Genomic DNA, 144,179 nt, shown 5'->3' with positions numbered 1-144,179 from the left:
GTTAACTTATTTTCAGTTTCTGGAAGGCTGAGTAGAAAGGAGAGTACAGCAACTACCCTCTGGGCTCAGCTTATACCGAGAGTGTGAACAGAAGGAAGGTAAATCCTAAACTTCGCTTTCATTTCTGTTGATGAGAGAGAAAATCCCTAGTGCTGCATTTCAATCTTGGCATGTGACTTGGGAGTCCTATTTTTGTATATATATATTTTTTTTTTTTTACTAACACAAGATACACAGAGCTAGGACTCAATACTGTCTCATCTCTCACCCTGGGCTGCCTAATGTACATCAGGTCACCAAAGATATTGTGGATTTAAACCTGCACTTTAAAACAGAGTTTAACGGCACCCAGTCTCTCTTCATGCATAGAAGTTGTATTGGATCTGAACAGAAGGTGTGTTATTTGCTGGAAATTGGGATCTCAGCTATTCATCTTGCTTGATACTCTTAGACAAAACTAAGCAAGGAGAAACAGCAGCCCACTGTTACTATACCACTCATCCTAGTTCTCTCTGTTCTGTCCTGAAGAGGGATGGAAAGTATTTGATGCAATGCTGCAGAATTACTAGCATCTTTTATGTCTTTGCACTCTTTACATTTCAAGTATTGACAGGCTACTGGACCTTTACATTGTTCAGGCTCAGTCTAGTGAATCAATCTTGAATTATAAGCAGAGTCCTTACATTGATCGATGAGATTTGAAAGAAAAATAAAAACCTTTTAATTGGAAAAGCTTCTCAGCAAGCCTACAGATAAGAAAGTGTTCCGATTCTGTCTACAGGTCCTTGCAAGTCTTGCTCCAGAGCAATTTTCAGTAATGAAAACTGTAGACAAGAGGTGAGGATATCTGGGTGACCAGACTGAACTCCTTATCGTGAGCCTATGTTCGTCAAGAGGCAGGTTGTTAAGACTTAAGAATGGATGACCAAATTAGAAAAGAACCCAACTCTGGCAGTTCCAAATATTTGCAGGTTATATCAGAAAACAAATGGCAGAAACATCCTGAAAATTCTTCCTTTCATGAGTTTTCTCCCCATAAAATTTTCAGTTCATAGCAACATGTAAACCTAAAGCAGGACAGATGGGAGAGAGCACACAACTGTTTGCTAGGTAGGTATATATGCTCAAACATTCATTATCTTCTGTATGAGAATGATGAGTCCAGAATCTTGTCATTGCAAAAATCCATGAAAAGTACTAATGTTTGAGATACAAGTATGGAAGGCTTTGGTTTTGTGTGGAGAATAATATGGCATGCAAAAAAAAAGTCAAATTAGGAACAAGTGAGGACCACTGCCTACTGTAAGTTGTGACGGTAAATACAACCTTTGTTCAGGAACCTCACGGATCCACTGAAGCAGAACAGGACACAGTAACTGCAATATACTTCATGTAAAGGACCTGAAAGTATTTCTCAGGGTATAATTTCCTTTATTCTTGATCATTTCTGCTCACTTGACATTTGGATGACAGAACTGGAGGAAAGTCCCCCTTTAAAGACAACCCTAAAATTAATTTAACACCTTCCTCAGGACAGGATGAATAGTTTAAGGAAAGGAGAACATAAATCCCATGTCTTTGTCTTCTACTGTGTTGTGTTTCCAGAAGACACACTTCTTAGATTCCCCCTCCAGAGAGAGAAGGCTTAAGGACTTTTCCCAGTGTAACGGCTCCAAATTCAGCAAGTCACTAAGCCTTAGACTGGCCACCAAGTGGACCAGAATTGGGTAAGGGCACAGTGTTTTCAGTACTGTCATACCCACTGCCATTAGCTCTCCCCTGAAAACTGATTTCAAAGGAAACCTGAAAGATATTACAAGTCACCCTTTTGTGCCCCAGAAATCTCAGATCAGCCCCTCACTGCAGAAGATTCCAATGGACTAAATCCATACCCACAAGTAGTATAATGCAAGCAATCTCCCCCAATTATTGTCTGAGGCCCAAATTCTCTGTGCTCACCCTGCATTACATACAGAGTGGCAGGAGCACTCAGTTTTCCTTTTCAGGAGAGTGTACAACATAAATCCTTTACTTCTAGAGCTTCTCAACCCATCAGTGTCATGAAACTAGTTAGAGCAGTAAGGCAAATTTCCATTTTAGTGGTGCCAGCTCCAAACGTGCAGAAGAAGATGTGGACAAGAAATGGTAGACTGATGGATTTTAACCACTTGTAGGAGTTTTTTTGAATCCACTTCTCTTCAGAGGTAGCTGTTAGTAGTGAAAGGAGTAAAGAAAATTAGGATCATTTTTTTCTAAAGATGATGACTAATACTTCTTAACTGGGCATGTGCAGTTCAAATTATTTAACGGTGTGGTTAAAACTACAAGATAAATTTGGAATCTTCTAAGTCCTTTATCTTCTTTCACTGGCTTGTTTGTTTTTTTTTCTTCACTTTTTCCCCCTCAGTGGTAACTGAATAATATGTGAAAATTTTCAGCTTTTAGTACCACTTTGACAACTTTCTGTTTATATAGTATACTACATTTCAGTTACACCACCTGTTTGGTGGTGTAGTAGAAGGACAGGCTTGTGTTTACAGCAAAATTCTTGAATTAAGCAAGGGTTCAATTGCTCAGAGAGCAGTTTTATACTTGGAATGTATCCCCATTTTCTTTCGCCCTGTGCCAATTCAGATACCAAGGGCTCAAAGTGTTTTAATTTTGCTTATCTGGGAATTCCTCTGACTTCTCTGAAAAAATATAAAGAAATCACACACACAAACAAACAAACAACAAAAGGGGAAGGGAAAAGGTTTAACCTGAGTGGGTTTTGTACTAGCCAGTTAAGTGCAGGAAATTAGTCTTCGTTACAAAAACATCTATATTAATTGGGAATGGCCATACTGCCGTGGTTACGAAGAAAATACAGTTAAATTCAAGCAAAAAACCTGTCTGAAACCCTGGGGGATTATGAAGGGGAGATAGCTACAAGGATTAGTGTTCTCCACCCATAATGTAGGAACAATGTGAGATAAAAATCTGCAAGGGATTGCACAAAAAGGTTTTATTTGCTGGAAGCTCTTTAATACATACCCTTTTCCATGGATGACTTGTCTGCTAATGCCTTCCAAGCAGACGTGATATGAGGCAGAATATAAAAGAAAATCTGGTTACACTGAGTTCTACTTCAGAAATGTGACAACAAGCCAGCTGAATAAAGAAAATAGAAACCCTCTTGAAACAATCTTGTAGGTAGATTTAAGTGCACTTCCCACCCCCCCCCCCCCTTTTTTTTTTTTTTTTTTTTCCCCCAAAATACAGCATTCACAGTTGTTTTGGTCACTATGAATAAAAGTAGGATTTAAGTTTTATTTTAACCCAGCTTGATAAAGTGTAGTTTAAGGGGTGACAACCAGGCACCCTAATGTAATGGCAGACCTTCTACAATTCACAGACAAGGGCCACCTGTCAGAATTTTGGAGGAACTACTAGCTATAAAGAGGTATACAAAAGGCATGTGAGGCAAAATATGCCACCCCTTTTCTTTGAAAATTTCCTTGCTAGGTCTCTTGTTTCTTTCTGTAATACTAAACATCAAACTGGTCTTATTTAACTTTCTTTTCTTTCTACACTGCTCATCGAGATGGTTTGAAAATAACTCAGCAATAAGATGTTCCTGTTCGGACTGTGTTTGTTTTGTTTCTGCTGCCACAGAGGTTATTCTGTTTTACTTGTTTGATTTGGTTGTGGATGGCATCATTGCTTACTGTAAGATGAGCTTTTTCATGTTTCTGGTACACCACTTTCTGTAATAATCCTCACCATTTTTTTTTTTGGTAAGAAAGTGAGCTGCTGCCCAGAGACTTAATCTTATTGTTAAAACCCCCTAAAGATCTCTATTTTAGGAATCTCTGTTTTAGTTCAGCATATCTTAGGGTTAAGTTCAGTCCTTCTATACAGAGATTATTTTTTATCTCAAAATTTTCTGTATGTATTGAGAAGGTCTGAGAACAGTACCACAGTAAAGAGTTCATGCTGTGGCTGAGACTTGTGGTGTACTTCTTGGTGTAAGCCGGTGTATGTTCACAACTGCACTTTGACAAGAAATAGGCTTGTAGCATCCACAAAGCCAGTTCTAGCAGCACAGTTAGCAGAGGGGTAATGGACAAGGACCCCGAGGCCTGGTCTTCCTTGCTGAGGAAGGGTGGGGCAAAGTCAAGCCAGCAATAGAGAGCTGTGTCTTGTCAGGGAGAGAGAGCAAGCAGGAGTCTGAGGAGGTGGTCAGCTGGAGAGCAGTTGCAGAACAGGAATAAATACATCCCTTGTTTCAAGCTGGTATTTGCAAGGGCAGCCACATCTAAGTAACTGCAAAGGCTTGCGTATTAGGTAGACATCAGCTGAGAGGGATTTGTTTCAAATTAAACTAATGGATTTATTTCATTTGATTAATGAGCTGGAAAAAAATCTTGAGGCTGTTCTTTTGATTCACTTGAGTAAAATGCCACTTTTTTCTTCTTTTAGAAACAGTGAAGGGGACTGATGAAGTTGAGATGTGTAATAAAAGCCACTTAGTTTCTTGTCTTTTGGTACTAAAATACCATTTTTACGGTGGAGCTTGCATACTCTGAGAGTTCTTTGGGATGTTTTATTATTTCAGTAACCCAGCTGAGGGCTGCTTCTCTTGATGTCTTGACCTTAAGGGCACATTTTGTCACAAAGTACGTCTGGCTACAAAAGATACCCTCTCATTACATTTGAAGCCAGGCTTGCATCTTTGCCATCTGTACAGGTGATGAGGCTGGTCTCCCTGTGCTCTTTTGTCAGTGCACGGGTGAGCTTTTATCACGTAACTTAGCAAGTGTGATGGATACAGACATATTAGACTCCTAGGCCTGACTCAGTCCTTATCACTTGTCATAGCAACTCCAGACGGCGGTTTTGCTTCTCACTGTTGGTCTTTCACCTTATTGCTCCCAGGTGGATTCAAGTCAGGTGGATTCATGGTCAGCCTTACTAAAGAGGAAGTCACAGAATTTCAAAGGAGGAGCTGGTGGCCCTGCCACCAACTGCATGATCTTCAGCTGAAACCTGTGATTAACACTGCTAGTAGGAATGTTTCCCTGAAACAAAAGCCTGGTGTTGCAGGCCAGGAGTTGCTGCATAACTCAGAGCCTTAGTACTCCCCTTCATCAGGTAATCCAGCTCATGGGGTGTTTCACAGCTGGGTTCAGGTCAGAAGTCTACTGAAAGCAATTAATTCGTTAAACTTGTTACCAACAAAAAGCAGGTTTTAGCAGCATCAGGGATCATGCTGCTATACACATGCAAAATGCTACTTTTTCTCGTTACATTATAAAAATAAGACACAATTGTTTTCTTCTTTATAGCATAATAAAAATCTTTGGCAGATTCAATACAAGATCTTGAGCACTGACTCTAATTCCAAACCATTCTCTGTAAGAAAAAAACCTGAATGTTCATGCAATCAATAAAGGAGATACATATTTGATAGTAAGGCTGGAGAAGATGGGGCAACTCACATGCGGATGTCTCTGAAATTTTTGTCTCATAAAACTACTGGAGTTTTGCATTTAGTATCATTATTTGGTTTCTGCAGACCTTTGTTCTCTCCCCTTTATTTTCATGTGAACATTGGAAAAGAAAAAAGGCATGAAACATGCAAATTGTTCATGGAGGTTTAGTTAATTAATTGAGCCACTAAGAGTGTTCTTGGTCTGGGCAACAGCCAGTCAGAAGTATCGCTGGCTTACTCTGACATGCTAATTGAGGAGAATGTTGATTCACTGAGAGCATTCTGAAAAAAAAAGTCATTCTACATATTTTTTCCAATTAGGGGACAGCAGTAACAGCATACTGCAACTTCCTTTAATAAATATTTTTATCAAATGCATAGAAATGTATCTGTTCATGTTAATCTTGGTCATAAAAAAAACAAAACAGGTTTTTAAAGGTGCCTTTTTAGGTTTTGTGATGACTTCTTATTGTAATTGTTTAGACTGGTGCACAATGAAGAATAGTGAGAGACTTTTAATTTGTGTACAGACATAATTTTTACCAATTATGTATAGGTTATACTGATATGATTCACACATGCTCCGTATTCTGCCCTGGAGACTGGAAAAAACCCACCCACTGCACCAAAGCCACAACCTACATATTTTTCTATCATTTAAAAAAGGAACATAGGATGCTGGAACTGCCTTTTTGCTTGACAGACAGCAGCATGTCAATTTAGAGCTCACTTAGTAAAATGCAAAACTAAAAGCTGTTGAAGTAGAAAGCAGCATGTATATGTACCTGTCTTTATGTACAAGGTGGGAGATACATCTTTCTAAGAATGCATCTCCAAAATCTCTAACAAATTCAGGGATGCCAGAGGAAAAACACCCAGAGAGGTAACATGTAATTACAGAAGTATATAATGGATATTATAGTGCTCATTTGACTTTTACAGGTGGGTTTTTCCCATCTGTTTTCTTCTGAATGGTATTCCCCTATAGTCACAAGCCGAACTGATCACCCAAAGGTTTCTAATCAGCCCTGAGAACTTTGAAGCAATTTTCAAGTTTTCAAGTTTCAGGTTCACCGTTATTAGTTTAGCAAAGAGGATAACTACTGGCAAGCACCAAGATGCATTAAATAAGGTAAAACCAATTAATTTTCTTTGTGTTTGATGGGTACTTTTTGTATAAAAATCTGAGTTGCTATTGTCCTTTTCCAAAAAGTACCAAGGACAGAAATATTTCAGACCTACAAAATATGATCTCTTGTATTACACTGAATGTTTTTGTTGTGTATTTTCATTAACTTTTTAAAGGATGCCAAAGTTGCTTCAGCTAAAAATGATTTTAAAAAAAATAACCTAAATGAAACTGTATACAGGAAAAACTTACAGTAAAAAGACTGAAAATTCCAAGCAACCCTGAATACTCCTCTTCCTCACAGATAATAATAAAATAGAGCAAAGTCTTTTAGAAGAGAATAATGTGTATGTCAATTGGGAATCACAGTCTGGTTTCCTATAGAAAGCTGTATGCAATGAATGCTGATACACTTTATCGTTCCATCTGCATTTAACTCCTTTGGAGTCTTCCAGGTAAAAATGTTTTCCTCTGCAAAGTTCCTTAACTCTCCTGAGCTGAGGAAGTCAGAATATCAAAATACCATGTGCTGCTGCTCCTGCTGCTTAACTGAGTCCTTTGTAATTCTTTGACAGCCTGAGTCCGAGGAAAACATTATGGAAGAATTATGAGCACTTTGTGCAAAAGTATATTAAGCTGCAATATTTTTTTCAGTTTCGGTATCTACTGATTTTTGTAATCTATTTTGGGATATATGCTCTTATTAGTGATGACAAAGTTGAATAGTTGTGCCCTACACTTAGAAAAGGATCTGGGAGACTTACAGTAACAAGTGAACACTGCTGAACTCATTCCAGGTTGAATCAGCATCTCAGAGACGTGTTCTTGCAAAACTGTGAGTTTCTCTTACACCAAAGCATTCCATTACACTAAAGGCAGTGCTCATTGATCTTCATTCACGTTTACACCATTTTGGGGTTGACCTTGGTACCTTGGGGTGGAGAATTGAAATCTCAATTTTGCTTTCATCTAGGAGGTTGAATCTCACCTCTTCCATAGCTAAAGGACCTATACAGGCTTGCCATTGAAAATTATGGCAACAGAGGAATTAAATTTAAAAGTGAAATAGCCTGAGCTATTAATAGGTCACGTACAGGACAACAGGGATGGCTTTGGCTTTTTAATGTAGACTTTCGCAATGCTAAATGCAGAGGGAAGTTTTAGGTGTTTGGGGAGTAATACAGAGATCTTGAGTTTACATGTCTAAATTCTGCTTAAGCCCTATTCTCCAGGAAAACAACCAAATACCTTAAAGAGTAACATGACTATTTTAATATATTCAACAAAAGTAAACAGATGCTCTGGTTTTTTTTCTGCAGAGATACAGCGATCTTGCTTGATCTTAATATTCATAGACTTCCTTCCAAATGTCAACATTGTTCTTTCAAACTAACTTCAGAAATTCAGTAGCATTCCATAAACACTCTTCTTAGCATCTGTAACTTCAGTATTTTTGTAATTTGTTCACATATATTTATTATTTGCCAATACCAAAAAGCAAGACACTACCTCTGCCCTGAAGACTGCAAAGGGCAACTGTCTTGTGCTGGAAAATAGAGCATTGCCAATGGATATGAGTGATCATGTATAGCTCTAGCACTAAATTAAAGTAATTATGACTACTATGTTACCTGGAAGTAGCTGTGTACAAAAAAAAACCCCAAAAAACAAACACTGCATTGTTGTTTTATCTAATGCACTTAATAGTTTAGGAAAACCTGTTGCTCAGGAATGTTATGTATTTTGAGCAAAGGAGACTAAACTTTAAAATTACACATACCGATTAGAATATGGAACTGAATATACAAATCACAAAGGGCTCTGTTTTTTGTGAGGGATCTGTTTGTTTAACAATGAATCATCTCAGAATAAAACAGTTCATCACTTCCACAGTCTTTGGAAAGCAAACTTCAGGACTTTACGCTCAAGTAATTTTGTCTTTTAAGCTTGGTAATACTCCCAAAATTTTTTTAAAAAGTGTTTTGCTTTGTTTAATCTACAATATTCTCAACATATTCTGTATAAATTCTTACTGCACTTTAATTATACTTGGGTTTTTTTTCCCCTTTATTTAGTGTTGTTACCTGCTTTTTGACAGCTACTGTGTTCAGTCCCTAAGACAGAGATTTTTATTTTTAAGCTGAAACTATTCTTTGAATTTCTGCAACCTGGAAGGTAATGACTAATACATGACTCTTTTGCAACACTGGATCTTGCAAAATGTGTCATGGAACGTTCAGTTCTTTCCAGATATTATATACCAAAACTAAATTAAAAAATACCCTGAACTAAGAAAACAAATTTAACATATGCTTGCAATATATTGTTTTTAAGAGGCAAGGAGAATCCTCATTTTTAGAAGTACTTTACATAAAGACTGAACTGATGAATATTCTGGCATTACCTTTATCAATTCAACAATGGAATGTATCTAATTTGAAGACTCTGAACTTTTTCCAGTTGTTCTTGTGTGAGGAGCTATTGAGTGGAGAGAAACTTTTCTGTTGAATGTATTTATTTAGCCAGTTCTCATTATCCTGTCTGCCCAGTCCGAAACCCAGGTCAGAGTGTGATCAATCAGGATGTTTTATCAAATGGGTCTGTCCCTAAATTGGGACTGGCTGACTTATACCAGGAACTCTAGACCGGAGGCTCTGCGCAGACACAGGCGCACACACACACACAGAGGAATGGTTCTGTGAAATCAACTGAGCCTTTCATTTTTAACAATCTTAAAAGAAAAAGGAATGGAAGACATGGGATGCACCGGGAGTTAAAACAGATGGGCGAGGTGTGTGTTTGTATTGGGGTTTACGTTAGTGTAATATATGAGAATGAATATAGGGGAGGGTGTATGGATGCGTGTTTAGTGTATAGAGATACAAAAGGACAAGAGAAGAGGAAAACTATTAAAGGTAACAGTTTGGGACCAAACACGTGTCCCCTTTTGGGGCAGACAATATGCGTGAGAGTGAGAGGCTGATTACAATAACCCGGGGCTGAGAGAGGCGCTACAGGGGTAGGAGAGTAAGGAGTTTCAAGCAGCCGTAGGATCCCTGAAGCGCAGCAGCAACTACAATCTCAGGAAGGCTGGAGAGGTGAGGAGCCTGACAAGCTGCCTTTCCTCTCTGGACTCGGGTCTGGTGGCAGGGCCACAGCCTGTTGTGGTCTCAGGAAGTACTAATTTCAGCTCAACTCTTTTTATTTGCTCTCCTATTCCTCTTTCTTCTGCCTTCTCTTATTCTCTCCTTTCTTCCAGCAGCAGCAAGCAACAAGCAGCAATGACTGACAGCAACCCCCAACAGTCTTTACAGTGTTCTGCAGCGTGGTCAGCAGCTGTTGATCAGTCTTTCACTCAATTCTTACAGACTTAGTCAATCAGCTCCCAGCGCCCAAGTGCAGCTCCTGATGAAGAGTTCTAACAATGCTGCCATTTTCCCCCCAACGGCTGGGTCCTGGCTGCAAAGACAGCAAGGTGGGCTGGCCCTCTCTGTCCTTAACTGGGTAAGTCCCAACTGCTTCTCTTTTTTTTTTTTTTTTTTTTTTTTTTTTTTAACGTCTCTCAATTGCAATCAATTTGAGTGAGAGAGGTACATTTTGGGGAGGCCGGTTCTCCACACCAATGACACCTGGAATAATTCTTCTTTCCAGGTGAGGTAGACACAAAGTTTTACTGGGAACATCACTACTTTGGGTAGTTAGTTTTGGTCTTTTTGTGATGAAGAGAAAAAAATGTTAGTCATGTGACTGACATAAACCCCACCTGTAAGTAGAAAAACACTAAATGGTAAAGACTGCACCCGTTCTTTCAAGTTCACATAGTGAGCATTACTGTAATGCAGCCTGACATCATCGTAAGGTTTTAAATTACTAACTCCTGAGAAAGGAACATAATTTGCTCTTTAGGAACTTTCTGTTACAAGGCAACAGTTCCAAACAGAAAAGCACAGAATTTAAAAATTTATCTTCATACTCGGGTCCAGTTCACATATTTTTGTCATTTTTGTAATACACAATTTTGCTCATCATAAAGAATTAGGTCTAGGTTACAGCTTCACCTGTGTTACAAAGCTCTGTGGAATTATTCTGTTCTGTAAATTCTCTGAAAGGTTCCAAAATGGTCAGCCAACACATCCCTCAACTGTAGACAAATAAGAAACTAATTAAAAAAAACCCACAAAAACTGAAACTTTAAAAAGCAGGCAACTGTAATGAGTCTTAAATGTTACTGAATCTAAATCTGGGAAACAGTTGGGTATAAATCAAGCAGCTGTTTGAACAGGAGCAATTCTGAAATGGCCAACATGACATAAGAATGTATTTTCAGACAAACCTGCCAGTCAAACAGTTTTTCAAACAAAAAGATTTTTCAAAGGAGATGTCAGTACCAAGAGCACTGCAATGCAGATTTAATCCACAAGAGCAGCAATTTAAAATTGGATGTACTGTTTTTTTCTGCCCCAGACATTTGTGATAATACTTACATTTCAGCAAATATTTGTTTACAAAAACATCCATCAGTTTCATGTGACTTAAAAGTTTCATGATGTTGCAAATTACTTATCATTGTAATGTTAATTTTTTTATGGCTTTTACTACCTGACCTCCACCTTTCAAGTGTTCCCTATACTGTTTTATAATCGACATACGTTGCCTTTTTTTTTTTTTTTAATTGTGTTAATTAAAATTCCTTTAGTCAACACGGTTGCGGTTATTTCCCCCCAGTCTTAGCGTCACTAAGGGAAAGTGTATTTTTATGAAGTAAATTCCAGGAAGAAGACAAACACTTCTCCATTTTCAGGCTAAATTTCAAGGTGAACACCCTCCAAAAGGCTCAGAATTCAGCTGACTTTCTTTTCCACCACCACACTTGCTTTCTTAATCTTTTGCTGTTCTCGGCATTACACTTTTAATAGTATTGGGTATGCTTAGCCCTCGAGCAACGTCTGCTTTTGAAAGGTCTAGCATTTACACAGGTTTCTATCCCGTCGGGGGTTTATAAAAGGTGCGTGGGGCCGCGGTGATGTGCTTTTTGCTCCCAGAGGAGAGGGCGATGCCTGCGCTGCCGCACAGACACACGTCTTCACAGCATTTGGCGTCCTCGTCAGGTCTTACCTTGCCCAGGGAAGCTGCGGATGCCTCCTCCCTGGACGCGTTTGCGGCCAGGCTGGACGGAGCCGTGAGCAACCTGGCTTGGCGGGAGGTGTCCCCGCCCGCGCAGGGGTTGCACAACATCCCGTCCTCCTGTGGCACCGGCGCTGTTTCACCCCTTGCTGCTCTCTAAGGCAAGTCATTGTGGCCTCCGAGCTCGGGGACTTTTCACTACATGAACCTAGTTCGCGTGGATTCAGGTCTCGCTGTGGCACCGGGCGGGAAGCGGGCTGGTTCGCGGAGGCAAACAGAGCCCAACAGGCCGACACAGAACGCCCGCACGCCGCCGCTGCCCGGGCAAGCCTGGGGTTGCGGGGCAGGGGGCCACCCGGCCGGCTCACCTCACCGCAGGCACCCCCTCGCGAAGCCGGAGGGCAGAGAGCCCCCCGCGTCCCGCCCCCGCGTCCCGCCCCCGCGTCCCACCGCCCTCACTGGCCAGATCGTGGCGGCGGCGGGAGAGCAGGAAGCGCGGACACGCACACCCGCCCTTTCCGGCAGCGCCGAGTCCCGCAGCGCCGAGCCCGGCCCCGCCGCCATGAGCGGCCAGCGGCGGGCGGGGAAGACCGCAGCGGGCGGCCCCGGGCAGCCCGCCCCGCAGGGCCCCGGGCAGCCCGCCCCGCACGGCGCCGGGCAGCGCGGGGCGGCCTCCCGCGCTCGGCGGGCCGCGGGCGCTGCTGCTGCTGTGGCGGGCGGCGCCGATGGGTGCGGGGCGGGCGGCGCCGCGGGTCGGAAGGCGCCGGGAAGGTGAGGCCTCGGCTGCCCCGTGCGGGGCGGCGGTGCGGGGAGGGCCGGTGGTCTGCTGCTGAGAGCCGGGGTCGTGCTCCCCTTGGGCAGCGGGGTGGGAGTCATCGGGACAAGCGGTGCTCCCCGGCTGCGTGACAGCTCGGGGCTTGGCGCGGCTGGAGGGCGGGAACGGCGGGGCGGGGAGGCCTTCACCCGCAGGCCGGGCCGTGCGTGTTGCGGGTGCACCGTCAGGTCGGGGTGGTCAGCCTGGGTGGCAGTGGGAAGGACTGGCCTGGGTCTGGAACCCGCAACCACAGCCGGGCGCTTTCTTGGGGAGGGTTCTCTCTCAAGATAAATACCCCGGGAAGTTGGCCCTACGAGCGCGTCCCAAGCTTTTGAAGGGCTTGCTAGAAGGGATTGTATGAAGTCCTTTCTTAATAACTTGGAAATCGTATTGGAAGAAACAAAAATTAGATTTTTTTTTTGCACTCGGCAGTAATCCCGGTGCAATGGGAAGTTTTACAGGGCACCAGGTGAGTTTGTAAAACTCCTCCTCTGCAAGACTGGAGGAGTTTCATTGGGATGTCTGTTAATCTTCACGTTTTTCGTTAATAATAAAGTCCCTTGAGGAGAGCAGATGCTCAGTTCTAGTGCGGGTTGTGTTTGAGGAACTGGTGTAGATTAGCCTCAGTAGGAAGTGAAACCAGCTTGCCAAGGAGGTGAGTTTGAACATGGCTTGGGTGCTGTGTCCTCTTACCAAACTGTTCTGGATTTTGTTACTGCTTTTGAATATTTTAAGTATACGTTGAAACCCTCAGAATGTAATACAGCTATCAAAACAACTAATTTTCTTAAAGCATGTGCTTTTGTTGTTCTGAGAGATACTCTTCACGTCTTTCTCCGTTTTTCAAAGCCAGGATAATCTTCAAGGGTGGATGACAGAACCAACCAGCCTTTCTGCAGGTGCAGAGCAGATAGAGGAAAAAGAGAGCGCTGCAATGCGGTTGATGAAGCATGGAAAGGAAGTTGGGGTTCCTTCTAATGAACTTTCTTCAGCAAATGCAGCCACTGACCAGAAAGGGCGACCTGCATCGGAAATAAGGAGCAGCTACGGGTACCACAGTACTGCGAGACCTGAAAACTCAGATACGATTAAATCACTTGTGACAGATCACGATGCATCTAGAAACTCTGAGCTCTGTCTACCTGTGTATGGTAGTTGTTCAGCAATGGAGCCATCTGAGGACAGGTGAAGACTTGTTGTTTTTTTTCCTTAATATATGAACAGGTTTTTGACAGAAAGGAAGAAGTACTTTCATTTTGTGAAAGTGGATTTCTTGGCAAAATGTAATATGCTAGCATCTTAGTGAAGTAGATCTAAATGTCAGATCTTAAACTTTAAAGGCCACCTTCACCCTTTGAATAAATTGCTTATTTTAGTATTTTTTTAAATGGTCTTCTTTCACCACCTAAGGGAATAACTGATGCGACATTATGCTGGTCTCTTCTCACAGGTAATTAGTGACAGAACAAGAGGGAATGGCTTCAGGCTGCAACAGGGGAGGTTTAGACTGGATATTAGGAAAAAAATTTTCACAGAAAGAGTAGTTAGACACTGGAATAGGCTGCCCAGGGAGGTGGTTGAGGCACCATCCCTGGATGTGTTTAAGGGTCATTTGGATGTGGTGTTGCTGGATATGGTTTAGGGGAGAACTTTGTAGAGTAGGGATGATGGTTGAACTTGGTGATCCCAAGGGTCTTTTCCAGCCTGAATAGTTCAATGATTCTATGATTAAACTCTTAAGGGTAGGCTGCAGAGCATGGGAAACTCCTGTAGCTTGGTTTTAACCTTCAACACTTTGTTAGGTGCTGACAATCATAGGCTTTTTAAAAATCTTAACACTTCATCTTTTTGTATCTTTTTTTGTTTGTAAACTGCCTGCTATAGGCTGAGTTAGAAATTTAGTTGTGTAATCCAGATTTGACAGTAGAAGTCTTTACAAGAATATTTGGTATCTGAAAGAAAAAATAAATACAAAAGTTTTAAGATATTCCAAACATCTGAAAACATAATTGATTCACATTAAGAGTGGCTTTATATCATTGACGAATACTTTAATAAAGAGATGGAAGGGATTTCCAATTAATCCTCTTTCTATAGGTATCTAGTGGAGTATTTTAGACAGCATCCAAAATCTACTATAAATGCTGACTTAGTGAAAAAATCACTAAAAATACTTACATGTTTTCAAGGATGCTTTTAGAATCTTAGTTCATGCTTAAATTACTCTGTAATTTAAGCACAATCTAATATGTCAATGTGATTTTTTTTTTTTTTAATATTAACGCACATTTAACATGAATCACAGATTCAAATAAGTAGTTACTAAGTATGTATTGGCAAAAGTACAATCAGGATCTTTGTCCCAAACTTTTACATTAACTGCTACTTGACATATTAATTCTGTCTGATCTAATATGTCTTTGCCTGGACTAGTAATAACAATTAGTTTAATCTGACACCTAAAAAAATAATTAGTCTCTTCATGACAATAAGCAGAAGACTTTAAGCATTGTTTTTGCTTTCATGTGCTATCTTCAATACCTGCAAATCTGTTAATATAAAACTATTTGTATTTTTGCCCATAGTCCTTTCCTTTCTCTGTAGCTTAGTTTTTCTTGCTGTTGCCTTAACTTGCATGGGTTTACGTGTTTTTCTGGTGGTATGGAGGTTTTGTTGTTGGTTGTTTTTAAAATGCAAAGCCCGGGATACTTGTATCCTGACATCCTGGGTTTTTTTTCTTTCCGTCTTTGGTTCAGCAGAAGCTGATTTACTAGTTCAACAATTTAAATGTTTACACACAACATTATGCACTGTTTTTGTTTTCTTTTGTGTATGCGTGTTTTTATATAATGATTCTTCTCCATCAGTTATTTTATTTTCAGTCTATTGTCAAATACTAATGTGAGGACTAGTGGGGAGAGGCTTTATTTTCCACAGACTTACTTAACATTTGGTATGCTAGAACAATGTTAAGGTGCACTTTCAGCTGTGAAATTGAGAGTGCTTGTGCCAATAGATTGCACCATTTACCTACGCTGATTTCAAAACAACTGGGTTAAATTGCAGTACTTTGTTGACACTGAATGTTAATCTGTCAGGTTCTGAATCCATGCGTTCTGTTTTGTCATCTCCCAGAAAGAAGACGGGGTAATATCTGCAGAAGAAATGATGCTGCTTACTCTACACCAAACTTATTTTTTTGAGTGAACTTACTAGTTTACTCACTTGAGCAGTTTTCCCTCTTTGTGCATTATAACCTAAATGTATTCAAGGATGAATCCCAAAGTAATGCTGCTTCCCCTCCTGCCATCTCTCAGGGGTTCCCTTGTAGGAGCAGGTTTGTTCATCCTCTGAGGGGAAGGTTGTTTCTTTATATTTTAAATACTTACCTGGTGGTTAAGGTAGGCTAGAGATGGCTGCTATCAGATACTGAGTTGAGTTTTTTCAGAATATTTTCAAGGTTATGAAGTATTCTTGAAATTCTTCACAAACAATGAACTTTCATCTCTGCTGAGAAATAAGATAATGCATAGAAATTAGGGTTTGTCCAGCGCCACACTGTAACAAGGATAAGGAACTTGGGATAAGTATGTCTGTGATTTTTCTTCTCAGCAGGTAGTACTCTTTTTATTGAGTACTATTGAGTGTTGTGTTTTAATATCTACTGCATCTGTTGTTTATATTTTAAGTAATAATTACGTCGTATTGTTTCCAATCCGATTTCAAGCAGCTATTTGAGCACCCAGGAAAGCCAGTTTGAAATTAAGGTTTGAAACCTGAGTAAAAACTAAACTGTGGTTTATGTATGATTGCACTGTAGATTACACTTTCTTGGTATTAACCTATATTTGTCTTTATACTTAAAAATTTTTTGTTCTCAAGGGAAATATATGCAAATAGGTTAGAAATGGTACAATTTTTAAGTAGGCTGGTTTGGATATAAAGAAAAAGAAACACAGAGCCATGATTTACCAGTGTATTGCAAGTTTAATGAGAGTAATCTAAACACCAGCTAACTGCATTAAACTCCTGCAGTCTTCCCCACTGATTTTCCTCCTGTAGCAGTGTAAGATGGGGCAGGGTCACTGCCTTATTCTTCTGGTGTTTTGGAAGCATGCTGTGGTTTGGTGTTGGGTTTTTCTGCATAGTAGATTAGAAGTTACTGATAGTACTGGGCAATGAATAATAATATCATCACACTTTTTTTTTCTGCACATGCACTTTCTTCAAAACACAAACTTTCAATGTAACTTTCAGTGGCAAGTCTAAATTATTTACTAATATGTTATAAAATATTTACTAATACTAAACATTAAATATTATATTAATATAATAATTAATATTAAATATAGTGATATTAATATTAAATATTGAAATATTTACTAGTATGTTTGGTGATGTAAGGGTTTTTTTTAAAGTATTGTAGCTGTGAAACTGTGATTTAAAACAATTTTTTTTTAGTTTATTTGATAGATATGATTATATCACAAATGCCACTCAGAATCACATTTAAGGAATGTGCAATTTACAGTTCTGTTTTTTGAACATGGTATGGACCTCCATTCCCAATAATAACGTTTGCATGCTATCTTTGAGATCTCTTCTTCATAATGCTAGGCTATGCAAAGAAATAATATTTCTTTAGGCCATAATTTCCTCCCTCTTGGTCATAACTTGAGTTCAGAATGTCTGTATATAGGCTCAGATGGGCGTTTGACTCTTAAGACATTGTACCTTGACCAAAAAGCCTGTATTAATTGAAGAAGAAATGTCTGTCTAGATGTCAGCCTGTAGGCTGCACTTTAGATCATGTTCCAACTTTTGTTTTCTATGAGGTTGCAACATTCAAACCAACTGCAGACAGCTGGCTGCTTTTCATTCTGGTATTCTGTTGTGTATTCTGCTCATTACTAGGTAGATTGTGAAGTGTGCAGTGTAGGTACAAAGCTCTGGTGGGGAATGCATTCTTAGTTGCCTGCTTAGGTTGCAGTGTTCATATATGCAGCTGTTAAGGCTTTTTGGCTTGTATAATTTTGCCAATTTATCCTGCAAATTTTACAAATTTTACAAATACAAATCTCCATATAATCAGCAGGAGAGAAATTGAGGTAGTGTTTCAGCGTAGATGTCATAAATGAGAGGGGAACAGTTGAAAGATTTTTTTGAGAACTCATACTTGTTTTATGAAAATGTGCAAGATAGAAAGCAAATCAAGTTGAAAAAATACTTCAAGAAAGTGAATACTGAGGTATGTAAAGGTAAATGATTGTAAGATTTGTGCTGCTACATTAAGTGTGTGTTATGTGTTGATTTTTGTTGCAGTGAGGAGGACATGTATCGTGATGCAGAGGAAATAGAGAGAGAGAAAATATTACTTTGTGAGACAAGCTTTTCAGGTACTTTCAAACTTGTTTCAAACACAGTGTTAGAATTCATTGTAGCACTAGTTTGTGATTATTTTACACCCTTGTTTCCAAGGATTTTTGTGCACAGATGCTTCTACGTGCAGTATAACCAGTTTATAGTGACTGAATACATTGTACAATTTAATTTACAAAAAGATCAATTTTATGTAAAACTTCTTGCTCTTAATATATTTTTTCCTTATGTTTCTATAGTTACTTTACAAGAGAGTGTGAATCCTTTGGAAAGCAGTCATAGAGCCTGTGTTACGAGCATTGTGCTTGAAAATTACTGATTCATAGTCCTTTTAACAACATCTCTTGCTGGGATTCCTTGATAATCATAAGTTGTCATATATCCGGTACCGGCTTGTGACACCATATTACTATCTATTTTAGAATGAAGGCTGTTGGGATTCCAAGATGAAATTATATTTCTCCTTTCTACTGCCATTTCTAATGTATTCATAAAGATCAGTTATCTTTTTTCCTCATAGTTTAGCTGCTGAGAGAAGAAGAGAAACTTTAGCTAAACATTTTTCTGATAGCTAAATAACGAAGAGTACTAATTTCTACTCTTTGCCAATTATTATTTTTCAGAAGAGAGGAGCAGAGTGTTCTGTTTTATTGGACTACACCATTATTTTTGCTCATTTGTCATCATGGGTTTTTTTCCCCTCCAATATTAAGTATTACCTAGTAGCTATTGGTTGTGCTGCCAGTCTGCTTTGCCACCAGTGTTAAATTGATAGAGTGTATTTAGAAATTCAGTGGGTTTTTTATGTTGTTCTATTTCACAGTTCTCAATATAATGTTACATATTTTATTTTGACAGAATATAAACTAAGTTTTACACCTGAAATGGACATCATGGAGTATTGCAGAAAAGAATGGAGAGGAGATACACCAGTAGCAAAAAGAATGAGAAAGGTGTCAGTTCCCTTCTTGTTGAATTTTGTTGGGCTTTTTTATTTAATTGTTATGTGTAGGTGATTTCCTATGGGAACAATCTTTAAAACAGAAATAAAATGGCAATGTTTTCCAGTGGCTGGTTGTAGAAGTGGCTGATGACTGGAAGATGTTTTTGTTTTGTTCAGTAGGTGGGTTTTTTTGTAAGGCTACTTGTTGATAGTGTAAGGTTTTGGATAATACTGTTCTTCATTACTGCTTTTAATTGAAGTTTTAAATTTGGCTTATTACCATCAAATGTTAATCTTGTGGGCAGTTGAGCTGGCAGAGAGGATAACCAAACTTTTTGACAAGAAGGTAAGTAACTGAAGTTGGTGAATTGCGTGATTTTTAAGATGGGCAGCTTTAATGAATAGGCTCCGTTTTTCTTAAACTTTTCCAGAATTATTTTTTGCATGTTTTGCACTGGCTTTCTTAGGTTAATCTTGAGATAGAGTTGTAGAAAATAAAGCATAAGGTTGCTTGGGTGGGGTGTTTTTGTTGTTTGGGGTTTTTTAACACAATTTGAAAATTCAGTGCAATGTGTGAGTAAACCTAAAAAATACTTTCCACAAATAAAAAAACTGATGTGCCACCTTCAAGACATCAGTAAGAGAAATACAGATGCAAAGAACATTGGATCTTGCTACGTTAGCTGAAGAGATCTACTGAGCTTCAGAAGTTTTATGTTTCAACATTGCTGCTTCTGCTAAAAGTATGTTTAGGAACAGCAGGGAGGGGACAAATGTGCTGAGGCATGTGTCAAGATATTTCAGTGTAAACACAACTTTTCCCAGAGGCAAAAACAAGCTGCATGTGACACATATTGGGTAAATGGAATAAACTATTGCTGAAACTTCTTGTAAGCAGGATATATTTTTAGATTTACAGTCCTGTGTTTGTATGTCTGTATGTTTGGAATTTTTTTTTAGTGGGTTAGCTACCCACATTTCAGTGATATTTCAGCTCTGTCATCAAATAAATGCCACAAGCAGTTATCTACATAGATGTCTTTAGTTTTTTGTTTGTTATTCAGCAGAACTAGGGAAACTTTTTCAAAGCCTAATTTGTGGCATAAAAGCATTTGAACTTCCCAAATGGGTAATGGATCAAGTATATTTTTTCAATAGCATTACCATTTGGATGCTAATATTCCAATTTAATTTCTGATACCAGTGTATGACCTTAAAATGTTTCATTAATACTTTCGTGTTATTTGGATTTTATGTTTTTCTAGGGATATGAAGCAGTTGCTCAGAAGTTTGCATCTATAAGGAGAGTACGAGGTGATAACTATTGTGCTCTCCGAGCAACTCTGTTCCAGGCACTAAGCCAAGCTACCCAGTTACCAAGCTGGATGGAGAGTGAGGATTTTACTGTGGTATGTGTCAAACTCTGATCTTCTGACAGGGGAGGGATGTTGGTTCTAACCTATTGGATAATTTTATTATCTCATTTCTGTATTATGTTATATGCTTACTTTTAAATATTCCTTGAATTAATCAGTGGTAATACCCAGTTTTCATGTCAGTTCACTGTGATTCTTTCACCTCAGAATTGAGTCCAGGTCCCTTTAGTTCCCAGTTTATAATGTATAAATGTTACTGTAATGTAACTTGCCATTCTCCATCTTGCCTTCTTGGTTTCTTCTTAATGCAGATAATATGTCAGCGAGAGGTTTCCCGTAAGACAGCTGGTAGTAACAAAAAATACTGACAACTTATTTTTAGTGCATTTAAAAACCCTAGCTTTTAAAATAAATTATCATATATGTTCTTGTGTGCCTTATATACTTTCTCTAGAAAGCAGCCTGACAAACTGGGTGCTGCAGGCTTTTCAGAATGTATGTGTAACCTGTGTTTTAAATGTTAGTTAAAGTAAGGGTGGCAGAGCAGCTCCAACCTATTCTGATATGAATAACAGACATTCCTTATGGAGCATTGAGCAATAAGCAAAACAAGGTGTCTTACTAAGAGAAGAAGAAAAATACTTCAGAAAATATCTTAGGCCAACAAAATCTCTTTGGTGATGTAAGTGAATGTGGAAGAAACAAGTAAGAAGCTGCCTATGTAAGTGGCCTACTTCAAGAGAGTAAGCTTCCAGTTGTCCCAGTTATTGCTGGAAATGTAAGTGATGAATGTCTGATGCTAACTCTGTTCTGTAGGCTGGCAGTCCAGGTAGAGTCATTCTGCTCTTACCACCTTCCTGTATAACTTTCATGCCATCTTAAAATTTCTCATTGTGATCACTATTAAGTAGACTTCTGCTGACAAGTTTTTCTAATTACTGATAAAAATATTTCTACGAAGTGTTTCTTACTGCATCAGTACATTCTAAAAAGGTTTCCTTTTTATAAAAAAATCATTCTAGCTGCCACTGTCTCCACATTGTCAGACTATAGAAGATAGTTTCTCACTGGTCCTTTAACAAATGTGCAAACCTTAACAAATGGAATACTTAAGTAAACATAGTTATAAAACTGCTATTTTTTTCCTATTGATTTATAGGGGAAATGTGTTACATGGCAATTAACATTTTGTAAGAAGATGTACAACTTACTTAATAAAACACACTAATTAAAATGAAGAACTGTTAATGTATTGAGGATTAGGACATGTAAGAGAGTGGTAACAGCAAGCCATACAATTTCAAGATAGTTAGAGTATTTTTAATTTGAAGTAAATGAAAACCTATGCTTAGATGCACATCTCTAGTTGCGGGAATTACAACCATATATCTTTTGATTATTTAGTTCTATATGTTAAATTAGCACAGATTGCCAGGCTGGAGTCGGGGAAGTTCTGTATTTATCTGATAAATAAAACACTTGGTTGCCATGAAAGAGAACATATTACTGATTTGCAGTCCTCATAAAATGAAAATTGGCTGGTAATGGCTGATGGGATATTGGCTGATGGGATATGTGCTGCTTTAGCCAAATGTTTAATTCAATGTCAGACACAAGTGACTCTTCCAGTTCTAGTGATAAAATTGATTACTAAATGAGAGTAGAAAGCTGGGCATGGAACTGCTACAGTGTCCTTCAAGAGACATGTCAAAGCTGAGCAGGCGTAGCATGTGAGCAGTAAAAGAGGCAGTTCTGAAGGCTGAAGTATCATCTGATGCATCCACTAACCCTCAGGTTGTGTTCTTCTTTTTCAGAAAACCAGCCCCATAGCATTTTAATTGTTTTCTCTGAGAAGAAAATACAGTTTGTGTGCTCTGAACTAAGTAGTTTGCACTCCACCGAGACTTCTGGTTTATCTGATGGATGCCATCCTATCTTTAACTCCCTCTTCTGTTGTTTCAGGGACACGTTTCAGAGTCTCTGTTATCTGCTGATGGAGGGTTTTTTTTCATTAAAAGAAAAAAAGCCATTATTAGTTTTTTCCATTGTGTATGTATTAGTTAGATCAGGGAACAGAAAACAGATCAGTATTCTGACTGTTATTCAGCAACTGTTATTGAGAGCCAGTTGTTTTCAATTACGGTCGTGTTAGTATGATACCTGTTCAGAAGAACATACGAGGGATTGTTTTAAGGTGCAAAATGTAACAAAACAAAACCCCAACAACAAGAAAATCAATAAAATTATAATGTGCAAGGTAGTGGCTTTTCAAGATTTTCGACTTCAGCTGTCTTCTCTCCACTTCCAGCTTCCTGAAAAATTAATAAGCAAATATAAGTGGATCCAGCAATGGCAGCTCAAACAGAAACTGGGCAGGAAGATGGGAGAAATAAGTGGTGAAATTAAAGAATATTTAATCCTTCTAAGGAAAAAGGTTGGAGAAGTATTTGTTTATTCTTGGTCACTTGCAAATAAGAAAAATGACACATTTTTGAAGGTGGTGAATTTAGCATAAAGATGCTTTCACTAGGGAAGTAATTTTCTTCCCTAGTGAAATCTCGTAAGATTTTTCTGGTCTGGTATTAGGTTTCAATGAAGAAATGAATGGAATAGAATAATATTTTGCTTTTGTTATTTCTTGTATTTATTTGAAGAAATGATGTATACTATGGATAAATGCTGTTGCTACTTTGAACAGGTCATGGAAAGAAAAAAAACAGAATAATGCTGAAATAATTTCAGAGGAGTTGTTTGTTTCATGCTTGTACATTATTCTAGGTTAACAGGAAAGTGGTTATGCTCTTTCAGTGTTGGTAGTATAATTACTTGGCCCCATCTTTCTCCCCCTTGAAACTCTGGAACGTATTTAAAAACTCTTTGGTTATTTCTGTCTTACTGTGTATGTATATTCCTTCTTTTTTGAAGCCTTCTTAAGAATATTTTAAAGGCTGCACTCAAGCAGTTTCTGTGGCTGGTAATGAAATATACATTCTGAATAAATTGAATGTGAGGAATATGAAGGATGTAGGATTTATGATACAGGAAACAAGAGGGTTATTATCTTAACTGCTTTTTGTCTCATGACAGTATTTGTTTTGCTATCTTGCAGCAGTTTCCAACATGCCCTTTTCATTGCTTAAGGACTAATTTAAGCGCCATCAGACTAACTCAGCTTGACTTTGCTAGGACTACAGCTGTGGAAATATTCTCAAGTGTTTTTAAAAAGGCACATAGCTGTCCATAAATTCAAATAATGAGTCCCTATGCTGATAATTCATCTGACAATTCAGAACTGGTTTATTACAGGTCTTGCCTATTGATGACTATTGATACATGATGTGTGTGTTTATTTTTTTGTAGTGGAAGAATATAAGTGAAATCAAGGGTTCCACTGAGAAACAAGCAGCTTGTGAAAAATTGTTTAAAAATGAAGAGGAGGAGTATAGTCTCTATGAAGCACTGAAATTTTTGATGCTTAACACTGCCATTGAATTATACAATGATGATAAAAATGGAAGGAGAGTTCCTGTGTTCTCGTGGTTACTGTTTGCACGGGATACATCTAGCAACCCTTGTCAGTTAATGCATAATCACTTGAATCATATTGGTCACAATGGAGGCCTCGAACAAGTAAGAAGAGATTGCTCTTATAGTTCTATTTTTCTGTTTCAGAGATTTTGTTTTCAAGTGGTTTAAGAAGCCATGCAACTTTGTTTCTCTGTCTAAATGTAATGGTGTAGTGTGTGGTCTTTCATTGGGGAAAAATACTGCAGAACCTCTTGCTTGTAGTAAGAATCTGCAAAGACTTTCCTTTGAAACCGTGATTTATGTCTGGCTGCTGGTGCTTCTATTTGCTTTTTATTTGGTTAGAATGTTCAGAGTACAGGATGGATACCAATACAGGAGGATGTCTTTCCTACCTATTTGTGGCAGTAAGAAAGTAAGATTCTTTGTATAAAGTAGCTTTTCTTTAGGACTGATACCCTACTATGCTGTTGTTGGGTCTAAAGAGCTCCATGTTATAGGCATGGGATCTTAGAGGTATTTGTGCAGCAAGTTAAGAATGGCTTGAATGATTAAGATAGTAAATTGGAGATGCTTGTGTATATGTGTTATCATTTACTTCCAATTTTTTTCTTCAAAAAGTTTAATCTGATAGGTGGTAGTTTATTCTTTTTGTGAGAAATATCTTGCAAAAGATGCGTTTAATTTTACACATAATATTTCTACTTTTTTCCAATGCAGGTGGAAATGTTTCTCCTTGCTTACACTCTGCAGTATACCATCCAGGTGTATCGACTGTATAAATACAGTACTGATGAATTCATCACACTTTATCCCAATGACCCAGAGGAGGACTGGCCTGTGGTGATTCTCATAACTGAAGATGACAGACATTATAATATTCCAGTCAGAATGTACCAAGAGACTAGGCTGTGAACAAGTTATTTTTGGCAGACAAGCCTGTACTGCTTATGGAGACTTCCAGTGCTGTTTAGAAACAGGATGATGATGAAATTCACATGATAAAATCTACAACAACTTCAAATCCATATTTTAAAAGTTTACATCTGAACTAAAATACCAAATAGGTATTAGCTTAAAGACTACAAATTTTGCAAGTATGGCCTGTGTTGGCAAAAAAACAAAACAACAAAAAAAAACTTCTGCAGCCCTTCTGTTGAAGGGCTTACTTGGAATAGGAATGAAAAAACTCTGGATTTATTTCTTTTAAGAAGATAGGTGAGGCTCTGTGGTAAGACATGAGCTAACCTTCTGCTCCCTGAAATAAGGAGATAATGATGAATCAAAACTTCTGGAAAAGTAAGCTGGCATTATCCTCACTGCCTACCAATGCTTATGCTGTAAGAGAGGTGTTATTTCCGGTGCTTTGGGTTTTTTTTCCTGTCATGGATATCTCTTTATTTAGAAGCCAGTTGTCTGTTGCACTGAAAATAAACAGCTTTTTCTTTTTAAGCCTTTTGAAAGGATCATGGCAAAGACACTTGATAACAAAAGGAGTATAAAAGTTATTTGTTAGTAGGTCACAAATTCAAAACCTACAGAGAACTCCCTCTTCAGTTATGACAACTGGTACTGGATGACCACATGCCCTCTGACTTCCGCATCTGTTCTTATGATTGTTCCTGTAAAATAAATCTCGCTGGTAGCTGCTGTGGAGGACATCAGGATTTTCATTTGTCCAGGGAGTGCAGGATATTGAGGTAAACTTCTGGTGCCACTTCTCTACTCTTAGGAGGAGTATCTGGGAGTTTCTGTTTCTGCTTAGAGATTTTCATTATGATTTAAATTGAAGGAATACAGAATATATCAGATGCTGGGAGTGCCGACATACCTAATAAAATAATAAAACCTCTACCTTTAGTTCAAAGTGGACATATGCCCTACAGGTGACTCTCAGAACAAGGGAGTGAAAGTTGGCTTAAATGAACTGTTGGTCATACACAGATCACTTGGTTTCTCTTAGGCCACCTTATAGCAAAGGGGTAAGATTATAAAAACTACTTTTCCTTCAGATATTCTGGAAGAAATGCAAAACTTCAAATTCTCCTGTTTTGTTCTAATTAAAATGAATTTGTTAACTTATTCACTATGTTCTAAAATGTGTCTTGGACACATCTTAATGAGGTCTGTTATGTACTCAGTGTTATATTTATAAAGTTGTCTTTGCCTTTTGAAACAACTAGTTTGATCTGTTACTGAAAATTTCTGGGAGCTACAAGGGAGCAAAAATAAACCAATTCATCTGGCTGTATTTTGTTTCTTGTTTCGTACCCTGTTTCTCTCTAGCTTCCTATTTTGTGAGTTTTCAGTTTGAAATCCTTGTTAATCATTTCTTGAAGGCAGTTAAGTGTTGTAATGTGTAAAAGAAGTGATTACCAGTTTGCTGCTTGTGCATGGACAGCAAAAAAAAACCCCAAACTACCTGTTATCTGAGTAACTCTGAAGGGGAAAGAAAAATAACATTTTTTGCAACTCACTGAACTGGGATAGAAAAATTGTTTCAGTAACTGAAATAATTTAACTCTTGATGCTTTCTACTGGTCATATATTATTGTGATTAAAATGAATTTGCATCTTTGAAAAGGACTTACTTGTCATACATGTAGAGCAGTGACTCTGAGATGCATGTTTACTATGTTCTTAAAAATCATTTTAGCATACTTTTCGGGTATTGTGTATTGAGTGCAGGGCTCGATTCGTGATCTTGGGTCCCTAACATTGAATAGTATCAGTTGTGCAGCCCCTGCCTCTTGCTGTCTTGTGGACTTAACTGCCATTTGCTCCCCCCGCACGCTAGCTGGCAGAATAGGACTGAGAATATTTGCAGATGTCCAAATGTGCTGTATGAGTGCTCCCTTTTTTGGTGAGGGTGCAAGACGACAGGCAGCATGTTCTGGAAGCTTGCTGCTGGATGAATAGTTGTCCTGTGACATTGACTAATGTGCTTCATGCCTAACGGACTCAAATAATATTTCCATTTATATATTTCTTGAGGAAGAGAACCTTGACCTCTGTGAAATTGAAGGGACATGTTATTAGTTCCACACAGTGAAATAGGGAAGGCTTAGCATGGTAAAGGCCTCTTAAGAAAGGTGGCTCTTTAGTCCCTTTTTCCCAAAGCATTAATTTTAAGCATGGATGCTGGTGGGTTGCTCTTATTTTGGTTCATGACATCTATTCAAGTTGATAGGATGCCAAAAAAATACCTTGAGATGTATTGGGCCAGTGAAGAACAAGTCAGTACTGACTACAAATTGTTTTACCAGGGCTGTCAGGTGAGTACTGTGGCACACTGGGGAAGGAGCAGCACAGCAAATGGGATTGCTAGCTGTCTCTCCCAGAGGATTGTGTCCCCAGTTTGTCCTTTTTTTTTTTTTGGGGGGGGGGAGAGATTGCTTTTTTTAAACACTTGACCACCAAGGACTGTAGCAGGTAGCCCCTGCACGTGCCCTTCAGCATCAGGCTCTCAGTCTGACAATCACGACCAGTCAGCCCAATGGTTCTGTTGTGTTTGTTGAAAAGAAAAAAAGATGCCTCGCTTTGTATAGAAGTGTTACTCTGTAAGCTGAACGTAGAAGGTACAAGTACTTTTTTTTTTTTTTCCTCTTGCCTTTCTAGAATCGGGTTATTCTACAAGTGTTGGTGACTTGCTGGGATGTGGGAGAATTCAGGCATTCCCCTTGGGTTGTTGAGCACCCACCCATCTTTGCTGCTACAGTAATCTCGAAACTAGTATCGCCCGTCTCAAACGGTCTTGTGCTTCATAGAACATTCACTGGGAATACTGATTTCTAGTCTCCAGCTGACTCCGGTAGGCACTCGGGGGGGCGGGGTGGCTTTGCCCAGGAGCCCCGAGGCTGCTGCTTGCCCGGCACGGAGCCCCGGCCCGGCCGCAGCGGCGGGTGTTTGCCGGCAGGTGCCACTGCAAGCCCGGGGACCGCCCTTGGAAACCTTCCTTCCCGAGTCCCTGCCACGGGAGCTGCCGGCTTGGCTTGTCGCTGCACCTTAGCACCCCGGCAAGGGGATGCATAAATCCCAGTCCCGCTGAGTAGGTACAGCTTGGCTGCAGGGCTTTTTCCTCTGAGCTGGGGATCTCAGAGACTGTGGTTACCTTCATAGACTGGTGCAAAGGGATGTTAAAAGTATGAGTTAAAAGTAGTAGTGCTGAGGTAGGTGAAAGACGTTTTGAAGTGGTGAGACACTTGAGATCTTTTAAATTATTATTTTTAAAAAATCTTTTGAAAATCAAATAGTTCACTTGTTTATGTCTTGAATCAGAATCTGCTACCAGAGGTTGAAATATGTAGCAAGCCCTCTCTGTTTTTTGAAGTGTCCGGTTTTGTAAATGTATCTATCCAAACCTTCAGCTGATGTATTGATGCATTTAAGTCTCAACGGTCAAAATAATTTCTGTGTGAATGAGAAGCTTAGCTGAGATGTGCTATGTGATTCTGAGCAGTGTTCCTAGGGTAGCACGCTCTCTTTGCGCAGACACAACGCTATGAAGTGTCAAGAACAACGTATGCTGACAAATGATGAGGTTGTATTCCCAAACTGTCCAAGAGCAAATCAAATAACTTTAAAAATGTATAAATGTATTTGGCTCCAACCACATTTGCAGGTGTGCATATTTTATTTTTATTGTCTTTATTATATAGGGAAAAAAAAATGAGTTTTAGCCATAGATGTCTTATAATGATTTAAAGTGCTTTTAGAAATAAAAGAATAAACATGGTAACAATTCTCTGTCACTGCCTATACTGTTGTTCTTGAATTGCTGAAATTACAAAAATAATTTCTGGCTGAGAGGAATGTATTCAGTGTAAAATAATGCATTCATAGGCCTATGTGTGTAACTACTATAGGCTGTATCTTTAGAAGTGGAACATTTGCTGGACTTCTACTCCTTTTGTGTTTTCTTAACCTTTTTAGCATGAAAGGTTAAGAGAAAGAATAAATTATGCTGAGCAGGAAGGATGTACAGTCTGCAAGTTCCTGGGCCATGAGAAAACGGGCTGTTTCACTCAAAGTCTTCCTAGAGCCTCCTTCCTTGAGTGTTTTTTTTATTTTAAGTATTGTGTAATGTTTTGGCCTTTGCTTTATAGCAGAAGATCTGGGGGATTTGCTCAAGGAGTTGTTCCACAGAGCTGAAAATTAAGTGCTTGGGTGACAGCCTTCTTCTTGCCAGCTCTAGGCAGGTTCACCTCTTGCTGCCAGCGTTTGGCAGGGTGTAATGAACTGCATAGAGAGAGTACTTGCATTTTTGGAAGACTATGTTCCTTCCAGCAAGCTGGCAAGGAGGAGTTAACAGCAGTTTCTGCTCCCTCACCTGAGCTTGTGTTTTGAATTTATATTGTTGAGGGGGGCAGAAGAACCAGTAATAAAATTTCTTCTGTGGGATCGTCATTGAGCTGCTTGGCTAATAGGGTTGAAAAGAAAGAGGGAAAAGGATTTTTACAATTAAAACAACAAGAAAAAAAAAACAAACAACAAAATTCAGGGAGTTAACAGTTTATTTCCTTTGCATTAAATAGCCCTTGCACAGTGGCAAGCTGCGCTGTCTCGTGCTGTGTGTCTCAGACACTTGTCTTCCATCCAGCCCTTCTAAGAAAGTCCGCAGAAAATACCCAGCTGGAGCATCACTGGCCTCCTGCAGGTACTACCACAGGGGGCTGGCACACAGTGATTATGTACTAGCTTTTAGTATCTAATATTAATGTTGCTTTTAGACTATCAAGTGGTTCCATGGTGTTCACTGATGAGCCCTCTGTAGCACTCTACTTGCTCAGACGTGCTGGCTTTGGTCTCATCAAACCATTCTTCCAACAAATAATCTATTTTAATTAATCAAAATAACCAAGGGCCTTTTTTAAGGTAGTAGGTGATTGGAAATATAAATTAAAAAATATAAGTTGGAGCAATGCTTGGGACTGTTTAAAGCAAATCTGTGAGGGCTTCCACAGTCACCTCGTTTGTAAGACATCCAGATGGAAGGTCTGGGTGCTGCTACATCCCCCTCATCTCACCCCACCCCATGCATGGTCCATTCTGACAGGTCTGCCCTCACAGGGCGAAGACAGAAAATGGTGGCAGAGGTATATGCTCATGGAAAATTAATAGGAAATAATGGTGTGACATTTCCTTTGCAGAACTAAGGCAATAGGTGTAAGAGCTGCAGTTGTGTAGGTGGTCCTTTTCCACTGTGGGGGCTTCATTGTCACCAGTGGGATTTACCACCAATACACTTGGTTCTTCAAAGCAGTGCTGCAGTGAATGATGTGTGAATTAACTTCTCACTCATGGTAGGTGTGCTTGGCATGGAACAGTCCGTTTTGGCTGTAGGTTGGGAGCACTGGCTACAGCTGCATGGGAAACACTCCTCTGCTCATAGGATAGAGGAAGATGCTACACCTTTTAGGTAACCTAGAGGAAGGAGGCTCACTTTTTCATAGCCACAGAACAGCCTGTATAGAGAGTTGGTTACTGCTTGATGTTTCTTCTGAGTAGTATCTTCCTCAGCATCCACTCCTAGGCTTTGGTTTTCTTCTCTGCAGGTCTCTGCTACGTGGCAGGGACTGGGAGTGCATTTGCCATTGTCATATGGCACCTGACTCAGAAGTGCTGTTTCAGACAAGCCCAGCTGAAAGGTAACAGTGATGCTTTTGCCCTCTGTCCAGTACCTCTGTTAGTTTCAGATTGCTTTTTTTTTTTCACCTGCCTGTGGTAACGAGTCTTTTTCTGTTCCTTGGCACAGAGCAGATCTTCCTCTAGCAGCGCATACACTTTACACCTCCAGCTGTGCTCTTCCACCTCTTCCTCCCCCTTTTATCATTAATTATTAGACAAAAAAGCAAGTGTTGTGTCATACAGCCTGTGAGCGGAAGGGTTTCTGTTTGTGGTTGAGAACTCTCTCATTCAAGGTCTGTGTATGCTCTTTGGCAAAAAAACCTGGATTATATTTCCGTATACCTCATCATGGGAAGAGCTAATTGTCCTTATTACTGATGGAGGAACAGTCAGAGGAGGGTCTGATGATGAGAGAGGAGGAACAAGGAAGACTTTCAAGACTGCAAGCTAGGAAGGTGAATTAGTAATGCTATTTGCCATCATGCTCCATGTCTTACCTTTTACCTGCTTACAATCTGACCCTTTCTTGCTTAGGGCAAGAGAAATAAAGCTTAAGTGGTCCCTGAAAGAGAAAGCTTAGTTTGAGAAAGTCAAACTCACCACATGTGACTGTTTACACTTTTTGGCCTTGCTCAATCTGCTCAAAGTGAAGCAGTGAGGCAGCAATCCTTGTACCTGTTTTCAAACAGGCTCTGCCCTTCCAAGCCGTGGGGATGCTGGCTCACTTGCCACTGCGCTGATGAGTGGGCACAGAGGACTGGCAGGCACAAAGGCAGTATCCTTTTCTGAACCCTGAGCTCTTCATTCTTTTTTAACCGTGGCCTCTTGCCAGGCCGGTGCTCTGGGCAGGGAGAGCTGGACAAGGTCAGGCCACGCTCTTTGCGAGCAGTCATGGGAAAGCAGTGGCAGATGCCAGCAGCTAACAAGTGTGCACCCGTCAGTAGCCAAGGGCGTCACTGTTGGCTGATTCGAGTGCCCTAACTATATTCTTGGCCTCGCCTGGTATTCCTGGTCTCAGGCAGGAACGTGACCCGACATAAGCCAATCCTTTCTCCAGCAATGGGGGGACAGCAGTTGGTGGCTGGAGAGCAGAAAGGGGGAGCTGGACATGGTGAGAGGTCTGGCCGGTTCAGGAGTCTCCAAAAGACCACCTGCGCTGCCCTGCACCCAGGGCCAGGAGAAACTACACTTCAAGTTCTCAGCCCTATCACAGAGAAGATGGCACACTCCATGCAGAGGCTGGAGAACTGCCTACCCCTGCACTGCAGGGGGGTGTGGCTGCAGGTGCCAGGGTGCTGAGGGGGGGCTGGAGAGCCCATTGAAAAGAGATGAGGTGGGCAGGAATTGAAGGGCTGTTGAGGTGTGAGAGACGCTAAGGCAGGCCAGGCTTTAGGGATATGGGATGCTGGAGATCTCTGCCTAAAATGGAAAACAGTATGTGAGGTGGTAATTTTGTGGGCTGGATAAGCTGGACTTGTCTCTGGGAGCATCATCTGAATCTGCTGTTGGCTGGCATGAGGAGAGCTGAGGAAGCAGTCCCAGGGCTTCAGTTGTAGGTATGAGCAAAGTCTTACCATCATACCAAGACCTGTTCAAAAACAGTGGCTGCTCTAGTGTTGCACCAGGAGGGATGTTTAAAGCTGTAGTCCTACAGTCAGTTTTCTTGCTGTCTCTGGGTGGCTCCATTTCAGTCATTTGGAAGTACCCAAGGGATGAGTTGTTCAAAATCAACCACAACATTTCTGGTTAAGGAATATTTTCATAGTTTCGTAAGAACAGCTTTGGTGGCTTTCCAGGTGGATGGGTGAAGGACCTTCTTGTGACATTTGAGTCTGCCCTCACCTGATGAGAATAATGCTGTCCTTTTGAGTACTAGTTAACAGGAATGAGGTAAGTTTTATATTTGGAAGAGAAAAAGTATTCTGACCATGTTATTTCCATATTGACAACACTTGCAAGCTTTGTAGAATTAAAGAGCTTGTCTTGCATTGTTTTATGAATACCCTTGTATTTCATTAACTTCAAGTTAAGACTTTGCAGTTGGCAGCATCATAGCTTATAATTCAAACTGATTGGATTTATTTCTCACCAGGAGGTATATTTTGCTTGTTACAAATGTGAAGAGCACTTAAACCCATGTCAGAGTATTAGAAATAATAACCCAGAAGCAATAAGAATCATGAATCATATGCAAAGTATTAGAACTTTACTTAATTAGAATATGAAAGCTTTTGGACAATGTTGGAGCACAGACTCCCAACCCTCCCCAAGAAAGGATAGATCATTCTTTTTAACAATGCAAAAACATACATCTCTGTTAAATACATAAACAGCACTCAATTTTAATGCAACACATACCTTTATACTTTTGACTTTAGGAGTAATTTAAAAATGTACAAAGTTTTAACCTTTATTGGTTCCTTTAGAGTTTAAAGAAAACACACGTTTAAAGCAAAGCAAAATGGTCATTTAAAAAAAAAACAAAACAGGTAGCTTTAGCATGGGTACAAATTCCAGAAAGCAAGGTTTATTTTGAGAGAAATCAACTGGAATTCTACTAGTATGACAGAAAACAATGCATGAGGTAACATTTCACTGATATCTAGGATCCCTGTACTGTTAGTCCCAAATGGTGCTCTGGCTTGACACCTAGAGTCCTTGCAGAATTGACTTGTTTAAGTAGTTGAGGATGGCTATTAGGCACACTGCTTTGCATAAAGACAGCTTTATCCTGAAAGAAAGCATCTGTATCTGATACTGAAAGATATTCTGAAAGAAATTAAAAATAAGTGATACCTCTCAAGTGAAATATTCATTTGCCTAGTTCTCAGATTTACCTTCAAATTACAGGAATGAAGTGAAAAAAGGGTTTTTTTCTCTACAGACAGGTGTTTAGAGAATTGACCTTAATTCCAATGCAGCTGCAGCATGCCCTGAAGTGTGGCCAGCTACTGCTCTTGCCTCTTTCAGTGTTACAAGTCTGCTGAGAACAGACCAAGACATTGTCCCACAGAATACTCTGTGGTCAGAGTTGTGTGGGGAAAAGAGGGGGACCCCCAAGCATCCTTTCCCCTCTTTCTGAAGCAAGAGTCTTTGAGCTTTGGGCTGCCCTTTTGTAGGATGCTGCTTCCAGATACTACCCCCTTCTCCTCATTTTGAAGTTATTTCCGTGAGACTAAAACCAAGTCAATTTTAGAGAACCTAAAGGCACAATTAGAATATGCAAAAATAAATTCAGTATTTATAGGCATTTCTGTGGCACTGCTCCCTATAGTATCCAAGCATCTTCTATCAGCATTAGAGAGTTTTACCCTCTGAGATTGGAGAACTTGGATTTACCTCTCTGAGACTGGAGAACTTGGAATCCTGGTAGTATTACTCTGACCTCACATCATGTGGTCAAAGCCATCTTGAACCTCCATTCAGAAACTGCATTTGCCTTGAGAGACTTTCTGGGGATTACCTCTACACAGTTTGGTAATCATCCATGATGATTTCCTGCTGTGAAGACAAAACAATCCTTGTCTTCTGCTTTGTCCTTTAGGTTTGTTCGACTTTTGTACATTCTTTCTAGAGTGAACTTGTGGCTGGCCCTGCTGAAGTACACAAAGATGGAGAGAGAAGTGTTGTGAAGCTTGCTTTGTTCTCCATTGCAAAAGGTGTGGCAAGGTTTGCTGTCTACTGTGCTCCTAGCATGACACAGTTCAACTTTATCCAGTAACTATTATCTAGTAATACTGCCCGATAACCTTTAGAGGTTAGTGAACCTTTCACTAAATACGACAAAAGAAGGGGTTACGGCTCACTCTGCCCACCAGTATGGTCCTTGAAGGGTAATGCAATGTGGGATGCTTGCAAGAGATGCTTCAACTCCTTTCTTTATGGCCATTTCTCCTTCTCTCTCCACATACACACACTCAGTCCTCCACACTCACTTTCTCCTATGTGCTCCTCCTTGAGCACTTGCAGAAGCTTTTTGTCTGATATAGATGAAGCAAGGCTTTCTCAAAGCTGGGGAACACTACTAGGCTGTGCTGACCAAGTACTAGTAAACACTTTTCAGCCATTCCACCACACAAAGCCAAGTCCTTGGTCTCCAGTTTGGATTTCTGTGGCCTGTGCTAGTAACATGCTCTGCCAGATTTTGCAGAACAAATAGCACAAGCGGTGCAAGGGGCTCCGACACTGCCTGCAATCCCAACCTCAATTCCCCCAGCAACAGGCAATGTCTATTTCCTCTCCTCCTCGGAACGTCCAGCTCTGAAGAGCATCACTGCTGCTGGCTCACACCCAGTGGTGGAGTGATGAGCCATCAACCTACATCTTTCTAAAGGAGCTCTGAGCTTCCTGCCTCAAGGCATCCTCTTTTTCAGCAGATGAACTCTGGGATCCTGCAGCCTTGCTTGTGTCTCTTAGCGCAAGCCATCCATAGGCTCCTGGCTTCAAGAAAGACAGGTGGACGCAGCAACACTGAAAGCTGATCTAAAGTAATGGAACAGTGAGAGCAGTGTTCTGAAAGGTAAAAACCTGACACGACCTAAGCTAGATTGCTTTTATGATGGTGGGAGAGGTTTCTGCCAAGTTTAAAAACACAGGTTGAATTAGCATCTTGTGCGTTTGCTTTTTAAAAGTATACAAGATACTGCAGGTAGATTTTTATTATACCTAAAGTAAGTGAAGAGCACTTTGAACTAGGTTATTTAAAGAGTGATTAGATTTATTTTTAAAAGCTTGTTGATGATAGCAAATAAGGGTATGTCATCTACAAAAATGCATATGGACCCTCAACTTTTTTGGATGTTTTGCTTTAGCAATTTTGTGGTGCTTGCAAACTCTGTGAGTAAAATCAGTTGATCTGAGTAACCAGCAAACTTACTGTCTGTAGCCTTCCAATTGTTTCTTTATAGCTTAGGAAGGATTTTGTGGGTACCTTAATAGGACACAAAAGCAGGGTTACATTAGCACTGCTTTGGAGCGCAAACTACGAAGTTGAGCAATGTATGTTAGTTCTAAGCTCTGCTGTTTTCTGCATGTGTGCACACACTTTCCACCCAGGCAGTATTCTCATTAAAAGTTAATGCAATTAAAATAATTTCTTTTTCAGTTCTGCAATTTTTTCTTTGCTTTCTCTGTTGTGCTTTGGCAAATTATGGATAAAGCTGTTGTTCCAATTTTAAAACAGATCATTTCCTAACTGGGGAATTATATGCTCTCATTTGTAGTCAGGCCAAGCTGTATTATTAAGTAAGTGTAAGTATTTACTTTCCATTACCTAGATTACAAAGGGGAGTTAGCAGAAAGGACAGCTTTTGGTTTTTAAATGCTGTATGAAGCAGGTAATAGATGCAACTGCTTGCTGGTTTAATGCATTTTTTGGTTTAGAGAGTTAATTGAAAAAGTGCACTACAGTGCTCAAATATTTCATCTGCAGATACAATAGCTTATTTTTGCTTTGCCCTCCTTGTGGGCTCCCAGAGGGTGGGAGGGTAATTTACTGCTGGCTCTGCTCTATGAAAGTTTTGTCATCAGCAAAAGAATCTGCACAACTCAGATTTTTGCTCAAATATCTACCTCGTAGAGCCCTAGTAGGCACTGTCTATAAACCCAGAACTGAAAGCCTAAAAAAGGCAAGCAGTCTCAAGTCCCTTAAGATGAAGTGACCTCTCTAGGTTCCTGGTTGAAGCTGAGAAAAATTTAGGCTAGAAGGGGACTGCAAGCAGTCATCTTATCCAGCCTCCCTTGCTCAAAGCAGGGCCACTTTAGACATTGGATCAGACTCCTCATGACTAGCTGAATTTTAAACTTAATGAACTGTCCGTATCAATCAGGCTCTCCCAACTCATGAAGTGGTACATTTAGCTGTGAAACAGTTGGCAGTCTTGTGTTTTCTAGTGTTTCAAAATATACTGCACTGCTCTGGTGATGCTGTGCTAACATTGCTGGAAAAGTTTGGATGGCAGTCTTAGGGATCATTAGAAAGTCACAAAGTGGTTGGAGTTCAGTAGTTAATTTGAATTTATTATTTTAATTCTTGCTTTTAAATAAAGACATCCCTCAGTTCCTTCTACCTCTTGGCTCTCCTTTTCAGCTTAGCAAATGGAAAGTAAAAACCAGTCTATCAAAGAGGAGTTTTGTTGTAAGCTACTTTTTAATGACGGCATTACTTGACATTGAGTCAGCATGACAATTACATTTTTCTTCTCAAAATGCCAACAGATAAAGTAGACCTAGTAGAGCCTTCAGAATAAAATAAGGAAACGTATGAAGATGCTGAACTAGGCATGACAGAAAATAATTATGAAGTAAAACTAATAATGTATTTGAGCAGTGACAAGCCTTGGTAATACGAAGGAAAACTTTGCCCTCAGGGTAATAAAGACAAAAGGGCACTTAAAATCTTTACAAAATTCTTCTGTTTTACTGAGAAAGAGTGAATATCTTGATTATGAAATCCTGAGACTGAAGCTCAGTCTCTAACCGTACAATTAACTTGCACAAGCTGCAGCCAAAATGCTCTTCAGTGTGAGTACATGCTCCAAGCTGAGCCTGGAGCTACGTCTCTGCCCCCATATTTTGTCTTTGGCCTTTTTGTTCAAAAGGTGCCAATTACTGAGAAGTCTGGCAGTGGTTTTGCTGAGGAGAGCATCTGTGCACTGACAACTGAACTCAGCTCTCCAAAGCAAATCCAGGCAAGTGGTCCAACCCAGAGTGGAAAGGCAGGCTCCCCCTGCACTCTCCCACTGCCCCACACTGCTCTTGCTCCGAGTTTGCTGCTAAGTTGACAATTCTGCCTCATTTCATGATACTGTCAGACTGCAATTGAATACAGTGTGTTGCAAGGTGCAGAATAAATCTGGAGCTCCTTTTCTGATCAGGGCTCTGCCATGAGCTCCCACAGCCGGCTCTGAACTGCACCTGTCTTCTGTGGGAGCTTGCTCCCTGCAAAAAAAAAATGGTATTCTGCACCTGAATTCTAGTAAAAAAGCTAATAGAAACGTTTTACCATTAAGCTGGTATTTGGGAAATGTCAATTTGATATAAAAAATTGTTACAATTTGGTCTTTTAAGTAACACTTATGTGATGTTGCCCCAGTCCCATCCTGCCAGTTACTCAGAAACAGCAAGCTATGTAGTGCCTCCTCTTTGCATATTATAAAGCCTGCATGTTGGTTTATTTAAGCTTGAATAATCTCCTAAGAAGTTTCATACTCCTCTCTGTGATGACTCCTCCACTCAGAAACCAAAATTCTCAGGAGTGGTGTCTTAGAGGCACAATGCTCCTCACCCTTCAGTCCTTCTCCAGAGCAGCTGAAAGGCAAATGACAGCAGCCACAGTGCTGGTGTTTCTGCCCTCTGGGTCACTCATCTCCATGCCATGCTGGTGTCTTTATGATGGATATACAGTACCCATAAGCTTTTCAACATGTCCTCACTCTCTCCCATTCCAGCTTATTAAACCATGATTTAACTTACTGACATAGTGTCTGCTGCAAGTATTTTTTATTTACTCTTTCACGTAGCTTTAAATTGCAATTAAAAAAACCCACAAACTTATTCCCATGTTAAGATCATGTTGAATCCTTGTTTCAATGAACTATATGAAGGCCATTATAAAAATGCCTGTGCGACACTGACACACACACTCATATACATAAGCATGGCTTTCCAATACACCACGGGCTGCTGCAGCTGCCACATTTAAATCCGCGCTGCTCAGGCCACGACCACAGAACCCCAGCGAGACGGAGTCGATAGGGCTGCCTTGCCATCCCCATCCCCTGCACCGTCCTGCATTTCGCCACGGATGCCAGGGATGCCAGCGGCAGGGCTGGGGCGCTGGGGGCACAGGAGGCCCTGTGCCCGCTGCCACCCTGCAGCCCAAGACACAGCCAAGGCCTGAGCCCAGGGCGCCGGGGCCTGAAAGCATCCTTTCTCCCTTCTTTTTAAGCACGAGGCGCCATCCCACAAAAGAAGGCCCTCTCGCCTTCAAAAGGTTTCTGTTCACACGTCGTGGCCTGCCCTGAATCAGCTGCATTCATCGGCTTGCCCTCTGTCTTGGGCTGCTCCCTCTCTGTCTGCAGAGTCCGCAAAACACCAAGCAAGAGCCAGATATCAATCTCTTCCGCTCAAAGGAAACATTTAGCAAGAAAATGGGTTGACAACAAAAGACTTCTCTGTTACTCACCCAGTCCGCTCACTCAGGGCGGCTCTATCTAACAAGCAGGCAACTGAGGGCTCCTGCCTGGAACGGCTGTGCTGGGGGACCGGGCTGCCCCACGCCTGGGAACCCGCTGCTGCACCCAGCACTGGCTGAGAAACGCAGAGCCTTTTCCATCAAGCTGGCTGCTTCGTAAGTGTGAGAGGGCTGCTTAGAGCAGGGGAGGGGAAAAACCCCCAGTGTTTCCCATTAAGCCTGCAAAAGGAAAACTCAGGACAAGTTAACACAATTTTACATACGTATTAAAAGCTGCGGAGCATTAATCCACAGCTTATTTTTGTTCTGTTCTTACTTCCTGCTGTGTGAGCTGTTCTGAAATTTAAGATGTACAAATCAGATCAACATTATTCCTCTTTTTATTGCAACTTCGACTGTATAATTCAGTAATTCTCAAGAAAGTCTGGAAAGGCCAACACTGCACATCAATTCATTGAGATGATGGCGCCTCAGCTCTCCAACACAGCAACTTAGCAGGTTCTATTGTAAAATATTTATCACAGACAGCCATTTCATTTGCAATAACACAAGAGAGACAGCTAGGTCATCTTATGAGAACTCGGAAAAGTCTTTTTGAGAAGGAAGAGGTGCAGGAGAGGGAGTGCACCAGCATCTGCCTGAGAGACACTGGAACCAGCAGTGCTCTGACTGGGGCTACAGCTGACAAGGATGGCTGCCCACTTCCAGCCTGGAACCCGTTGGACAGGCTGCCTCACCAGCCCAGCTGAGTTTGACACTGACTGGGGGTCAGAGCAGTGAGGTTTCGGGTGGTCCTGCCAGACCTCCCCAGCAGCGGAACCAGAGGGGACAGAGCACTCATTCCTTCCCCTTAGCAGTGCAGGCATCCAGGACCCCAGCCAGCACCAGGGACTCAGCGCAGAAACGTCAGCATGTTTTGTAAATCCAGCCAAGAAATGTAAATAAATATGTGACCTGCAGGAAGCAGAAAGAGATGTGCTGCATGAGTCATTATGTCACTGCTTGAATTCTTGCCCAGATTCCACCACTCCTGTGCTCATCTGGTATCTTGCAAAGTAAAGGACTATTAAGTATTACCCACAAAACTGAAAATTTATTTTTTACGGTACCATTACTTAACTCTGTATGACCAGAAATTCAGTTTTTTATGTGTTCATCTTCTATCTAAAGTAAAAGCTTCAGTGTTTCATTTAATTTGTTTTATAAATTTTTACTTATTGGTGAAAATATTACTTTGAATCAGTACTGCTCAAAGTTCTTAAAAAATACTGCCATTTGAATTTTAGTCAATGTACCAAAAGAAACACTACATAAAAATATTTTCTTGCTTCATCTCTGCAGTTCCTGAAAAACTGTTATTGTGGACTTGGATACAAATCTACTGGATGAACCAAAACTACATGAACAGAGAAGACCTCAAATGGCCACTGTGATCTGTAACAGTCTATATACACGTTATATACATGACTGTTGGAGAGCCTGTGTTTATGAATGTGTGCACACTACAGACCGGACAGTTAATCTGTCTGAGGGTTGTTTATTTTTTTAAATCTTTTTTTTTTTTTTTTTGTCAGAAACAAGGAGAACAACCTTGTGGTGGCACAAAAAACGTGGCGACTGGATTTAGTCTTAACCTCCTAGTGCCACTGCTGATGAACCGATTTTACAAATCTGTCATTCAACACAATAATTTCTACACTTTTTTCTTATTGCATATGTGCACATAACAAATTGGTACAAATGTTTTCAATAAAATGTAAAATTCATTGATAAAATGCCATTTATGACAGCCATAACTGGTTACTAGCCAACTCTGTAGTTTTTAGAGACATTATTAGATGAACTTGGAAAAATAGGAAACGTTGCTTAAAATAAATGTACATAATATACAATATATATATTTATATACGTGTATGTCTACATACACATATATTGATACAACAATTAAAGTAATGTTTAGTTCTGATCAGTTCTCTGAGTGCTGGGACTACCTGGCAAATAAATCTAGAAATGGAATTTGTCCACAATTAAATAATCATTTCCACAACTTAGAAAAATATACTTTTACTAAATAACGCTTAAATTAATTGCTTTCTGGATATAGCATGGAGGTTAATGGTTTCCAGACTCTGGCATGATTAAATCTGAAAGGACCCAAGGTACTACAAGCCAGTAACAAACGCTGCCCTGCAGCCGAAGCACAGAAGAGCACAAGAAATAGAAGCAGCTGCTGCTGCTGCAGCCGTCATCAGTGGCACCCAAACCCTCTCTGATCCAGCCACCTCTTACATAGGCTTCATTTCCACCACACACAAATTGCCCACCCGACCTCACACTCTGTTATTTAAGGACCACTTGAACCACAACCACACAGCCCCTGCTGCCTTCTCCAAGCACAGCACTTGCTGACTGAGGTGAGCAGCTCTCTGCTTCCACATGACTCTTGCCTTGGAGAGCTACCATATGATCAAGGTCCCTAATTAATGACTTGGAGGACCATCAGTACTTGAGCTTCACCATACAGATTTTGATCTACTGCATAGGTAAATATAGTATAGGAAAACATACATGTATGTGTGTGTGTGTGTATAAGTATATATACATATACACACGTGTGTGAGTATGTGTACATCTCTATATAAAAAATTTCATGGAGCTATGTGTAGTAATGTGATATACCATGGTATCCTGCATACGTTATCTGATCTTTAAAAAATATATAGGCACGAGAAACAAGAATATAGAGCAAATAAACCTTTAAAAACTAAAGTTAAATCAGTGGACAAGAACTTTGGTAAAGCTTGTCAATATTTATTTTTTTTTAAATTCAAATACAGTCAAAGCCTATCAGTTGCCATCACCCTCTTCACAAGAGGAAAGTGCATGTTTTTTTGTTTTGTTTTGTTTTTTTCTAAATAAAATTACAGTTAAGGTGGGGCTTAATGATTCAAGAAAATTCTGAATTAAATGTTTACATCATTCTGATGGATTTAAAGCTAAATAGAGTTCTTGTCCTGTGTGTATTTCATCATATGCATATATATATAAATACATATATATATATATATATATATGTCTCTGTTTATGTACCTGTGTGTGTACACATCCACACACATGAAATAAGAGAAAGGAACCTGTTTTTCTCCACTTTGTATCTGGAGACTTACACGTTCCTCCCCGTCTTGTACCCCGTGCAGTATAAGCTCTAGTGATGAGGCCAAACAAAAAGATATAGTTCACCATAGTATATTAGTTTATGTAGCAAAGTCATTTTCAAGCAAGTAAAATAAAGCTCTGTATTCCAAACTTCTTTTCCTTTACATTTCTCATAAAGAAAAGGAAGGAAAAGGAAAGAGGGGGGGAGTAGGATTATGGCAGTAGCATTGAGCCAGTGGCACGTGTGTGCGTGTGAGCGTTCAAGCCCACACACACACACATACACGCACGTACAGAGAGCAGGGCTTTGGTTGACAAATGCAGATTGTCCAGAGAAGGTGGATGCATAAGTAAGGAAGACTCTACAGTGATGCAATTGTATCTTTTATGTTTGCATGGAGTGAGAAAACAAATTAAACTGCGGGGGGAAAAAAAAGAAAAAAGCAAGCAAAGACCTCTTTTTAGGTCCCTCATCAGTGAGAGCATACTCAGTATGCTAGAGAATTTATCTGAAACCTTTTAAATCAAGGCCTCTTTATTACAAAAATAAAAACGAACAAACAAAAAAGTATGAGAGACGACAAGATGCTGAAGTGTCACTCCAATCGTCCCTGCAGAGAACAATTGCATCCCATTTATTAGTCATTCTCTTCTCTCATTTCTACGATGTCTGTCATTTCCTCTGTGTGAGGCATGTCGGTCATGGCAGAGTCTTCACCTTCCGTAGCTGTTTCATTCTCATTCCTCTTCTTTTTCTAGATTGAAACAAGCATTCAGAAACCCATCAGGAAGTCGTGCATCAATGCAGTCCTACACACTTTGGGCACTGGGAGAATTGAGGTGAGAACAATGGGGTTTTTTAGAGTATGTAATTAAAAGCTAGGATACTTGTGTCATATTTGTGGCTTGTTGCTAAGAAGTTGGCTTAACTTAGAAGGTTTCCATAACCTTTCTGGGGCTTAGTTTTCTCCTTTCTAACATGAATGCAATAAGAGAGGCATTTCTTATGCTAAGCAACATCCAAAACAGGCTTCAGCATGTCTGGAGGGAAGAGAGCATCTGGAATCTTATACATCACAGAATTTTTATTAAAAAAAATTTAAAAAAGCAAATAATAATAATAATAATAAAAACAACAACAAAGAAAAGCGAACAAAATATAAGAGAAGATAAGCTGCTCTAAGTGGGGAGACAGAGGTTGCAACCTAATTTCTCCAATGTCAAACTTCTGGAATTTTACAAGATGTGAGCATTCTGGCTTTTCTTGGTATTGCTGACCCACTGTGACCCCACCAAGGCCAAGTAATATTAGAGTATTTTCGGATAGCAGGAGCAGGAGGGCATTCAAGAATCCTATGATTCATCCAGGATGTCCTGGATTAGTAAAGTTAAAAAGCATTCAGCTTCACTACAAAACAAGTTGAAGCATCTGTTCCTTATTATCCATTTCTCAGCAGGCTGACTAGTTTTACAGAAAACACTTGTACAGCTAAAAAAAAGTCCCCCACAGGTATTATTGATTCAGCTGTGTTGGGCATATCACAGTTTCAGAATTCAGGGGTGTCCACACAACACTTTACTTGCAGCTCTCAAACGCCACCCACTTATTACCACTGTAGGAGAAAAGAAGTTGGTGCATACAGCTACCAGTTGGCTCTGCCACTGACACACTGGCAATTGAGATGATGCTGTCAGCTGCATGCTAATTCTGGTAAAGGAATAAATTAGGTTGCCATAGTTACTGTTACTACTACCTGCACTCATCACTGCAGAAAGTTAAGCACCATGTCCCTGGCCAGAACCACTCTATGAGCTACTACTATAACAAACAAGTGATGAGGAGGTTGCTTCAAACGGACCTATATTGTGAAACCCCAGGCCAAAACCAGCCAGTTCAGTGTCTACAGGTTTTACCTCAAGAAAAACATGACAGACTAATCATGAAGGAGATCAAGGTCTTCTGTTTTCCTATGAACTTTGTACACTGCCATGGTCTGCACTATTAATATATATAAAAACAGGTTTTAGTTTGTTCCAACATAAGGCATTTAGATATTCCATCTTCTGTATTTGCTTGCTAAAAATAGAAGTGGTGGGCATCTTCACTTGGCCCTTAGCAAGAAGCATAATTAAAAAAAAAAAAAAAAAAAAGTAAATGCACAGATTATATTTTCTGCTCCCATCCAGAGTCCTTCTGCACTATGGAACGATGTACACACCATGCCATTTCTGCCTGCAGTTGTAGCTGGTGCCCTACACAGTGCCTCAAATGCCTAACTGGAATGACACAACATGCAGGTGCTGTGATGTACCCAGTCACCCAGCCAATATTTATCCTGTATTTGACTTCATTTAGTGGAATATTCTTTGAAGTCTGTGTATCATCACTACTCCGTATATGCAGGACTGTAGTGTGTGAAATATGTAAAAGGATGCCTATGACAAGTATTTGTCCCTGCAGGAGTAGATCTTGTTTTAAGCCACTTTTTTAGATGGAAAGACCCCCAAAAAACAAATGTACTTTTTGTCTATTTTCAGCACAGCTGGTTTTATAAAGAAATACAAGTACAAAAATGTATACACATAATAAGTTTCAATGAGTAGCTCCTACACCTACATAAAGAAGCTATGTCTCACCATAGTAGCAGATATCCAGTGTGAAACTGGTGGTAGTAAGGAAACTATATCCATGATGGGGTGCTGGGGAGTTACAGTTCAGAAGTGTACACTTAATATGAACTAAAATCCACTATATTCATCAACTGCTTTCACCAGGTCACACAGATCTTAATTCTTACCTGCTTCCGATAGACGTAACAGGCTGCTATTGCAACCATGGTGGATTCTCCTATAAAACCAGCTAGAAGGGATCCTACTCCAAGAGTGGCTCCATGAACTCTGCAGGCAGCATAAAAAGAAGGAGTCACAGTTGTGTGAGAATGGATGATTCATAATTATATTTTCACTGGCATATAGAACCAATCTGTTGCTAGAATTATTTCCTTCAAAGACATAAAATACTGGAAAAGAGAATAACTGGTATTTTAAAGGACTTTTTTGTTTCTTAATGGCTTCACTATTTAGTAAAAGAGCCACATTCTGAATCAAATTATGGACTAAGAATTTAAAGTCCTGTACAGAGTGCTGCAGAATACATTATTCAACACAAACAAGATATTCTTCCATTAGCTTTCTTAACAGTGCATTTAATAACATGAAAATAAATTCCCCTGAGGACACATTTTTGCCTGTTTGATGTTTGCATATATTTTCAAAAGGGACATCAATATCATGTCTGCCTAGAGCAGTCACATGAGTAAATTTGTAAATGTTTCTTTTCCAGATACTGACACTACTTAGCCTTTATATTATGGTTAGTATTTGAGGAAAATGTTCTGAGATATGCAAATTCAGCTATCAAGTGACAGTGAACAGGAATGAAGAGGAAAACAAAGCTATCAACTCTGTGAAGAATAATGATTTACCCTAAGTAAGGCAGCACAATGAGACTAGTGATGAGGACGATAATCCGCAGCACTGAGCTGGGTGCCAACACAAACGTCTTCTTCAGAGTCATCAGCCAACCAGTCAAGTGTGCTCTGACAGTCACTGTTGATAAACAGGGGAAGGGGATGGGGAGAAAGGGGGGACAAGAGTAATAATAATAAAAAAAGTTACGTCACATGAAGCTTTTTCATTCAGAGAGCACTGTTCAAAGTAAACATGGTGAAACTTGTTTCTGGTAACTTTGCACACTGAGAAACCCTACTAGAAACAAACTAGATCTTGTATCCAAACTGCTTTAATATATTGACTTTTGAAAGCCAGTTATGATCAGCAATCCTTCCTAAGAGCTGCTCTCTGAAAACCAATTTATTAGCTGGTCCATTCTCTTTCCTTCATTAGAAAAAAACTACCCCTTTCCTTAAAGAGAAATCATACCAAGAAAAATTTTACATTTAGCTCCTGTGTGGTATATGGTGTAACAGCTAGGTACAAAAAAAGATATCTGTATGAACATACTATTGTATTTGTAGTATACCTCTAGTACAAAACTATCTTGTCTTAAAAGCAGAAAACATTACATGATGAAGCACTTCATTACAGAAGCTAGAAATCTTTTGAGGGGAAACATTTTGATGATTCCTGCCAAGCTTCTCTCTTGAATAGGAGCATTAACTTTTATTTTATATTGTTTATGCTCTGATGATATCTGAAAGAGCTACAGAGTCTGGCAGCAAAAGGGGAGACTAATGGGGATGACGTCACTGTGGAGGTGGTCCTAGATGCTTTTCAAAATACTTAATTTCAGTCTTGGCACACATGTATCAGTACTGCCATTCATGTATGTATTCTTGGTCAGCTACAATAGACAGAATTCAGGCTTTACTTTTGACAGTCAGAAATCTGCCTAATGACAGACTGCTCTTGCTGCAACATTTGTATCTTGATTACTCATGTAAATAGTCTTGGTTTACACCAGCTTCAATAAAAATGGTGTTACTTATGCTAGGCATGCATTTAGCCACTCTTGTATGTACAGCCAGGCGAGACTCTATGACCACAACTCACGGTTTGTTTTTGACGTTACAGAGTTTTTATTTTTGATTTTTACCTGGAAGTGGAAAGAAGGAGAAGATGCGCAAAGGAACAACACACAGCTCTGCAAAAGCGTAATCTACTCCAATTATGTCAACTAAAATCTTCTCTGACACGTTTGGTGTCCAAAACATCACAAAACAGAGCTAGAAAGAACAAAATAAAGAAATGTTTATATTTCAGAAGGAAAGCACAACAGAAGATAGGCCCTCCTGGTCTAAAATGTATGTTTACTGATGGGTAGATAACTCTGCTGATGACACATGTGCATATAGTATGTTTACACTTAGCTTGCATTCAAATACACAGAGTACACAAGTGTATATAAGAGAGGCAGGTTTACTTCAGAAACAACTCCCACTCTTCATGATAGTCACATCCAAAGACTGATGCATGTAGAAAGAATTTTTATGGTGCCTGCAGATGGTTTTACTTGTCTAAAGGTCTAATTGTGACAAAACCAGTAAGAAACTAGATTTTTACAGCACTTGTTCTAAATAGATTATCAAGTGTTTTAGTAACTAAAGATTTGAAGTACTCCAAGACTCAGAGATCTGACCTAAATCTAAGACTTGGAGTTTAAATGTGCTGTTGATACTAGTACTGTTGGTGGGTAATATGGCTGATAGGAAGACAAAGATGTTCACCGTTGTCCTGCAGACATGGTGCCCTCAGGCCACAAATCCACTAAGTCTTGTTATTTTCAGTAGAGTGTGATGTTTTGTCCATACATGAAAGAAAAACTGCCTTAAAAAGCCCGCAGCAAATGGCACAGCAGTAGTACATGTTGTTTAATTTTTGGTCAATACTGAGGTCAATACTCCAATACGAGCTGAGGGGGCTGCTGGCAGCTGGCAGGTCCAGCTTCAGTTCAAGACACACACTGAGAACAATGCTGACAGCTCTTACAGGACTGTTCCTCTACGAAGGGGCACCTGACATCCTTTCAAGTATTAACTATTTTGTTACTTAACTTCATTCTGTGATTTAAAAAAGTTATTTCTTCCTGTTATTTTCACAGTAAAGCACAATGTTAAGGAAGTGAGCAGACTGAACCAAGGTAAAGTCTGGGATCTTAAATGCTCTGGCACTCCTCTTGTCCTGTTACAAACCAGCGTACCAGGTAAATTACGCATACTGGCCATACAATCTGATGGCTCTGACAGACTCTATAACCACTCTCTTATAATTTAGCCTACAAGCTAGTATCAAAAATATCTAGCTCTTCTCTTTTTATCCAGTTGTCACATCCCTACTTTCATCGCATTCTTTGGTTGTGTGCCTTCCTGTTTAACCTGAGTACCCAGACTGCACAAGCTTCCCAAAGTCTATAACCAAGTGGCCCGTGGGAGGTCTTGTGTTCTGGCCGCCTCTGCAGAGAACAAAACATTCCACCTTCCTGCTAAAAGGTTCATCTTCAGTTTTCTTCTCCACCTCTTAGGGTAGGAACCACTATTTATTTTTCACAATTGAATGTTTTACTTGACTAACTTGATGTTGTCTTGCAGTGTATCTCCGTCACCTATACAAAGAATAGTAAGTGGGAAAAGGTAAGAGCAGAAGAAGAATTCACTGAGCATGGATTTTTTTCTGCTTTAGCCAGCAGTTCTCTCTTCCTGCCAAACTACTTGTACAGGGTACAGTGTACAACTGAAGCAGACGGAACAATCCAGAGCAGAGAAGGGCGTGTGGTTGAGAATCCACTTGTTAAAAAGTAGCTGTACACTGATGGAGCAAATTCTTTCATTGTTGCAGGCAGCATTAGGCAGACTGCAGTGATTTGTACTCTCACTGCAAATGACCTGTAAAGCAACTATACAGGGCATATTTTGTCAAATCTTTCTTCAAAGTCCAGTAAACAAATTGAGATCCAGTCTTCAATTCTAATTTGCTGTTTTCATGAAAGCAAAGGCCTTTATGCTGCTTGTACTGTGCAATGCTATTGGCATCCTACTGTGCAGCATAGTTCCTGCTACTGCAAGATTCCATACATTCATGTTAACAGTAGAGTCTGCCCACTGCTAGCAAAAAGAGCAGTCTTCAACTGCTTCAATTCCAATGAAGAGCATTCTAACATGGTTAGACAGGCAAGCAAATAAGTGACCAAAAGCATCGCTCTCAATCCTGTTCTCTTTGAAGTTAAGAGTTTGCTTCTTAATAAGAACAGAGTCAATCTCCATCCGGCTCCTACAGGAAGAAGGTCAGTTTGCAAACCAGGGGTATAATGACTTATACCCAGGTGGTATGCAGTCCTTCCTCCTCAGCTGTTGCAAACTGTAGTCTTCCACATCCCCCAGTCAGCAGTCAGTGCTGATAAATGGCTTCAAAGAGCACTTCTTACATAGCAGCTGGTGGGTAAAGAGAGCAGTGACCACTAAGTTCAAGAACAAGCAGTTTGAAGAGGTGACGCGTGGCAGCAGAAGGACCTTCTATTTCTGTCTCAGCACATCTCCATCTTTTTAGTTGCAATATTGATAACTAATTTTATTTTGTGAAGAGATTCTTTGTCACCTTATGAGCAGATGATATTCTCATTTCTAGAGAAAAAAGCCCCAGGAAAAGAAATCAATGCTTTGCATAAAGAAAGCCCTCTGCCGTTTAACTTCTAGGGCACTTGCAACTTGGGAAGTTTCCATGTTATTTCAAAGACAAACTCAAAATGTAGTGGGAAGAATACCAGGCTCTACTTCAGCAAAACAGTAACACTAAACATGCAAAGGATGGAAGATATTTTGGCCACTGATTTTATTAGAGATGAGGTACACTGGAAATAGGATGAAGGCTTAGCTTTTTTTGTGGTGCTGAGTGGTCTGTATGATGTTTGTGATTATCCTGGTGAAGGATGAAGGCCAATCAGAAAGGAGAATGGAGAAGATGCTAACATTAAATGATGACAGTAGCCCAGTGATATAGGAAGTGTGGCACACATCATTAGAGATGGGATCTACTGGAGTAAGCGGTGTAGACTTCCTGGGGTTCAGATCAGGAAAGATTTTAGGAAATACATTTACCTATAGCATGTCTCCTATCCCTCTTTTAGTTAAACATTGTTTTGTTCCCCCTTACATCTTTCTGCATGCCTGCAAGGTTAAAAATAGAATAAATAGGCTTGGATAGTGTTACTTTTATGTCTTCCACTTAATCTAATCAAGAGGTGATGATAAAACAGTAAAACTTCTGCACAGGTTACCAACACGCATGCATAATGGCACTGCAGCTTCAGGTTGCATTTGAGCTTGGCTGCAATGGCTTTATACAGTAATGAATATTGTACTTGTCAACTCTGCTGAGGCTGAAGCATTATAATGCTTTCAGAGTAAGGACTTTGCTTGTGGAATTTCAGCAACGGATCTGATTTGATTTTCTGTTATCTTACAGTATGAGTGCAGCATAGTATTAAAGGCTAGTTTTGTTAAAGCCTTTGATCGCTTAACCAGAACTTCAACTGAACAGTGATGACTGCTTTAAAAATACAGGAGTATCTAATGAAGATATAAACAGAAGAGTGGAACATATGCAGAGAACATGCAGGCTTGAGTAAAGATAGCAATATTTATTATGGTGGTGTTATATCTGTATAAACAACAGTAGCCTAAGCATTTCTGGAAGTGTTTTAATAATTTGAGCTATCTGAAGGGTTGTGCTATTGAGTAATGTGCCTTTAACTGATCTACAGGACTGAAATTTGAAAGACTTTGCTAAATAAGTAAATAATTTACAGCACCATAAGCCATTCAGCACAGCTGTACTAGATCAGATCAAAGCCCCAGTTAGACTAGTCCTGTCTCCCTGCTAAAGGTCACTGAGGGTTGCCTAAGGAAGGAGCACAAAGAGCAGGGCAAGTGCAGATTAAGAGATACCCTTCCCCAGCTGCATGGTTTGAGCTGCTGGCAGTTTTGGCTTCAGGAGTTCATAAACTGCACTGCATCTTCATCCCATGCAGCACTATGCTATGCATACAATGTATGTAACATTAGTGATTTTTTTTCCAATCCTGTTGTGAATTTAAAAAAAAGGGCAGCAAAGATGACTGAGGGACTGGAGCACCTCCCCTATGAGGAAAGGCTGAGAGAGCTGGGACTCTTTAGCCTGGAAAAGAGAAGGCTGAGGGGAGACCTTATTAATGCCTGTAAGTATCTAAAGGGTGGGTACAAGAAGGATGGAGCCAGACTCTTTTCAGTAGTTCCTACTGACAGGACAAGGGGCAACAGGCACAAGCTGGAACACAGGAAATTCCATCTAAACATGGTGATCCTACTCTAGCAAGGGAGTCGGACTGGATGATCTCTAGAGGTCCCTTCCAGCTCTGACAATTCTGTGATTACATGAAAAACCCTCTCACTTGTGGCTTTAGACACTCTCCGTAAGTAGGTGCATTTAATTTCATGTGGAACCTTGCTATTCTCAGCTAGCAAATTCAGTGTTTAGGCAAATTAAAAGTTGACACATCAAAAACCTCCGCTGTTGAGAAGCCTGAGAGAATGCACCAAATCTTTGTTGCCGTGGGTAAAGTATCAAGCTTCTAGTGCTCAGTTTAACTTCTCTTTTATCTCTTTACTTAAGTATACACCATGCATTTCACTTTCACAAATAATTGTGAGGAGAGACTGTGAGATTTTGTTTCAGATGTCATATATATGAGTTTGAATACTGGTAGTTCTTGAAAACTAACTACTTCTTTTCACAGGCCCTGAATCTCCTGGAAGCCACTTGCATTTATTCTGGTTGCTGACAGGGATTACTAAACCTCAGAGACCCATTACATAATGTATTATAATACATTGTGCTAACAAAGGCTATTGTCATGTGTATACTAATCTGCAGGGTGCCAGATTGATGTGCTTTTTGGCATTTATCGAAAGCTGCCTGTTTTGTGGGATGTTCATTGATAAATGTAAGGCACAAAAGAGTATTCCTGAGAGCTATGAACAACAGTGCAGCATTTCTAGACTTCCGTGCAGTTTCCAGTTAGAAGAAACACTGTTTGATGACGAAGACGCTACATGTCTCTATGTTCTTCAGAAAGAAGCTATGGGATTCAAAATGGATGTTTTTAAAAATAGGTTAGACATGTACCAGCCTGGAATACAGGATTTTACCATGGGGAAAGTTACCATTAACCTGTTAAAGGTTCATCTGTGATGAAATGCAATTATATTTTCCTCCTGAAAAATAACTCTTATCAGGTGTTTCCTATAATTTGTTGAACTTGCCATATTTGCAGAAGTATGGTTGCCCAAGAAAGGTGTTTTACCCTCAAAATATTGTACTGTATATGTATTGAGGATTGCATATTGAATAATTTAATACATGCTTTGTTCATGATCTCTCAATTCCCATTTATGCTATGTGGGGCCCCGTAAGGGCAGAGCAAATCTATTTTACACCTTATTACACATCTCAGCTTTGAATTGCACCTCACATTTTTGGGATAGTATCAGTTAAGTTGATTAATTCTATTAATATAGAAGAATGTAAGTCATATGGTTTTGCCTTTTGAAGACTGCACTAAACAAATCAAAAAGTAGTCTGAGTCTCATGTGGTCTGATCTCCTGATTTGCCAAACATCGCCACAGCCTCCCTTCTCATGTAGATAGAACTGTGGAAGTTCTGTTTCCTTTTAGAGCTTGCATCACACTTAAAAGGTGAGCCGATCTCGCAGATATGTTTGTAAGTCAAAATAATATCTTGTTCTAACTTGCGTCATCATGAAAAACTGCATTTGACTCCTGTTAGTTAGTGCTATTCCTATGGCTAAGCTAAATCCATACCTTCATTGACCTTGAGTATTTAGTTCTCTACATGACTGTAGGCTTCTCACTCAAAAACTTACTCTAGCATCTTAATGTTAAAGGAAACTGCAGTTCTGTATTTTTATGAAGAAGGAAAGTAACAACTGTTTTGAACTGGTATCTACTAGAACTATAAAATATGTATTATTTGCACCCCTTTACACTCTACAGTTGGAGTGTGTTTCTGTGTTGAACATAACTGTGCAATAGAATACAAATTTGTAATGACTCCTGAAGCACTCATTCCACTATGCAGTCTCTCAAGTAGTTGAACAACATGCTAAATGCTCAACAGTGTTCTTACAAAGGAAGGAGATCCACCTACTTATCAACAAAGGATTTTGTGCGTTATTGTGGACCAAGAAATAAAAAAGTCTAGATTTTATCAAAAAGAAATTACTCCCTGTTGATAGGAAATCCCATTGAGTTTAACAAAAAAAATCAAGTGAAAAACATGTTGCCTGCAAAGGATTTTTTTCCTTGTTTGTTTGGGGTTTTTTAAGCACACTGCTATAAACAATCATAAAGTTCTTTGGAAGCTGTGGAGGAATTTCTGGGTGTGGTATGACACTAGAGGCCAGCATTTCTGGCTTGTTATGGTAGCTTGCTGCATACAACAGCCTGCCAGCATCAGAATGGGCCTACAGAACCTATGCTAGCTCTGCTGTAAATCATGTCAGCAAGTGCTCTTTCAGCCACCCCAGTTGGAGGAGTTTGTGAAATACAGCTTTTAACACACATATACACACACACACATTCACACACAAATGAAAAAATCAATGAGCCTAAACTGAGACAGTGAAAGTTCCTGCAGACTAATGCTCTGTTAGGATATAGCACTATGATGTGCTTACATGCCCTGTAATTCTGAACCAAGAAGAAAGTGGGTCCTTTTCTTGTGTGGGAAATGTAAGGTCATCAAGACCAGACTGGCTAAAGCCCCAGGGAACCTGCCCTGACCTCACAGCTGACCCTGCTCTGAGCCAGAAACTGGACCTGATAAACTCCTGAGGCTCTTTGAACCTGAACAATCCTGTGATACTGAAGCAAAAAGCCCTGGGTCTGTGTGCAGTAAAAATGTTAGTTGTATTTGAAAGTGGTTTATCATAATGCTGATGACTGGAATCACAAGGACATTCTCTTACAGCAATTATCCCTCAGGCGCATGCAAGTCAGTGTAGATTTCTATGAACTTTGTGTAATGCAAAAGGTGGTGTAAAGCTGAAAACAGCAGTCATAAAATTTGTCAAGCAGCAGAGACAGAAAAAGAAAACAGAACCTGCCTGCAGGAAGAGTTCCTAACTTCACATCTTCTCCTGAAATAATTGATTTCTACAGATCTAAGTCTCCCCCCACCCTCCTCAGCTTTTCTTATAGTTCAGAGTGACAGAGCACGACATTCTTCAGAAAGTAAGTTCAACAGCTGCACAATACACAGATTCTGATAGTATTAACATGATGCCACATCTGCTTTGCCCCCAGTTGCTGCTGAAAATACTGAGTTGGCATTTTTCAGGCTGGGTTTGGGTCACTGGATTGTTTAAGACAGAGATTATTTCTCCCTGTTCAATTATATCACTTCATTTTTTCCAGGAAGAAGAATATTTTATTGGTTACAACCTCACTTTAAAAATCTTGAATAAACCAAAGCTGGCAGATTCCTAGGCTCTCTTTGAAAACAGTTTAATTCACTACTTCTGAGTTTTCTGCAACTCTTGCTGCTTCCTATCACGATTTCAGAGTTTGAGCAGAAATATGCTGCAGTGGCAATTTTTATCTCTTCCTTTTCTGTTTGCTCCAGCCACTCTTGCAGAATAGACCCTTTGTGTGAAACCTGAACAATCATGAAGGAGACATCAGTCTCCACCTCACTGGAGCAAACAGAAATCCTTTGTTCTGGGACAACGGCTCAGTGCAGTACCACGGATGGGGCAAGGCGCTCAAAAGGATTCTATAAAGGCAGCTTCTGGTGGTCCAGCATCCTCCTGAGCAGGCAGGAATGCTTCCACTCATGTCTGAAATAATCTTTACTGAAGCGGGAACTAAACCTAACCTTGAAAAGGTTAAAAGCTTCTCAAGTGATTGTCTGCCAATATGTTATTTTCCAATTTTTATTGTTGTGCCAGCAGCCTGAAGACAAAAAAACCCCACATCTGGGAGTTTCGAGATGGGCAAAATCAAAACAGTGAGAACAAGCTCATCCATTGGACAGGTGATATTATTCTAAAAGCTGTCCTTGGCATCCATATAGTGTATGACAGTAAAGTCAAAAGAATGTGGATTTAGTCTTAGAAGTTGATGCTGTTTTTAAAAATGTGAATATCCTAGATAGGCCTTGTGAAATATCCTTAGAACAATGAGGCTGTGATGAAGCCATTGATGAAATAGGATTGGGGAGTGTAGGGGAAATCTGTTCCTCATTTTTTATTTCCTTTCTTTGTATACTCATGAGAGGCAATGAAAATGAACTCAGTCAACCAGGGAATTCCAGATATTGGCACTATGGTCAACTGGGGTCATGTCCTCTGACAGGGACCAGTTTCTTGCCATGACATTTCTTCCTGTGGATTTTACTGTCTCTCAGTCCTATTATCCCATGACTCTAATGAAGCCCAGTTGTAGCCTTTAATAATAAAGCAATGCAGAGATGTAAAATAAAGACAGCGAATAACAGATCAGAAAAAATTAGTGAAACTGCAACACAAACCCAGTGGCTTCTGTAATGTCTTAAACCTTTGGCTGATTTTTGATCTGTGACAATGAGTGTCACAGGTGTATATGGTGGTAGCAAAATATGGTTTCTATGCATGTTTTCCTTGGGAAGAAAACTACACAGAAGGCTAAAGAATGCTCTACAGCACTTCTGTTTGTACTGTTCCTTAAAGCCAATTGCTAGCCATGACTGAGCTCTTTGTTACTAAAAGGTGTTCCTGAAAGCAAGCAACATATACCAGGAGTGGAGGGATACACTGCAGTAGCTGCACTGAGTCTGAATCTTTTCAGCACTACACAGGGGGAATTAATTATTCTCACAATCAGAAAAGAGATATTCAGGGAAAATCTCCTGTTGAGTTGAGGAGAGCTGTAAACATAATCTTGGACAGTGGTGGATGAACTACTGCTTTAATCTGGATGAATTGGACAGTGTACTATAAAGTACAATTGCTTTAAATTTAGTGGAATGGGAATGAGGTTAGACAGCATAAATTCTAGTATTCCTGTATTTTGTTGGCACCTGACAGTCTAATAGCGATTTCACAGTAGTACTGGTAACTGATCTTATTTTTTTTAGGATAGGGGAAAAACTTACTAATTTTTTGTGAAAATATGTTCACATATACCGCTCGTGGCAAGTTCTATTTTGAAATGCTTCTTTGCACTCCCTCTGGCTACAGTGAAGCTGTCTAAGGCATCTAAAAATTAAAGCTAAGGTCCTGTCAAGTCCTGAATCCGATTTACTGTCTCTCAGCCTTGAAATAAGACCTTTCAGGTGTTTGGTCTCCAAAGAAGAAAACAAAGCAAAGCACACCATACTTTTGTAGGTATTGCAACTTGCTAAGTGCATTCACAGTGACTAAATATCAGCCTGTGTGGGACTCCAGAAACTGACCAGCTGACACACAGAAGAGATGCCTACTGCAAGAAACTGCCATGCAATTATATCATACTATGGAAACTCTTCTTCTGCCTTCAAAGGGTTTAATCAATAAAACAGGAACATGTTCCTTTCTGTTTCTGAATATGCAAGCCTAATTTGTACTACCCTGAAGAAAAGCGAAGGATGCCTAGTAGGACAGCAGTCAGATGTGCTGCAAAGAGTTATTTCACTTCTGACCTTTACCAACAGTTACTTTATGTCTCATTGTTTTGCAGAACAATTTAGCTGAAAACAGCAAACACATCCATGTCTTATGTATGTAAGAGCTTTACTCACAATAGTTTTTCATGTGGAAAATGAACTTAGAGGTAAATGAAGAAAGTGGTATGGCTCATTTATTAAAATAGAGATTGGAAATTTTAGATCAATGAAAAGAGATGAAAACTGGATAGTCTTTGGTGACTCTCATGGGAAAAATTAGCTGCAGGACTGACAGCTGAGAAATAACAAGATATGTCAAGTTCAACTGGAAGTAAAACAAAGATTGAGTAAAAAATGTGTGGTAGATGCACAGCAGCAGAGTGGGAATATGTCAATAAACCAATGCTATTTCAATTATATACTGAGTTGGCACGACTATTCTGTCTTCACTTATGTGGGCTCCAATTTTTATCTGCCGGTGCCTACATTTCACTGGCAGGTGAAGCCCTGCTGATTAATAGGACAAGAGAGTCAGCAAATGGTGTGCACTTGGCACTTGGCAGTTCCCAGTCCAGCATAACCGGACCTATAGCAGAGCACAAAAGCTGGGCATCTGGATTTGCCTTTGAAACAGATGAGGCTTCTCGGCCTGAGTGAAACACAGCTGCTTCTTTTCCACAGTGGCTGCCTCTAGCTCTTACAGAATTAAGAAGTAAGCAGAAAGCAGCTACTCCTGAGTCTTGTATTCTGTACTTCTTTCATATAGGGAATTCTGCCTGCTACACTGGCTTTCTGGTCTTGATCTTGATCTTCTTATCTCCCAGGTGCTTGATTATTAATTATAGAATATAACCAAGTAGATGATGACTGGAGATTAGGCAGATACTGGGATGTCTTGCTGTAAACTGTCACCAAAAGGGACCAAGATTTTTCTACTCCTCCCTTCAGGCTGAAACAGAATTATCCCATCACAGGGACCCAGCAAAAGAAACCCTGTAACTCAGGACTCCTCTCTGCTGTTTTAAGACTGTTATGGGATCCCTCTAGTGAATCTTACAAGATTCAGCAGTCTGTCCCACTTTTCTGCTCACAGTTGAGGGGAAATAAGAGATCAACATGCAAACGTGAAATGCTGCAGCTTAAAAGTTCCGTTCATTATTATATAATATAAAAAAAAACCCACTTATAATTATATATAACCACACTCCACGTATTACATACTTATCAGATACATATTTACAATTGCATACTCTCTACATTAGTATATAAGATGAATATAACTGTTAACTGATGATAGCTTATGCTGCTGTGCTACAAGATGTAAACACTAGAGCTGACACAATGCCTGTGTGTTGCTCTTCCTGAGGACCTGATCACTTCCAGCCAATGAAAGAAACAGACAGTTGCCAATAGCAACTCCTTAAATTACAGATGCTCATAAGCAGGAGCCCTTAGAAATCAAGATGTGGTTTTTTTCTCTTGTCAAAAGAATAATTTCAGATATGAATCTAAAAATTGCATTATATTTACACGAAGTGTAGTATTTTATTATATAATATAAAAATGGCCTTACATATATCTCTATAATAGATAACAATATCTTAATTGTTAGAAAGACATTAAAGCTATAACTGGACTCCTCAATTATGGACAAACCTGTAAAGCAGGTGACATTCTGACATGTATTGACAGACACATATTCAATTCTCAGGCTCAAACATTTAAGTCAGTAAACTGGCCAGCTGTTTGCTTCAAAGTACATTAAATTTAAACTCTCACTGAGATGTATATCTAGTGTAGATTACCTGGCATTTAAATTTGGTTGCCACAACACAACAGATGCATAATAATTTGTTCAGCTTAAGTGCTTGAGCCTTTACTTTAGTTGAAACTTCATGGCAATTTTTAATTTATTTTTTTTAAACAAGGATTTACAGTTTTTACTTGTTTGCCTGTGGTTTTCAACAAGTACATCTGGAATTTGTAAGCTTTGCATAAGCCACACACACACGAGTGTAGATGTGAAAGCTTTCCTTCCACTCTGTATTTCACTGTCCTTTTGGAATAGAAGGAATGAAAAATCATAGGGCAAACTTGAACATCTGGATTTTAAGTGGTGCCTGCTCATTAAATATAAGATAGCATTTTACACAATTACCTCTCCCCTTATCAGTCTATTTATTAATGAAAAATGCTGCTTTTCCCATTTCTCTGTACCACGTCCATTTAAGAAAAAAAGCAAAGAAGCACTGGAATTCTTTTTCATAATAGCACTGCTGTTATTATACTTAAAGCTGGAAAAAGCTTTGAGCTGTTTCTAATAGAACACATGTTAAACCTGAGGAGTCCTGGGCAGCTTTGCTGCTGTACATTCACTTGGTGACAGTCAGATGAACATGGTGTGGTGCACACAGCATGTCGCCCTTGGCACCTTGAGCCTGTCTTACTGCTAAGAGAAAACCTGTTGTAATATATAGAGCACTCAAGAATATGAAGATACAACTAGCCATGTGTCTTGCCAACACTTTAGTTAACATGAACCATGCAGCTAACAGGAGCTGGTGTTTGGAAATGTGAGCTCTGTCGTCTTTCCCAGCTGAGGCTGCTTGATGAGGAAGCTCAACTAAATTGCATATTTCACTAATTACTGTTCTAAGAACCGATTACTCCTTCCCTGGTACAAACAAAAAAGTAGGTACATATGATTCTGGGTCATTTTTAATGATGGCAAGCTAAGGAGCTTTCACAGTGGTCTCTGAGGAATCGCTTTCTTTGATCAGCATCTTGTATGCTCTGCATGCAGTGATCTTCCTTCAGCCACACAGAGCTGGCCTTGCTTTTACCCCAATGGCAGCAACTTAAACAAGGGTGCTTGCAGCTCTTGTTAAGTAAGACAATCACTTGCCTTCCAAGCCGATGCTGAGACATGCACAGATGCCACCATTCCTACTCCCCTCAGAGAGTTAAATGTCCCATTTCCTCTAGCACTGCTTGCACATGGTGGCCTTCTTTCAGCTCAGGGCATGCAACTTGACCAACTTGCACAGGGATTGCACACAGACGTGTGTGTGAGGGCAGGGCTGTGGCCACCACACGGAGTGGGCAGCAGCAGGTGCAGTGAAGGAGCTTATGTCCCTCCCAAAGGGGCCCTCTGCTCATCACTTTCATATAGCAGGCACTAATGAACATGAAATCAGCCTGGAAAGCCTTACAGCTCAGAAGCAGATGACCAAACACTAATCGTGGCTGCTAGCAGCTAACATTAGCCAGGGAAAAGAATCTTAGCTGATTGCAGCTTCTGTGTCATTGTGGAAGGCTTAAGGAAGAGCTCAACTGGGAAACAGGGAGAGAATTTAAAAAAAAAAAAAAAAAAAGAGGAAGAAAAAGAATGGTAGTTTGGCAGTAGCTCTGCTCTTCAGGCTGCCTAGAAAAAAATCCCTGAATATTACACTGTGGTGTCTGAGCTCAAAGACACTGCTGCTATTCTGAGAAAAACCCGTGCTGAAGAGCAGCCTATTTGCTGTTACTCCTGCTGAGCAAGGCAGGGTTCCCTGGAGTAGCTCAATCCTTGCACAGCCTGCCCCTCCACACACAGCTCACAAGCAAGAGAATGCTTGCCCTGACACAGCAAACCTTTGCTGCAGTGGAGAAAGGCAGTAATTTAGCACCTGGACAAATTCTTTTGGGATTTCTGCACTGTATGGAGGCTGATGCATCCCTTAACCAAAGGTATGTGTGCTATAAATGCACCTTTTTCTTTCCCAGAAGTCTGTGTCTTCACATAGTTTACAACTGTGCAAAGACCACAGGGCTGGCTTGTACGGTCATAGGAACAAGTCTATCATTGAACCAAAGTGTTTAGTTCTTCGACAGCCTTATCTAGCAATGGCAGCAAGAATGGCATTTGGAGCAGGATCTCTACTTATATGTAGAAAGCAGCATTTTGGTCAAAATGCCTAATGGCAATGAAGTAACAAATAATGGCCAGCAGCATTATGCACACTCTTTAAGCTGAGCGTAAATTACTAGCATGCCTTATTTTCTAAAATCAGAACTAGTCCAGTCCCTTAAGTGTATGGGAAAAACTCTTCAGCTGAGTCCCTACCTCTGGTATATACATTCTACATTAAGTTACATAGCCACAAAATAGTGCTGTTGAAAGGAGTCATCACTTAGAACCGAAACCACATCAATATGACTAATCACATCAGCCCTCTTCCATACTGAGAGTCTAACGGCCTCTGTTTACAGCCTGTAAATAAAACTTATCTAAACTTTTTTCACTAAGTAATACAACTAATCCCCATTTTTTGAAGAAGCAGCTTTGATACCTGCCTGCTGCTTCAAAGCTATGAGTACTTATATCTTCATGTACTTATATAGTACATGATATGTATTTATGTATGATACATGTATTTATATACTATAGTACTTATATACTATATACTTATATGATAAGTATTTATATACCATAGTACTTATAGCTTATATGAGTACTTACATAGCTTCAAAGCTATGACAGTACTTATGATGGCACTCAGCAGAACACATTTGCATGCTGTCCAGTCAGCATGGGAATGCTCAAGTGCAGCCTTTCAGATCCCACGGAGATTTAAAAAAACCCCTGAAGTTCTGTTTCTTAACAGAACTATGCTGCTGCTTTTTTTTTTTTTTTTTTTTCCCCCTATTCTGACAAAATGCTGCTTTTGTCAACGAGGGTGAAAAAGTGTTTCTGTTGTAGTAGGCTCACAGTACTTCTTGTGCAGTCATGACTGGTCTGTGGAACGAGGCAAGACATTTTCTTCCAACTCTGTGAAACAGCATATGACTGGGAGGTATCCCAGGGTTTTACACTAGAAGGATACTTTCCTGCATAGTTGCTGCTCATATTAAAAATTTCACTTATTTTTTCCAGTGGTAAATGAACTTGCTTTATCTTCCCATCTTCTGGAATTCTTCTATATATCATCTCCAGGAGAACAGACTCATATGAGGTCTAAGTATTTGTCTTCTTTTGATATCTTGGCCAGTCTAAGTGCCTATTTTCCACTTTCCCTCTGATCTTCAAGAACAAGATGTTAACAACAGCGACACCACTAGTCTAACTGCCATTTGCTGCAGTAGAGCCCCTCCAGAAAAACCTAGCAGTCACTGATGGCCACAGGAGCTCAGACAGAGTGACCATCTGACCTGGCTGCAACAGAAGCAAATCTGAAGTCCAGCTCCTTAGAATCCATGGCACATGATAACTTGAGTCATCCCAATGTCTACTGAGCTTGTGTGCTGAACCATGGGCAGGCTCAGGCTCTTGAACCAAATGGAGTCTTTACAGCTCATGTGTCTATTTTCTTCTCTGTCTGTTGACAAGCCATCCTAAGAATCTGTCACTGGTAGGCAAAAATAGAAACATGACAGGAAAAGCTATGGACCTCAAAAGTGTTTCTGGAATTTCAGTGTGGACAAATCTCTCATGATGAGCTTATGAAAGAACTGCCCTTGAAAGTACGGTGGAGAGCTTTTTGAAAAAAATGTTACCAAAAAATCTATTGGAGTAACTAAAAATTACTCTACAGAGGATGGTGCTGGTAAAGCAAGAAGCTCATGATCTCTCAGAACTTGAGTAAGCTGATAAAAGCCCAGAAGGGTTAAAACAGTTCAGAGGAAGCTTCGAGTTTGAAATAGCATTCTCAGAACAACTGATAAAGAGGAATACTTTCCCCGTCATGGGTCTCCAACAACACTGACAGACTTCAAGGCAGGCTCCAGCTGTAAAGAATATAAGCTTGGCCTGGCACAGGACACAAGAGAAAACCTCAAGGTGTGTGACAGAAGATAACACGAGAGGCACGGAGAGTCTCCAGACAATGGCCAATTCAGTGCAGGCACATGTCTGTCTCTATTACTTGGTGTAGAAAATACAAGTTAGAGACATAGCTGTTGGTCTCCAAACACATGAAAAGAGAGTTCAAGATTAAGCTAGGAAATTAATAGACAAAGAGATGCCACATTGGCTCAGGCAATTCTGTCTTTCATGGTGGCCAGTTGTAACTGTCTAGGGGAAAAGTACAGGAAATAAAAGAGCAGAAAATTTCTCCTAACTCAGCTATGGATGGATTGAATCCCCTAATTTTCAACCATGAAATAAGATAAAGAGCACTGTATCTCACTTTCCCAGGTTGTGATCAGGGGTTGGGGGTGGCTTCAAATACTTCTGGTTTGTGTACTGTAAAGTTTTCTTTGATGTAAATTAGTTTTCCTTCATGCATAGGCCATGTGCAACTCAGTCAAAAAGGCTCTACACTTAAATGAAGGGGACAGATAAATTATGTCAGCCCTGCATTACTCAACAGTAAATTTGTGGGGAGAAGAGAGTTACAAAGCAGCCAGCTACCCCATGCAATGTATGCAATGCTGAGGCTAAAGAGAAAACCGTCCTGGGGTATGAACCAATTCAATTTTAGGACTCTGAGCATTGTCTCCTAAACCAATTGCAGCATTTTCCACTTACTTTTTCTAATATGAAGAAGGATTTTTTCTGTGAGAAACTAATTTCCTAGGTTCTCCTTGGCTTTTGTCTTGCTAGTGCAGGTATTGAGGAGTGGAGCTGTTATGGCCTTGAGGGGACTCCCAGCCCTGACTGTCCCTGCCTAGGGACCAGTCCCCCTAGAAGCTGCCCCCACCTGCCCACTGCAGCCCCCCAGGGCAATCAGCCCCTGCCCCAGGAATGCTGCAGCAGGGCCAGTCTCCAGCTCCCCACAGCCTTGCCTGGCCATGGGCCCCACCGAGTTGGGCCCACCCCAGGGGTCCAAGTTCTGTCCTGGCTTCTGCTTGTCCCCTGGGAGGTGCCTGATGCCCAGGGCTGCAGCCCTTCTGGTGCCCCCCAGCTGCCCTGCTCCTGGCTGGGGGGTGTGGGAGGCACTGGCTGCTGGGCCCCACCATGGCTGACCCTGGTGGTCCTGGCACCTGGCAGTGCCCTGACAGGAGCCAGCCCAGAACTTAGGAAACTGTGTATGAGTCACAAAGCTACTAATGTCTGTCACAGGTTGTTAGTGCAAATCCACCTGCAGTGGGAAGAAGATGGCGTGACCTCCAAGCACTCCAAATACTAACATAAGCCCATCCTATGTAGAAACAGGAAGCTGCATTTACCTCGGTCATCTGCTCCATTATTTGCTATGATCCCCACCACCTGCATGAGTTTTCTCCCACAACTTCCTGTCTGTTGCTGAAAAGACTTGTGCAGAAGCAGTTTCCTTGGGGAAGATGCACTGTACTTACGTGTGCAGGCTGGTAATTTTGTAGGCTCATCAAAATTTCTCCCCTATGCAAAATGTGAGTCCTTTGCAATGCTTCCCAGAACAGACAAGGCTTTAGATCCTTTTGTCAGCCCCATCTCTGAGATTGCCTCTTTTAGTTCATTTTGAGAGTAAACAAAACCAACACGCATGACAGTACCCTGAGCTTGGAAGACCAGTGCCAGGCAGAAGGGAACAGCTACAGCAGTTCCGACACTTTTGAGCCCTTCCCACCATTCACAGCAGATGAAGGATGCTGAGGAGAGGCTGCCATCCCATTGCACAAGTCAAATGCAGTTTTTCATTTACCTGATGTGCTAGTTACCAAAAGTTTTTTCATTAAAATAATAAGAGAAAAATAAGAAAATCAGGTATCTGATACCTCCTTGCATGTGGAGGCTGACTTGAAAAGTAGTGAGAATTAAATAAAATAACTCCAGTCCTTAAACCTGAGTGAATGATGGTTCATATTCTTAGTACTCCACTCTCTGCTCCAGATAAAAGCAACAGAGCTTTATAAGAAACGACAACTCACCTTTCTTGAACTGCTAGCATTTTATGCATTAGGTAGAGGAGATAATTTTCTGGTTTAGTTGAAAGCCAGAGAGCTGAACAAAGGTTTCTTACCGTTAAGGACAATGCCATGCAAACAAAAGTAAACTTCTTGATATGTGTTGCTGTGACAGTGCTGTTGGTGTTCACCAATTTATTGCTGGGGTTATTCTAGGGTAAGAAAAAGAGATAACAAGCATTAGCTTGGCTCCAGAATACTGGGAGGCTGACAGCACCAGGGTCATGTGTTCGACTCAACTGTCTGTGCCTGTGCATGTCTGTCTTTGCTTGTTTGCTTTTAACCTAGAGCTTTCCGAGCACTTTGTACCACCACAGAGTATTTTCCACTTACACTGACAGCAACTGCTCCCATGGTCTCTGAGGGCTGAGTAATCTCCCTGCTTTTCTAAGGACTAAGTCCTATTTAACAAATTAAGTGTTGAAAAAGGGTGGTAACTCTTTCTAAGGCAACTCCATGTGATTTTTTTTTTCCTCAGTTTAAAGTCTGTAGCATGTTTTCACAGGAAAAATACAATTCCATTCCTTCTTATCACAGAGTGGTACCGAATCCATATGCCAATGCAAGCACCATTACTGATCCAATTAGACAAGTAAGTAATATAAACAAAGCTCCTGGAACAGCTGGCTCTGTTAATGCAGTTTAATGAACAGAACATAATTAGGACTATTAGGATGTTCCACCCTGAACATGGGATCTGTACTCACATGGCAGGGAACTTTTATTTAAAACAACAACAAAAGCTCTCTTCCAAATGTCTAATATAGCAAATGAAGCTGAAGATTTGAAATTGCCCTTGGGTAACACATAAAACCAAACTAAATGATCTGTGAAAGAAGAGGATGGGATATCTAAGGCAAGGTACTGTTAGAAGCCCTGTAGCAATAGGCTTTTGGGTCACCTATTGCACTTGCCCTGGCATTGCTTGACATACACAAGTATGTACTCACACCTGAGATGTTTTACCATGAGATGTAGTACTACATTTATTCATCCTTAGTGTAACTCAGGTAGAATAGCTATCTGTCACATGGTCAGCCTCCTTTACTGAAGTTACTCGTAAGAGAAATAGGAACTTACACAAACATGTCTTGGGAGTGGAACAACCCAACATGAGCTGTGTGAAGGGTACACCGTTTCACACACATTCAAGAAGCTGATGGAATTTTGCAATTTAAAGCTTTTTGTGTGATCAGTGCAGTGACGGTGCCTGGACAGCCCCATGCTCCTGCCCAAACAGCAGCTTGGAAGTTTGGAGTCATGAAGATGCATGTAGGTAACTTTACCATGACAGGTCTCCAGAAACAAAACGCCTCTGTTCTTTTTAAGCAGGAAGCTACTCCCATACCTCCCCTTTTTGTGAACAGATAACAGAAACTTCCTGTAAAGGTCTATTCTTGTTTCCTGTGTTTCTGAAGAAATACTGTGTTACTGTCAGTTTTTATGTATGTGAGTACAGGCCTTTCCTAGATTGCCCACCAGTGTTCAAATGAACTCTGCTATATGGCTCAACTTTCTAACAAGGCTAAAATAACAGAGAAGAAGGAAAGCACACCCAAATCCAGCCATCCAAAAGGACTTCAAAGAAAAAGCGCTCTTACTTGTTCCTACCTTGCTGTTGCTGACTCTGCCTTTGTTCTACTCTGCCCTCTGCTCTAACTCTTGACCACATATGCTTTATTTCTATCTCTTGCACACTGTCTAGTTTTTGGCTCAAAACACTATGCAGATTATGGAGCAAAAAGAGTATCCATTCCCATCTATTAATCAGATGAATAGTGTTCACAAGCCCTCTCACAGTTGGTGTTGTTGCTCTGAATCAGTTGGCACAGTCCATAAAAAATAATGGTGTTATCACTGTATAAAACAGCAATCAGAGCACAGAACTAGGATATGCCCGTTTTCTTCAGCAAATCAGTAGTAACCCTTAAGCTGAGTCTAACATGAGGTTGCTCTGGACACAGAGTGGCATAAAAGACTGAAGAAGGACTGTGCACCCTTCTTGCAAGTATAACTACCTCCCTGTGAAGTCAAGAATCTGACTTCTCTGGTACAGCCACTGATGAGATATACTATCTGAATCTCAAATCCCATCAGCCAGTTACAGCAATGTAGTGTGCTTCTGATGTCCACAAGCATCACCAGCTTCCTGAAAATCACAATGGAGGCTTTACAGACTGTGGAAATAAAAAAGTGGTTGTCTGGACTCTTCTGAGAAAGCCTTAGCTTAAGGAGACAAAGCTTCTGAAAGTCATGGTGACACACAAATGACATGTGACCAAGGGTAAAGCAATTCTCACAGCAGTTGAAAAAAACAACACTGTAAGTCTCTGGTTTGGTATTTATTGCCTGAAAGAAGCTGTGGAGGCATTTGAACACATGGTTGTCAGGACAAGATACACTTTATACTGCTGCTACCTCACTTAGCACATTTTATGCCAGATTGCTCTTAAAACATGCAATTAAAAATCCCTATTATGTACTTCTTTAGCAATTAAAGTATACCTATCTGTGCCTTACCCTAGCTTTTTCTTCCTCATATTTGTTCCACAAGAACTCTACAGGAAGCTTTTAAACTGAAATAAACAAACAGACAAATCATGGTCTAATCCTGCTACCACTAAAGTTGTCAGCAAATCTTCCACTTGGATTTAGGGATCTTACTTGCTATTAATGTTTCTTGGCTATAGTGCATTTGATTGTAGCTCAGAGAAGATGAGGTTAGCAGCCCCCGTGTTTCCTGTTCCAAACCATTGTTATCTTGCAGTTTATTGGGTTTGCATCTACAGTTCTTTTTCAGTAGCATGACCTCTGAGGAAGTCTGCATGTTGTCTTTTCTCTGATGGGTTGATTTAGCTGTACACAAGCAGGTTAGGAAGTTATGACTGATTTGCCTGCTCTTTGTTTTGTTTTTAAATACTCCTTGGAAACATGCAGGATCGTATCAAATGGGGCTTGCTTCAGTTCAGTACGTCCCTGAGCAAGCAACAAAATTTTTCATCAGTCTTTGGAACCAGAAAGTTCAGTTACTAATTGGTTAAAAAAGGGAAGGACGGGGACCTGGTATTTAAGATAGGATGTCACAGGACATGACTGTTCTTCACGCAACAGATGGGCTAGTGAGTACCAGTTCTACAACTGAGCAAAAAAAGAGTCTAAACAAGATTAATTTTGGTAATAAATTTACTCTGTGCTCAGTTCCAGAAGCAGTCCTTGCATTCTTACGTAATTACATGATTTGCCAAAAAAAATCTTCATAGACTTGGTCAGCTAAGTCAGTACTATTAAAGTAACATGTTATCTACGTTACTGTCAGTCTATAAAATAACCTTTGCCAAATATTAACATAAATGAATGAATCCAAACCCATCTGAGAGATACTGAAGAATCTAGAGAAAGAGACATGAGCTTGCTCACTCACTGCTGGACACGTTGTGCGAAAACACTTAGTTAAGTAGCTACATCACGGTTAGTATGCAAGGGCTTGCATTAATCCTTAAAAATACAGCACATATCTATTAAAAAAGTAGCTTAATACTTTGTAACGCAAAGCTAAGGTTAAAATCATAAAACAAACAACAGCTTGAAGCCATGAAAACCAAATTTATTTTAACTAGGATTTTAAGAAAACCTTATCAGTGGGACAAGGAACAATAGGTATCAAAAGAAAAAGTAAAGGGAAGCAAAACAATAGATGGCCATGAATGCAGCCCTATTTAATCTTTGGTTGGTTTACTTTTTAATCTGCTGCATTTGATTATGGAGCCATGTACTAACTTTTTTCATATTTGTTTGGCAGAAATTCTTCTGGCATTACTAAAGCCATTCATAAATTAAGATGTTGTAACCGAGAAAAAGAGGAGGCCCATGGATGTGAAACCACATGAGAGGTATTTATTACACCTCTAACGTGGGCACTCACCTTGTCAAAAGCAGGGTATACTGCTCTGATCTCTGTCAGCCAGCCATAAGGCATGTGTCCCACAGGATACGTAGCTGTCAGAATCGCCACCGCCTATGAAAAGAGACAAGGAAACATGAATTTCAAATCATTGAACAGGACAATTAAATTAACATAGAGTGCCATTTACCACCAATCACCACATGGACCTTAACGCAATGAGGTATCAGGCAGGTGACTGGAAGCTCTTTGTTTCAGAAGAATGGCAAAGTGGCCATCGTTTGGCCCAGCATTTTAAGCTTAGGGAATCACATAATTGTTTAGGTTGGAAAAGTTCTTTAAAATGATCAAGTTCAACTGTTAACCTAGCACTGCCAAGTTCACCACTAAACCATGTCCCTAAGCACTGCATCTCTTTCATGTCATGAAGCTGTATCACTCAACTTTGTTGTTTCATCATTCTGATTCTCTGTCACAGCAGTTAACCTGAGCTGGTGTGTCCCCCACAGCTAGCTGAATACCTCCCTCCCACATTGCTCCTGAGTGATTTTACCTATGGACACCCAAGCAGCTGAAAGCCTTACAGGTCACAGTAGCTTTGTATCATATTTCATAATCTTAATCTATACACATTTTACTTGGTTATTTGTAAGTGAAACAGCTCCAAGACAGACAGACTACAAAAGAGTAGGCCTCAGTGGCTGACGCCCTTTGGACATCAAAATCTGGGGCAGGAGGCACTTGGGAGACAAATGCTTTCCCCACTTCAGTGTTAATCAATGAAAACCAGACAAAAATAATTCCAGATGACCATTTTATATCATGAGAGACAACTCGCTGCCTGCAATTTAAAAGTAGGTGCTTTTGCACTTCACAAGTACAGTCCAAGTGGTACATCAAAGACATAAAAAACCTTTATATAGTCATGTGTGAAAGATTTGACTGATACTTCTAAGGAGGAAGTCCAAATACATGTACTTCGTGTCCTTCATGTAGGAAAGGTGTTTAAGGAGCCTTTCCTGCATCTTCCTGGAAATGTACTGTCAGCCCAAGTCTGCTAGACCTCAGACCTGAAACGTGCATATATTCTGACAACTGCCGGCCTCTCTTAATTCTAGAAATCAAAGTGTTTGACTGCCTTTTGTTTGCAGGTTCAGATCCATTACAATTAACCTAAATTCAGATTAATTTTTAATCTGCAATGACAGTGTTAAAAAAGACGTTTTTTTAAGTACTGCTTTCTCTGTTTTGCTCCTAAACTTTTGATGTATATTTTCTTGGTTATGTCACTGCATTTTCCTGTTATAAACGTAACTGCTGTTGTTGCTTGGTTAAAGATCTATGCAAATATAGAACCATGTAACAAGCTATTTTTTCCCTGTGCTGTTTAAGAAGAGAGACTGAAAGCAGTCATATTCACAGAGAGGAAGAGATTCTTCCCTGCTAATCTTGCAGCTTTAATAATGATTATCATAATTTGAAAAATTGGTTCAAGAAAACAAATTGGAATTTTAAGACAGTACCCTTTTAAATTGCAATTTTCTTCCTCATTATTCTATTTTTAGCTGAATTTCCATATACGTCAGAACTAACTGGGTTAAATAAAATAAGGAATATAAAAGATATTTTGCTTATTTTCATGGTGCAGTCCAACAAGACTGTAAAGACACAGTAAGCATTCTAGGAAACAATGCTTCACCACCACACTTTGTATGGTATCCACTTTGATTAAATTACTGAAATTTTCAGCGGTGATTTTTCTTCCAGTATTTTTCCCCAGTTGGTAGGATCCCAAAATACATGCATGAAAGCTTTCCTAAATGTCTAGAACAGAAGTATTTGACAGGTGAAAAAATCCCCCTGTCAAATCCAACACCAAAAAAGCTACTGCAGTCATCACGATGCTGGCAGTCCAAACAGAAGCAGTGGGAGTTCGCCAATGCAAGTGGACTTGCTGTCCTCATGCATGTGCTACTCCCTAGGCCTTCACAGAAAAAAGCTTCATCCACCTCACTGCTTTGGTTGGGAGATCTATAGCAGACTCCCACAGCGGTATCAGCTTTATTGGCCCTTAACCTAATCCAAACACTCTCAACCTCATAATGACTCCACTTGATTTCCAAGGTTTCATAGCATTCTCTGACATACAGGGCCACTCCAGCCCCTCTCCTTCCCTTTCTATCCCTCCTGAAGAGCTTGTAGCCATCGATTGTGGCACTCCAGTTGTGTGATGCATCCCACCATGTTTCTGTGATAGCCTATGTCATCGTTTTCCTGGCGTATCATGGCTTCAAGCTCCCCCTGTTTGTTGCTCAATACTGTGTGCATTGGTATAGATGCACTTCAGATGAGCTAATGATTCCAACACCTTTTTTCCGCTGTGGACTCCATTTCCTACCAGACCCTTTAGTACCTTACAGCTTTGCTTTTCCTATAGAAAAAATACATGAGGGATTTGCTAATGCTACATGGATACAGACATCCTCCCACCGAAGTGGCAGCAAAGGTCCCTCAGACTTCTTAAGAGAACAGGTCAGCCTATGGTGAGCACTGAGCTCCACATTACAGTAAGAAATCCAGCTCCCATCAGCTGTAGGGATGTACTGGAGGAATCTGAAATTCCTCAAGAGAAACAGGGCATTTTTTATATCCCAACCAGGAGATAGATTTTTTTTAATGTGCTTCCCATACATCTCAACCCTTTTCTTTGTGATGCCCTGACAGTTAACAGTTATTTCACATCAGTTGCACAGCCATAGATACACATGACAGGGAACAGCAGAACATGGGACTCCTGATGACCATCCTAAAATCTCTGGGATATAAATGCTCCAGAGCATATACACCTATATGTGGAGCACGAAAACTTGGGACGCAGGAACTGTCAAGTGAAAAAAATTCTATTGGTCTTGAGAGTGAGGTTCCACTAGGCCTTGTAGAAAAGCTCATGGCAAGAGTCCAGGCAGTACTAAATAGAAAGGTACTTAGGCCACTTTTTTTGTTCGTTTGTTGTGGGTTTTTTTGTGTGTGTGTGTGGTTTTTTTGTTGTTTTTTTTTGCCAGCACAGCTTAGAAGGAAAACAAAGAGGCAACTCTATGTAAATGATCATTTGCAGTAAAGAGGAGCACTGACTTTCTTACCTCTGTGGCTGCAGAACTGCCACCTAGGTCCCGGGAGACAAAAAGGTTGACAATGGGCCTACTTATTCGCTGAGTTGCCAAAATTAATGCCAAAGGCCACCAGAAACTCAGCATCTTCCTTATTGTAGCCTCTCCCTGCAACACATAGAGAAAATATATTAAAATAAAAGTGGTTTTAGGAAATAGCATGCAGAACTGAACTAAAAGCACAGAGAAAGGATTTTTGCTTTTCCCATCCATTGTCAGTTTGGTACATTCATCTCAGTAGTTTTCAGTATGAAGAACCAAAAATATTTTCACTCATGGTAGTAATACTGATTCAAAAGAAGCTATGTCATGGGTCTCAATAATTAACATGTATGATATCTATCTGCATAATTTGTTCTGGCTACCAGGCAAAGATATGTGAAAAATAGTATGACATTTGAGGGAAAAGAGGAATTTTGAGGTCTTCTTCCCTGAGAAATAAGATGTTCACTTACTTCAAGCTGTGCTGTCTTACAGCTCAGTACAGACCTTAGCACAGAGGTGCTCAGTAGACAGCACACCCATAGCACAGGAAGCATTGCCTCATGTGCACTGTTGCTGGAATAGCTTCTATGATGTCTTTTAAAATGAAAATGTTTTTTCCTGTAGGATGGAGAGAGGAAGCTCTTCATGCACAGTGGTTTAATACAGTATTGTAACACAAAAAGTAAGTTTAAAATTATTTAATCTGAAAAAGTGCCAGGTACTAAGACATACCCCCATTTCAGGACCACTTCTGTCAGGAATGGCGTCATGTATGTTCCTGTAATACCCGAGGCATAACGTGGTGCATCGGACAAGTGCTCCCATGTATAAGGACAAGATGGGTATCAAGAGCGGCTCCCTGCACTCCAAGTGACTGTGAAGCAAAATGGCTACAAAAACAACCTGCAGGGCAAACAAATCAATGATCAGTAATTAGTCTCTGTGTTTCTTTAACGCAAACAGGTCTCCTGTCTGACTCCAAGCTGGTCTATCTGAATCAGTTACCACATGTGACCATAGTCTGAGTGACTTTGAGCTTGTAACGTTTGAAATTTTAGTCAGGCCCCCTTTGGTCATACAAATGAGAAGAGCAAGAGTTAACATCACACAGAAGCTCTATTAAGCAGTACTTGAAAGTATGGGCAGGTGTCAGACTAGGAGACATAAACAGGAGAAGGAAAGTCTGGCAAGGTCTGGCAGCAAGCATGTGGCTGAGTATCACCCTTCCCAGGAGAACGTGCTATTCTGATATACACTGAGACTGGAGACATGCTTCTAGGGTCAGCTTCTAAGTCCCAACAGTTTTGGTTTCTTTTTTTGGGGGGCAGGAAGGGACAGTGGCAATTAAAAAGCCAGATGTTTTAAAGTATCCACTTTAGCATTTAGAAGCAGGAAGTCTTACGTCACCCTAATTTTCTACTTTTTTTTGAGTGAAATTTCAGCATTTCATCATTCTCTCTTCAGCTATCCAAGTGCCACATTGATGTAATTGAAATGGAAACTTTTGGGCTAACGAATAGCTCATAATTCAGTCTCCTAAGATTAAATTCTCAATCTGTAAAATGCAAAGGAATTCAATTGTATGGTATCATTCTCTTTGTTAAGCACAGAGCTGATGGTGTGGCTGTTAAATTCCATATCACTCCTGGAAAGCCAACTGTATTTGTTACTGTGAACCACAAAATCAGGAACAATCCTGCTGGGACATCCTGGCATTCAAGTGAGTTGCAAGAAATACAAACCACATTGTCCAGGGATAGGTTCTCTCCTTCATTGTTACAAGTCCAAGAAATACTTGAGAAAAAACACACTGTGCAGATTTTTTATTAGGAGGCTACACTGTTCATGAAGGTTTGCAAAATTGCTCTTCTGAACCCTACAAAAAAATTGTTTTTCAGCAAACAGTAGCAAAGTCAGTCACAAAAAGTATGTATATGAAGTGACCCAAGGAGAATTAGCTACTGCTTGAGTGCCTATTGCTTGTGTAGGGAGCAGATACAGGTGTAGGGAGTTTCAGGGTATGGAGGGTCACAACTTTTTGTCTTCCAGATTTGCTCTTGCTCTGTGCAATATTTTGTTGAGAGAAGATGACAGGTGTGTTATTCCTCCCAGCCCTGGCACCGCACTCTCCAACCACTGTAGAAAGGGCATGTGTACCACGGCCAAAATAAGATTTTGTTTCTGTATTTAGCTGTGTATGACCTGACATGCATCTATGGTCAGTGAACTTTGTAGGTCACATCAGAACAAGAGCAGATCCTGAGGGTTAAGGTCATTTACAGTAATTGGTGTTATCTTCAGGGATTTAGTGCAGTACTGTAGAGGGGCAGACCTGCCAAACATAGAATAGCAGCTGACTGAATGGTTCAACCTGGTGTATAGTTTGGTCATATTTAGTGGGAGGAAAATGCTATGGAAAATTGAACAAAGTGCTGCTGACTTCATATTTCCTTTCATGTTGTACTGTTATTATCCTCCTTCTTACCCAGGCATTAAACCATTCAACTGGTAAGGGGGCAGCACAGCAACTATTTTGCAGGTGCTGGGACTCTATTTCATACTATTTTTATATATGCTTTAAATAGAGGGCTGTATATTGATTCTCAAATGCTACAACACTGGCCATCTGCAATGGGTATGAATGCTTTTTTTAAAGTGCATCTAGTGCAAGGCAACAGGGTATTTAACAGCTCTCTCACAAATGAAAGTTCAAACAACATTTGGTCTCTGCATCACCCAAGGGTTATCACCAGAGATCCCTTTTGTTACAGTTCTTAGCCTTCAGCTTTTGGGCCAGGAACAAGAACTGTGCCATACTGCCACTCAGAAGATGGCTTACACTACAGCATTTCACTGGATTAGACAGCACGTGCAAAACTGACAGGTGATCTGGTGAATCAAGCCTTCACTTCCCCACCAACAAGCCCCACTCAGGATTTCACAGCAACTGTGCAAAATACGGGGGAGAATGCACAGGGTGGAGAAAGGTTCCTTTCAAAGCACTCCATCAGCCTCAAGATTGGTAGCAGTCATGGGTCTCTTTGCCTGACCTTTCTTTTTCCCAGATATACACGTGTATATATAGTTTCTTTCTCAACCATGCTGCAGCAGGGTTGTGGAGATGCTGGAAGGCATGACCCTAGGCCAAACCATCCTGGTTCCCTTCTCCTGACATTGCTTTGGAACTGACTTGATCCACTCAAGTGAGACTAGCCTAAACCACAACTATCAGTAAACAGCATCCACACAATGGGGAAACAGCCAGAGAACAGCACACGAGACTACTTATTCTAGTGTGTTATCCACAGTGGAGAGTGAAGACAATCTGTGCAAAAGAGTCTCTGTTTAAGAAAGCATCTAGATCTTAACACAATGGAAACAGTGACTGCTGTGAGGAGTCATTACCTGAGCTATGACATCGGAGATGGAGGCACATCCCACTAGGAAACTGTACTTGTGTTTCAGTAGAATCCCAGCATGGGTCCATGCCTGAAAAAAGGCAAGAGAAGAGTTTGGAGGGAAGTGTTTTATCATGTAAGTGAATGATTTCAGGTCCCAGAATGCTGTTCCCTGGTTGTTACATTGTACACACACAACTTCTAAAGCTCTTTTAGACCAGCAGTACCTGATGTGAACCTGTTAAGCCAGTAATGCAGGGAAAGCATTACTGTATTCAGCTCCTTGTTGCCAGGGCTGAAAGGAAGAATGGAAATAAGTTTACAGACCGTATAGAAATTTCTGAGCAGATCTAATAAGAAACTGCCCCTTCTTCATAAAATAGATGCTGTACAGGATGGATTATAATACTAAATAATCCAAGGGAAAAAATGTTTCCTGTCATCCACCAGTTGGATGCACCTCTGAAGCGTAATAATCATTGCTTCACTGAGTTATACCGAGTTCTATCTGGAAAAGAAAACTTAATGATCCAAGTTCAATGCAGCTGAGGGTTTTTTTTATTTTTCATGATCTCTGGATGTTCAAAGACCACCCAGATGCTTTTTTCCAGGTAGCTGGAAATGATGTGTCTAGGTGTATGCAGAGCTACTCCCTGCAAAGGACACACTTTCCTTCTGCACACCTCCCGTTTCCCATCAGGTAATGGACTTTGCAAACTAAGGTTATAAAAAACCCCAACACCCAGATCCCCAAACCCCATTCATATTAAAAATCAATTCCGAATCAAGACACTCACCATGGCATCCATAAAAGGGAAGGCAGCAAGATAAAGGAAGGCCCTCCGAGTTTTACTTCCCACTGATTCATCCACATGGTGCAGCTTATTAATAATATAATACCCCAAATCGCTATATGCTGTAGAGACACAAGAACAGGAATTAATAAAAAAGGTTACGTACGGACCCTGGGTGAGATACTCAGGAGTACCTGAAAGACTGATGCCTAGGAGCTCAAACACGTATCCACTTAGCAAACAGCTGCAGGGGTTTCAGCCTCACCAGCTGCTGTTTATAACTAAGGAGTATTCTCATGGTTCTTTTTCAAGTAATCTTTGGCAGAGTAGTGATAACAAATGGCTGAGCTGGGAGATGGGTACAATAAGTGCCACATCTGTTTGCTAAATGAACACACTGGTACTCCAGAAAATCTACAGCTCTCTCACTGACTCAAGGCTCTTTGTTAAAAAAGTTGTTTTCACCAGGCATTGTATATTTTATGGGATGTAGTACCTTGTAAATCCTGAAACCATCTATTGTCACCGCATTCTCATGACAATACCTGTAAATCTGCCCAAAGCTCTAAAAAGATACTAACAATTGCAAAGACATGCAACAAATCACACTCATTATGTCTCCCCCTTACTCCTAATGACCACCTCTGCTGAGACCTGTCCGGGCACTGCGTGGTTCACTGTAGTCTCTGAGCAGCCTCGAACAGCTTTAGTTTTTTTTCTTATCTAGAGCTGGCATCTCAAGAGCCACAAGTCAGAAATGGGCATCACTAAAAATCAGGGGTTGTCATTTCTGATTGCTAGTGTGCTATTTTGCTGTCCTGTTTCAACCCAAAATGAGAATTTTCTGTCTTTGGCAACTTGTTTCTTGCCAGGTCTCTCTTCCCAAGGTGCTGAGTCGAAGACAGCACCAACACAGGGACTCACCACACGCCTCTCTAAAGAACTGCATGCGTTTCTGTTAGTACTCATGTTATACAGCTGTTTTAATAATCCCAGAGTACTCCCCGTGAGCAGGAATAACAGGCAGCTAGCTGTGACTGGAGTATCTGAAATATGAGGACTCATCTAATATGCAAATAGCATAATAATAATCCAAATAGTTTTTATCCTTCTGTAAACTCTGTTCTAGACCTGCATATGATGTAGTTTTTTCTGTACATTTGTAATAGCTGTTAAAAGAATGATAAGGTGGTAAAAGACAAGTAATGTCAGAATTACTTGAGCCCAGGGCACTCAGTTCTCTTCCACTTGCATCTTTTCTAAGACAATGATTTTAAGTGTGAACAACTATCTGACTTTCCATTTGTAACAACTCTATTACCTTCAGGCAGGGTATTTCAGGAAAATTAACCTTTTAATGCATGGTAAAAAAGGGGGTATGACAGCATTGGGAAAAGGCACAAGACTCATGCCAGACAGCCCAAAAGATGGTAAAATGTTTTTAAATCCCCCTTTTCTTATGCTGGTCCCTATCTATATGTCTTTAATCTGAACAATGACTCCTTAGACTCACAGTCTCTCAGTTTACCCACTAATCCCCAAGTTGCTTAGCTATCCTCCTGAGGCACTCCCAGTCTTGTCTCCTTTTGAATGGGATTAGGAAAAATCTTTACAACAGGATTCTAACATCACCTGAGTCCAGAGAGGTCAATTTAGTTCTTTTAGATGTTCATGTGTTTGTTGCAGTCCAGTCTCACATCAAATACAGCCTCTTTTTTTTTTTTGCACAAACATCCATACATCAATTTTTGCTCAGTATTTTTAAAACTCTGTTATGCATGGACTTTTGTGTGCAAGTCTTTGTGGAAAGCCATTTTTATGGCAAGGCAGTATATCTGAATCCATTTATTTGATTGAAGAAGTCTGAAAGTCACCTACAGCAAGTCACCCGTGAGGGTCAGATTCACTGAGCTGTCTCTTACGTCCTGCTGAAATTGCTTTACACTTCTCCTGCACAAAAACTTGAAAACTGCTGCAGGAAACACACTGGTCTTATTCCCCATACGGGGACTCACAGAATCAGAGTTCAGGTGCTGAGGATCCTGCTCCAGAGGAGGGACCTTCACCAGCAGTGCAATACTGGAAAGACAGCATGCTGCAGAAGTCACCCTCCATGCTCGCCACACACTTCTTGCACTGGCTTCTCCTGCTTTAAAGGAGACTTTTAAAAAGTGTTTAAAAAGTGAGTAATAACTAACTTATTTGGTTCTAAAAAGCCATTGAGATGTTACAATTCTTTGTTTGTTTTGTTGTTTGTTTTTTTTCTTTTAAGTTTTCTGTCATGGAAAAGATACTGAATCAGAGCAGTCAGAGGGTGAGACTCACTTCTAGGAACAGACAGTTCACCACAGCATTGTAGTTTATTGGTAGGGCACTCTCACGGGACTTATACCACCACAGCACCATATTTTTAAGTTTTCTAGGGATATCACAGCTATGCACTAGAAGCTATAAATTATTTCTTCTCTCCCTCATCCATAAAGAAGCCTAAATGCATTTTTTCATGTGATTTTAAAGGCTAAACTTAAAAGCTAGTTTAAAAGTAATAAACTGTTTTCTCCCCATGTAAGTGAAAGCACATCATCACTTTTGCTAATGTCAATTAAAGTTTCCATCCTCACAGAGAAGGGCTTAGCAAGCTGAGATTTACTGACAAATGCACAGGCATTCTGAGCTATGAATAAAGCAAGCGCTGATGCAATTAGAACTTAACCTTGGCCAACCTTACAAACTTATTACAAAGCATGGTACAAAATTAATACCACAGACAAGAGAGCTGAGGAGCATTACATGAACCGAAAGCAGGTATCTGGCTCTTCCCATTCCTTGCATCATTTCAACCAAAACAGGGAAATTCAGCTCCAAAACAAGCTGCCTGTTTGCTCTCCTTTAATACCTCATTTATTTTGATGTCTATAGACTAGTTTTGCTACAGAACTTAAGCTGGAATTCTTGCTTTTAGTGTTTCCATTTGAGTTTTAACACCCAGAAGATTAAGAAAGGACACTGAAATCTGCATACCTAATTGGATCTCCTCTTCCTTACACCTATTTCTCTAACAAGCCAATTACTACCAGATAAACCTCAGAGATTCTTAAAATAACTGAACACCTTCTCAATTATGCCAGCAGTCTCAAAACAAATAGCTGTACCACAGTCATTCTAGGGCTGTCTACTACCTTGTAAGTCATGCTTACATCATAAAGAAAACAAAAAAGAAACCCTTACAGGAAGTGATGCCATTTACTTTCAGACACAGAGCTACCAATGTCAATATTAGCTTTATCGGAGGATAAAAAAGAACAAAATGGTTTTTTTGGGTTAAAGTGTATTCTTTTTAGATGCATTCCATTTTCATTATTTGCTGCCAGTTTAAAAAATTAACTCGGAGACTTGAGAACTTGAGAAGTAAGAATCTGTTCTACTTGCCAGACAGATGGCTCGTATGGCCAAAACTAGTGCTGGTCAGGATTTTGTTCAAGTGATTTGGGCAGACAGGAACATGCCAATTTCAAAAAAAAAGAAAGAAAAAAATTTAATACCAAATCTTCATTTGGAGATGGCACAGAGTACATAAATTTCTTTAAGTCTTTGATTAGCCTGACTTAAAGGAGAAGCAAAAATCTGTGTTCTCCTTGTAAAAACCCAGATGACTGGACTATTTTAGGCTTTGTGATTTTTTTTTTTTGCTCATAGTAATAAAGGAATTAAAAAGAACCACCAACACAAACAGTTTAGGAGCATCTCAGTGCAGACTGTACTGCAATCATCTTCCATGCTCAGATCTAGTTCCAAAATTGCATTAGCTCATTTTCTCAAACCTATCAATGACCATTGGTCTCTGAAATATCTTTCAAGACTCAAAATTAGTCTGTTTTATCTAAAAAAACAGTCATTATTTTTCTGAAATCCACAAATGCTTTGGTCATAGGCTTCTTCCTTCTTCCTTTGCCCTTAATACCTTCCTAATAAGCAACTGCCCTTGTTGTGGGAGAAGGGTTGGGGCAGCTGGAGAAGCATATTACCATCTGAAGATGCTGAAGAAGGACGCATTTTTAATGAGTAACATTTTATCATCTTTTAGAAAGAAAGGAAGAAAAAAAAAAAGGAAGCCTGGATTATACTCTGATTTGTGTTTCTGTGCTATCATTTTTTTCCAGGGCAAAACATTCAGTACAAGCCTGTACAGTGGGCATGTAGGAACAAGACTGACTGGAAAAAATAGCTCAGGTTGTCATAAGCCACTCTGTAACTCCTAGTCCCTACAGAATTCCAGTACTGTACACTTCAAGTGGCGTAATTACATCTGTGTCTCGCTTCTTATGCAAATATTTCATGTACACACAGTGGCCATGCATGTGAGAAGTTCAAAAGAAGAAGTGGAATTACTAGCAACTGCTAGAAGTTTTCACCTGTGCAATCAGTGCAGGGGCAGCCCATGCCCGCCAGCCTGTCAGTAATAAATTGGCACAAGTTAAGGATGTCTATACTTAAGCAAAGAGGATACTTCCCTAAAGTAACTTCTGCCTTTCCATTTCCAGAACATCGGAGAGCTGTAGAAAGTAATATTAATATGCAAAATGCAGTAAAATTTCTCAGTACACTATTTCTCAGTAAACTAGTGAACAACTAGTGGCTGAAAAACTCTGGTTTATTGCCAAAGAAAACGTGCATGTCCTTCATGACAATGGTGTTAAAAGAGCACACTTAGTATGGAGGGCTTACCAGCAACGCCACGGAACACACTACATCAGCATAATGTTATATAATAATTTCTCTCCTCTGTCAAGCTGACAATTTAGTAAGATGTCAAAATTAAGCAAAGACAGGCTTAGCATCCTCAATCTCTTCTCTTACAGCCCAATATCCCCACCAAAAGCCATTATCTGAAATAACGAGATGCTTTGGACTCTGGCTATGTAGCAAACTTCCCACTGGGAAACGCCAACTGGTGGCGTTAGCTGCCCCCAAAATAGCAGAAGGGAAGGAAGGCATCGTACTATCTTCCACTTCCAGATGGCAACTGAAACAACAAATGCAGGAATACTGTACTGACCAAGGTTTGAAGCAGCATTGTAAGTGGGATGAGAACATGTTTTCAAATTTCTTTGGTCAAGTCAACAAGTTTCTTGGTTCTTACTGCTACCTATAAAGAAGAGTTGATAGGAACTGCTGGTGAAGACTTTGCAGACATTCACAGGAACGCGGTGGGGTGATGACTTAGGGACCCAGAGTTTGCAACTGTGAGTTTGAGTGATTGGCTCAGCCAGTCACTCCCACAGAGGATTGTGTTAGCCCCTGCGGGGGAGCAGTAGTGGGGAGCTGGTGCTGAAGCAATGAAGAATGAGTCAGCTGGGTGAAACAGTCTGTTTTGATATTTTAAATAAGCAGAGGCTGCTGTTTGTGAGAAGCTGTGTGCACACTGCAAATAACCTCTACCACAGTCGGAAATGTGGTGATTCATTGTGGTCACTGTGTTTCTACCACCTCTTGTTTTCTTCCTCCTGACTTTTGGTGCTCCTTCTTATTTCATTGGGCTTTTTGTTGCCTTTTTCTTCTCAGGCTTTGACAGTCCATGGCAGACAGTCATGTCATGTTCCTTAGCCCCATATTCATGGCATGCAGAAAAAATCCAGTCCTCTGAGTGCTGTTTGTTTCTGTTTTTCATATGACGAGCATCAGTAACCCGTATTTTTGTCTCCCATAGGTAGTCTGTGATAGGCCTGCAGCTGCTGGGGCATAGTTGCAGGCCCTAGGAGGCTGCCTTTCTGTCACTGGAATCCTTCTCTTCCTCCTGCTAGGCAGGTTGTGCATCTGCGGGTCAGAGAAAAATAATCAGAATTTGAAACATATTCAAAGGAAACTTGGAACATGAAACTTGGCAAGATCACCAAGGCAATTGGTGCTGGAATGTGACTAACTCCATTCTCTCGGGCGCTCTGCCAGCCTCTACTGTGGCCTTTGCGTATTTTCAGGCATAGACAAGTTAAAATATTAAAAAATATTTTGCAATCTGTCACCACAAGCAGATAAAAGATTGTGTGAAGCCCTCTAATTCAGCACATAAAGCATGGGAAGTACAGCCTTCATTTTTCTTTCTTTTCCCCCAATAGCTGCAAAGGTCATTTCAGAGGTTCTATACTCAGCAGGGCTCTACTTCCAGGCAAAGGCAAGAAACTTAACTGGCATGTTTTCCAACACCTGCCCCAAACACCTCCCTTCAAGAAGTCCCACGTGGAAAATCCAGCTGTGTCTTTCACCTAGAAATTTGATAATTATACTTGAAATTTTCTTAAAATCTATAATAGCTTAAAATAAAATGTTGGATGACTAGAAAATATTTCTTTATCCAGCTGGCAAAGCCAGAAACTTTGACCAGAACTGGCAGGAAAACAAGTGAGCAACCAGAAGAGCAACTCTGAGGGTTGAAGAAGCATTCCAAGCAAAGAAATACAAGAGCCAAATGTACAAATGGCCCAAAGTTTATAACACTGACTGAATAAAGCAGCCTCAGTTGTAAACATATTGAAGAAGTGACCAATGATACTGGTGAATTAAATTAACTCGAATGCATGGATTCTGCTTATAAAATCAGCAACAGCTTATCCTTGGCACAGAGTCACCATGGCTAGTGAGCTGTTACTCTAAGTATTTATTACAACCTTAACAGAGAGGAAAAGTACTTGTATTTACCAGATGGTTCATGTACCAACTCAGGCAGGAACAACATGCTGACCAGCAGAATGTCCTGTTCTTGATATACAAATGATGGTAAGACATTAACACATGGTATTTGAAAAGTGATGGCAGTCACGTGAAGTCCCCAGTGACTTGGAAAAGGGAAACATGACGCCCATTTTTAAGAAGGGTAGAAAGGAGGACCCTGGGAACTACTGACCTGTCAGCCTCACCTCACCTGGGAAGATCATGGAACAGATCCTTCTAGAAGGCAGGCTAATGCACATGGAGGACAGGGAGATGATTCAGGACAGCCATCACAGCTTTACTAGGGGCAAATCCTGCCTGACCAACCTAGTGGCTTTCTACAAAGGAGTGACTGCATCAGTGGATGAGGGAAGACCTGCATATGTCATCTATCTGGACTTCTGGAATGCCTTTGACACAGTCCCCCACAACATCCTTTTTTAAGTTGAAGAGATATGGGTTTGATGGGTGGACTGTTCAGAGGATAAGGAACTGGCTGGATGGTCACATCCAGAGAGTAGTGATCGATGGCTTGATGTCCCCATGGAAAACGGTGACAAATGGTGTCCCTCAGGTGTCCATACTGGGAGCAGTGTTGTTTAATATCTTCATTAACAATATGGACAGTGGCATTGAGAGCACTCTCAACAAGTTTGCCAATGACACCAAGCTGGGTGGTGAGGCTGATATGCCAGAGGCACACGATGCCATCCAGAGGGACTTGGACAAGCTGGAGAAGTGGGCCCAGGTGAACCTCATGAGGTTCAACAAGGCCAAGTGCAGGGTCCTGCATGTGGGCCAGGGCAACCAGAGACATGAATACAGGCTGGGGGAGGTCACGCTTGACAGCAGCCCTGTGGAAAAAGACCTGGGGGTACTAATGGATCAAAAGCTGGACATGAGCCACCAATGTGTGGTTGCAGCCCAGATGGCCAACCACATCCTGGGCTGCATCAAAAGAAGTGTGGCCAGCAGATGGAGAGAGGTGATTCTGCCCCTCTATTCTGCCTTGGTGAGACCTCACCTGGAGGACTGCATCCAACTCTGGAGCCCCAAACACAAGAACGATGTGGACCTGTTGGAGCATGTCCAGAGGAGGGCAATGAAAATTATTGGAGGTCTGGAGAATCTCTCTTATGAAGAAAGGCTGAGGGAGTTGGGGTTGTTCAGCCTGAAGAAGGCTTCAGAGGGACCTTATAGTGACCTTCCAGTACCTGAAAGGGGCCTATAAAAAGGCTGGGGAAGACCTGTTCATAAGACCATGTAACAATAGGACATGAGGTAATGGTTTTAAGCTAAAAAAGGGTAGATTTAGGTTGGACATTAGGAAAATGTTCTTTAATATGAGGGTGATGGACCACTAGAATGGGTTGCCTAGAGAGGTGGTGTAAGCTCCATCCCTGGAGACATTCAAGGTCAGGCTTGATGGGGCTCTGAGCAATCTGTTCTAGTGTGAGATGTCTCTGCTTATTGTAGGAGGGTTGGACTAGATGACATTTAGAGGTACCTTCCAATCCAAGATATTCTATGATTCTAATAGTCCAATAATTAATTATACCACACTTCCAAGCCCCTCCATAATTTCAAAACAATTTTAGATATTGCCATCACATTCGCATTTCCCACCTTCCTGCCATGGAATGACCCCCTACTGCTGGTTACTCAGCTCAGCCTTACTGACTGTCAAGCAACACATGCCTCCACAGGCTGTTGCATTACCTCCCTCCTCCCATGCCTTAGAGCTACCAGCTTTTAAAATAGTACCTGTGGAATGCAGGTGCTCTCTGCTTCTTCCTTCAGCGTCTCCTGTTCCTTGTTGCTGAGGTCCAGAGGCTTTGGCCTGGTCGAATGAGCCAGAAGGTGTAGGGAATTCGGTGCAGTTCTTGGAGAGGATGAAGTTCAAGTCTTCCAGTTCACACGCTTTTTTATTGTTGTGGTACTGGCTGATGGTTCAGTTGATACTGCATTTGTCCAGCCTCTCAGGAACTGGCAAATCCTATGGCTGCCTTACTTTTCATGTTCAGTTCATATCTCCATGTGTATTTTCTTTGCTTCAGAGTACACTCATGGAGCTGGTCTCAGTTTGCTTTTAGTAATTACTACTTCTCTTACAGATTAATTATTCAACAGAAGTGGATGATGACTAGTGCTAGTAGAGAGTAATATCTGGTATTTTAATGAGGATACTGGCACCAATTTGCTTAGAGTTTTGTATTGGGAGATAAGTAGCAAAGGAATAGGTACAGAGGGCATACACTGACCACAGAGTTCTGACAAACATTCCTACCAAGCTCACCTTGAAGTTCTGCTAAACCATTTGGACAGATACTGATAGTTGATCACTACTACCTAACAGGAAGACTGAGCTACCAGCTTCATGCAACCTGTCAACCTTGCCAAAGTTTTGCTCACACACCTGACTGAGAGAGATGAGTAGCATGCTGAGCAACCAGGCAGGCAAGCCCTGGATGTAGAATCTGCCACTTAACAACCTGTTTAAAAAGCAATAAAAACTGGGTGGATAGGCATGATACCAGACCAAGAGGCTTGCTCTTTTGCATCTCCTGTTGCATGCACAAATGAAATCCTAAGCCTACAGATTCATCAGTTTGAAGAGCAGGAAAGGGAAGCAAATTAAAAGACATTAATTAGTTGTGAAGTGACCTTACCTATTAAGGTATGAAATATAGCAGCTACAGCTCCTGCCACAACCATGCACAAAACTGCTTTGGTCCTGTCTCGCTTGCTGTTCACAAACACCAGACCCACGTTTTTGAAGTCACTCATTGGACCCGTGAAGAACTTCATCAGGGAGTATGCCAGCCCATAGCTGGCCAGCATTTCCACAGCATCTTCTTTGACAGCAGCAATGCCCCTGTTTAAGGCCTGTTGAAACACAGAAAGAGAAAATTATGTAGCACAGGTGGAAGTGTATTAGAAGCAATGTTCTGCACCCAGTTTCTGAAGGAACAAGCAAGTTCAGCTCTCGTTGTTTCACCCCAGGCTGGACCTTATTTCTCTGAGTTCAGCAGCAGTTAACCTGCAACTTGTGACACCGAAAACTGCCTCATTTTGTACAGACAGTAAGTTCAAGTCAGGTAGACTTGAAGATAAACTGTCTCCTAGGATCTAAGGTAAATATCTATTTCTGAAGCATGGAATGGAAATCCTGCTATAGTAGAAGTCAATTTCTTTCTTTTTAGAGTAATTTTTTTTTTACCTGATAGTAATAATGGATGATACAAGACCATTTAAATGCCAATTTGAGGCCTCAGCCCTGAACTGAACAAAGCACAGTCCTTGTAGGTCATCTGCACAGGTAAAAACTGACATTATCACATGCTGAAATTTCAGCAGCTCAAACTTTTTTTTAGGAACATAAGCTTTTCACCACATCTCATGTTACCTGTTGTGAATAGCTAGTACTATCCTATGATATTTATTACAAAACTAGGCCAAAAATGCACAGGACTAAACATATCTTCTCCTACCGTGTATTTCACAAGGTTCTGATCCTATATGAATTTATAACTCCTTGTAGCCTATTTTAAAAGAAATATCACACATGTATTTCAAGACATACTAAGGTTCAACTAACCTACTAATTCATTCAAAGTCTGTATTTAGGAAATGTCTGCCAATGAATCACGGAGAATTAGATGGATTATTTTTATAACTAAGGTGAACGACAGAAAAAATGTGTAACATTGCTTTAGATTTCAGCTTGCACCAAAACGCTTCTAAAATACTGAATATAAATGACAGAATGACAAATTTTATCTGCAAGGTGACAGCATCAATCATCTAAATACACTCAGCAAACTGTTAAAACAAGATTAGCTTCAAAAAGCGTGAAGGATGAAATGCGACTTGTTTTCACAAGTATTTAGTTCCTGTGGGTTACAGCTGATGTGTGCTGACAGACCATGGCAATGAGGCCAACCAGGAACATGTCACCAAACCCACCCTCCAAATCTCAAGTCTATCTACTTCTACAGCAGTTCTAATACCACTTTTTCTGAATGAACAAACCATCACATTTCTCATCAGGTAATTGTAATGAAGTCCTTCAATTGAAAATGTCTTTCTGTTGCAGTCTTTTGATGTGTTTTTTTCCCTTCCAAAGACCATATGAACAAGCAAATCCCATTGACTTCAAACAAAACCTCACCCCATAGCAGAAATGAGCATTTTTTCCTACTGTTCTTTTCCACTCTTTCTGTGAAATGTGCTTTATTTTTGAAACTAAAGCTGCACTGTCAACATAACAAAAAGCTGTAGAAAACAGCAACTTCTCCATCTTGACATCTGCCAAACCTCTCTCCTGCAATGTGTTCTGACCTGAACACCTGAGGTTACAAATATTTTCAATTGTTTTGCTCAAATTTGTCCCTTCCTGAAAATGCTATGTGTTAGATATGGAATATCTGCAGCTGCTACATGCAACTTTTTCTAGGTTATAGATAAATTACACATAGTGCATCGAGAGGAGCTAAAATTATACTTAATTTACAGATGCTAAACCCCCTAGTAGATGCATAAAACTGTACTCAAAAAGCTTTTGGAAAACATTTTAGCTTCTGAAATTAGCTTCTGCTTGTGATGCTGCTTGTCATGATGTAATCAGTATCAAGGTGTATAGAGAGTTATAATATTTTCAATTAAACTTTCTAAAGATGCTGAATCTCTCTGTTGCTGTTGTCAGTAATAGCCTTAGATTATGCCATATAGAGGGTTCCTTGATCATGGCTTTCTCCCCCTCTTTTCTTTTGTCAACAGTGAAGTACTTCTGGCAGCTTCAATCTAAAGAGAAATGGCTAGCCAGTTTCAGGTTTAAAAGATTCTTGTCACATGTAAACAGCTGAATTATTTCCAGCACAGTTTCACAAGCACAAGTGCTTCCTTCCTGGTTTGGACAACTACAGAATACCAGTCTGTGGAGGACGGAAATCTGCTTCTGACAAGGTCCCCAGGATAAATATGGCTTTAAGAAATCAGATTCTGTCAAGATGCATGCCACTATGATCCCTCTGCAGAGAGATCTATCTGCCTACAAGGTAAACTGGCAAAATGCAAAAGGAACTTTTGTAAGGGCTCTGTTGCCATTAATTTATACTGCTGTGGAATGGTTTGCTGCCATGATGAAATACTCTGGAGGTTAGCCCTGAAAAAGTAATCCTCCTAAGTGCTTCTCTGAAAAATTCTCAGGAAAGGAACAGTTAATTGGGCTCTGTACAGATGGTTTAGCTTTTGTGGCCTTCTTTTTCCTTTTTCACATTAAGGTGATATGTGGAAGGTTCTTCATCCTCAGCTTCCAGACACTACATGAGAACTTGTGTAGCTTTTATATTCCATGTGCCTTAGAATATTTTTGCTCCTGAATCTGCTGATACCATATTTGATATCCTTAAATACACAAGAAATGCCAGATACTTGATAAAGCTGCTTTGGGTGCAAGATGAAAGACAAAGGCAATTAATCTTCCATGGCATGCCAGCCATGCAGTTGATAATCTTTTAGTCTAATTTCCTGTTAGATTTCCAATGAAATCTCTCGTAAAGGAAGAAAAATACAAATCAGGATAAAATATTGATTTTTTATCTGACTCTATTTTGTACACCTCTTGTGTGAACAAAAATAGAAAACAAAACTTCATCAGTGGCATCTGTATTCTGTGTTTTTTTTTTCACACACAACAGAATGTATATCTACAAAGATTTCTGTAGCATGTCAAGGAAATTACACAGAACTAGGCAGTAATAATGACAATACTTAATATGAGAAGTTATCTTGACTATGCACATTTCAGATGCCATCCTACTTTCAGCTGGCTTATTCACATCAAACATGGAGAACTAGAAATCCAGATGTTGGAAGAAAGACTACTGGTGATGACAACCTCTCCTGAGATTTTAAGGAACAGCTAACTTAATATGGTAGTAGGTGAAAATGTCATGGTACATCACTATTTAAACATGATTAAAACAAAGCCACTGATATGGCTGACCCTTCTTTTAGAAATAACAGAAAAAAGCACACAATACTTTCAGGTTGAGCATGATCAGAGTAAGTACATGATGAGGTTACTTGAAGTAAGTCGTATTCCTAAAACATTTCTCAAAAAGGCAAGAACCAAGATCTGCAGCTACTTCTGTGCCATGCCTTCTGCAACACCTTACATTACCACTAGAAAGATGAACTCTTTACTAGAGGAAGTAGTAACAACCCCTTGAGTCTTCTTTTATGAATAATTTTGTGCTGTCTCTAATGTTCACTAAAGTCAGAGCCACTAGCATTTTAAAATTCCCATCCAAAAGATCCGAGTCAGAGGAATACCAAATAATACACTTAAGACATTCAAAGCCAGTAACCACATCTTTAAAATTGGGTACTGCAGCTGGCTTTAGCCTCGTAGAAGGAGCATATGAGACCTCTATCAAATTTCTAGGACATGCATAATGGATAAATACAGCAAACATTTGCATGCAAAGGCAGTGATTTAAAAAGCAACAATTCTGAGAAAAATGTCAAGGGTCTAGCTTGTCCTATTTTGCATGAACTTTCAGCACTAGTCACTAACATTGGCAGAAAAGGTCTAGTTCCAGTCTACAGCTACAAACCTCTGTTGCCAAAAATCCAAAGTCTGTCTCTTAAGCTGGTATAGAGTTTAACCATTTTTCACATGATCCTCCTCTCACAGAGACTAGTGGATGACTGATCTTTTATTTTGTATTGGAGTAGACATAAAAGCACTAAAAAAATCCACTGAGTAAGCTGCGCCTATTGTATATGATTCTCTTCTGCTTTCAAAGTTGTTTTATTATCTACCTACTGCATAGAATTTCAATAGTCTGTATCTAACTAGAAGGGCACATTTTCTACTTCATTTGAAGTTAACCATTGACCATGTGGTCAGTACTTGACCAGTGCATGTGTTTCAAAGAAGAGCAAGTAAAATCCAAACCGTGTCATTCTTGTCAGTCCTTAATTTTGTTTATCCTGGAAAAGCAGACTGTGACCTAGTAGAAGCTGGCATGTTCCTATAGCTTGTTTGAAGCTGGGATTCTTCCTGAGGTGTTTTCCAAGTCTGTTCTAGCTAGTTATCTACCTAAGGGTGACATCAAAAGCCTGCTCAATCTGGCAGCAACCTGGCCAAATGCATATTCGGTTCAGCAAACATTTGTAACATGTTCCCCCTCCCCCTACATTTCTTCCTATCTGCCTTCCCCTAAAAAAACAGAAGACAGACAAAGTATTCAGTGAAAGAGTGAGCTGATGTAGGGGACAGTCTTTCCCCTGTGTCAAATAATCTCCTTCCTGATTATTGTTGTCTGTCATGTACTAAATCCTGTCACATTGAAATTTTCAGTATCAAATGTACCAGCTGGGTCTGGCTGTTGTGCCTCCCCCTGTCACCACTGCAGGAACTGCACTGCCAGAAGGACCCCTGAGAGACTCGATGCTCTGTACACTTGACATCATCAGACCACCGAGTTGGTGTGACCTGGGGGCTATCCCATCTGCATCTCTGCTTCTGTCTGGGTTTCTTGTAAGGGCAAGAACCACTGGCCAGACAATTTGAGGGAAATAGCTATTGCTCTGATACAGGTCTGTGTAAGACTTCCATGGATATAGACACACAAGTGAGAGAAGATGGGGCAAAAATAGCATGTGCACATTTATTCTGGCTCAAGATCGCCAAAACATGGTGTATGAAGAGATAGTCCTGAAGGGGTGGAAGGAGTCTGACCTTGTCATTTGAAGATGATGACTAAGAAGTATTAATTGTTTTGGGTTTTGTTTTTGTTGTTTTGTTTCACAGTGCTTTTAACATAATTCAAGATCTCTAATTTTGGGTCAGCATCTGTTGTAGATCATGTGTCAGATGACTGCAATGCTATCTGAGGTCAATTCCTATTAGCCCGCTATTAAAACACTTGACTTTCCCCCCTGCTCCCTTGCTCAAGCTGGCCATAGGAGAGCAGCTAGTCACCCTCTCCCTCAAGCCTTTCTTGGCCATGGCACTGCAAGTTTTGAGTTGAGTTCAACCCACTGAAATAATCCCAGTTCCCAGCATTAGATGGCAGCCCCAAGCCCCTGTAGGGTCTGAAGGAAGACAGTCTGACCCCTGACAGTCTGAAAGAAGAAGGGATGCCTTTCCTGAGAGAGGGACAAGCCCATGGTATGTGGCCTATCTCTGGTGAGGTGATCCTTGGAAGAGTATTAGGACTGCCCTGGAAATGTGAGCTGAAGTTCTGTCTCTTCTTGTAATTCAGAAGAAAGTGCAAACACAGGACACGTGCCACAGTTTTATCTTAAAAAAAAGTCAGTGCACCAGAAGTTCAATAGCATTTACTCTGCCTGCTTAAGTAATGAGATTATGGCCTAGAAGGACACCCATGTATCCTGTGAAACAAAAATCAAGCCATGACAACTAGAATGCAATCAGTAACTGCTTTTCTCCATTCACCTTCCTGAGCAGCAGTGAAAAGCCAGAATGAATATTATTGCAAGATTCCTACTCTTACCTGAAATGCCTGCTACTCTGTGATCATGATCAGGATCTCAGTTTTACTTGTTGACACTATCCACTCATTTTCCAATGTCAAGGCTGTATTAAAGTGTATCCTGGGAGAAATTTAAATAAAGTTTCTGAATCCAAAATAACAGAATTTTAGAGCACTCACAGCTTTCACTTGACCTCAGATACATCACGGAACAGCACATTTTACAGACACAGCCAGAAGGTGTTGGAGTAACTAGGACAGTAGTGGCAACAGTGAAGTCCGTAAAAATGGGAAATCCTTCTCATTGCAGACAAGAACATGCCAGGGAGCTGGAAGGGTAGCTATGGCATGTTACCCTATAGCATTTACTGTTTTACTTACAACCAGTGCAACAAGACAGAGACTAATGCAAAAAAACTAGGGGGCTGCAGAAGGTGACAGTGCAGGAGCATGGCAAAGAAACCAGACTCAGTGAAGCCAAAATGTGCCTTATTTAAAACTTCATTTGACAAAATGCCAGAATATTTATGACAGGGAGCAATCCTGGAGGGATGCTGCAGATGGCTGCCTCCCCACAGGATGTGGACAACACTGATTCTGAGGTCAAGAGAGCTACAAGCCATGACAGCGAGAAGCTCTTCAGGTTGTGTTCCCCACATAGTATCTACTGAATGGGGATGGCTGACACCTGTATGAAGGAGACCTAAACCACTTTCATTTCCACTAACAGTTGCAGAGAAACCCATCCCATGAGGTAGGACCATACTGTTAACTTTTCCTGGCCTTTTTTAGGCAAGCTGTGCTTGTATGGGGACAGGACAGAAGCAAAATCAACATGCCAGAGCTATTCCCCTGCAACACAACTTCTCCTGGCTGACACTAATCAATTGACCAAACTGTATTTAAGGTGAAACTCAAGGGAATGCTTTACTCTCAAAACAGTGTGCAAGCTTTTTGTTAAATTTCCTTGGGAGCTCAGACACAAAGGTAAGAAGCATTTGTGATTAAGTTACAGAAGTATGGCTAACTCCAGGTTGAGTTTATTTATCTTCATATCTTATTCATGTGGAGGCCAGAGACTAATTTCTCTCAAAACCTATTTCTGTTTCTAAGCCTATGAGTATAGACAAATAAAATTGAGACATAAATCGAGACACATAAAACTAGGAGAAGGTCCACTGCCTGTGTCTTCAATATGCCCTGTGGAATAGCCATCATTTCTTCCCCAAATTCCATTTTGATTACTTTTAAGTGGTAGAAAGCACTGGGGAGGACCAAATGCATATCACATGTACCTACACACAAAGAGTATTTCCCTTAATCACAAGTGATACAGTATCTGCAGCAGTGCCGCTTCTTTTGTTTTTAATTTCTCACAGAAACAGGCTCTGTTCTCTTCCTCACATTATATCCCCAAAGTAAAAAGTAAGATGATTTATTATCAGTTGCATATTTCACAGAATCACATTTTCTCATGTTTATAAATTAAATCTTTGCAAGGACTGTTATAAAGCTTGATTGTACGCACGCAGCAAAGGTAATCTACACAGGTCCCATACCTGTCAGTCTCTCACAACTCTGGCATATTGCTTTTTTATTAGCATTAACTTAATATCTCTACTGAAATATTCTTTGTTTCTCTCTCCTCCTGAAATTGAGATTGCTGCTCTCTTCATGATCACATCTTCTTCTTAGGCTCCTTAGCACAGATACAGCTTCAGATTGGAAGCAGCCCTTGGGGAACAGGGTTATATAGTGCTGTCCCGGGATGAACATCTGGGAGATATTGAGGAAACCTCACACCTTCCCTGAGCAACCACCCTGAGAGGCCAACCTCACCCTGAACTTTATCATGTTACCAGAACTGGCATTTGAAGACCTAAAGCCACCTCCCTTGAACACTGAAATGCACTCTCCTGCCAGCAAAGGCCATGCTGCTAGCATCAGCTTGAATCCCACATTTCCCCCTCCTTTCCTGAAGGATCTTTAGCTTCACTGCTCTGAACTACTCTTTGCTGCTCCCAAGAGCAGCTCTGAACCACTTCTGCTTGCTTCCATCAGTGATCTTGTTCTCAACAGTAACTAACCTGTATTTTCACCTCATGGGAAGACATTATTTAGCTCTACTTGTCATCCAGTTTCCACCCTTCTGTTCTGCTGTTATTGGCATTGTAACAGATACAACTCACAGTAGAACAGTATTTCTCAGTAATGTAGATTTTGTATTTTTTTTCTTTTGTATTTCTAAGTTCATGCATTATATATCATGCTAGGCTTTTGCCTTCTTGCTTGGGTGGTGAGACACCGGAACAGGTCGCCCAGAAAAGTTGTGGATACCCCCTCTCTGGAAGTGTTCGAGGCCAGGCTGCATGTGGCTTTGAGCAACCTGGTCTAGTGGGAGGTGTCCCAGCCCATGCAGAGAGGCTGGTACTAGATGATCTTTAAGGTCCCTTCCAAGCCCAAACCATTCTGTGATTCCATTATATGATTCTCATTTTTTCACATATAAGTAGTTCTCTTAGTGGCATTTTTTCACAAAAGATCACCTGACACTCCCAGCTACAAGATCCTGTATCTAATGTAAGTCCATTTTTTTCCCTTAAAAAAGAGTCTAGGCAAATACTCCAACTGGGAAAAAAAAAATAAAAAAAATCTCCAAGCAAATACTTTAATATGTCTGCAAAAATACTTTTGCCAATTGCAAGAATAGGGGAGATTAATGGGGCTTGTCCCTGGCTTTGTAGATTTTTTAACCATTTTTATTGAAGTCTTTACATTAAAAAAATCTGAATGCATGCAGCATATGATGAAAACTTCTGAAATTTGGTGGGGGCTATTGAAAGCGCCTCTAAAACAGACAATAACTTGACCATGCATCTGTGAAGTATGAGTTGCACAGGTTCAGTAGAGCTTGTTAAACTACCTTAATTGCACAGAAATCTTGTCTGTATTTCAGAATGTGCTGTGTGCACTCCTAGGCATTAAGCTTAGGGAAGTGAAGGTCAAGCATCGCCCAACAGAGACTGTACAGTTTCAAGTCCTTGAGATACCAGGAGACAAGCAAGTATCACCTTTATCATTAGCTCAAAGCAAAAGGCATTTCTCTTTCCATGGACTGAAGTTGCAGTACCCTACTAAGACTTATTTCTCCTAGGCATTCTGAGGTGGCTTATTCTCCTACCTTGGCTCTTATGGGAAGGACTCTGGAGATCAAATCAGTAAAATTTACTTTGCTTCAGCTCTCTTATTCCTCTATACTTTCCACTCTTTATTAGTGATTAAGATCCCATGTCCTCCTACTTGGAAGACAAATAATTAGCATTTCTTCTCTATTCCCATTCCATGTGGAATTTAAGGGATGTAATAATTATAGCCAGCAAACTCTGCAAGAGCCAACAATCAAATTCAAGGCTCTCAAATGCTCTCTACTGCAGCAAAATACTTTAGTATCATCACATGTACTATCCTACCACTTTATGGCTGCTCTAGAGATTACCCTACTGCTGCTATCATTTAGAGTTACTAACTTAGTCACAGCCAGAACTGGTAGTCAGTTGGGAGGGGTGGTTTACTTTGTTGGAGTATGGCCATTCAAACAGATATTTTGGGATTTGTTGTAATCAAGAAGTGGAAGCCTCCCAAGATGGATGTCCTGTGACGGGAACCTTCTGTTAAATCAGCATCTGATTCCTTTGGGACATAAACCCTTGAGACACTTAGTTAAGTGGCAGATGTCCAGGCTGTTTTCATTACAGAAGACGGTGAAGTTCAGCCTGAGGGCCAATGTGACCAAAATGGTTTCAGATAATGGGGTGATATGGGAAGACACTCACTGTGCAAAATTATTTTTTTTTTCTTTAAATCACTTTCAGACATCACTAAAGTGCAAGTTAGTGACTCAAAAATCGAAAATGTCAGAATTAGGAGGGGCAACTTTTCTTGTCTGCTCCTTGCTTCCTCCCTCCCTTTCTCCCAGTGTGGCTCAAACTCATCAGTAGCCAGCAGCAGGACTAATCTAAGTGTTACTTGCAAAGTGCAACCCCTCTGTTGTCAGTGGTGCTCCCCTAGTCATTCAGAGCTCCCTGGATGTTTCATTATGTATGTTTGCTAAGCAAAATATCCAAAGCAACCAAGTCTCTGCCATTTAATGAACATTACTTGTACGTGATAAAAGGCTAAAGCAAACTGAAGCAAGTGTCTGCATGTTTTGTTCATTTGGCTTGGGTAAATGTTCTCTCTCTCTCAGAGAGGAGAGGTAAGGAGCCTGCTGAGCAAACCCACAGAATTCTTCATGTGTTGTATGGTTGGGCTTAGGAAGAAGGAAGGCAAATAATTGCAGTTTGGTTTTTCATTCTCATCACTACTGCACTATGTAAAAAAAAACCAAAAACAAACCACAAAAAAGCCACAAAAAACCCCCCAAACAATCTATAAAGTACACACGAAAGCTACTGTGATTACAAAAAATACACATGAACATCAAAAAAGGCTTCTGTGCCTGACTTGAGAAGTGGGAGCTTGGCCAGCTGCCCCTGAATGTGTAGTACAGCTCTACCTGTGTATTTAGTGCACTATGCAATTATCTGCTGTCCATTAGCTTACTCTTTGAGCATTTAGCTCCCCAAGTGGCCCAGCACGAATTTGCTACTTATGCTCTAGGGCTTTACACAACTTCAGCGGAGCAGAACATATTTGAGGTCTGCAATTTTCATCAGCTGTTGTGTCAGGAGAAGGGAGCACGGCTGGTTAAAGTCTGTCATTAAGCAGCTGTTCCCTCCACCACGCTGCTGGCTAGGCAAAGCACAGTTCAGGCTACACAAAGCAGAGTTTGTTAGGTGTGAGCGCCTGCAACTGCAAGTGTAGAGCTGCCAGATTAGCTCATGTCTTAATTGCTTAGAAGTGACAAATAGAGGACACCCAGATCACCAGCCAAAATACAAACTTGGGAGTTTCTGCTGCTGGAAACACCCATTGTAAACAAAGTCGACAACATCAGTAAGAAAACCTTTCATTTGTACCTGTTTTTCTTTCCCTTCCATTCTTGTTCTTTGTACCAGTTTTACTGAGATTGAAGTTACTCAATCGAACTGGAAACAAATAGTGACAGTGATTTCCTTTTTCTAGGGCTGGTGAATTTACTGCAAAACATGCTTTGAAGAACTTCCAGTTATTACAGCACTTTTCAATGCTCCAATACTTGCAGAAAGCAACGGTCTCACTAAACTGGTAATTCTGCCTCTCGAATTTGACCTAATACATCTGTTCAAAATAAATGGGAAGTGGATAGTAAAGACACAGGAGTGGGGGAAGTCATAAAGGAGAACAGGTAGACTTCCTCCAAAGTGTTTTTTTTCTCTCAGAAAATCTAATCTTCCAACGTTTTGAGAACCTTGAACTACTCTCCCAGTTCTTGCAGGTGGTGTTGACAGGACTGGCTAACATTTCCTTTTAAAAATAGCTCGCCTGGTTCTCTCGGTATCCAATGACATGAAGTCAACAAGTCAACTCACAGTAGAAGTATTGCACATTGGCTTTTCCAGGTGGTGGGTGTACCAAGCACAGATAACTGAGAAGTTTCTCTCAAAATCATGCACTAGTTTTGAAACCCCCTATCACAAGCAAGGCTGGAAATACCCTCTATGACCTAGCAGAGCAGGAGGCCATGGGAGAACCTGATTAGTGTTGCTTATGTGATCCCATGGCAGCTTAGAGTCCAATTGCTGCTGTTATAATAAACTGCTTTTTGCAATACTGGAAATACTGGTAAAATACCAATTGATGTGAAATGCAAGCAGGTTAGATATGCTATGTCCTACTGGATTCTTTAATAAAGGGGAGAACTGAAACATGTATCAGTGCTTCAAGCTTTTCCTCTCTACTTCTGGGGAACACATAAGTTACAGAGGAAGACAAAAAGCATTATACACCGGGACATGCAAACCCTAGAGCAAAGTGTTCACTGAAGTAACCTCTAAACGCCTGGCAATAATTAATCCTGTTAGATCTTCACCAAATCCTTGGCTAATGCTTCTACTCAGAATTCCTTAAGCAGTACCTAAGCAGCCTTCTCCTCAGGGAAGAAGAGATTTGGAAGCCCTCATAGAGTTGCAGCAAGCCTTTTAACTGTTATTTCTATGTGTCTGGCAGGGGTAAGTCTTAATCAGAAGTGCAGTCACAAGTGACTTTGCAAGTGTTCTTAATTATGCCAAATATGTGGTATAATTTGGTGATTCATTTCAGAGGTGTATACTCCTGGGTTCACAAAATCCAAATTATATTTATATATATATATATATAAATATATATATATATATTTAGTCATCCAATGCACAGTGGGTGAGTTCCTCTACTAACCGTGGAACTGCAAATGGTTCTGCAGTAATTCTTAAATGGGTTCTGCTGTCTAACAGCATCTCTACAGACACCTTCAGCAACAGAGCACCTGCCCCAACGAGACACTTGATATATAATCTCAGTGCTCTCTGAGGCATGTGCCTATACTAAGCTTAACACCTTTACTGACATCCTTTCTTATTCTTGCATTCCTTATGACTTAATGCAATTGCCCCTTCTTATTGAAAGTCATTATTTCGGTAGCAATGAACATTTTTCCACTGACCTGCTCCAACTACTTGACTTGAATTGCAAAGTTAAAAGTTATTAGCTCATTTTCTTCTTATTATTCTTTTTTTTGAACACAAGCACAAACCTTGACTTGATAAGTTCAGTAAAAACAGAGGGATTCCCAGAAGCTTAAGTGAAATTGATGCTGAAACATTGTAGTGCAACCAGTAATTTTCTTAGTAGGTTCTCTGTCTGAGTCATTGATCTTAAATAATGATTTCCTTACTCCTGGATTACAAAAGTAGTAAGAAATGCAATGAACATAGACTACCTACCGTTCTTTCACAGTAGTCCTCTACATTGTGCAGAGGTTTCACTGGGAGAACAGCCTCCTGTCACCACTCCCCCACTCCCGGACCAGTCTTGTTCTGCTTTCTGAGTAATTGAACACCCTATTTCTAGAAAGTCAGAGGAGATGCAATCTTTTTTGACCTGTTTTGTGTTTTTTTTGCCCTCTTGCTGATGTGCAGGGAAGTATGCAGGACATAAAACATTAATTCAGTGCAGCAAAATTTATCTCTGAGCCGCTTTTATATGAAAGACAAAATTTGCTTTAGATGGGCATTCTGCCAAGATTCTTACCAAGGGGGAGGGAGTCGAGCTGAGCGTCACACGATTGCTGTTGTCAGACTGAAAAATTGAGCTGGCTTGCTTTGGTAGGTTAGTTTGGCCTATAAGCTACTCAGTGAAATCTTCACTATGCTTTTCTGTCTACAAGAACAATAGATTACAATTTATCCTCTGCTGAAATCTTCAGTGCCAGAGGAAAAAATACAACACAAGGTTCAAGGCTGAAAATAAACAAAACAGAAGAAAAAAATACTCTAATTTGCAACCCCCTGGATGTATGGTAATAAAAGGGCCAACATTACTATGGACAAGTTGATGGTCTCTACAGCTAGCAAAATTTTGCCTTAACAAAGCTTGAAAACTTGTGGTGAGGGACACAACCCAAAACAGAGTGTTTTCCTATGCTAATCTACCCAAACTACCTACATTCTGTCTGACTGTACTGACAACTGTGGAAGGGGTTAGCAATAATGCAGTAAACAAAGGACACATTTCAGATCAGCTTCAGTTTCTGAAACTGGGAGTGTAAATAGCTTATGTTGTATTTGCAGGTCGTCAGAACAGTGTAGCACAAGAAACTCCAATGACTTCATCCTTGGGGCTTAACACTAAGGTTTAAATCCCTTCTTGCACAGATATTCTATCCCCATTCATTTGCTAGAAAAGCTGTTTTTCTACTGAAACTTAAATACATGTGGATACTCCCTTTTCAAAGCATGATGAGATGGACTGAAAGAAAGCAGTGAATGCTCTGCTCATCATCACGCTTACACGGCCTCCAGCTTCTGTGCTGGTGAAACTCTAGCCCTTAGAGGCTGCTGGGCTTTCTTTGTTCAGGATTGCAGGCCAGTCAGACAAAAGCATTAAGCAGTCCCAAAACAGCTTCTGAAACATGATGATGCTCAGGTAACGAGTTTGGACTGCTGTGGGCATACCATCCTGGGGTAAATATAATGCTGGAGCTCTGGTAGGCGTGGTGCATAATACTAGAATACAAATATTGCAGATGCATGCATGAAGCCAACAGTACACAGTGATCCTGACAGAACTCTGTTTTTTCACTTGCATGGTAGAAAAACTGAAATGAGGATATCCCCAGCCACTGTCTCCAGTTCCAGGTCAGGAACAAATTAGTCTGTGCTGTTCTTGACAAACAACTTATTTCAGACATCAGGAATATGAGGTCCTGGAACAGACCTTGTAGAGTGGTAGTGGGAGCAAATATCTGAAATAATTTTAAGCAGTCAACTCTAGCTGATATCTTACAACAAAGGCTGGAAGGTATGCTTGCAAAAAAAAAAAAAAAAAAAAAAAAAAAGAGATAATGCAGCATAGTGGTTTTAGTCACTACTCCCTCTGTTCATGTTCCTGCTGATAATCTAGTATGCTTGTTCAGAGCAAGGAAGTGTAAAAAACTTTTTCATACTATTCAAAGGTCTCAAAGGAAAATTTATAACTGGAGCTAAAACCAAGTTATATTCTGCTAGAACGCAAGTGCTCTAGCTTGGGAACTGCAGTCTAAGATCTGTACAGTACCGCATGATGGTTCTCCAAAGCACTGTCATTTGGAAGTGGTGATCATAAGGAGACAGATGTTCAAGACCAGGTTACTAGAACTGTAAAAACATAGTTCTGTACACCAGATATTTAAAGAGTTTAGCAATGCTGCACAGCATGTATCTTTTCTAAACTCTCTATTTGAAACTCTTTGTCCCAGAGAGTCAAAAACGTGACTGTGATAAGAGCAAAGTGAAAGCAGCTGTCATGACACCTCTGTTGAACAGTATGACCTGAAGGTTACCTGATCCAAAAAAAGCCTTTCCCTTCGGTCACCCTAAATTTACTGCAAGCACTGAACTTCCCAAAGTTGGTTACTTGATGACAGCATAGGGCAGGACTCCTAACCCCCATTATGCTCTGGAGCCAAATCCTCTGGAAAATAGGACTCTGCCTATTCCTAGTGGGAAACATACGAATCCCAATGTGTTCGTCCCTTGCGGGTTGATTGAACAGCAACAGATTCAGCCTTTAGGTCATCCTGTTCTATACCAAAGAGCAGTACATGTTGTCACAGAAAATAGCTTCTCACTGCCCACTCTCAGATACATTAGAACTTCACCATGCTTTCCTTCTCTTACCCTCTCCATCCTCAGCTGCATTTCCACCAGCTCTCACTTGGGTATGGGGTGGGTACAGTACATGCCTGATGGCCAAGCTGGACTCTGGTCTCAGCAGACAGCTGAACTAGCTTTAAAAGCGCTGCAAATTCCCTCCTGCCCTGCCATGGGGTAAGACCAAATTGCCTTAAACAGGAGAAAAAGACTGTATTTTCATAAACTTAAAAGTAAATGAAATATATCTCCTCATGCATATTCAGTTGTCTATGAGGCAACTCCCTTACTACTTCTATGTTCTCTTTTTGGAAGACCTGACTTTATGTTTCAATTTCATTCTAGTGTTTGATACTCGAGAAAATCCTTTGTTGAGGTTACAGTGAAGGAGAACTGTTCCTGTCACTGCAAATGTAAGCTACCAGTGTGAACCATTTGTCAACTTCAGACAAGAGTGCCAGAATGTTATTTTGTAGCAGCAACTGAAGTGCAATAATTCTTTAACACAGTTAACAATCTCTTAAATGGATAGACTTAAAATCTGGGTGAATAATTTAATTTATTTTCTTAGCTATATGACTTCACCCTGGACATAACAGGCCCACTCAATTACATATTCAAATAATACAAATTCTTTTTTGCAGCCAGTAAAAAAGCTGTTGGTGTTGATGAAAAGACTTCAAGGAAAATCAGGTATTGGTTTTTATTACAGCACTTTTGCACTGTTTTCCCCCAGGACACTATCTTGATTCCGTGTAATAAAGATGCCTTAGAGAAAGCAGATGCTTGTCACAGTGGTATCTACTGGATTAAGCCTTTTCTCCCTGAAACTGGGTAGATTTATAACCAAAGAGCCTTGAATTATAGGCAATACAAAATCAAAAGGCATTTTTACTCTGAAGCTATGTTGCATGCTTATCTTGAAATGCTAATAACAGAACAAAGAAGAATAGTTTGAAGCTCTTTCAGTCATGGTATTTATTTTACTCCAAATTTGGGGATCAACTCTTAAGCCACAGTTTGGACTAGCACAACTGTGTTCCTCCTCTGCTCTCAGACCTTTGGAGAAATATCTAGAACACTTATGGATGTACTGTTGACAATGGTAAAACCCAAAGTTTTCTACTAAACCCCAGAGGGCTGTGTCAGGATAAATGGGCATGATCTTCAGACTTGTGTAATGAGACTCACAATGCAAACACTCAACCCAGACCATGTCCCTGCCCCAGCCCTGCATGAAGCAGAGAACCCCTCTTAACAGACCTGGTGGAGTGACAACTTTTAACCAAAACTATCTGTGAAGCTGAGGGTGCAGGAAGGTACTTCAGAGTCTCCTGACTAAAAGCAGTCAATGACCATTTCTCAGGAATAGGAAGTCATAGGGTGGTCACTCAGTGAGGACCATCCTTCCTGCCTGTGGTGGAAAAGCACTTGCCCTTCCAGCCAGCATGAGGGCAGGTGCCAGCTGATGGGCACACAGTGTTCTGGAGGAGTCAATGAAGCTGCATTAAATGTGACAACATGTTATCAGAAGCATCTCTGGGAAAGACAAAGGGCTATAAAAAACAAAGGGGAAAAAAAATCAAAGGCCTTTGAAAAAGGCCATTATAATTGTTTTTGTTAGAATTTTGTAATAGCCACCAGGACTTTTCAAGATGAGGCTCTGAACAGTATTATGACAAGAACCTGAAACAAAAGCATCTGTTTTGAAACTTATGTTTCATGAATGGCAAGTAAAAGTACTTAAAATGCTATTTTATGGAAGTGGTAGGACCTGATCCAGTAGCCTCTGAACTCAGTGCAACTCACAAAGTGTTTTTCCTTGAGGAATAACTTTCCTGAAGTGCTTTTGCTTCCCTAGGTGTCTTACCAGAAGACATGAAACAAAGTAATGAGCACTGAGACCTCCTTCTCTTGCCCAGCCTGACAAAATTAAGGAGATGAAATTAAATCAATAGCAATAGAAGGATGGAATGGTACAGCTCTATGTGAAGTGGGGACACCAAGTTTGGTGAATTTAATATTGCTTTTAATGTTCCAAAGGTAGTATCTTTTGAAGGGTGCTATTGACTCTCAACCCTGCTGCCTGTGATCGTGACAAAAGTCACATTTCTTGCTTTGTGTGATTTGAACATGTTTCTCTTACATCTGTTAGAAGAAACAGTCTTGAAGCTCCAGTTAAGTAACAACCTTTGCTTTCTGACCTAAATTCCTATGTCGGATATTTGAGGGCTGTTCACAAAGGTGCTGTAATCTTCCAGGTAAGCTTATATTTCAGAGCAATGTTTATTTGGAGTATTTCACAGTTTTACATTGCGCTATGATAAAAGAATTTTATAAATACCATTTTAAAATTTCTTTCAGTTTTTAAAATTCTCATTCTGATTAGGATTACTGTTCCTCTCTAGAAATCAGAAGAACTAAAGCACCCATGAACTAAAAAAGGGTTTTTACTGTATCCCCACTATACACAGTGTGAAGTAAGCCAAGGTGCCAGAGCTCTGGTAGAGGAGCTGTGCAGAGGCTGCTGAACGAGCCACAGTCTCTTTGACTCTTGAAAGCCAAGGGGCCTTCCACCTTTCTGATTCCAGGCTGAGTTGTTTGCCTGCAGCAAATTAATAAACTGCAAAGCAAGCCTACAGTGGACCTAGACAAAAAAAAATTAATCTTATTAATCTTATTGGTACTAAGGGGCATTTCAATAATTTGCCTTTAACCAGAAGCCTTTCCTTTTTCCTGCTCCTAGAGAGCTTGATGCTAACAATATCACACCCCTTGTTAGTTATTTCAGTCCCAGCATTATGTCATGCCATAGAATATTATAATTTCCCATCAGGACAAAGTAGTTTAGAATAAATAGATTTTAAAAGATGAAAGGGAAATCCAGGCCACTGCAAGGATGGATTCTCTGTTTTGAAGCCATACATACAGATCAAGTCCTTATGCTTCACAACATTAAAAATGTTTTTGGTTTATTGATTTGGTTACAAGTCTGCAAGTTCTTCAGGATGCTCATCAGTGTGAATTCAGCACACTTAAGAGCTCTCTGGCTCACCAGGAAGCCTGTGATGGGAAAGCAACCTCTTGCTAGCAGGAAGGCTGGAAACCATCCAGAAACATACAGGCAGTCATGCCTGCACTGGTGGATATGGAATAGAGGGAGAGGACAGGTTTGCAAGATGCCATGAGAAAAAGCTTCCTAGGCTTACAGAGGAAAAGATTTGAAGACTTCAGACCAAGAAATATTTGCAAGGTATGGTTTTGGCATGCAGTGCTTACCTTTCCCTTTTCCACTGCAGCAGACATCTCTACCTCTCCATCTCTACCAACAGCGGTGATGGCAGAGGAGGCCATGGAGTCAACTGGGGGAAACAAAGCTGCAGGCCTATTGCAAATGCTCTTTTGACAAGCTTATTTGGCTGTATACATGCATTTTATTTTCAAGGCAACAGTGGATCTCATGGTGGAACGCTACCAAGTCAGTGGGAAGCAGGACTGCTAGTTTCAGCTCACAAAAAATCCCAGTCTGCTGCAGACGCCTTTGCACAGGTCTGTGGGAGTACTGCTGGCACTGGCACCCCAGTGCATTCTGACTCTGTTACATACTTTGCCCACATCAAGTAAACAACCAAGTTTGCATCTCACAGCAGTGAAAACAAAAAATAAAAAAATGGGAGGAAATCCTCAAGCCTCTGCTTACAGGGGAAAAGAAGTAACAACGAATGCTTCAGAAAATAGCCAACAAAGCAGAACATTCTCCTCCTGTTATTATTACTTGAAATGGCTCACACTATAAAAAACATCATTCCAAAACCAAAATAATATCTCACCACTGTATGTTCAGCAACTACAGCGACGCTGAACACTGGCAAAGCTGAGGACTGAAGCTGTACTCAATAAATTAAATGCAGGGTCCAGACAACAGCTAGACAGTCTACACTGCATAAAAGAACCAGTGCATGAAATTGCAGGGGATTTAATTAATTTGTCATGCTGGTGTTTGTACAATCTGATTAGGTAACAACATCTGATATGGTATCACAGAGGAGGGGCCTCATCAGACTGAATAATTACATGGATTAGAAGAGGACCTCTGAAATGCTTATGGGGCTGGCTCAAAGAGAAATGCAATCAGCAAAGCTGAAAGGAGACACACTGGCCTCAAAGGAATTCACTGGTGGGGCTCCTGAAGATCAAGCTGATATTCTTTAGCATTTTAATTAATATTCATTCACCACATCATGAAGACTTTAAATATGGAGATTACATAAGTTAAGGATGCAAATCTAGCAAGCACCACTGGCAAAGGTGACTCTGTGTAATAAAAATGGGATGCAAAAAAGTAGAAAATGCCAATCCAAATACTGGGAACTAATAACAAGAATTTCTGCCATGAGCCAGGAACTCATCAGTTAGACTGGGTGTACTAACACGGTGCTAAATGACTGTCCGAAAGTGCAATGCAGCCACGGAAAAAGGCAAATACAATTGGAGATTGGGTCTGGAGAGGCATTTCTGGTAGAGACTGAGAAATATTTTTGCCATTTTAAGGCCTTGTTAAGATGACAGCAGGAATCTGCACAGGACCAAGGAGGCTTTCAGAACATCCTCAGTTCAGTGGAAGGTTACTAAACTGATCCAGGGGTACAGGGAAACCTGATCAAGTGAGAGGAAACCAGAAGAGGTTGTTTTCCATAGCAAAGGGAAGGCTGAGAGGCTGCTCTGTTTCAACACAACCATGATGGAAAAAACAGTGAAGAAGAGCTGTTTAATTCAGAAGACACTGTTGGCACTAGAACAAATAGGTATAAACAGGACTTGGATTCATTTTGGCTGCAGTTTAGATGGTTGTTCTATAACCAGTGAAAAAGAAAACTTTCTTTTCTCCAGAGGTAACAAGGGCAAAAGGGATACGTGGCAAAATCCCTCTCAGCACTATATAATTTGTGTGCTTGAAGGCAGGGAAATGTGATCTGGAAAATCAAAGGGGTGTCTGCATCTTATTTTTCAATTATTTCCACAGGTACTGATGTTGCTTGGATCTCGTGTCCCATTTCACCCCTTCTTTCAGTACAACATGCAGCATGAGGATGAGAAAACACCTCCAAAAAACAGCTCTCAACTGAGGGGGCCCCAGCTCCTTTTGTGGAGGATGCTCCCAAGAACGACTTGAGGAGAGGTATCACTCTGCTCCAGGTCCCATCCCAGAGGTGTTTTCCCCTCCGTCTCCTGCTGTTTTCTAGCACAAAACAGCTGGGCTGGCCCTTAAGGCAGCATGTTTCAGTGCTGCTGAGAGCCCTCTATGTGTGTGCAACACCTGTTACATAGGTGGATGCTGCTGGGCTGCTTTTTTTTATGTTCTTGCTTTTTTCTGCCTGGCAGCCCACACTATGGTTACAGTTTCCTCTTCCTTTGTTTCCTATTTGTCTTCAACAAGTAACAGGGCAACTTTAGTCTTTCAAAAGAGCTTATAAGGGAGACAGGTCTCAACCACATTGCCTCGATGTTCCTGTGCTCTAAAAACACCAGAGCACCCGGCTCCTCTTTCTCTGCACATTGCATGCACGTTGCACCAGCCTTTCAGCACTGCTCAATACTGTTACAGTTACTGGTATATCCTCCTTTTCTCTTTAATCACGCTGGCTTCACCTTTTATTAGCCTTTCCCCAGGTTATCTCCTTTAGCATCAGTTAAACCAGTATTTTACCAGCATCACTGTTTTTACTTGACTACATGTGCAAACAGAACAGATTAATATATATTAAAAGTTATAATGGAGATAACTGTATGTGACTGCAAGCCAATATAATGAGAAATTTGATTAAGGATTTTCTGTTGTATTTTTTAGAAGTAAAATATCATGAGCTCTCTGCATTCATAGCGGTGCTCAGGCTTGGAAGTATGTAAGCCCTGCAGTTTATTTTAGTAAGAGCATGGCAGGTATCTGTGTCCTTCTTCTCTTCCTTAAATCTCAGAAGGACTTTGAGTGGTTACAAGACAAAGGCATGAGACCTCCTACACCAGCTAGGTACAGGAGCCAGCTGCTGTGCCTCAAAATGGTTTGAGGCTTGCTCAAAATTACTTTCTAGCTGGAAACTAAAAAGAGTCTTGTTAGTTTGGTATCTCAGTCCACTGGAAAGAAATACTTCTTTTCCTTAAACTCCTCCCCTCCCCCAGTCCCTTTTTTTTCCCCTGTTATTATTTGGTTTTCCTTGGCTATCTTTTGTTTGCAGGACACTTTTGATCTTCAAGGGCTACAGAGCCAGCACACCTTAACACATTTAATGCATTTACCTACTCTAAAGTATTACTTTTAAAAATTGTATATTTTGGGACAAACTTAGTCCAAATAACAAATCATAAAAGTGGCTGTATTTGTTTTCTGGAGCAGCTGACGAGGTTTCAGAGATGAATCCCAAGCATTCTCTCTGACCAGAACTTCCCACAAGCTTCTGTGTCAAGAATGCATCAAGACAAAGCTCCAAGGGAAGATTCTTCACCACTTTCTATTTTCTATAGGTATTTGCATCTGGATAAATTGAAAAGAAGGAAGCTCTCCTCCTGAGGTTATAAGATGGAAGAGAACTGAAATGGAAAACAAAATAAATCTTTCTGTTTTGACTCCTGAGTAATAACAGCTGAAGCCAACCTTTCCACACAAAATGCTCCATTGGTTTATGTGGCCAGGATGTTTTGCCACCAAAATCTAGGTGGAGTCAATTGAAATCTGTCCTGTGGGTTTTGCGGTACGTTAATATGTACGTTAATATGTTTTCTAAATTTAACACACTCTAGGGCAGAAGGCTTGAATTCCTGAAGATAGCAACTCCTGTATTTTTTTCCTTTTTCTCTTTTGCCAAATAGACCCAGATGGAAAGGTTTCTTAAAGTTTTCTCTTCTCCCTACCACAGGCCAGTCAATGAAACAGTTTCTCCACCTTGCCCCTTTCAGAGTGGTGTTCATCTGCATGTCTGGGAGAGCAAAAGATGGCTAAAGAGAGGATAAACATCCTCTAAATGTCTGGAGGAAGAAGGAGCAAATTTGAACATCTTTTGAGTAATTAAAAACTGAGAGTATCACATTCATTTTTTTCAGTCCTTTAAAGAAATACGATGAGCGGAGAGCAGTTCATTGGGGAATAATGAATTTTATTGTATTTGCTGCTGAAAAACTCATCAGTGCATCAGTAGTTCAAAGAATGGCACTAAAAAGTGACAACAGGAAAGGCACAGCTATGATTTGCCTGGCAGTGCACTTCCTGATGACTAAGTATTCACAGCACATGAGTGGAAAATTCTGATGCTACACTTGAAGGCCAGAGGCCATAGTCCACAAAAACAATCTCCTATAACAAGGAAAAGGTCATAAAGACTAAGATTTCTTTTAGCTTATGAAAGTGTCTTCAGTTTTTCATGGGCATGAGAGCAGGCATGACTTCAAATGCCAGACCTGGAATTTTGATACAGCCAATTTGGCAGAGGATGAATGAAAACTTACCACTCTACTACCCAGTGATGTAAAGCCTAAAGAGCTTTAAAAGATATCTGATAGAGAGAGTATTCACTTCTAAGTGAAGACAACATAATGATCTAAGCAGTCACATGGCTTCTACAGAAAGAAATTGCTTCCCCCTTTGGCTACAGAAATTCAGTGTTAGATGTTTTCTGTCCAGAGGTGGCTCTGCAAAGTACTAATAGCTGAGAGACAAAGGGTGGCGTTAATTTAAAAAAAAAAAAAAAAAAGCCATCCACATGGAAGTAAAAACTCACAAACAGAATTATATTATGAATTCTAGTGACACTTCTGAAATCCTAATCTGGGAGCCAAATCAAACCATGGGGCTTAAACCACTACTTTGAAGTTTTGTTTAACTAGGGCTGAAACTCAATTGAACAACTGGAGCAGATCTGAAATGGAAAATAAAGTGGTTTGTCTCCTACCCTAGCAAACACTCAAACCTTCATAGACCTTTCTGTTAGAGGTTAACCTCTCAAACATCTCTCCCTTATTTACCAAAGAAGGGTGAGAATACAAGTAATTCCCTAGAAAGCGACAAACTTTTTTTCAGGATGGTGAACAGAAAATAATGCGCATACACCATGCAACTCTAAGGAACTGGAAGCCAGACAACACACTTATTTATAAATACTGTATTCTTCTAATTTCCTTGCTCCTCAAAAAACAGACTTGTTAGTATAGAGAGCACCTACTCTGTATTTGAACACTGCTTAGCACCACTGCACATATTTATTTTTAATGAAGACATTGTGATAACTGAAAATATTTTTTCCAGTCTTTGATGATGATGGGAACAGGACAAAATAAACTAAGGGCTTAGATGCACTGACTAAAATCTGGATTTGAGACAGTGATGGTCCTATAACCAGAGATGTATCTGAATAGTTTTGTGTACATTAGAAGTCCTTTTCAACTGTTATTTTAAAAGTATATTTAAAGCTCTCTCTTTTAATCTGCACATCAAATGAAGACAAAAGCACAGGCTTCCATGGTATTGTTAACTCCGTCAACTGCACATCAGGTCTGGAAAGGCACTTTTCTTCTTCACAGGCTTCTTGTTCAGATGGCTTCTTACAGAGGTTTTCAGCCATCTGATTGATTTCAATGGTGTCTAGCAGTGTTTAGGAAATCTGACTTGGTGAGTTTTAAGCCAAGTTTTTTGATGTGTTTCTTAGCAATGTGCTCAGCTGGGATTTCCTAGCAAGAAAATAATTACTTTTCTTCTTTTTTTTCTTCCCTGCTTATAGCTGAGATGCTTGTTAGAGGCAGATCATTAATGACTACCTGGCAGTACCATTACTTACCGCTGCTGGTTCACTAGGTGATTCACCTTACCTTACCAGAAGAAGACAAACCAAAGGATATAGTTATGTAATGTTAATTCCCTTCAGTGAGACAGGTAAAACACAGAGGTTGAAGTGAAGCAGCTCTGGGAAGTGGCAGCTATTCAAACACCACTGCTGCCTTTTTCAGACTCCTTTAAAACTACTACCTTGGAAGAAGGCAATGCCCTAAGCAATCCCTCCAAAGCTATTGTATGCATTTCACGAGGTATTGTGCAGCCCACGTCTCTATGGTGGATATAAATTTTCCTCCTGAAAGGAATAAATCTTTCACAAGAAAGGGAAAGAGGAGATATGGTTTCTAAATGAATGATTCATTGTTGGAGGGCGCTGTCTTGATTTGCTGGAGTTGCTACGATACCGCAGCAGCAATGCCAACTTGTCACAGCCCTGAACACCCTCTGGAAGCTCAGCAAGCTGAAAAGGCATTGCCGAGAGAAATTATTTATTTTGGGACAGGACGTGTGTATTTACCACAAAACTACTTTCAGTCTCCCAGTTTTCTCCATAGGCTGCCTTGAAGTTAGTTGTAGCCCTCTCCCCACCCCGCGGGTTCAAGGAGAGTGAAGGGCGTAAACAGGAAGGCCCTGAGAAAGATGGCAGGATGCCCCAAAATGGTAATTTAAAAAACTCTCTTGCTGTGCCTGCCAAAAACCTGAATTTAGTTCTTCTTTTTTATTTCTTCTTCTTTTTTTTTTTTTTTTTTAATTAAAAAAGAGAAATACTGTCAGCAGTTTTCCTTTGTGTTGAAAGTATATATGGTTTTGCTGATTCATGTTTATCTAGAAAAAGGATGAAAACACACTGTGTATATTCTTTGTGAAAAAGCACAGCAGGGCTATATAAGACTGAAGGCAGAAGTCCTTTTGGGAATTCTCACATTTAAAACTGTAAGTGTAGGAACACCAAATCTGCCTTTCAGTAGCATAAAAACTGCATCTCGTGAGCTGACACCATAAACAGGGCTCCTGCAGCGGGCAGACAGCACAAAAGAGGGAACTGGCACCAACTAACACTGGAACATCTTACTAACAAAAATGGCTAGTGGAGATGGGAGTGAGGTTATAGGCAAGGAAAGAGAAATTCAGTAACAGAGGGCACATTTGTGATGCAGCAAACTGAGGGGAAAACATAGACGGGAATTGCTATTGTTGTTAAAGGAAATTCGGGTCCTACTGCAGAAGAGCCTGTGACTGTCCTGGGAAGATCAAAGCTCTGGAAGAGGAAAGACTTATGTCATATCCTTCCCACGGGCTGCAGACTTTCAGAGAAAGTGAAATAGCAAAATTAATTTAATAAATAATGTCAGAAAGTCCTTTCATAAGGATCCTAAAAAGACAATAGGTTCCAGGTAAAGATTACCTAAGCACAAACATCTCTTCCATTGCAAAACCAATTACATTTTCTGCAAAGAGCTGTAGTGTGTTCTGCTGCCTTCCTTCTTTCAAAGTTCTCATTTGCCTTCTTAAATTCAGAAAATAATACTACAGAAGTGGGAAGTCGGAGAGGACTGCTATTAAAAAGTCTTCTGCTTCTATACCTTGTCACTGCCAAGTCACCAAGCACAAATAAAGCAAGCAGGATGGAAACTGAAGTAGAAAACTGCTTGTAGACAAGTGATTAGATTGTGGAACAGATACCCAGACTCTATGATCAAAAGGCACTAACGTAATTTTTAGTTTAGCCTTTTTTTTTTTTAATTTTTTAGTTAGCAAGACTCTAGTTTATAGTTTAAAGAAAGGACAGATTTCTTCCGGAATTCACTACTGAACTGGCAAAAGCACCATCTCTGGGTGGTCCTTCACCAAACTGAGTACCTTCTTGCTTAGATGCTTAGTAATATCACTCTTTCTTGCTGACATCTGGTAAGCAGTGTCTGCTTGTCTGCTTTTAAAGAGGTTGGGCTCCTTGACTGACAGCTCTTTCATATTTCACTTTCAGTGACTGCTGAGAAATGACCCAGATTGGTTTTGTAGGAGGATAGAGCTCCATTTTAGTAATATTTTTCTCAAATAAAAGTTGCCATTAAATCTCTCTTCCTCATATAAAAATTAAAAAGTCTGATGCTGGTATGGTAGAGGTTCTAGAAGCACATGCATGAGTTTTTCCACATAAATTGTTTCTCAATAAGTAATTCACAGTGCCTGCTCCATTCTGGTTGTTCTGTAAAACCATCTATGCTGATCTCCATTATGAGATTTTTTATTATGCTGACCAATACTGACTTATTGCATACAAATACCTATGAATTTAGTCCTATTACTGTTATTACCACACAGAATTCTTGTAATTAGTTCTATGGGCCATTATCTTACTGTGTTTTGTTCAAAATAAGAGAATTTTCTCCTTTATTGCTGCTTCCTACCAGTGTTTGCCTGTTCAATGTCACCAATTAAAGTCACCCAAAATGACGCAGCTACAACCTGCCACTAGCATGACATTGAATACATACTTCAAAACATAAACCTTAAATCTAAACATATGAAAATGACTGGTGATTTGGTTTGTCATTTTGGAGTTTGCAGTTAAAGCGGATGTTTCATCCTTGGGCTACAGGACAATGGTCTTTGTAAATCCTGCTACTTCTCAGTCTTTCCCCTTAGTATTGCAATTTCTGAAGAAACTGCTGAGACTTTCTATTCCTTTGCTGCTTGATAGTAGCAGGAAAACAGGGAGGTTAAAAGAGCAATAATACTTGAAAGAGACTTAAAAAGATACTTAGAAGGACTTGAAAGGAAGTACCAGCAGTGTCAGGAGGAAAGCATGCTCTCTGAATGAAAGCACTGCTTCCCTACAGCACCTCCAGCCTTTGATTAGGCTCAGCCCTGTGGAGACTCCTGGGAGAATCCTAACAGCTAATTAGAAAAATGACATGAAATGATGAGAGTCTTCCCAGCTGGTCTTCATCCTTTGCCTTCTTTCTGAGAAAATTAAAAAAAAAAGCAAAGGGAGAGAACACTGTACACACCAATAACAGTAGAGATGGAGCTATATTTATCATGGTGGTTATTCTGTCAAACGTGCTGCAGCTGCAGAGACTAAGCTACATGAAAGGAGGCCACAGTATTAAAAAACAGGTGATTCCTAAGAAGCCACCATTTGGAGCATATGTCAAAGGTTAAGGGAAAAATGTGACTCAGGCAAGGCTGCACTGTTGCCACGCGTTTTCTAACACAGCTTGGGGGGGAAATGGAATGAATAATTCACCCAGGAGACTTGCTAGTTTGAAGTGGGAGAAGAAGTGAATTTCCTTCTTTTGCTGCCAGTATTGACAAACTGTACCTTGCTTTAGTCTCCCTTCTTGGTAATTCTTACTGCTCCCCTCTGACACCAGATTAATTATGAATTTGGCATGATGTCTGAAAAACAGAGAGTAGCGCAGTGACACAGCAAAAAGAAAAAAAAAATCAGGAGTCAAAATTTATCTGGCAGCACCAGCAGCTGAAATACAAATTATAATGGAAAAAAACAGCACCTTCCATGCAAGCTGATCAGAGTGTGCAGTTTAATACCTAAAGGTAGCTCTGCGTAGAAACAGCTACCACTGTAGGTTATTACATTACACCTAGCTTAACAGCAATATCCTTTGACAACAGCAGAGGTTAAGAATCAATTTTCCTTGGTCCAGCATTTCTCTGCAGTCAGATCGTGGCTGCTGGCTAACTACGCCTCGTTAGTGGGAACATGATAATGGAGGACAGAAAACAAATGACAACAACCGTGCCACAGCTGTCCTAGAGGACAGAGCTGCACCTTTCAGCCAAGCATCTTAAGTCACTTCTGCACACACTGCAACAGCTTAGAAGCATAGTGTTATATGAAGGGCACAGATAAGATGCTGGGGTTGTTGTCACAACTAAAAGCTTTAGCATGATGTCTCCCCAGACTACTGATCCAAATCCTAAGTATCACAAGTGCAACCAGCCCATGAACCATATTAGGCCTCCGGTTGCAAAAGAAGAGCTTTGTGTCTAAGGGCTGTTCTCCACCAGAAAATGACACCTGCTTCTCTTATGTTTAATTTAAGTAGTTTTAAAAGCCAAAGGACTGAGAAAAACACAAGTCTCAAATACAGGCCTGCACATAATCCTGGTGTAATAAACAGAGATATGCCTATTTGTAGGGATGAGCACATTCAGTTGGCAGTGGGAAGAAGCAGAGACTGTATTAAAAAGAAAGATCAGCAAGTGACAGTATCTTGCTGAAGGAAGACCTGTTTAATGGAGAAAAAACATGGCCTGGACTTTTAAGGACATGGTCTGAAGAAAGTGGTTCCTCTTTCTTGTCCACCAATGGACTCATATGATGCTCACTATAATACTACTGCCTTTGCAGTGTGCATTGGGAATTTAAGTACATAGAAACCACAGAGCGGAAAATGCAATAGTACTATAGAAATAAAGAACACCCTACGCTGACCTTCACTGTGTGGATTTGGGTATCTGATTCCTGTATGCAAAAGCTGTGATTTTCAGAGAATGATAGGAGGTTTTACACCCTGGCAGGAAGAATATAGCACCTTCATGGGGAAAGATGACTAAGTGCAGTCTACAAAAGAACTGATCCGTGCAAGCCTCTACTTAACACAAGTTTAAAGAAACTGGAGTTCCCCCAATTTAGACCTGAATCCTAAAAGGGCTTTTTTTTTTTTTTTTTGGGGGGGGGGTTGTGTGGTGGGTTTTTTTTTGTTGTTGTTGTGGTTTTTTTGTTTGTGTGGGTTTTTTTTTTTTTTTTTTTTTTTAATTTCACAGAATACATCTGATTCTAAGTGGTATGAGAGTTTTCACACAAATACGATAATCCTCCTTGTCAATATGGGGTCAGGTGAGCCCCCATGTCCACTGTCGTGACAATAATTAAGAAAGACAGAACCTCTGCACTGGGCAAGCTATTCCACAAACAACCCTCAGCATCAGCTTCTAACAAATATTAGCAACTATCAGAAGGAGTTGCTAGACTAGATGGACAACTGAGTGGACTGTGATGGACAACTAGAGAGACACTGGCTTCTCCAGTGTTAATAACAAATTTACTCCTTATTCACACCACCTGAAATATTACTAACTTACCTAAGACATATTTACTGATATCTGAACTGTGCTTTAAGGTAAGAGACATATGCACAAAATATGCATGTATGTTTATGGAAAGTCATTTGTCTTCTGTGCTGTGCAGGCATTTTAAAGAAGCAAATATATATGGAATACCAGTCTGCTTAAAAATAATGGTGACAAAAAAAATGACAAGGCCAGAACATGCAGCATTTGAAGGGTAATTTTTTTTTGAAAAATTACATTTAGTAACACTCTTACATCTGTAACTCTTCAGATACTTTCTGAAGTGTCCAACCAAATGATATCTAGGGTATGCATATAGAAGTTAACAAATTGACTTCAAACAAATTGCACTAACTGATCTGTTTTTTGAATGCTTGGTGTTTTTCCTCAGAGCAATTAGGAGAGAGAGGGTTTTTTTTCCAAAAATCCTCCAGAGAATGAGGCACCCAGCTGTTATGGGCTCTCCACAGCAGGCAGCCTAAATCCCTCAGCTGATGCTGGGTTGGTATTCTATTACCTTCCCAACCTTATAGTTATCGTCGCTCTGTTGAAACCAGGTGTGGTGGATTGTTTTCCTCTGGCAAGCAGGAACACCAGGGTCATTTTGGTCTCTCAAAAAAATCTGGCTGCCCACCTCAGCTGTGTTCCACTATTTAAATATCCCACCACACTGTCCACCATTACTTTTGCTCTTCTCCCCCTTCAGGTCCCAGTGTAAATCTTAAGTGATTTCCCATGGGAAGAGCAGAAGGCAGGCAAGATAAAAATAGTGCACGGATGAGTAGTTTGGAGAGTTCAGGACAAGGAACTACCTGATAGCAACAAGCTTAAAAATAAGCCAGGTCCCAAGGGAAGAAGAGACAGTTGCTGTTTCCCAAAAGAGAGGTCTTTACCTGTGGATTGTATTTTGTTGTGCATTAGGACAGCATGTGACAAGAAATCTCCCAGTGAAAAAAAAAATTTCGTCTTGCTCAGTAGCTTTTTTGGCAAATTGAAACACCGTATATGAACAACTCATTTCTTTAAAACGCAGATTAAAACCCCCCTATGCTGTTTGTGGAGATGCTGGAAGCTGCCCGCCAGCAGGCTGGCCTCACTGGCCACACAGCTGAAGGCAAGGCGGCTGCCTGACACAGGCTGGCCTCCGCAGTGTCAGCCTCCTCCTCTGGGAGCCCATGGAAACATTCCAGGTCCTCTATCACTGAGAGAACTTCAGTGTTTTCTTCTGGAAAAAATAATAGGAAGCATGCAGGGCCCTCACGCTCCATCATGCCGTGGGCTGCAGGGAGCTGCCACCCTGGCACCACGGGCAGGGAACGGCGGGAGCCGCTGGCCCTCCACAGTGCTCGGCCCGTGCCAGAGGCAGCCGAGCAAAATCCCGCACGGGCAGAGGTGGGAAGGAAGCAGCCTGAGGCAAAATGCTTTAACATGAATGCTGTAATCACTTTTGGTCCAGATTGAGTCATGGGTAAAAGAGCAAGGCTGGAAAAACACATTGCAGAGCTATGCTGTAAAGACTTGCACTAAGTCAGTCTTAACGCATTGCTTTAAAAATCGTAACTCAAGAGGACTGAATTTGGCTTGAGAAGCCTCCATAAATATGTATCTTGAAGAAGAAATGAAAAATGCTCTGAAAGGTGTCTCAGGAAGCTCTCTTTACTTTAAATTTGCTAATCTTTTCCTAAATTAAGTGGACATGCAGTTAACCTATTAGCATGGTTGCATGCTCCTATGGTACTTCATTAAAGATATATATATATATATATATGTATATACATGAAAGTATTTTCATTAATAGAAAAGTCAGAATGTTTCAGGTCCTCCAGGGGGAACTGATGACCTGTTATTATCCAGCTTTAATAATTTAAATGCCAATCTAACAATCCAGGAATGGAAACAGTATGTTCCAGGAATGTTGCAGTGAATTGGTAACTGTGATCTGCTTGTAATTGCTGATTATCCCTATGAATTTTACCCAGACTAGTAGAGTGAATGTTTTTTTTCCTGACAAAAAGAAACGTGGGGATACTATTAATTTAACAAAACTTAAATCAACAGTGGCTTACCCTGCCTGTTTCCAACAAGGTTTAGACTCTCTCTGTCAATCATATAAACAATTGCAGAGCTTCAGCATAGGGAGCAAGAGACCCTACTCCTAGAGCAGGGCCAGGGCAAGAGCCATGCACTGCTGTACATGTAAATACAGGATGCTGTTACCAGGCACTGCCACTGCAATGTCAACACAAATACCGTTGCTAGGGGAAGAAGCACAGCCAGCAGGGCCACAGAGACAGTCAGCTGGACAGTGGGCAAGGCAATAGAGCCATATGTCCCAGGCAGTTTTTGCATATGCCAAAAAGTATTTGTATGATATATGGGACATGCTGCAAAATAACATATGTTCATTTGGATGTGTTTTTTCTACCGACTGTCCCACTCAGTCTCTTTCTTCTTTGTCAATAATTGTTCTGAGGAGAGAACTTGTGGTTTGGAGGGTGTAATAAATATACAGCATCAGTGTAAAATCGAATGAGCAGATGCTGGGTTTCTTGAGTAGCAAGCCGAGAGGTCACATGCACAGTCATCAAGCAGTACCAAGTAATAAAGCCTGTGAAAACTGGCACAATTACAAAGAAAAATGTTAAAAGAGGAGTCTGAGATTAGAGATGGTTACAATAAAACAGAAAATGAATAAACAAAAGTTGGGAAAGAGACTAACAAAGACCAGGGGATCCACTAAACATCAGTGAACTGTCATACAGACTAAAGGAAAGAAACAGGTAAGAGGAAAGAGAGGGCTTTAAGACTTTACCAGGGAGTAGTCACTGCAGATTATTACATTAACTGAACTGAAATCAAATGGATGTCTGTAGTGAATTCAAGAGCTTATTCATAAACTGAAGACACTGGACAAATCAGCTCTTGCAAATGAGCAGTTCAGAGTACTGGCAAGCCAGCAGCTTGTCATCAGGTGAATGGGAGAGAGGCAGGTGAAGGTACTGAAGGAAGGTGAGCAGAAGCACAGAGGAGTACGAAGTACCATGGGAAAGGCTGCATTGAAGGTCACAAGCTGGAACATAGGAGATTCCATTTAAATATGAGGAAAAACTTCTTTACGGTGAGGGTGACAAAGCACTGGAACAGGCTGCCCAAGGGAGGTTGTGGAGTCCCCTTCTCTGGAGATGAATTCAAGACCTGTCTGGATGCAGTCCTGAGTAATGTTAGTAGGGCAGTTGGATTGGATGATCTCTAGAGGTCCCTTCCAACTCTGACAATTCCGTGATTCCGTGAAAAAGAAAAGATGACATTAGTAAAACTCACTCCAGATCACGTTGAACAAAATAGGCATTTTGGCATTCCAGGCTGTGACACAAGAACACCCTTTCTTGAGACTGGATCTGTAACTCATGTTCGGTGCCTTCTGCTATTCTACCTCTGAGCCACATTCATCCACACTTGATTTGTACCGAGTGTCTTCAAGCCTGATCATGAAAAGGTCTCTTGAGGAACGCACAAAGCTGCTTTGAAGTCAGTGGAGCACTACAAGCATCTGCTCATATGCATCATGTGCCAGGACCAGGCTGACACTGACTATGACAGTGTTAATTGCAGACTACTTGTAGGACACTGCTCAATCACATGGTGCATTTGGGCTATTTTTAAATTAATAAATGGCAAATCTAAATAATTGGTGAAGTTTATAATTATTTCATTGTGTGTGGGAACTTGTGGACTTGGTTCTTCTTTTACAAGTATTTATAGTATCATTTTTATCTCATGGCTGCTGCTGCAATAAACAGAGGCTTGGTTATTAGGTGGGGCAAAAGAAATAAAATTTTCTCCATAGTTTTGTGGGGGGTTTTTTTGTGTTGTTTTTTTTAAAAATGATAACAAAAAACAAATAATAAGACTGCAGAGAATCTATATTGCTGCACTGTGAAATAATGAATCTTGCTTTCCTCTTTTCCTCCTTACAAAAAGCAGTAACACTGAATGAAGCTAAACATGCCCTTCTAAACTACCATGGAAATGAAAAAGTTAACTGTAAAATACCCATGCTTACCAATCATGAAGTCTGTGTGTTTAACTCAACTTGTGTTGTCACTCACAGTTTGGCAATCATACAAGCAAAAGATCTTTGCCTTGTTCTGTTAAACTCAACAAGTTTGCCCAATTCACTGTTCATTCAAACCACTGAGAAGGTCCAAAATGTTTGGAAGGACTGGGAAGCCACTTCTATCCCAGTGCATACTTGCAAACGTGCTAGTCACGTAACCATTTCTATGCACGTTTCCCTTTAAATACTAATAATGAAAACTTGGTGTCCTCTCAAAAGATGTCTGGCTCAACCCAGAACTGAAGCAAGATAAGGACTGTATTCTTCTTTACCACTTTTCCCATCTCCCTCAGAGCTACAGATGATGACATGACATATTGCAACAACAAGGTATAGAAATTTAGCTACTACAAAGTAGGAAGTCAAGGGGTAGCATGGAAGAGAGAGCTTTCTCCTGCTTCTAAGTAGAAAATCCTTAAGTTCTTCTGAAAGGAGAGACTGAAATGTCAAGAAATAGGTGAGGCCAGAGGAAATTGTCTAAGAAAATGGCAGAATAAAAACACTCCTAAAGGAGACATGGGGCAGCTGCACTTAATACTTGGGAATTAAAGGGAGAAATGACATGTAATTTATTTGGTTCGACCTGCTTGACAATATGAAGAGGTTCTAGCTTAATACTGTCATATTTCTACCATTGCAAGTGTTTTTCTGCACAGGAATGGAGATGCCCAATGGTATCAAACCTGGTGGTGGCTTTGAGTAAGAAATCAAAACACACCACAAACAAGAAAGCTTCCAGATTATTGGAGCTGAAACTCTTGCATATAATGCTGAATGACTTGGTTTTCAGAACCCTAACACAATATGTAAAATTGCACAACCTTGCCTGACTAATTCAGCTGTAGGTTGTCAAAAGAGACAAAGCAGGGTTTAAGGAAAATCAACTTGTGCTGAGATGGAATGGCAGTTAAGGTAAAATGGAATAAACACTATAGATAACACCTCTATCTCCTGAAACAAGAGGGAGGAGAGAAGATCATCCTTAAGTGATGTTGACACTGCATAAGTCATGCCATTATAATAACTACTTTGTTAACTGGTGAAAATGACTTGTTATTTGAACATGTAGGTTTGTGTATTAACAAATACTAACCTAAAATCTGACTGAAGTATCAGCCATCACTGATAACATCAGCATGTGAAAGACAGAACAAATTAACATAAAGGCTTTCAAATTTGGATCTGCTTGCTGTTACCTCAGAGCTTTTGTGTTTCCAGTCAACTTCAGTGTAGTAAATATTTTTATTAGATGATGACACAGACTTACAAGGTTTCCAGAGTTTTATGCTTGCCAGAAAACTGGGTTTAGACGTGGACCTGTGTATCTTTATTTTCTCTTGGCCTAGGGCAGCTCTAGGGGTGAACCTTTTTCCCTCTCCCCAGTAGCCTGGAGGCATATTTCTTTCACACAAATTCAGTCTGTTACCATGTAAGAAAGTAGAACTTCATAGTCCAAGTGTCCAGTAAGAGCTATTCCTATTTCCATCCAACCCCCCTTGCCTGCCTTTACACACACAAGCATACACATCCGCACAACCATCCTCACTTGTTGAAGCAGCAGACTTTCCATTTTCTATGCATTTGACAGTTGGTGGCTTGTAAGTGCAGGAGCAGATATGGCTGAGGTACAGCACAGAGATTTTGCAAAAGTTCCTGTTACAGTTGCACAGTAAATAAACAGAATTAGACGAAACAAAAAGATCACTGTTTGTATTGCCCAGCTTTGGAAATTTTTCTTTTTGATTATTGTTTGTTAGGGATTTTGGGGGTCTTTAAGGTACCCTGGGACCTTCACTGACATAGCTTTGCCTTCTGCATCAATTCTTCTCTTCAAATGGCTGGCAAGGTAAGTTCTTACTGATAACCAAGGGTCATCGAGGTTTAGTGACATTCTATGGAAACTCTTGCGACATCACTGCTTGCAACTGCACCCAAATGTGTACTGTGGAGGTAATTAAGATAGCAAAAGCAGAGGCTGGGCTTACAAACAAAATGGAGCTTGCTGTACGATAAAGGTGCTTACACAGTGTTTATATAGTCTTCAAAAGGCAGCTCACAAGTTACACTGTCCCCAGAAATACACAAGTCAGAAATCTTTTCTCCACTTCGCAGTGGCCAGCGCTCATGTTTGCCATGAGGAAAGCACAGCAAGAGCAATGGTGCAAAACCAGGTTAATCTGCCACAGCCAGCCTCAGCAATGCAAATGCCAACCTTCATATTCTTTTAGCGAGGTGGGAAAAAGGGGAAGGGAGATATTTTAACTCATATATTACTTCGCAAGTTTTCTCTTTAGTCTCAATGAGCCCCTCAACAGTAATACCAGGTGCTGGATGATGGCTTCAGAGGTACCTCATTTTACCAGGTTTGGTATGCCAGATCTGCAGTGATCTTGGCAGCACTGGATGCACAGCTCCCAGACTCTGTGGGAGGCTCCACGATCACTGTCCAACACAGGATGCTCAGGACCAAGTAACTGCTACTGAACTGTCGCATCCACAGCAGAGCTGGTTTCAAGGTGGCACATATTCTCAATGTACTTTGTTTCTTCAGTTCACAAACATCTCCTTGAATTTTGGCAAAGGGCAGTTTTCACTGTTTCAGTGAAGAGCAGGAGACTGGCTGTCACAAACCAAAAAGCGAATTGTGAGGGGAAAAAGGAGGAAGCAAGACTCATCTCTTTGGGCACATTCCAAGTATCTTATTTATATTCTGCCTTTTAAAGTCCATTTCTGTTGTCAGATACAGCCTCATTCTGCTAGCAGCAGCCAGAAATACAAAATGGCCTAGAGTTCAAAGAGGGAAAAAAATCCATGCACAGATTTCATTTTATCACACATACATGACTGGCTGAACTTGCTTCTGCCAAACAGCCTGCCCACAAAGGAGGGTATTTACAGACTAATTAACATTTATTTTTAGAGCAAGGAAGCATTCATTGAACAGGGAGGAACAAACTGAGCAAAATATCAAGTGACTTGCACCACACAACTTCGCATATTAGATAGAGCCGGTGAAATGGTGACAAGTCACTAAGTGAAGAAAAACCTGAAAGCAGATTTCTTGAGCAGTGAATTGTAATTACATTTTTGTTTGTTTACAGTACTCCTGTTCCTAACTTATAATTCCTCAGATGATAACCTAACAATTGAACCAATTATTTAAGCAGAAATGAGTTTTGAGACTAACAAACTTATTTCTACAAGGAAGTAGCTGCAGGGGAATCAGCTGTCACTGAGTTATCTCCTGTTTGTCACTGCTACCCAATTCACAGATGAGCTAAGTTCTGGCTTGGTTTGCTGCACCCTTATGCTGAAGATGCCAGAAATAGCTTTGGGACCATGTGAGAACAAGAGTGTCAGCAGTGTCAGCATCATTCAGTGGTTCCTGGTGATGGCTGGGGAAGGGGAGGAAAGACCGTTTGATGACAACTGGGTAAGAAGTCCTGAGATCTTGGGGCATGAGGTGGGTTTTTTTGTGGAAGAAAGGGAATTTCCTTAGGATTGCAAGGGTCTCTGAGATATGCATTTTATTATTTTTTCTCATCCTAAATGATACTGACTGCAGGCCTGTTAAACACCCCAGTGTTGACACCAAAGCTGAGACTACAGCAGCAGCAACAGAGTTCAGTAATAGCCCAGAAAAGGAAGCAGTGAATAGGTGGCCATTCCCTTAACATCAGGTCAGTTCGATATTTAGAGCATAAATTACATATGTTTCCAGAAGATGTATGACTCAGATACATGTGATCAAGAGCATCTGCATAGAAATTGGAGGCAGATGTTTGCTAGCAGGCAAAGTGCAAACTGGAGAAGCAACAGACTCCACGGAAAAGGTGAGTCTTCAGGTTGCTGGTGAAACTTTGTGTTAAAATACAGAATACTGTAACTAACTAAAGCAACACTTACTTAAACACAGAAACTACCCTGCCTTCAGAGTCTAAATTCTCCAGACACAGACACAGTATGTGAGCCAAGATATCACAGTGAAAAAATCCCTTCCTCTGCACAAGCACACCTAATTTGAACATTAAGCTTTGCTTTAGTATCTGTAAGCCTGCATTATCACTAATAGATACTGAAATTCTACAGTAAAAGACCAAAACACAGACTTCCTAAATATAGATGAATTAAGAAAATCACTTGAATTTCTCTGTGGGGATTTTTTTTACTGTACATTTGTGCAGGTTTGTATCATCATCTGCAACATTTTTCTTTCATCGTTTCTTCTGAAACATAATACTGCAACTGATGCTGTCTGCTCTCCACAGCTGTTTTACAGCCTTTCTGATTTTGAGCTGTCTGGGTTTTGTTCACTACCTGTTAGTGAATGTGACTAGACTAATACTGTTTTCTGTTCCTGCTATTAGTTTTATAAATATAGTTGAGACAATATAGTATTGAAACATTGGTTCTTCATCCATTTTCAAAAAAAGAAGAGTGAAATGTAACAGCTGTAGCTTCAGAGCAGCCTATTTCATGGCCCTAACTAGCCATCCTCCTTTGTTCAATTTTGTTAAGAATGGGTATAGTCAGCTGTATGTTTTGTTGCTCTCCTGTAAACAATGTAAGTATTTATCTGTATAGAAAAATGTGGAAAATAGAATTGTTAATGTAGAGAAGTTCTCAATGTAGCGTTTCAAATAGAAACTATGTGCTCGCCTGAAATGCTGCCTTCAATTTCATTTCAATGGAATTAACATTATGAGGGATCAGCTTTATCTGAGCTTTATTCCCAGAAAGCATCTCATACTTCTGTATAGTGAGAATCAGCTTTATGCTTATTCAGGTCTGAGCCTGTTCAAGTCTAAGCTTGTTCTTCCCAGCAGCTGCCATCCATCTCCCCCAGTGGGTAAAAATTATCTCTTCCACAGAGGCATTGGGAACAACATTTCTTGGGTACCCAGTGAAGGCTTCCTCGCCTTTTCTGGGAGCCCCACATCTTGATGTAACAATAAATAGTGATTTCTTCACATAAGTCCCCTTCAGCTACAAAAAGAGAACAGGCTATAGGATCAGTAGAAGAAAAGAGCATCCTTTGCCTCATTTTGTTAGTGTGATTAAAATCTGTGAGATTTGGCTGCTGCTTTCTACAACTGACATCCTGCAGTCTCATCAGGATTATCTGGTTAATAGTTCATAAGTACAGATGCTTTTTCACACACTGCTGCTGTCTCTTTTTCTGTCAATGGTGAGAGCTGGCTACTTTCTCTTTCATTGCTGAGTTCTTGGTCTATGGTAAACAAGTCCTGGTGATACAGTTAGTATAAAACAAAGGTATTTTCAAGGCAGTAACAAAGAAGTGTTTCAACTACTAGCTTCTCTATTCTTTCTTCTCTTTCTCTTCTGAAACACCAGGAATATGCAATTAGCCCTCAGCAGTGCTCTTCACTTCAGCTCTACATTATTGGAAGAAAAAGAAGCTGAACAATGCTATATGAAGAAGCAGATACCCCCACTTTTACAACAGCACAAATTTCTCACAGAGGCTGTGGAATCATTACAGCCACCAGCTTTAATGTTGCAAGGACACTGCAGGGGCACAGGCCGTGTCATTCCCTGTAGGTGAAAAACTAGTTGACTTTCATCTTAAATCCACATTATTCTGACAGGTTAAGAAACTGCAGCTTGAAACCTTTCATTTGTTCCTCTCTCCTGATCTTTTATTGTCCAAGTAAGGGGAGATTTGCTTATTGGCACATCCCAGGCTCTTGAGTTTTATTCTGCTTTTTACATAATAAGTTCTTTGTCCAGAATGTAAAGAAATGTGATGACTATAGCTTTTGTTCCAAGGTCTGGGCTGCGTTTTGGGCCATTAAGACTCTTTCCAATTGCAAGATCACACTCCCTCAGGCTTCTTATGTAATGGGTGATAAAGGAGTTGAAAAGCAAATTTATTGCCTCTTTTTCTTCAAGGCCTTCCTTTTCATCCTTGGCAGCAGTAGCTGGTCCTTTACCACTGATGCTATTGGGTTTCTCCTGAGTGTCTTATTCTTCGGTGTCATTAACAAGATAAGTTATCCCTTCCTAAATCTCCTCCTCCTCTTCACTTTCAAGGGTCATGTTCTTTGCATGGCTTCAATGTTAATGTGCAGAAAGTTCCCACCGAGCGCATGGAAACTCTACAGAATGTCTTGGATTAGGAGCATACTTATTTGTTATGGATCTTCAGGTATCTTTTCTGTGGTATCAGATACTACAGACAACCGAAACCTGCCCGTAAGCAAAAAAGAACTGGAGCTGCTTTTATGTCATGTGATAGTTCTCTTCTTTCTTTTTCCCAGACTTCTGTCTCACTATTTTCAGTTTGAAAACCTGCTGTTGTGCCCAATATTCCCATTCTCAGTGAGGATTATTTCTGATGACTTCACAGTTTCATAACGACATTGAGCAACAGCTGACATCTCTCTGCACAGGCTGCAGCAATTTCCATTTCCAGACCATCTTTATTCTGCTTAGTTAACAATGATACAGCAAATTTCTAACTAATTATCAACAGTGAATGAAAAACACCAGTCTTTTTAAAAGACAGAGGGAGGGGAGGGGTGGGAATCAGTTATCCATTTTCTACATTGCTGCCTATCTACAGGGAACATAATTACTGTTTGAGGAGCAAATATACTCAGGGAAATTCCAAATCTGCACCCATTTCTCTATGCAGTGGACTAGCAATGAAAGGGGTATGACTACACTGCAGAAAGATTTCAACCTTTCCAAGTCCAGGATGTAAGTATAAAGTAAATAGATCTGCCACTTTATTTGTGGAAGAATGAACTCTGCACTGATTAAAAAAATATAAAGGTCAACAGCCTTCCTGTCTCATGAGGACACAAGCTGAATGCAGCTGAATGTAGGTACTTCTGCCCATGGGAGAGATTCTGCACAAGCCAGTGCACTGCGAGAAATCCTGCTTGCACCTGAGATATCCAGGCATGGGGATGGCTGGAGACAAGGACTACTATACAAAAATCTTTTAAATGCCAGCAGTAACGAATCCAAATGCATTCAGGGGATAGGAATCCCTTCCCTGCTATGCACACTCAGCCCCCTTACGTATGGGCCAAGGTCTGTGGCAAGTCCCATTGTAGAAATGTGCCCCTCACAGCAATAAAATCATGGGATTGCAAAAAAAGTCCTTAAGAAGAAGGGTGGTGGGAGGATTCACCTCTCTGCACATACAGCAGTGGGTGGAATGAGACAGACCTTTCACCCCTCCTTCACGCTGGCTATTCCTCCTTGGCAAGGTTAAACAAGGAGTAAGGCCAGATGATGTGCACAGGTCAAAGCGGGTACAACAAACCTCATGGTCTGGCCACTTGCTTCCATCTGCCGTCAGCAGTGTAATTAGACTGTGCTCAATCATCTCTTGGACACTAGCATGTACATGGTGCAACTAAAAAGACTACAGAAGCCCCCAAGTAAAATACAGTTACTTCTTCCCTCAACCTCAACTCAGCCAGATGAAAATGCTTCATCTCTCAGACACCTCTCAGACAGATTGTCCTGAATTGGGGTCAATGACAACAACAAAGCAAATGCTGATGCTCAGCTTTGATTTATCATTAGCAAGTAAAACAGAAAAAAGAACAGATAAGCTGTCCTGTGAGCAGCGATAAAAGGGGATTGCCAAATCCTTCCAAATTTTGTTAATGCATTATCACTGAAAGCACGTATTTATGAACCTGAATATACATTGTCTTCTCTCGTTATATTTTTCCTCATTTGATTGAGCAACCTGCATCCCCAAACTCATCCTTCTTCTGTACTGTCCCCCGCCCCCAGCTCATTCTGCTGGAGCAGAAGATGAACAGAGCTCCGTTTGTTTGCCGGGGCCAGCGGCAGCAGCAGCAGCAGCAGCAGCAGCAACGTCAGCCCTGCAGAAGCAGCCGCCCTGCCTCCCTGGCCCCGGCCGAGGGGACACCTCGTGTTTCCGGGAGTCGTGCATCTCAATGAAATGCTGTCCCTCTCTCAGAACAGCTAGCGGGTTTGTGCAGCTCTCAAGGAAGCAAATTTTTTTTTTTAACTTTTTTTTTTTTAAAAAAAGAATAAAAAATCCCCAAACCAACAAAAAAAAAATAAATAAAGGAAGATACCTTAAAAACCCGGTATTTTAGAACTACTGCATATCCAGAGAGATTTAAAAGAATACTATGAGAAGGGAAAATAATTTGAAATTAGGGCTTAGATGGCAATAGCAGGTTCTCTTCGGTGATCAATGGACAGAAGAAGCTGCTTTCCTGCAGCTCCACTCAGGGACTCCCGTTCCTTTTTGTGTACATATTGACCATACAGTGGATATATATACACAAAATATTTTGTTTATGCCAAGTTCTGTTTCTGTCTTCCTATCACACAGGGAATTGAAGCAATTTCCAAGGCTGCAGGCTTCAGTCCTTTGCTGTGCTCCAGGCTCACATGCAATAGCAGGACCTTCATTAACTCAAACTTAAGAAGCTCAGCTTTCCTGCCCTGTTTTTGCCAGATCCTCATTCTTCTGGTAGCCTGAAACCTTCATTTCCAGCTTAAAGGTACTCGCACGGTGTTTACAGTCAGATATTGCTAACCAGTTAGCTCCTGTTTGCGGATAAGCTAACATATCTTTATCTATCTACAGGCAGCAAAATTATGCTCTTCCCATATTTAGTGGAATACAAACATAAAGGTCTTCCTAATAGCTGGGGTTTCTCTTACCTAATCTTTTGAACAATCTTGAATCGACCTGCCTTAAGCATGTGTAGCCAGAACTGCGAACTATCTCAGATGAAATCTCACTTGAGGCATTTACTATCTCTACTGGGAGAGAGGTCATCAGATAAATCCTCCAAGATTTCCAGTCTTCTCATGATTATGTCATCCTCACATATTTCATATTCTTTTTTCCCCCAGAGAACAAGAGCCTTTTGTGGTAATACTTCAGGCAGCTTGCAGTGCCTAGGTAAGGGAACACCCATTCGCATCTGGCAGGAGACAACCCTGCTTTGGTAAACTTAGTGATTTGTAATCTGAACTCTTCAGAGTGCTAGGCAAGCCAAAAAACACCTGCTATAGAAGCTATTATTTCAATAACTTTTTAGTTCAGAATATTTTCTCCCAGTGGCATGTTTCGATTCTTTCCATTGTACCAGTAGGCTTGTTGGCTTCCTTGCTCTCTTCCACTCTTCTGTTTTTTTAGTTTTTTCTTTGTTATCACCCTCTCTAGAAATGCTATCCACAATTTCTTTAAGGTGGGGAGATTTTCAAAGAGAGTCTTAAGATCAATGTTGGCTCAGCACAAGCTTAATTTAGAACATGTGATGGGTCTGACTCACACAGTGCTATTCATGCCATCAATCCCTGATTTGGAACAAGCCTGGTAGTTTAGTTATAACCTGAAAATGTCTGAAGCTGAATTATATATAGCATTTAAAAATGTTAATGTTAGAATGGCTACAGACATCTTCAAAGCCTCTCAAGTGATGCACAGGTTCACAATGGATACATTTCTGTCTGAAGCCTACACTGAGCACCTATTTCACAACACCTGGACTGCTCTGCACAATGTATTCATGCCCACATAAAATGACAGAGCTTGACATGCTTCTCCCAGTTTTCCTCAAAGAATTGCCTTTGAAAGAATACACCGAAGAGCAGAGGTACTGTCTGATCCAAAAGAGGCTTTGCTGAGCTCAGAGTCTCTCAGCACTCCAACCTCTTTATCTCTGACCTTGCAGGTAAGAAAACATCACTGGTCAGCTACAGCACTGAGACCTCTATGGCAGGATGAACAGGCATGTGAGGAATGCAGGTAATGTTATTCTTGTCTGTGATCCAGAAATCGGCTTTAAGACTTAGTGAGAGAATAATCACCCTGACTGTCGTTTGCGATATCTTTAAAAAACCCACAAGTGAGGCCAGCAGGCATTTACCACGTGCCATTAGACACCAATATGCAGAGCAAAAAAATTCACTGCTTCTCCTACACAGCATTGTGCTGAGTGGGAATTCAAAACAAGCCTCTGGGGTGAGGACTGAACCAGATTGACCTGAAGGTGGCTCTGACATGGTGGGACGTGAAAGGAGGAGTACAAATAGCTGGGTAGCACGTTCTCTGGCACTGCAACTGCATGTCTGGAGGAATACAAAGAGCTGACCAGGAACCCTTTGCTACATAAAAGATTTGCATCTTTAAAAAACACATTCTTCACTTGAAGCTTGGCTGCCTCATATGAGATAAATACCTGAGCTTAACTCAGGCCTAATTTAAAGCTCACAAACATCAAAAAGATTTCAAGTCAAGCATTTGTCTTGCAAGTGGTGGGAATCTTGCTGTATGATTCCAATGGGCTGCTGCTTTCCTGCCAGTGCCTATGGGATATGCTCTGGAGGCAGCCTGTGGACAGGCACGGAAAAGGAAAAGTAGAGAGGACAGAAAGGAAGCACATATTTGAAGACCACAGACTACTCTGGAGAAAAAAAAGGAAGCAAATGTGTGGCAGGGTGAGAAGGAGGAGGCAGGGCGGAGGGCCAGGAGCTGTCCAGGGCCACAAGCCACAGCAGAGCACCAGAGGCCGCAACCCAGGACTGAAACAAAAAAACAACTCAGTTTTACAGAAACAAGTATAAACAAAAAGCCAAAAAAAATTATAAAAGATGAGATTGATGATGCCCAATCACTTTAGGTTTGGCTTGGCAGGCTGCAAACGCCAGACTGATGGTTAATGGTGCTGCGTCACTGCGCTGCCACATGGGTCCAGTGGAAGGAAAAGAAGGATCGAATTGTTTGAAGCTCCCTATTTTTATATCCTGTTTCTCTCTTTCTCAATGGGATGTTGTCTTTCTTTCACAAAGGAATCACAAAACAAAGGGATATCCACAAAAGAGTAGAGGTTATAGAATCTTATCTGGCCAAAAATGAAAGAAGAGAAGCATAGAGGTATTTGAAGCTAAATGTCATGAGACTGTAGAGGCACTATTCCTTATGGAGAGCAAATAAGAGAGGCTCATGCTTGTAGTTGCCCCTGAAACCAACTCCCAGAAGCTGCAATAATAACCTCTTGAAAAACAGCTACTAATCCTTTTTTTGTAACCATTCCAAGCTGTCTGTGCATCCCTCACCCCTACACACTGTGTCAACAGGAAAGAGAAAGAGTGCTTAGGATCCCTAATGCTATAAGCGTGTTAAGAGTAAAAAATACATAAATAAAGTATCCTTTCTTCCTCCAGCTGAAGACATAACCACTTCCCTGTCAGCCCAGTTTGCTTGTTTCTTGCCAGAGCACTCCGTACTTGGAGTTCTCAGGACACAAGGCAAGCTCATCTAGAAACTACTGTATTCGTATTTATGGTTTCAGGTGCCACTATGATTCTTATCTGCTCTTGAAAAAAGGTCAAGGATGTTAGTGAGTCATGTCTTTTCCTCCATTTATTTCTACAGTAAGTTATCCTTTCTCACCAGCTGGATGAGTATTGTTTTAACATTCTTCTCAGTGCTGGTCATAAGAGAAACTGATTGCCTTCTCATTAAGCTAAATTTACACTGGCATGACTCCTTTGTCTAGTTTAGACTTCCAGAGGGAGGAGGGAGGAAAAAATATCTAGTTCATTATTCAGCAAGATATCAGTGATGAAATTACGACCCTGCAGCTGCTTTGTCTGTAAGCATCTCATCCTTTTCAATGCAGTGAAAAGACTTCATGACCTGAGACAGGCAACTGCCAGACACTGGGACTTCTGGGATGTGCTGGTACTTCCAAAGCCTACACTGTCAGGCTTCTTCCTTGTAGGAAGCTTCCCCCTTGACCTAAACCTCTCTCTCTTACTACTCATTTCCTCTTTCAAATCAGTGGATGCACACGGAACACAACAAGCTCCACATCTGCAGATTATTGCAAGCGCAACCAAATCCTTGGACCTCAAGTCACAAATATGCAACTTAACATGAGGTTTCCTTGACAAAGTCCCGAGGCAGCGATTGTGCCTTTGCTAGCTATTTTCTCCTTAGTGATGCAACCACCCACAATGTGGTAGGAACTTGCAGCTGACAAAAAAGGCATGCTGTGAATTGGAAAAGCTAGCCCACAACTATACAGGCCTTTTCCGGTCAGGGATTCAAAGCTCACCAACAGGTCAAGCCTACAATAAGCAAATGTCAAGCAGGCTACCTGCTGCGACTTCTCATAAATTTATTAAAGAGAGAAACTCTGGCCTCTGCAATGTATTAGCAGGAAAAAAAACCAAATCACTTGTATATTAGATGCAGAAGGCATTGCTGAAGAAGAAAGCTCTTCCCAAGACTATTACAATGCTGGAGCATGTCCTAACCAGTAGACCGTTGACTGCCATCTCAGAAAGCTCATGTAAGAATAAGACGGTGAATGCTGAAAGGTCGTCATGCTTTCATGCTTTGAAATAAAAAGCTCTGAAGCAAAGTGAGTGCCCACAAGTACATAAAGAACAGTAGTGCAGTGATCAGAGTGCACTCAAGGTTACATTTTGAAAATATGAAATCCACATGCAAAATCACTGATTCAGAGATAATGCAGCATTTGCACTTGCAACCACCATACTAGCATGTAACCAGAGGCAGCTCAAACTACAAGGGACACACCAGGTGCTTGTGCAATCACCTGAGTAGACCCATCCACAGTTCTTGCCCTTATTTCCTTAACCATTTTGCCTTGCATGTAAGCCAGTAAGTAATCAAGAGAGTACTTTAGCACCACTCAGTGTATAATCCTCCTATAAAGGCAGTCTCCTGCTCACAACACACTACATACATGTGTATGTGGATGTCTACATGTTTTGTATTAGAGAAGTACTTGAAAATTGTATTTACCTGTGGCAAACAGAAAGCTTCTTGCAGATTATTTCCTTTGGTGCCTTAAAGATCTGAAAAATGTTTTGTTATTTGGACTTCCTTTTTCTTCTGAATCAAATGCTGAAGATTGTGAAATCATTAAGCCCCAGTATAAATGCAGGGGAAGCTGACACTGCAGTCATACTAAATTTGGAGCCCCACATTACCAGATGTTTTGTGCTACTGTAAGGCAGAAAAAAATAACCAGAGATGTCCCTGTGTCTAGAAAACCAAGGACAACTGTGGTTATTTTGATGGGCTTCAAAAAACTATGAGCAAAAGAGAGCAAAAATTAAAATTTAATGCATGGGATGATCCAAATACTCAGACTGGAAGATTTTTTCCCTATTGCCTTTGGGAAATGGGGAAAACCAGCTGCCCTTTGAAGTACATCACCTGGTATGCTCAATACTGCCAAGCAGAGTTGGTGGCCAGTTTGAATTCATCTCCCTAGTTGACCTCTTGGTCTCAGGGGATTGCAAATAATCCTAGCATTCAAAGTCACCTCCAGAATGGCACAGTGGGGGAGGAAGTGGGATGGGCTGATGGAGTAAGTTACAACAGGATGAGGGCAAAATGGATGAGCTGCCTGGTAGCAATTAGGGTGAGGAGCTGCACTGCAGGCTCCAGCCTGGTGACAGAGCCACGTGGATGTCTGCATAACCAAACCACTTTGGAACTACATAGGACAACCAAGTACAACACAGGATCTGCAGAAGTAAACTGGAAAGACAGTAAGGGTGCAGGGCTCGGGGTCCACTTCATGGCATTGCAGGACCTGAAACGTCCCCTGTGCTTGCTGAGTCTCATCTCATGGCAGCTGTCTTTAAGCCCTTTTAAAAACTCAGCAAGCCTCCAGTATAAAAGCAGAGATAAGATCTCCCTTACAGCCATGTCAGGGACATCTCAACACTCACCCTGGAAAGGTCCTTGTATTTTGATAAGCTCAAATAATTTGGGTTTTTCCTCCTCAGCTCAGGAGACCCTGGTTTCAGAGTCAATACTTTTCTTAGCTAGGCAACTCTGGCTTCTCTCCCTAGCAAGTGCTCTCTGTACACTGCACCAGGGAAGCATCACGTGAAAAACAGAGGGCTGTAAGACAACTGTTTAATACTAGAAATTCTGCACCTCTGAGTTGCAGGTGTTGTATATTTTACATTAATATGTACAATTTAACAGGGAGAGACTATGGTAACAGCTCATAACTGCATTCATTACCCTTCTCGATTGGACTGTCATTGAGGAGTACATAGTTCGCAAGCTGCTTGTCTCCCTCAGCAGGTGATGTAGTTTTAGGTTTGACCCACCATGTACAGCACTTTATATTGATCACAACACCCTTTGCTTTCAGTGACTCACTGAATTGGAGCTTACATAAAATGCCACCACCTAACACTGTCTAAAGCACAGCACTCTTCATGCCAACACGTTAGAAGGAAATAATGTGTGAGAGGGAATGATTCCTGCTTTCACTTGAAAAATAATCTGAAAATCTTTTCAGTTTAAATTGTGTTTAGCTGCCCCACTCTCTCTCCTTGCTCCTGGCCACGTTCTTCTCCATGGCAGTGACCTAGCTAACCCCCTTTTTCTCTTCTTCATGACCACACCACAACTCACGTAACTGCAGGCAGTTATCAAGTCCCCTTTTTTGACCAAGCTATAAACACTTCACTTCTATAATTTTTCCACTTATGTAACTGACATTTTTTCCCCCCTCACCAGAACCAAAAATGGGAAGTGTCTTCTTGGCCGGTGATGCTGCTAACTACTTGTTTTCTTCTCAAATGGGCTAAATGCTTTTAAATTGGCAAGATGCTGACAGAGGAAATGGTAACGATGGACTTGTGCAAGAGCCTGGCTTTCATCAGCAGGAGGGCAGATCTGAGATGAAAGGCTGCCAAGTTCCTGGAGCATGTTGGTATGCTGTGGCAAGGCAAGTCTTTGCAATGAGGAAGGAGCTGCTGGAGGTGGATCCCAGCTACCTCACCTTAGCCAGCCACAGCTGCAGGAACAGCAGCTGCCACTCACTGACAGAGGTTATGTGAATAAGATACTGGCCACCAACACACAGCACAAAAAAATGTGGTGTGACTAGGAAGCAAATGTGAAAAGGAGTCTAGGAAAATAAATTTTAAAAAAGAAGCCCCCCAGCCCAAAAAAACAACAAAGAAAACCCAACAGGGGCAAGAACAGGGGGGCAGTAGGCTTGCACCCCTTATACCTACACACGCTGACCTTCTGGCTGAATGAAGGAAGAGCAACAGGCCCAGCTGGCATGCATCAACACCTTCATTGGCCTGAATAGATCAAGGACATGCAGCCACAAAAATCTAAGGCCAGCACACAAAAGCTCAAGTATGACCTGCATCTGACTTCATTCACTAATTTAAGAACAATGCGCAGGTAAGAAGCCAAGGAGACAGACTGCCTCCTTGCCAAAAGTCTTTCACATATATTAGATGTATTTGTCAGCAAACATACTAGCATGTGCCTTGGTGCTGTGAGCTTTTAGCCCCACAGAACCCTGTACCTTAAGAAATATTCACACAGGGTCAGATAAAGGTAACTGAAAAAAAAAAAAACAAACTGTAAACACAATTATGCTTCCCAGCTTGTTCAGACATGAGGTTTATTTGCACCTTCTTCTCCACTGGCAAATTTTCTGGGCTCTGAAAATGGAAACAATCACTTTAGCAATCCAACAGCAAGGCAAAAAAAGCTACATGAAGCAAATAACTTGAAAATAAGTTGCAGTTTATTCACTTCCCACACTAAAAGCTGAACTCTTGCTGAACCACTACATCAGTAAAGCAAACTGGGCATGCTGGGCAACAGTGACCACCCTTTCTCCAACAGTAACACTCCTGCCACATCAGACACAGTGAACTTTTTGCATCGTCTTGGGGAAAATACTCAAGTGCCATTGAGTATTCATGCCATTGTAGCACTTACTTTGTAACAAGCTGCTCTTAACTCTCCAGTATTTCTCCCGTGTCCTTTTCTAAAATGCTCTTGAAAAGGGTATGAAAATCAACTGTGGTTTTGCAAATAACAATGCTACACTTCAGGACTCTTTGGAAGCAATATGTGTTTACACCTGGAATTATTCTTAGCTAATGTTTTATGCAGGCACTTCTATTCTATACTACATCAGAAAGTTTGTTAAAATCTAAAGTGACTATAAATTTTCCATAAGTTTTTTTAAGAAACACGTGCTGATATGCCATTTAAATTGGAATTGAGCTCAACAGGAATATATACGTTATTTAAAACCATCACAGATTTCTGAAAGTAGCTACAAAGCAAAATCTGTTTGGAATTGCTCAGTTCTATGCACGGAGGTTTCTGCATGAGCTGGCAGATATATTTAAATTTTCTATTTATACAGCAACTTACATCCATGTTTTACAAACATGCAGGCATAACCTTTGTAACTGCCTTATGAAATGCATCACTATTTTAGAACTGGAAATATCCACACAAAGAGATACACACAATGTCTTGTCTAGGATCAAGACAGGAGGACAATTAATAGCTACAATCTGCACTTTCAGAGTTGGAGCCTTGCATATACGCCTTCGTTGCATATAAAAAGTCACTCATCTTCAAACAGTCATAAGATCGGTCCTGTCATATAAGCCTTTGTGTACAAGTAAGTTTTCCACACAGCAGCAAAACAAGTGAAGATTAAAAAGAAATCAGTTCAGACCAAATCAAATGCGAAAAGAAACCAATGTTCTTGGTTTTGTGAAAATGCAACCAAAAGAAATTAACAAGAAAACCACTGAAGTGAATCAAATGGTCAGTTCAACACAAAACCAAAAGTTTCTCTCCATGATGGAGCATACAGTGATTAAAACCCCCTTTCAAAATTTCAGTTTTGAGCTCATGTTTAGGCTTGGGATACTCATTTATCCTTCCTGATGCTGTCTTCACTTACTAGATTTTCACTGGGGCTGGGAGGAGAACCCATTTCCCCTATGTCTGAAATAAGCACCAAAAATATTCGGTTACCATATCACCCTTTTGCAGTGAATATCCAGTGATGTTACAACTGGAGTATCTCCAGAGAGAGCCCTCCACCCTAGACACTGCGACTTAGGACTGATTGGCAAACTCATAAATACACCTGTTCTCCCACTGCATCAGTTGTTCTTCTGGTAGGGAGAATTGTTTCCACCCCACAGACCTATATATTTTATTTTCAAACAACCTACTGGACAAATATAATCTGAACTCACAGTTCTGAAATGAATGAAACTATTTCAGAAAACAGTAAGTAGCTGGCTGGTGCTGCACAGGGTTGTTTCTTCCTCCCTCCTTCCATCCCTTCCTGGAAATAGGCTATCATCTCTGCAGTTATAAAGCTGGTCAACTACTTCAGACATGCTGAATGGGTATCACCCAGTACAATGCCTGCCAGTTCTCAATAGTGAAGCATAAGAAAGTCCAGAGAAGTTCCTACAGCTGTACTGACACAGCCATGGGATGTGGGAGGCAATGGGAGTGGGAAACAGGGAACTGGAGGAGTTTGTGAAGGAAAGAGAGGGTCAGATGAAAAAAAAGAAGGTACTGACAAATGAGACATAGCACAGATCCTAGCTCTAGATGATGTATTTTACACCATGGTAACATGCAGGTGATGGATTCCTCATTTGTAGGTTCAATTTCATAGCTTCTATTATAATATGAAATGCTCAGCAGTGATAGCCCCACTGCTCTTCATAACCTGCTTATTTTGTACCTTAGGTGGTAAAAAATGCAAATATATATTGGTTTATCTGCTGTGAGAATATGTCTTTAAGAACATTAGCACATTGCTGAGATCTGGCTTTCATCTGCAAATGTTCTATGAGATCTTTTGACTTCCTCCCAGATCTCAGTGGGTATTGCTTACTGTGAAACTCCAGCAAATGCTCTGCATGACTGGTGAATGCAACGCCTGGTATCTAACACCTGCTGCAACTCACATAGACATAGAAGCCTAATTAATCACTTGTGCAGTCTCAAGAATTGTCTGTGTGGTCCACTGGCCACTTAGCACTTGCTTGAACACTCGTAGTGCTTGGAAGGCCACTATTTAGAAGTTAAGGCTGCAGGGCTCGGCCTGGCATGCAAAAGGAAGTGAAGCTATGTTCCTTAGAAGAAGAAAGTCTCTGCAGTCAGTACTGAGGCACAAATCTTGAAAATTACTACTTCAGGTATGTGAGCTTCAGTTTTCAATCCTTCGCATAAGGTGTCATTTGGATCTTCTCACTCCAAACAGGGAAGTGAAATACATTTCACTGGTCTTGCCTACCTGCTTGCCTGACTATTTGGCTTGTGAATTCTGCAGGAGAAATTAATTCCTTCACAATATTACCACTGAAACAAACAAAACAACAACAAAAAAATCTGTTGATAGGATACTCTGTAGATGTTCACTTCTTCAACACTGTTTCATCTTAAAATGCTGTATAGTTCATATTAACTTAAAACAAATAGCACTGCTATCAACATAACATACTAATAATGTGGTTGAGGTAGTAACATACAGTCATGGTCTACACTTATTATAAGACCTTGTTGGCTTTCTTGTTCACATGGTACTAAAGTCCTATATTATTCAAATGAGTCCCTGACCTCTCACACCAGCAATAACAAGAGTACTTTGCACTCATACAGCACCTTTCATCTTGGAGCACCTCCAACACGTGACTTTCCATTGCATTCCTGTGACATACAGGTAGGTGTCTAGGCACCCTTCAAAGGCAGGGGAACTGTGCCACGGGAGGGTTACGCAACTTGGCCCAAATCCCCACGGAACAGCTGGGAATGTGAACTCTCCCATTGCTTGCTCTGAATGTCCAGACAATAACACTTTTCCCAAAAACGAGCTTCATAAAGCATTAATCAAAATGTTTAACCCCCTACTAAGTTTGCAAATGGCATGGGCAGATGATAAGCTCACTAATTCTTTTTGATACATTATTCATGACTTGTTCTCCTTTTCTGGCAACACTTTCTTGAGGAAAAACAAAACAAAACAAAAAACATTCAAATGTAAGAAAAAGGTTTCTTTTTCAAGAAATACTGCAAAATAATTTGGAATCCAAAATGTTTAGCCCTTCCTTTATGGCTGTTTGATCCTAACCACTACACTGCGTGTGACTTGCAGCAATTTCTCTGCAAGACCAGGGTACCCAAGTGACCTCAGGAGAAAGCAGCAGCAGGGCTCTGCTTACTCACTTTTAGTTTCCAAGGACCTGCAAGCAGCTGAGCAACATTATGTCTGCATACCTAACAGTTATGCTGGCAAATAAAACTGCCCAACCAACAACTAGTGACAGCAACTGAAACTAATGATTCAGGGGCTCTGGCTAAATAACAGCTAGGAAGGAAAAAATATCCTCCTGCTGTTCCCGTTGATAATTAAAGGACTACTGAAGACAGACCCTGAGTTCAAAATAGTGCTCTCTGCCCGGCCTTTGCCACTGCATGAACAGCAGAGTTACCAGCCACGTCCACAAATTGTATTTAATGCTGTCCAGGGCTGGTTCTGCACTTCAGAGAAAGTTCTTGAACTAATGTGCACCTCAGTTCTCCCTCCTTTATAATAATGCTAATGCAAATGTACACGTACGTTACGAATCAGGCCATCACAATATATGTGAGCAGCTCTGAAACTGTGTTAGAAGAAAAACTCGTGTGGATGGGTGGGTGGTGAGGGATTTTTGACTGCAGGGGGTAGCAGCGATATAGTTGGATGGGTGACCTGTTTGAGGTTGTGCTGCACTCCATCACACTGGGGCAGTTTATTTCCAAGCAAGTGAATCCAACAACATTTTTCAAGGGAGATGGGATTTTTAGTGCAAACTCTGGTCTCCAACAGCTGAGCTCTAAATGAAACACTAATTACTGTGGCACTTGGGATAAGACATTGTAAGTCAAACATTTTCACTGGCAGAATGAAAGGAAGAATTCTGTTCTGGTGGTAAGTGTTAAGCTCTTGGGATGAAAATGCTCTGTTGTGTTTGTGTGTATAACTGGAGAAAAAGAAATAAATAAAAAACATGTCTGCATACACATATCTATTTATATGGAGAAGGAACTGATCAGACCCAATATTTGGAACTATTTACCTGAAGGCCCTACTCTAAGAACAAAGCTATACAGTATTTTATTTCATAAATGCTATGTAGTACTGTAAATCAATTGTAAGGGAAATGAGCTACAGAAGGCAATAATGAAAACAGATTAAAAGTCATTTATTTCTCTAAGCTTCTGGTAACTTACCTATGTATCAGGACTACCTCTTTAGTAGGGAAAAAAATAAATCGGATATTTGTCTAAGAAGATTTTGTGAGGTGAACCCTTGAGGTTAACTCACTAGACTGGAGTAACTCTGTAATACAGCCTTGTCCTAAAGAGTTATTGGATTAGGGCCCAAGGGGCAGCAGAAGGCTCTTCACTGGCTATAGTGGTTCTGGAAGTGACTGCAGGAGATGGGCTTGTTAGTTCTTATGAGCATCACTCCAGCAGTTTTTACTTCCAACAAACTAAAGAGACTCCTCATACAAAGCATCTCATGGGGCAAGGGTGACAGTCATAAACTGCAAATATTCTCTAGCCTTACTGTAAATTTCCCTTAAAGTATTAAGAAAACTAGAGATAGGTGCATACCAAGGATCTGGCAATTTCCTAGTGATGTTTGCTGTTGAATAAAACTGTGCAACACCCAGAAAAGCCTCTCAAGTAAAAACAAAACAAACAAAACAACAAAACAAACTAAACAACAACAACAAACCCAAACAAAAACCCAAAAGATTATCTTTGTTTCTCACTTTTCAATTTTGGGTACCTAATAGTATTAGGTTTTGTTAAAAAAGCTCTGCTTTGAACACTCTGCTTCCAAACACTCCTCCTGATGGAGAGCAATGTATGAATACAACACATCAAAATGACTTATAGCATTTGTCCTCTCCTTCCCTGGCAAGGTCCATCCTATCCCTAATTTTTTATTCATCTCTTACTTCTGACCTATAGTTCTCCTGTCTCTTTTACAGTATTGCCCAGAGTGGGTAACATTACATCACGCAAATGTTAATTCCCTTATCATTCTTAGAAATCTTTTTTATCTGCAGCATACATTCACAGGAGGTATGGCAGCCTTATCAGAGCTATCTGTTGGCACACTCATTCTTTTATGTTGCTTCCATTCAGCCTGTTATTAAAATTATTACTATTTTGGAGAGCAGAAAGATGGCTTACTGGCTCAGCAAGTCAGTATATTTTCAGCAAGACAAGTCCAACACTAATGCCCTACAAATACAAAAAAAAAAAAAAAAAAAACCAACCCAAACGCCTTCCTGTATTGTATACAGGAAAATAACATCCCTCTCTTTTTGTCAGTAAGATGATCTCTTCAGCCCTGGAGTAACTTTGTCCCTGCCTCAGTTTCCTGATTTCAATGCAGGTAAGTCTCCCACCAGGTTGGTACAAAAAGAATCTTTCCATTTTCCACTTCTGAGCTGGGGCTTCTGCTGGTGTCTCCCTGCTCGATAGATTTCTCCCTTTTCATTTAAGCACCTCCCCAGGCTGGTGTCTGAGACAGGGTATAACACCAGCTCTCCTGGAGGGCCAGTCCTATGACTTGGCTATCACATAAAACACATTTTCTGACATAATTTGTCCTAATGCTGTCAAAGTTGGTTAGGTAATTTCTTACATGTTTTATCCTCATGTTTAATATCCCTCCCATGTCACTAGTACCTGGCAAAACAAAGTCCCTTCACTTACAGAATTGTATTTTCCTCTTTTCTATTTTTTTAAATACTGGTCCAGAGCACAGTGAAGTCAAGGGGATGTTTTTTTATCAGTAGCCAGGAATTTTGAATCAAGCTGACCTTGTATGAAGCAAACCGTATACACACACCTGTCATACTCAGTTTACTGAGTGAACTGCTTGCAATTTAACTTTTGCTGTATGTTATTAATGTGGCACAGTTACCAGCATTAAAATCACCATTTTCCTTGTCATTTCTATCTTTAGTTTTCCTTCTTTAACCCCCTAGAGTATTATTTATACAAGACTGACTTACTAGAAAAGCATGCAGTTGTTAGACAAGGATGCAATTCTTTTTTATTATCACAGCTTATTGAAATTTAAAGGACAAGGAAGCAAATGTGATTAACAGAACCATGACAAACATGATTAATGCTAGCTATTTTTTCCCACTGTAATATTTTTCCTTTCACTTTCTTCCTTATAAATGGGTGAAAATACCCACTAATTTTCGGGTACCTCTGCTCAAGGAGCATGGGAACCAGTGCCTATTTTGCTTAGAAAGCAAGAGCTTCTCAGCAAAACGGAGTGACTTAGGACAAGGATAAAAGCCATCTGAGATGCAAGACTTTCTGTGGCTATCCAGCTTAACACTCATAAGCATTAGTGTATACTGTTCTACTAAAAACATAAAGATAGACCTCATACAGTGCAGCCTGACACAAGACCGGAGCCTTACCTGTCACAAATACCAAAACAGGAGAGCAGGGATTTTCCCAGACCGCAGCGCTGTGGCAAAGAAGCACCCTGTGTGGAAACCTCATGCAAGGGAGGAGTGGGTACGTCAAGCACAAAACGCGTTTTTAGTGCAAACGCAGCAACTGGGGATTAGGAGGATGAAGCAGGAGGGCTGCGTGTCAGGGAGACTGGCGGAGCGTCAGGGGACACCGGGTCATGTTCTTATGGCCCAGAACAGGGGACAGCCTTAGGTCACCAACACCGCTAGGGAATGTCAGCAGGGCTGACGAGGACAGCTCTGTTCACGGCTGAAGAGCAGGGGCAGCAGCTCCTCCTGCCGTGCCCCCACTTTCCAGTCTTCTGCCCTGCGGCCACCACTGCGGCCTCCAGCGCGGTGGAAGGGGCTCAGCCACAGGCTCACCTGCCCGCAGCCCCGCCGGGAAGCCGCCCCCATCACCCGGGGGATGCGGAGCGGCTCCCCGCCGGCCTGCCGCCCTCCTCCCGGGATGCCGCGGCAGGGGCTGCCGGCGGCAGGGCTGCGGGACGGGGAGGGCCGCCGCGGCAGCGCGCCGGGCTGGGGGTGCGGGCCGGGGGGGGGCGGCTGGGCCTCCCCTCTCCCCGCGCCCCGCTCCAGCAGCCGGCTCCCCGGGCTGGGCCGAGCCGGCTGCCCGGGCTGCGCTGCGCTGCGCTAGGGGCTGCTGCACCTGAGCGGCCCCGTCAGCGGGGGGACAAACCACCACCGGCCCCGGCCGGTGCGTTATGTAATTCCAGATTATATAATCCTAAAAATACAAGGAGAATACATGAATAACACTAATAACACTAATAACACTAATAACACTAATAACACTAATAACACTAATAATAATAATAATAATAATAATAATAATAATAATAATAATAAACAAAAAACAAACCTCAGAACAACCAGCCAAGCAACCCTACACCCGCCGCCCTTGCCCCGCGCACCCGGCGGGGTGCGGAGCTGCCCCCGCTCAGGGCACGCACGGCGGCACCGGCCGCCCCAGGCAGCGCCGTGGCCGCGGACCCAGCCCGCCGCGACACGCCGCTGGAGGACGGCGGGGCCCGGCACGGCCCGGCACGGCCCGGCACGGCACGGCCCCGCAGAACCCGGCTGGCTTCTCGTTCCCTTCCCCGCGGAGGCGCCGAGCCCCGCCGGCACGGCCCTGCGGGAGGGCGAGGATCGCTGTCGGGACAGGCGCTGACTTACCTGCTCCCCGAAGTCGATGGCGATGTTGGTGATGCCGAGAGGGACCAGGAACCGGATCAGGGGCCAGTAGTTAGTGAGCGCTGGAAATTTCACCATAGTCCCAGCTGCGCGGTGACCCCCAGCGCATCTGCCGCGGCGGGAGACGGCGCGGGAGGACGGCGGGAGGAAGGATGAAAGGGCAGAGGAGGAGGAGGAGGGTGCGTGCGTGTCCCTGTGCGTGTGTGCGAGCGGCGGGGGGTGGGGGGGGGATAAGGGCGAGGGAGAGGAGCAGCAGAGCCCCCTAAAAATACAGCAGCCGGGAGAGCGGGCGGGGAGCCGCTCCCTTCCTGACCGGCGCTGCTCGGCCCTGCCGGGTTCTGGCTGGGCGCGCTGTGCTGCCGCCTTAGCAGGAGACCCGGGAGATCAAGTCCATCCCCGCCGCCCTCCTCCCACACAACAATGATCCGCCGCCGCCGCCGCCGCTGCAGCCGCCGCCGGAAAAAAAAAGAGGAGGGACCCCGCCGCCAGCCACTGGTGCGGGCAGCGCTGCCATCCTTGGGGCGCGGGGGCCAGGGGAAGGGCCGGGCCGGGGCCTCCCCCCCGCCTGACGCTCGCCGGCGGCGGGGCGACGGCCGCGGCGCCGCGCAGGAAAACGTCGCCCTCCTCCTCCTCCTCCTCCCCGCTGCCGCGGCTGCCGCGGGGCCGGCAAAGGCCGGCGTGCGGGGCTGGGCGCGGCCGCCGGAGCTGCCGGTGCGTGTGGGCCAGGCGCGGGGCCGTGCGGGGCCGGCGGCGGTGCGGGGCCGGCCGCGGGGCGCTGCTGCCCGGCGTGGGCTGCCGGAGCACGTGGGTTTGACACACGCCCGCAGACCGGCCGGCTGGCGGCGGGGGAAAAGAGCGGCACCGAGCGGCTCCTCCTGACGCCGGAGCCGCCGCGATCCCACCCCCGCCCGTGGCGGGGCCGGGGGGCAGCGGCCGGGCCGGGACACGACAGCCCCCGTACCCCCCGGGGGTGCTGGGTGCAGTGGGGTTCTCCCCGTCTATATGACCCTCCACCTTCTCACACAGCCGGGGCCAGAGGAGGGGGGTGGGCTTCAGGGCGGGGCACCTGGGGAGCTGCAGGGAAGGTAGGGGTCTTCACGAAGTGTTAAGCAAGATGTCTGACCCACGGCTTTTGTTCCGGTCCAACACGCAAAATAAATAAACGGCGAACGCTTGCCAATGCAGCCGCTTCGTTTGTCTAAGTCTTTGCCTGAATCCTGGAAAAGGGAATGCGTTTGTGGCTCCAAGCCGGCTTGCAGGAGATTCTTCGCTGGCTGGGAGCACATGGGTCTTTCTGACCAATGGCCTTGACACACAGATGAGCTCTGTCAGCACACTAGTGAGGGAAAGAAGAGAAAGCAAAGCCCTTCTGAACGTGCTGTGGAAGTTTCTCAACAACTTCAAACTCGCAGCAGGGTTTCAGAATTTTGTTGTGACTGCGTTTCTTTGGGGGTTTAGCTTTGCAGTGTCGCCTTCACCTTGCTGCCTTCAAGAAGGCTTGGCAAGGTTTTTGTGAAGACGGAAATCTTGTGCGGAATCAATTATCCCCATCTGATCCTCAGAGGAGCAGGGGCCAGTGGACAGCTTTCCTCATCCAAGAACTCATGTACTAAAATGCTCCTGGGACCAAGCGCCATTCCACCTATTTTGGAGAGTCAACACGGGGTGAGCTCCGAAAATCTATGACAGGCAGATAAAAGAGACAACAGGCTGTGGTGTGAGTTTGGAGTGGGAGAGACCCTGGTTCTTGAGATGACTTGGCAAAATCAGCCCCAGCTGTCACTGGAGGTTTTTCCCTCCTACAACTGGATTTTGTCTTGCCTAGGAGCCCATAAGATGGTACAGACTTCCTCGTGGACACACAGGAGCAAATTAAAATGCTTGCAAACCTCCCTTTGTCCTGTAGATCACTTAAAATGCCATGGACATGGTGTTCTGAGAATGATGGACACATACATGGAGAAGAAGTGAGCCAGAGTTTATGACGGGAAACATTCAGCCTCCAACCAACCAGACTGAAGTTGGACTGAAGTAGAAGCTCTCATGTAGATGTATGGGCCTTGTGCCTTGTTTTTGCTTGCTTGCTTGCATTGAGCTGGATTACCTGCCAATTTAGGCATTGCCTGCGTGTATGTTCATGTCTAAATTGTAGAAGATCCCTTTCTTTGGTGCAAGCCTCCTGGCTTTTGAAGACAAGACTGAATATATTTCAAAGCATTAGTTCAGTATTGAATTCTGTCTTCCTGAGACTGGATTTAGTTTTAGATAACTGTATTGCCAGTTACTAATTTCTTCCTGATAGGACTATATTTTATCTGGAGTGAGGTCCTTCCTCCCTGCCATGGGTCTGAGAGGAATTTGTAGCTGAAATTATGGAACAAGCTCTATATTTTAACATATTTTCTTGGTAAAGTGTCCGTATTTTGTGTCAGTTTAGAGGGATTATTTCTTAGTGGAAAGAAACCTTTGCTGCTGTTCTTCGGTCAGAGAAAAGTAAAAAGGAAGCCCCAAAGCCCCTAGTAAATGTACGGTTTTAACTTGTTCAAATTTTTCAGGTAAGTGGTTGCTTGCAGACTACCTCTTCTTATCCCTGGCAAAAACAAACCACCACAAAATTAAAGCTTCCCAAATAAAAACATTTGGACACTGAGCAAGTGGCTCACAGTGCTAACTGTGGTGATAGTGCATACTGTGGTGATGTGCACAGTGCATACGAGGTGATTAATTGCTTTGTCACAAAATTATGTTCAGCCCTGGAAATACTGAGACACCTGAGTAGTTTAATGGAGTACAAGAGAAGCATATCCTTGTGGGGGTTTTTGATGTGTTCACAACGTGGTTGAAACTTTTTAATCCCAGTAGATAATGAACCAGGCCCCTAACAACTGTAATTAATTTCCATCTGATTGGTCGCTGGGGATCTCTGATCAACTCTTTATCTTCCTGCTGCTCAAAGCAATAGGACAGTTTTATTTTTAGAGTAGTTTACATTTTACTTCCTA

At 41.0% G+C, this 144,179-nt stretch overlaps 2 protein-coding genes across 3 annotated transcripts; one reads left to right on the top strand and one right to left on the bottom strand.

Annotated features, from left to right (window-relative positions):
• The first annotated feature begins 12,250 nt into the window (after window positions 1-12,250).
• Window positions 12,251-25,851, top strand: OTULIN (OTU deubiquitinase with linear linkage specificity). The gene is made up of 8 exons (XM_051611206.1): window positions 12,251-12,497; window positions 13,390-13,725; window positions 17,863-17,936; window positions 18,778-18,872; window positions 20,128-20,271; window positions 22,547-22,672; window positions 23,599-23,868; window positions 24,484-25,851. The coding sequence occupies exons 1-8, from the start codon at window positions 12,289-12,291 to the stop codon at window positions 24,676-24,678; spliced, it is 1,449 nt and encodes a 482-aa protein (XP_051467166.1). The 5' UTR covers window positions 12,251-12,288; the 3' UTR covers window positions 24,679-25,851.
• A 6,723-nt stretch (window positions 25,852-32,574) lies between these two features.
• Window positions 32,575-141,804, bottom strand: ANKH (ANKH inorganic pyrophosphate transport regulator). Of its 2 annotated transcripts, none has more exons than XM_051609503.1 (12): window positions 141,160-141,804; window positions 84,417-84,633; window positions 75,046-75,164; window positions 74,256-74,339; window positions 71,583-71,753; window positions 70,839-70,973; window positions 67,720-67,812; window positions 63,854-63,949; window positions 46,356-46,485; window positions 45,226-45,349; window positions 44,539-44,638; window positions 32,575-42,495 (listed from the first exon to the last, which is right to left on the bottom strand). In XM_051609503.1, exons 1-12 carry the CDS (start codon window positions 141,253-141,255, stop codon window positions 42,379-42,381), a joined length of 1,482 nt encoding a protein of 493 aa, XP_051465463.1. In that variant the 5' UTR covers window positions 141,256-141,804; the 3' UTR covers window positions 32,575-42,378. The 2 variants fall into 2 exon arrangements, with proteins under 2 accessions (XP_051465463.1, XP_051465464.1); XM_051609504.1 differs by lacking the exon at window positions 141,160-141,804 and adding an exon at window positions 139,930-140,110.
• Between the last annotated feature and the right edge of the window lie 2,375 nt (window positions 141,805-144,179).

Source organism: Apus apus, chromosome 2 (genome assembly GCF_020740795.1).
Source record: "Apus apus isolate bApuApu2 chromosome 2, bApuApu2.pri.cur, whole genome shotgun sequence".
In the NCBI taxonomy this organism is placed as follows: domain Eukaryota; kingdom Metazoa; phylum Chordata; class Aves; order Apodiformes; family Apodidae; genus Apus; species Apus apus.
The sequence above is the reverse complement of the archived record's forward strand: the minus strand, read 5'-3'. Positions and strand labels throughout refer to the sequence as shown.

What these genes read in the sequence shown, in the direction of transcription:
- OTULIN (XM_051611206.1), top strand. Translation starts at nt 12,289, where the DNA reads ATGAGCGGCCAGCGGCGGGCGGGGAAGACCGCAGCGGGCGGCCCCGGG. An exon ending in GGTCGGAAGGCGCCGGGAAG is followed by an intron (nt 12,498 to 13,389) that starts GTGAGGCCTCGG and finishes CGTTTTTCAAAG; the next exon opens with CCAGGATAATCTTCAAGGGT. An exon ending in TAGCAAAAAGAATGAGAAAG is followed by an intron (nt 18,873 to 20,127) that starts GTGTCAGTTCCC and finishes ATGTTTTTCTAG; the next exon opens with GGATATGAAGCAGTTGCTCA.
- ANKH (XM_051609503.1), bottom strand. Translation starts at nt 141,255, where the DNA reads ATGGTGAAATTTCCAGCGCTCACTAACTACTGGCCCCTGATCCGGTTC. An exon ending in TCCCTTTTATGGATGCCATG is followed by an intron (nt 74,340 to 75,045) that starts GTGAGTGTCTTG and finishes GCCTTTTTTCAG; the next exon opens with GCATGGACCCATGCTGGGAT. An exon ending in GTTACGTCTATCGGAAGCAG is followed by an intron (nt 42,496 to 44,538) that starts GTAAGAATTAAG and finishes GTTTCAATCTAG; the next exon opens with AAAAAGAAGAGGAATGAGAA.